Source organism: Cryptomeria japonica, chromosome 8 (assembly GCF_030272615.1).
Source record: "Cryptomeria japonica chromosome 8, Sugi_1.0, whole genome shotgun sequence".
Classification (NCBI taxonomy): Eukaryota; Viridiplantae; Streptophyta; class Pinopsida; order Cupressales; family Cupressaceae; genus Cryptomeria; species Cryptomeria japonica.
The window spans coordinates 297711020-297855198 of NC_081412.1; the positions used below are offsets into that span (position 1 = coordinate 297711020).

Consider the following 144179-nt stretch of genomic DNA (forward strand, 5'->3'; position numbering starts at 1 on the left):
CTTTATATTCAAAAGTTTCATTGGTATGTTAGTTTCTAGTTTTAAATTGATTGACTAATTACACTAAAAGCTTGCATACAAGAATAATTGCTTGGATCTACTGCCCAAATCCAACCTCACAAAGAAAATAAAGAACTTACAATATCTTGTAGGCAAAAAACCAAAAGAATTAAAAGCCACTTGTTGGAAATTCCAATCCTAAATTAGTTCCGCAGGCACTAACCTTTAGTCTAGACACCAATCCCTTAATCCAAGAATTGAGAAAAAACTTAGGTTATAAGGCACCAACTTCAAATACAATGAGAAATACAAAAGATATATTATGAAAACATTCACAACTCCATCTTCAACATCTATCTGATATGATATGCATTTGAACACTTCCTCAGTATGTATTATAAGATCTATAACTTGAGTCATACACTTTAATCCATCTCTACTTCTTATTGAATAAGTAACTTGCACAACTTTGGTCACTTCCACCAACCACACTGCTTTGGAATGAACCTAGATCAATAATATATATGCATTCAAATATTAATTACAACCTTATGTCATCTTAGAATATATTTACACTATCCACATGTCGACCACAAATTTTTTCCTTATACCAAATGTGCAGTCGACATGATTCTGAAGCCAACATGTTAAACTCTAAAGGAGTGAGAACTTGCTATGTGTTGCTCAACATGAACTCAACTAGTCCCAAATTTACTTCACACACTTCCTCCAATAGGTGCAAGTTATCAGTCTTTGGCGCATCCAATAGGAAAACCAACATAGTTAGTGAACTAGGACCGTGAACACTCTATCATATCTAACTTTTAGTTTTCCCAACTAAATCCTTTGAAACTCTCGAATAACAAACTACATGTGTCACTTTGCTTTACTTCCAGTCTACACTACATAAAGCTTCACTATGATAGAATGTGGTACCAAGAATTATGATAGTGTAAGAAGGCACACATAATGTCTCTGAGCAACATAACTAAGAAGCATACTATAAATTCTTCTAAATCTCTACGAACAACTAAAACTAGTTTATGATGATAACTTTAACATTCTATAAGAGAGATATCCAACATTACCAAGCTCCATCCTTCAAATTATTTGCATATCATGACATAAGTAACTAATGCTTCAAAAACCCTTGGATACCTTGACATCAATGACAACATTGATGAGACCTTTGACATACACACCTTTGACATCAACGACAACACAATGTTCAACAATCTCTCTCATAGAAGTAATTAATGCTTTATCAAAGTCTTAAACACCTTGACATCAATGACAACACTAATAATACCTTTGACAAGCACCTTTAGCATCAATGACAACATAGTCTTCAACAATATCCCCTTTTGTCATTGATGACAAACCACAAAATGCTCCCATTATGATTGTCATTGATAGTCTTCTTTGTCAACAAGCTCTATCTAACTAGTATTTTGTCTTTCTTTCTCCCCTTTGACATTAATGGAAGAGGTGTGCTTGAATCCTTTCTCCCCACCTTTTGGAAATAATCCACACACTCATACATTTGGCACTTCATTGTAAGACCCTCATGTCAACTTGTGTTAGGGAGTCAACACTCCCCTTGAGCCTATATTGCTTCTTGAATTAAAAGGAGAGAAAATTCTCTCGCAAATACCTAAAATACTCAAAAGTGTTATCGAACTGTACCTTTTTGTACCATGTCCAACTTTAATATTTTTATCCCAAAAGACATTCTATTTCCTTGACTTTGGTGAGCTCATTACTTTCTATTCTACAACTCTCCACATTAGGCTTGCCGATACTTTCTTATTTGATTTCACATACTTTTTCACTAGATGAAGCATTGCAGCCTTTATCATAAGATCAACCACTCTTCTCTATTTGAGCATGTAATGTGGTATGAGTAGATATTGATATTTTAGAATTCTATTCCTCGTACTTCCTTTTTCATACCTTCTTAGATTCATTCCTTTTATTAGTAGAGGTGCTTTTGTTTCTATTTGGTTTAGATGCCTTCACAAAATCACTAATACAATGTCTTGCAAAATGTCCAAAGTTGTTGCACTTATAACATATGACATTGCCATTAACCAAAGGAGAAAATTCCTTTCTACTCACAAAATTAATTTTTCTTATAAGAAACCTACAATCTACTACCTTATTTCCATATTGGTTGCAATTAAAACAGTAACCAGAAAAAAGAATGATTGAACTTAGTATTGTACACTTGTCCTCTTGGATTTTGTCTAAGTTCAAATCTTCTCTTTTGTCTATGAACATAGATGAACCCTTAATCTTCTTTCTTGTTGTCGTCAATTGCTTTGGATTGATTAAATCCTAAAATTTTGGGTCCATAATTGAATCTAGATCTCTTGTCCTCATGGAATACTTAGTAGCCTTACTCCAAGTGTTGTTAGTATTGTCACTGACATGCACCTTTGGCACTAATGACAACGCAATGTTCAACAATCTCCCCCACAGAAGTAATTAATGCTTCAACAAACTCCCAAATGCCTTGACATCAATGGCAACAATGATGACACCTTTGACATGCACCTTTGACATTAATGACAACACAATGTTCAACAATAGTTTCTTGCAAAAAACTCTAAGGGTTGTGCTTTCCAAGAGTATTTAGCTATTCATTTCTCGCGTTCACATAACTTTCTTTATTAAATCATATCAAATTTTCATAATTTTTCTTATTATATTTGTCCAATCCGCATTTGCTCAATGCTCTCTTTGTTGTCTTACACTCCTCATCGAGCCAAGAGTTTGCTTGAAAAATATTTGTAGCTCCTCTTTTAGGTCTAACTCTTTTACACACACTTAAAGCCTTTTGTATTAAGAGAATTAACTCATTGAGTGGCTAGTCATACAAGTTGTTTAAATTCTTGAAAGAATAGTTCAAGGGTTGCTTTTATGTTTTTTTGATTTTCTAGTCATGAAGATATTACCTTGTGGAGAGGTCTTCTTTGATTGAGATGGGCTCGCCCATCTTGTTGTTTGTTCATGTGAATCTCAAACCAAACTTTACATATATTATATTATAATTTGATTTTGTTTTTATAAAACAATCATATAAAACTTACTAAGTCCATTACTTTAAAAATATAATTTTATAAGAAAAACAAAACCTACCATAATTTAACCCTTATAAATTTTATATATAGTGATATAATTCTACCATACTGAATATTATATATAACCATGTCGTACAAATTAAATAACCCCCAAAATTCTACTGTGTTATATGACAACTCCCTTACCATAATGTGAATTCCTTTACCAAAGAGTAGGTGTGAATCTGAGAAAGTGAACCGAATAATGAGTTGTAAAGTAAGAAACGTTGAAAAATAGTCAAAATAGTCATTTGCAACGTTCACAAAGGAGAGCACTCAACCACGCGTAAAAGAAAGAAAAAAAGTGAGCACGCATTCTTCCTGTAAAAAATGGTAAGGAAATAATTATGGTAACATGAATGTTCATACAAGATAAACTACCACTGTCATAATTGTGCTACTGCTCTCACTAATTATCTTCGTCTTATCGTACAAACAAAACAATGGAAAAAGGGAAAAAGAAACAAAACTAACGGCATAAAGCAGAATGCAAATTATGTTGTAATTTAGGACGGCAGCGAACTCGATGTGAGCACTGGTTAATGGCCGTGCTTATTATTCAAATTGCTAAAGTTGAATGAAAACTGCATTCAGGCAGGTAAAATTGACAGTCTGTAACCTGTTTTTCTGGTTTGAATACAATTTAGATGATATTATGGCAAAGGAGAGGATTTCAAAGCAAAACCCTAACTTTTACGTAGGGATTTCAATCGAAAAATGTAATAAATTAGGTAAGTTTTTATTACTGGTATCAAATATAACCTCTACAATGATGGAGTCTTTGAAGAGCCTCTAAATTGCTACAGTTGAAATAATAAAAAATATTTGTGTTATCTTTACGTACTGTAAAAAAGACATTGATATGTGTCCCGACCAAATGTACAATTTTTCCCGGCCAAAATGCCTTCTGACCAGGTAAATTGATAGGCTGTTTAAACAGATGACTGTTACAAATTTTTTATTTAAGAAGCAGCGTGCACGCGAAATTTCAGTCCTGACTGTGTCTGCAAGCATGCATTTTATTCTTCAATATTGTATATTTAATTAAAAAATGTTCCTCTCTGTTCTGAATGCTTTGGCTTTGCTTGCTTAATGGTTAAGACCTGCGTGATTTGTAAGCGAAGTCACTGTTCTGGATAGAGTTATCCAGAAAACAATATTAAAGAAAAACGGAAAAATAATTTATATGTCAAAATATTGGAGTAAGAGCTTCAATATTTTGAGGACCACTAGAATAAAGTTGCTGTGCTGGCTTGAAAAAATTAAAGAACTATTGTTTTTTAAGTAAAATGATACTTATTCTGTAAGAGAAAATAACAGTTCACTTAAATAGTTTAAATATATTGTTTATTTAATAAATATTAAAATTAATACGGAAATTGAATAAAGAAAGTGAGTGTGATTAGTTTTACATTTGATGCACATTTGATCGTGTATAAAAATTGAATCATTAGTGCACCATAAAATTTTGGCTTGCATATGTATAGTCATTCTTGCAAGTGTGAAAGTGATTTTGTGAATGTTTAATTGAATTTGTAAATAAATTATACTTATTGTTGGAGTATGTATATATATATAGAGATTTTATAACATTTTGTTTTTGTATCTATGATATATAATAGCTATCTAATAATATTTATATACAAAACTAGAAAATTTGTTAGATATGAGATTTCTTTTTATGACGTGGATGTTACATTTTTTTGTCTTTTTGAATTTGATTTCTAGACACATTCAATGGATTTCTAGATGATTCATTGATGATTCAAATGAACAAGGGTTAATCCTTAAATGCACCATCCTAGAAAAAAATTTGAAATGATTTATGTTTTAGTGGATTCTTAAAATAGTAATAGTAAGCTAGGATAACATAAATTCAATTTACAAAATTTGAATTAAGAATCAAGAGTTCAATTTTTTTTTTATACTTGTAGATTTTATCCATGATAGCAAATAATTCATTTAATAGAGTCTAAATTCTTGATTGCTAATTTATGGTAAAACTCATCACTTTTATACTAAGAAATAATTATCATAAATTCAATTTATAAATATATAACTTTTACTAATCATATTATTTTATCAAGATGTAAAATTATACATATTAATATTAACAAATATATACAAATATAATAAAATAAATGACCTCCATATTGAGAAAATAGAACAAATCAAAGGTACAACCAGATCCTCCAATAAAAGTAAATATGATTCAAAATGGAGGGAGGAGAGAGTAGAGTTGAAAAGTGAAATATTGTGTTTGAATATTTGAGGTTGAGAGAATGATTTGTAGAATGTAAAGCAAATAAAAAAAGGAAGACAATGTAGGCAAAGGTCAAATGTTTGATTGTACTTGATCTCCACTTTGAGTCTGACAAGAAAGGTAGTGAGTAAAGATTAACAGCCTGAGGTTGACACCTCACAAATTCACCAGATTTTCTAGGTTAGTCAAATATTTGTAACATAATCATGTGCTGCTTTATATATTCCCGAATCCCACCCACACCCACTCATTCACATGGCAGACATACTTGTGTGGGTGTCAAATGTCAATCCCATCACTTCACCTCGCTCCATACAAAACAATATTTTTAAATACAACACCGCCACCACCCACTACCAAACTAAAGTGAAAGACGAATAACAAAACAGCTGATTGATGGACGTTCATACAGACGTATAGTTTGCATTTTCATAATCATCAATCAGTACAACTGTATAATCTTCACTCATTCTTCACTTGATATCTTATTTACAGTGTGTTCGTAAATGGAAATATGGAGTTTATTATTTACAGTGGGCCAAAAAAATCATGACAAATTACTAATTTTGTCGGTTATCACAGTTTATTTCGTTATGTACATTGTATAGCAAGCCGAAAAGAGAGGAACAGAACTGGAAGATTGTGAGGAAATTTCCTGTGAATAACAAGTTAAGATCTGGTGGGCAGCAGGAGTGAGTGAAACAGGAAATTTGATAATAGTAGTTTTGTTGGTGAGCGTTGCTTTCATGAAAGCATTCCCGCTTCCTACGCTTCACTGGGCATAGCTCTATTCTCCTCCTACACGTTTCCGCCCTTTTTTTGAAAGGTAAGCAATCCCCTTTTTATCAATATGCCACCGCAATTTTGAATTTCAAAATCAGGATTCTAAAGAAATGACGGTAAATTAGTCTATAGTTGTGTGGGTCCATCAGATTTGTCCGCACAGATAACATCAAAACCTACCAAAGAGGTATATCACATTTTCCCCTCAATTCATAATTTGTCATCATCCTCATCCGAGGTACCTTAGACGTCTGTTAATTCTGTTGCAGCCCGTCGCCATTAGCCATCATTATTTCCATTGCTTTCCGTGTTGGGACAATGTATAAACTTAATAGATTTTACAAACCAGAGCGTGTGGAATAGAAAGATAAGAGAAGTAGAGAATTGAACTTAGAGTATGAATATGGAGCAATGTTCGCACATAGAAAGGATTGGGACAGGGATGGAAGGAATTATATCACAAGAAAAAGGTGGAGTTGGTGTTGGTGCTGATTCAACTGAGAATGGGGATGGGGATGGGGACGGGGTTGGAGATGTGAAGGAGGGAGATGGGTACATAAGAAGAAGGCTTGGGCAGGTGATGACAGATGAGCAGATGGATATCCTTCGATTTCAGATATCAGCCTATGCAACCATTTGTCAGCATCTGGTTGAAATGCACAAGGCCATCATGGCGCAACAAAATACTCTACCTGGTTGGTTTTTCAGACTTTCAATTATTCTTATACTGAGTGCTTGCTTTCTTAAATCTATCGTGGTTTCTTCAAATCATTGTTGACTTTAGCACTGTTTTATTATTTAAATGCCAGCTGAATTTTCAGACAGGAAAGAGGTTAGTTCGTTATCATCCACAAAATTCCAGTTATAATTTGTATTCCCTCGGTGGATGCTTTATATGATAGTCAGTTTAGTCAATATTTAATGTGCTTGGTAAGTTAACTTTATGGGTAGTGGATTTCAGCTGAGATGGCACCATCAAGAAGTATCTCTTCTCTTGAATTCACTGAAGACATGTGTCTGTTCTCGCTTGCTGGGTTACACCCCACTCAGAATTTTGTGCTGTCAACACTTGTACATATTAAAAGTAACATGTGTCTTGGGGATTTGAACCAAGGTCTCCACTATGTGATTTGCCACTCGAACTCATCCTGTTGACCAGTTTAGTATGCTTGTATTTGGTTGAATATCCCTAAACTATTTATTTAATCTATGCTATTGAATCATAGTTTGAAAGAATCAGCTGTTATGGTCTAGCCTCGTGTGGATAGCAATGGAATATTTATGAATTCATGGGAAAGAAATATTTGCATCTTTATTTGTCATTTCTTTGCCTCCCGAAGACAGACTGTTGATAAATTGAGGTCTTTTCTGTACCAGAATAGTAATAGGAGTTGTTTTATAGCATGATTCAATCTTATTCAGAAGTTTTGACAGTTATGTGAAATTGCTTTTAAAAAAAATAATGGCTGTATTGTATTTCGAATGACCTTATATAAGAATTTTTAGCGTCGAAACTTTCACATGAATGGATACATTGCCAAATGATTTTTTTAAAGGTCAGATTTCTTAAGTCTCGAATTCTGAAAATGCGCCCAGAAGATCAAGCTTGGAATTAGCAGCTTTAGATCAATTGTCATATGAAGCTAGCCTTTTTAATATTTCTTGGGGTATGCATGCTCCCAGAATCACATCCATCCTCGTACCATGGAACTAAGTTGCTCAAGGGAGTTCACTATTAGTCCAATTTTCTGACTAATACAAGACAACATGAATGAGAAGAACATCCAACAGCTGAACCTGTATGCTTGGGGGGCAATACATGTTTTGTATTTTACTTTCATATATGGTGTGTATTCTGCGCAAGAAAGACTAATACTGTTAGTACTTCCAGGAAGAATTTTTTTTATATAGATCTATATTTTTACACACACTTTAAGCCTTGTGTAACTTATCGGGCAGCTAGTCATACAAGTCATTCAAATTCTTGAAAAAATAGTTCAAGGGTTGCTTTCATGAATTTCTGATTTTCTAGAGTCATGAGCATTGTTTCTCGAAAGACCATATTTACCTAAGTCCATCCTCGTACCATGGAACTACGTCTCTCAAGGGGGTTCACTATTATTCCAATTTTCTGACTAATGCAAGACAAAATGAATGAGAAGAACATTCAACAGCTGAACCTGTATGCTTGGGGGAGAATACATGTTTTGCATTTTACTTTCATATATAGTGTGTATTTCTAGGAGCATTTTTTTAATATAGATCTATATTTTTTAGATTCTCCAAAGTTAAATCTCTGTTTTCTATGACCATTTAAAATCAATATTATTCAAGTGTAAATTACTATGTTTATTCAATAAGGATGATTACATTTGTGTAGCTCGAAAGAAGCAAAATAAACTCCTATTATCATGGATTTAAATATGTCAGCAAACTGAAACTTACTGACACCTAACTGTTTGATTTGGACATCTCTAAGTTTCCTACTCTAACAAACTTGCAGAACTGAAACTAACTTTGCCAGCTCCGTAACAGACTGCCAGCAACTTTCACATACATTTAATCATTAATTCCACACTTCCCCTTAATGAAGAAATGCATTCTCCTACATGTTACAAACTTTTTCTTTCAATCCTACAGCTAAGCATCCACTAGACTATCAAATGAGTACACCATTGCCCTTTTAGACCTCAAGCACCTCTCCTTCTCCAATACTCAAATGGAGGCATGAACTTATTTTTCCTCTGGAAACCCTTTTGTATGTGCTTTGATGCTCTCAAACTATCTAATAATCATTCAAATGGTTGGATGATTTCATCATCTTCTTCTTCGTACATTACAAGTCCAGCCAATCAGCATTAATGGCAGCAATATCAGTACACCCTTCGTGACACTTTCAATTTTTGTTTTTTATGTTTTCAAGCAAATCATCCTTCATGCAGCCACTACACCGTAAGTAATAGTTGTCAAAAAGGGGCTTTCGAGTTGCCAAACAGCACTTTGATGCCTTTTCATTCAACGATCACATATAGGCTTTTGCTTGGGAGACCTCTCTACTCCTCTTGCAAGCTTCGCCACACTTGAGCTCTTCAACTAGTCAGCTACACCTACACTACTCTCTACAACAAACTCAATCTGTCATACTTTACTCCAATTCTATGAGAATCAGCTTAAATGCTCTCATAATCTTGGGCACTTCTGTAATGGAGTCACACTTAGTCTAGCTCTGATACCATTATAGAACTATGAAAATTGCAGCAGAATATATACAACAGAATATTATTCAAGAGAAAATTGCTATGTTTATTCAATAAGGATTATTACATTTATGTTTTTTGAAAGAATCAAAATAAACTCTTTTAATCATGGATTTAAATATGACAGCAAATTGACTTATTGACTCCTAACTTTTTAACTTGGACACCTCCAAGACTCCTATTCTCACAAACTTTCAGAACTGAAACTAACACGGCCAGCTCTCTAACAGATTGCCAGCAACATTCACAGACATTTATTCGTTAATTCTAACAGTTGCCACTCCAACTGTGATGCTTCGATCTAGTCTGGTTGTAAGATTGATATGCACAGAAAAGTGTCTTCTTATTTTATGCATAAAGTCAATTTTTCTCAAGATTCTTTAATACCTGATCAACATGTTTCAAGTGAATCTCCTGTATTTTGTTGTAAACTAAAGCATATGTTTGGAAAAGACCGTAAAAAAAATCAATGTCTCAAATGATGGAACATTTGTGAGCCCATATTGATTAACCTAAATCTCAATGTGATCTTCATGGGTGGAAAAAGAAGTTTTAAGAATATCTTTTTCCTCGATCCTAAACTAGTGATAGTCAAATGCATAGACTTCCATTCAATTCATCCAATTTATCATCAATGATTATAATGGGAAACTTATCTTTCTGTCTAGGGACACGACATGAAGAATCCTTGTGAACCATTCCTAGGGTGAATGAATGAATGGAAGATATAAATAATGTCCACTAGAACAATGGAACATTAGAATTGTACACCGTATATCCACTACCATCTATGCAAAGTATACAAACCCAGCTTAAGACAAAATAAACTTGCTTTATGATATCGGACATCTTTTAGTAGTTCAGTGAGAAAGTCCCATTCTTTAGCTAATCTCATCCCTTCAAAGATGGTACTCCATTAGTCAACCACTAGGGTGTCAATGTAATTGATTCTAAATTTCTAATGTTTTGATTAATTGAAAAACAGGTTTTAAGGACCCGAAACCATTACAACATAGTTATAAAGAAAGCTGAGAAAATAGAGTCCACATATAGAGCATTAAATTTCTAATGTTGTTGTAAGTTGATCATTCCATATTGTAGTGCCACTCTGTCTCCATGGTCCCTAACTTATGAAATGTGCATCTTCTTTCTTTCCATTTGTCCTTGGGCCATGTCAATCCACTTGTCACAAACTAGATTTGATGTGAGTAATTCTCAATTGATGTGTCAATATTTTTGTCTTAGACTTGATTTTTGTCTCTACGTGAATTTTATGTAGGCGCTTATATGTGGGGTTTGGATTCATTGATTTAGTATGCTCTCTGTAATGCCCCCATTTTGAGGAAGAATTAATTAATTAAGTTGTCCAAATTAATGATATATTTTCTGGATAGCTTGATTAATTAATTTAATTAATAATATTAAGTTAAGTATTTATAAAGTTGTCAAATAAATTAAAATTAAAAGATGACTTTATACTTAATTAATCTAATTAAAGTGACTAATTAAATATTATTTCATAAAGTCACTTCTAGAAGCTTTTGGATGTAGGAGTGAAAAAAGTATTTAAGGAGATTAAGATGAAGCTTCAAGGCAGGCTTGGAATTGGAATTGTTGATTGAATTGGTTTTGTAGAGCCGAGAGGTGTCTGCAGACTACGGTCTTTGGGAATGGAAACTCCCATTGGCGAGCATAACTGAGGGAGAAAGATCTCTCGAGGGGTTGCATTGAGAAGGTGATATTTTAGTCATCTCACTTGGACTTCATTGGTGGCCAAAGGCCAGTTTCATTTGAGCTAATTGGAGATTTTTACTTCAGTCCATGGTGGACGATTTTGATTAAGTCTTCAGATTTTGGGTTTGGAGGTTGCATCAAACATTTTCAGATTGACCACATAGTTATCCATTGCATATCGGATTTGATAGCCGAACCTATTGAGGAGGTTATTAAGGGTATATCACATGCTGGCTGTTCATATTTGCAGTCTGAGGTAAAGACCGATTGCATACTCTTACCCTCGATTTTGTTCATTATGCTCCATTGAGGCATCAAAGTTTAATTTGGAGGCTAGCATTTTGAATGAGAGACTTAGGCGACTCTTTTCATGACATTTGGAAGAGGAATTGATGAAGGATCGACCATATATGAATTAAAACCAGAATTGAGCTAGGTCTGGTGTTGGCAATATGGAGGAATTGATTATGTGTTGCATTGATGTTTTGTCATTGATGTCAACACTAGCTGTTTTGGTTGGTTACCGACAGACGGGTTTTGGTTACCGGTAGAAGATCTTGTGTTACCGGTAAGGGTTTAAGGTTTAACCGGCAGAACTTTCATTGAGAATCTTTGACAGGATGCACAAGTGGTGTTGGTGCAGCTTCAAGATGGAATTCAGGATGCAGAAGGTGATCCTTGATCGTGCCTCGACTGATTGGAGACATCGCTTTGGCGTGGTGGACTCAGATTAGGTTCGGTACCTATCTAGGTTAAGGACCGGTATCATGTTAACGTGTTCTCTACACGTTACCGGGATGATTTATGGATTGGTTATTGTTGTTTTGGTCTAAAGCCGACATGGCATATCATTGTAATATGGATATATGTAATGATGTTATTGTAATATCTTTTAGGTGGCCGACCTAATTGGTTTAGGCCTTAGGGTTTGTATAAATTGATGTAAGATCTCATTGTAGATCGCGTGTCGTGGTCGTGGAATGAAATATCATATGCGAAGGAGATTTGGTTGATCATAGGTGATCGAATTGGGTTTAAGTAAGAGGTCAAAGGCCTTTGGTATTGAGCTTAACCGAGACTGTAATCAGGCATGGTAGATGCTATCTCTGGCAGTTCATTCTTTTGGATTGTTGTCCGATTATCTTGAGGTGGTTATAACCTCTCTATAGTCAGTGAGACTCTTTTGTAATGAGCAGTACGCTCTAGACAATGTGCCTTCTTGCATGTGCAAGCCCCTTATTGTATCACATACTTTCTGTAGAAGTATCATCTGACTATGGGTAGGCTTCCCACTGTGGTTTTTCCCTTTACCGGGTTTTTCACGTACAAATCATGGTGTTATGTGGTATGGTTGCATTGTGTTAATTCTCTATTTCATTCTTAAGTTTTATTGCTTACCAGTATTTGTTTTTGCTATTCCAGTATTCAATGTTTATGTGCTCCGGTTAAAGGTTATAAAGTGGTTTGATTAATATAATCTGTTGACAACTGATTCACCCCCCCCTCTCAGTTGTCCACCGATTATCCTAACATCTGCTTTGCCCATCATATTTTCCACTAGATCATCGATTTGGCTTTCAAGCTCTTCATTAAAGGTGGCGATACATCCCTGCTAGAAGGCGAACCTATTGGTGAGGATTGAAGCACTTTTGGCTGCCAATCATTAAAAACTCAGACTTCGTATTATTACAGCAGGGGCAGGTAGATCAATTTGGCACTTTAAGGAGTCTTGGTCTTTGGATATTGCTTTCTCCTTCAAGACGACACTTATCAGGTTCATTTACAAATAAGTTTCCTTGTAATTTTTCAGTATGTATGCTCAAGTATAGTTGCAGTCCTCAAGAGTCTGAAAATCGTACATTGTGACAGTCCATGTAATTCTACATTAGCTGCCTATATCATGTATTTATGACTGTCAGTGTATTATTTTGATTGACTATCATATGAAATAAGAGAAGGAGTTTGAGGTTGCATCTCAATATACTATTTTTTTTCTGAGGATACATGCCAACTGTTTGACTAATGTCAGCTGGCTATAAGAGTCTGATTTTGAGTCTAGTTTGGTGATAGAACATCAGAATTTGATTGCATATGCATGTTTGGCTATCATACTTTAGGAATCATTAATAGTTGTTCTTTCTTGAAGATTCATGTGGTTGTTAACCTTTATATAATTCTGAAAAATTCTGAGACAAATATATCAGCACAACACTCAGACACTAAAACGAAGGGTACTAGCAAATATCCCTTGATTTCAGTCTTCAATTGGACGGGATATTTCACTCTCTTCCTACTTAGTTTTCTTGTTCACATAGTTAGCTTGAGTTGTTCACTTTAATTTATTGATTAGTACTTGGATAACTGCATAGGCTAGTAGACCGTTTGCTTATAAACTTAGTGTTTTGTTTCATCCAAGTGCTCTTGTCTAATTCTTCTCCCACTATCATCTGGGGCACCTATCTATATCCATGCCTTCTATTTTTGGATATCTAAGTAACTTACTCCAAATGCAAGGCGTCTAACCCAAATAAAAGCATCCCATATGCAACTAAGGCTTTGATATCGAGACTACTAGTGATTGGGTGCTGAATTCTCTAATTTGGTCACCATTTTAGGTCCAATGTACTGCTGCCCCATATTTCATAGCTACAAAGTATCATTAGTGATCCAAACAACCCAACCAAGGTTTTTGTGGCTTTTCAATCCCACAAATTTTCTTTTTTGCACATGTTCTGTTTTGTGTATAACACTTTCTATAACACGTTCGACCACGATTGATTTTTTGACTTTTTTTCTTACCAACAAGTTTTGACATGGAAATTTCATATTTTTGATGATTTTTCCTCAAAAAGGAAGTTAATTTGTTTTTTCTTTCTTCCTAGAGAAAAAACTAGGACTTTGTTTTTGCTAGTTTTTATATGCATTTGTACTTCTTTATAAAGAGTTTACTCTTCCTGCAACTTTAGTGTTCCACACAATCTTCAAGTTCTCTTTTGTACACTCGATTAGGCTTGGAGTTATTAGCTTGGTTCTTTGTTCTTCTATCAACTACTCTTTGATACCTCAAAAGTTGCTCTCATGTGCTCCTCACTCTCTTTTAGTGAAGAAGTCTTTGAATGAATGTGCTCCTTATCTAGAGAACGTTGTATTGATTCTTTTTATTGAACTTGGTTTGCAAGGTTGACACACTCTTTGTTTGATAATGGAAGATGTCTAGATATTTCCACCCATTCTTTTTTCATATGGTTATTTGTAGTGGGTTGAATGTTTTAAAATCGTTGGTGCCAACTAGGACTTCGACTAATGCTTTGACTTTAACTTTTGTTTTTGGATGGACTGTGGCTTCAAATTTGTACTACTAGTGCCTCTTTGTATATACTCTTGTAGTTCACTTCTCCATTCTCTTTGCTCTACCAACCTTAGAGATCTAATCTCTTTGTCCTAATCATGTTGTGCAATGTACCCATTTTCAGGCTCTCTAGCAATGCAGTTGTTGCTGACTTTGTAAGTTTGTGTCAGCATGTTCAGAGGGGTAATTTGATGTCACCAGTGAGCTCAGATGGTTTAGAGGAGTCATATGACACTTTCACATGTTATTTCTGACTTCTGACTTAGGCTCCAAGATTGTTGGAGGGATCGTATGTTTTTAGTAAGTCACCTAGTCAGGTCCATTTATCATTTTTCATCATTGGGATCACTCCTACGTAGTTAGTTATCAATTCCGAGGCTTTTTGACCATTGTCGCTAATGGGGTGTATTATTGAGCTATATTAAATTAATTTTACTAAGGTTGCCATTTTAATTAAAATAGTTTATAGGTCACCTCAGTATTATAGCTTGTTGGAAAGAGAACGAAAATATTTATATGATGAGACACTAAAAAGTGACTTTTAGTGCTGAAAATGTTTTAAAAGTAAAATAAATCACTTTTTGGAGTTAAAAGGCTTAATAAACTAATAAAGTGATTTTAAAAAGGAGTTTTTGGAAAGTTTCCTAAAAAACTTATAAAAAGGGGGATTGAAAGCTCATTTGGTATGTTGAAGTTTAATATTTTCTTTGTCTGAAAACCCTTGTGGTTCTAGAGATTGGACTTGGTTCATCTCAACCTTCTTGAGGACCAAAACCCTCTTGGAGAAAATGGCTTTGGTGGTGAAAGATCTAGCTTAGCTAATGTTTGTTGGAAATATCATTTAGGTATTTAACAGTGCATTCAACAATTGAGTTATCAAATTTGTGTGGCCTCTTTTAGAGAAAAAATTGCAGGTAATCGGTTATATTGCAAATATTTACGGAAGAAGAATAGAGACACCATAATTCTTGTTGAAGCAGAAATTATAATGTATCTTTGTGTGGGAGTTTGAAGAAGTTGGAGTATTCTTTTCATTGTTTTGGCATTGGTAGTTTGGCTTGGCATGGCTTCTTATACCCTAGCGAGCCTGCCTTCATGTGTGTGATTTCTGCTTGAACATGGGTGAGATATTACCATTGCAAATCATGGCGGTTTCATATTTTATGCTGAAGTTGTATTATATATTCTTTTGGCACGAATGAGGGTTTAATATTTATATATCCTATAGCATGAGGCTTGCTGGCTGCCAACATCAATAGTGAGAGCTTTATCTTAATTGGCATGGACTTCTATAGTGTGGTGTGAGCTCCTAACACTTCCAGCTCTTGTGGCATGAGTCTTATCTTTTGTCAGCCTTATACCCAATATATATATGCTGGTTGCTGTCCCGTGTAATGCTGCAATTTCAAGGTTTGATTGCTATGTTTTCATTGTCAGAGTTTGGCAAATAAAAGGTCAGATTTAAAAGTTATTCGTTGTTGCCATTTAAATTCAGACTTCATTGTTATCTCAATCATTCAATAGAAATATCTTTTTGCATTTATGTGTTGTCATGCATTACATATTCAAGGACCAAACAATCTGTACTATTAAACTCTGCAAATAAGTATTCTACCTTTCATATAGTATGCAAATTGTTTGTTAAATGTCATGGTGAAAAATGCAATCAGTAAGAGTGCCATCTGTTTCACAAAATACCTTCATAGCTGAGTGAGTGAAATAAGTGCAAAAAATTGGGTTGCAGTTTGGGCTAGCATAATACAGTGGTATTAGAGCAGTGTAACCTGCCATCTTGAAGGGTTTAGTGAGAAGGATGAATACATTTGGGCTTGAGCTGAAGTGCCTTCGAAGGGACCTAAAAATATTGCAGCAAAGTAATCAAGAAATTGGCAAGAATTCAATGAAATTGTATGAGCATCCTAAGTGGTTGAGAGCTTCCTTTCCACTTAAAGAGAAAGCTTAAGTAAACAAAAAGAATTCTTCTAGTGCAATAAATAATGAGAAGCAAGAAAAAGAAGAGAGGTTCATAACAAAACATTTGGATAGAGATGGTGTCTTGACTCATGAGGACAATATGCTAGTGGTTCAGGGTGATTCTGTGGCCGTGCATGCAGTTATTGATGAGTGTTGGTGCATAAGGAACAAACTAAAATAGCAGCCTTGGATCCTAGTTTGGATTCAACTAGTGATGACTCTAATGACTTCCTTGATGATTTTGGTGGAGCAGATGATTGTGTTGAGTTCACTCATGTATATTCAGATGAAGGGCATGGCAAAAATAAATATGAAGATGACTTCAAAATAGCTAATGATGATGATACCTTATCTCATTTCATTGATGGTAACACAGGTGGATTTCAGTTTGGCTTCCAAACCAAATCTATGGAGAGAGTTGCTTATGATGATTTCAGCTTATTCACAGAGGCAACCAGTCATGAGGAGCACGGTGAGCAATTTTGTCTGAACAAAGCAATCAACCCTTCAACACTTGGGATTTGGGTGTGTTGGCACCTAAGTATGATGAGGGTCCAGTTGATGTGTTTTTCATGCACATGTGAACACAAAATAAAATACCTTAAGTATCTTATCCTCTCTTGAACAAAGTTATTCGAATGCTGAAGATTTACCTAATGATCAATCGAAATAACGCCAAGGTTCTTATATGTAGGGTCTCTACGTGTGGATAAGCTCTGTTGGTGTGATATGATTATGTTGGGATTCACAAAGGGGACTTACATGCGATTGTCTGAATGCTTGATTAGCTAGAACTTGAGTCCTAACTACTCACTGTAAGATAAAGAAATATCAAAAGCATAGGGTTTAGAGAATCTATTCTAGGACCTAGAATGTAAGAATATAGATCAATGACTAGGTGGAGTCCTACTGGGCTAGGTCTCACCATCAAATTGAACAATTTGACACTAGCTCAGTGCAATCTTCTAAGGGAATTTTGAAGATGTTCAAATCATTACCATCAAACACTGATCACCATTCAAGTTAATGCATAAACAATGGACGCATAACAATTTGAAGTTAAGCTCATTCAATGCCAGTTGACCACGCAGGGCACACTTACAATCAATAAGAGGCTAGTGGTATGGACTAGGCGGATTCCACATGAGTGCATTCAACAATTTTATCCATTCAATCTAATTATCTACCATCTAATATGAAGATCCAAAAAGAAACCATGCATATTGCAAAAAACACAACACATTTCACCATAACTTCAATGAATATAGAGTTCATTTACAACTTAGGCAACAATTTTTTGCCTTCTCCTCCTACTCTACTCTAACTTCTATTCTATTTGCTATTCTATTCTACTTACTATTAGCTATTAACTATTAACCTTTACAAATGAAGAGCTTGAGCCTTTTATAGTGCTCTCAATACAATTCAATGACTCAGATCAATTTGAGATCAATGGCCAAGATTTTACAATGAAAACCCTTAGGGTTTGTTACAACAAACTCAATTTGGCCAATTAGATAATTACAACACATTGGTGTGACCAATAGATAGCAAGGGTAGGTGCCTTGGAGTTTGTGCCATTACTGGTGAGTCAAGTACATTGCATCTAGACATGCTGATGTGGAACCCCTCTGATTGGTGAATGGTGATTGGGATGCCATCTAGGATGCCACTTCAACTTGCACCTTTGTAGACTAGATAGATTCATCATCATGAAGAGATATCGAGAGATATCTCTTGATCCTCAACATTATCTAGCTTGCTCAAAGTAGTGGTGATGGGAATTATTGATATAGCTAAGTCCTCCTTCCATCCTTGCTTGCTTGCCTTGGAGTGATTGTATGATATCTCCTTTGCCATCTTATAATCTCTCCTTGAAGATATCCCGTTCTATTGCTTGCAGCTGCTGAATATTTGAAGTTTTTTAACCTAGTAGCACTTTAAGACTTCTTCATACATTCGAGGTGTTCTTGATGTTGATGAAACTTCTTGAAGGCCTCTTCCTTGTATCTTGACCTTGATGCTGAAATTCTCTCCTTGAGATCCTTGTTCCGATCCTCCTTCAACCTGGCCCATTTGATCTCTTTCCTTACCTCCCGCAAAATGAACAATTGCACATCAAACACACATGATATACAACTTGATCTAATCTTTGATTTTTTGATGATTTCTTTCTAAATCTAGTCAAAGGACTGACAGTAATCAGCGAATTCGCTGTGTGGAAGGCAAACTTAATGTCCTAGAGCAAATCTAGGCTGTTTTAAGGTGAATTCGCTGGCCGATAAGCTTGCTGGCTAAGCAAATTCGCTTCTCTTTGGTGCTCAAATGATGAATCTCGCTTGCTCCAAAAGATTAGACCTGCATCTCCAATGATGAAATTCGACCTTATGCTGATGGAATTCACTAATATTCTGCTGAAGTTTGCTAATTATGTTCCCATATTCGCATTTGAAGAGAAGAGAATATTTGAGTTGATGGTTAGAATGAATGTTCTAACTTCTCCTTTATAGGAGCTTAGGGTAAAGGTCATGTCTTTTGAGTATAAGGCCGACTCACTTTAAAATAACAAACCATCTTTCCCATGCTGGCCGACTTCATCTCTTGGATTTGAGGAATTTGTTCAATACATGATTTCAAAAAATTCGCTTTAGGCCTTTTGAAAAGGACATGACTTTGAGAATTTCGCTCTCTGTCCTTTGGAAGGACAGGACCTATAATGAAAATTCGCTCTTCGTCCTTAGGAAGGACAAGAACTATAATGAAAATTTGCTCTTCGTCCTTAGGAAGGACATGACCTATAATGAAAATTCGCTTTTGACCTTGCTAAGGACAAGATCAAAATTAAATTGCATCATTTGATTTGATCGATCAAGGTTTGAAAGAAGTAGTTCACTCTTTGACCGGCCTAAGGACAAGACCTAAAATGGAATTTTCGCTCTGTGTCCTCTCCAAGGACAGGCCCTAAAATGGAATTTTCGCTCTGTGTCCTTCGGGAGGACGGGACCTAAAGACAAAATTCGCTCTGTGTTCTCTCCAAGGACAAGGTCAAGGTAGGAAGTTGTTTGACAAGTTAGTCTTTCCATCAAGATTCATATATGGAATATAACATTTAAGTATAATCTCTTTCTTATACTTTAAGTTATATTCCATATATATTGTCAGGATGTTTGAGAGTGGTTTCGGACCTCCAGGAGTTATAATGCAAAATATATTTTTTGGAAGATCCTTCAAATTTCCAGACTTAGTCAAATTTCAGGGCATTTCAGGATCAAGATGACATTCCAGACTTCTAAAGTGAGTTTGCTCTGACCTTGATGTAAAGGACAGGACCTAGGAGGACACCATGCATTCAACCAAGGATTGATTTAGCAACTTGAAGCCTGACCAGATAGTACACAAAACCCTAGGAATGATCTAAATAACCCCTAATCACCCAACTGACTTGATTTCCACTCCACCTTCAGGAGATCCACCTGACTTGATGACCTTTGAGAAACTCAAACTCTTCAGTGCAAATGCTAAGACACTAAAACGAACAACAACAAAACTAAAAGAGCTAACTCTCGAAAGCAAAAAGTGGGGGTCCTCATTTGCAATGGGGTGATGTGTGAATACCTCACAACAGGTCCTTGTAATGTCCCCTTCTCAGTAGGAGGTAATCAATGGTCCATTAGCCTATTTTGGAAACTCGTAGGCTGACTAGAATGAGGAATTAGGGTTTCCTATTTTCTGGGAGAATTCTTCGCAATTTTCAGGGATGTTTTGGTTGGAGTTTGGCAGAAAGAATGGAGGATTCCTTCTGGGTTTTTTGGGAGCTTCACGGTGGTATAACATGCATTCTGTTCCGGAGTGATTTCTGAACTTACTATTTTTAGTAAGCTGGTGGCAGCTGACTGGATCTTGAGGTTTTTTTGGGTTTTTCGAGCTCTCTCACAGGGTTCGACGAGAATATCTTTCGGAGATGTTTTCATGACTTACTATTTTTAGTAAGTATCAGTTCAGGCAGAGCTATTTGTGGCAGTCTTGAGTAGAGTTCCAATCCATTCCAGAATTAGTATTTTTTGTGCTCTAGTTCATATGGTTGATTTGGCATTGATCAGTGGGCGATTTATAATTGATTTAATTAAATATTATTACTTTATTCTAAAGTTTAATATTTAATTATTTCACTGATTATATTTTGGAGGAATGACTTAGGAAGGAAAATATTATATTATTTATCCTAAGTCACATTTTTATCTCCTTTAGTTGATGGCGCCAAAAATGAATGTGTTTTAATGTTAATGTCATAACATGGCGATTTCCTTGGGAAAAGTGTGACTAGGGAGTTTGGAAAGTGGACGCCATACTTGGAGGGGGATATGAAATGAAATGCAAATGAATTAAAGGAAATTTGGGTGCCATTTCATGTGAATTTGAGATTCAAAAATCTATATATACAAGGTGGGGGTGCCTAATTTGGGTATCTTGAAGAAATCATATCGTTATGTTGCCAGAGTGGTGAGTGAACTTGAGCTTTGGAGTTGTGGCTCCCTAGTTATGCTAGTTTCGTACTTGAGACATAGTACCTAGCTGAGTGGTGGAATGTTGGTGAAGTTTTCAGTGTGTGGTGTGGTTTTTCAGTGTTGCTGGTTTGGTGTGGCTGAAGCGAAGATTTGATCATATCTCCCTGCCTGTGCGACCCATCATTTTGGGTATTGGCTCGTTGGAAGCGTATTGGGAAGACGATCATTCTCTTGTTTTGGCATGTGTTTTGGTGTTCAATTTGATTTTTGGTTGCAAATCGATTTTTTGCTGCTGGCCGTACCATTCCTTGGCTGCCTCGGGTTGCGTGCAGGCTGTTGGTGGTGTTCGCGGTGCAGGTTTGGGGTTCTTGATTCATCGCCTCAATTATAGATTTCATTTGCTTCTATTTTTTTGTCATTCAATGAAGTTTTAGGCAAGTTATGAGCATAACAGTGATTTTGGTAGTGGCTGTTTCTCTGCGTGTTATGCGGACAGCAAATTGTTTTTTTAGTTTAGTGATTAGTGGTGTGTTATTTCTCTATGGGTGTGGTTGAGTTTGCTAATTGTGTTAAGCTTGGAGGTACTCATCAGTATTGGACTATATAATCTCTCTATTCTATGCATTGTATCTCTTTATTGTAAGGCTGGATAGTAGTACTAACAGCTATTTCTGGATTGTAAAGCAAACCCCCGTTGAAAAGTGGAAGAGAGTGGCTTGCCGTCTACATTTGTCTCTGTAATACTGTCCTCCCGTTGCCATTCATGTCCTCCCGCTGCATAAGTGGTAGAGTTGATTTGTAATTTCTTGTATTGTCCTCCCTTTGCATAAGCGGTTGAGTTGATTTTGTCTAGTAATAAGTCTTCCCGCTGAAACATCACGGTAGAGTGATATGTGCTTGAGTGTGTTTTGTTTACTTGGCTGGTTTACTACCAAGTTTCCTTGTTTTACCCGCTGGGAAGTGGAAGGGATTGGCTTGTCGCCCATTATTGTAATAAGCATTTTCAGAAGTTTGCATCTAACGATCCCATGCCACCGTATGCTCTCACCCTCCCAGTTTGGGCTCTCGGTGATCAAAAGGTGTAGGGTTCCTTTCAGCTGGTTTAGATTTCATTATTCTAACCCTAAAGGGTGTTGGTGTGCTTGTAAAACTGTTAAAAATTCAAAAAAAATTGTTGGGGATATTACAGTCCTATATGAGATGAATATCCTTTTGATCATGATGTTTTGATTTTTGAGCACAATGTATGCATGGAGGATGGCATTGATGGTGGTGATTTTGATGATGTTTTTGAAAATAGAATGCATTTATCATTGCATGTAGCTGATTTTGAGAAGAGGCTTAATTACTTGATTGATGTGGATCCACAACTTACTATTGAAAATGGTAATAGAGAGGCACATGAGGCTTGGGATAGCTATGGAGTTACTATTGACAGGTATGACAATTTGTCTAATTTTGGTATTCATTATAACAGCAACACTCTAACCTTGCATGATCATGATTGGAAGAGTCAATTCTAGGTGTCCATTGATAATCCATTGTTCGAGATGGGTGTTGAGATGACATATGGCAATCTACTTTTTGAGTTGGATGATGGAACAACTCCTGGTTGTAGCATCACACTTGGTGAAAATAACACGGCATGGGATTTGGGAGAAGAATTAGGACTTGAATTGGAGTGTGGTTTTCAGCTCGGTGTTGATCTAAGTTCACATTATGAGGTGATTGGTTACCCTCTTGGGAAGCCACCAAATATGAAATATACAAATGAGGAGATAGATGAACATTGCATTTGGAGTGATATGACACTAGGAGGCATCATCATTCCTCACTACATGAGGAATTGAAAGATAACTTGGGTATGCAACTTGATGATGTTAGTTGAGGGTTTTCTCCTTGTTGGTACTTGCTTTGAGTTGCACCATTCTTGCATGAAGTTTTGTCTTGAGTTTTAGAGTTGGTCAACAAGTGGGACTTTTCACAAATTATTTGAGATTATGAGTTGTAATGCATGCCCTTCAATTGTAGTTGGAGATGTTTTTTCTTCATGGGATGTATTGATTCATGGATACTTCTACATTTCAGACTTTGAAAGGTTTTCAAACAAGGTTCTTGAGCTTGCTGGAATTTTAGAACAGCAGCAAGGAAAGGATGTTTTTAGTTTTTTACTTATGTAGCTTTGGAGGAAGAAGGGCCTAAACATTACATCTACATGTTTTACAATCTATCCTTTGGATTGAGAGATGTTTTATCTTATACTAATCTTTCTTCGGGGTTGGTTTTGAAGACAACAATTGCTCCTTGCACCTTAGTCATTGATGCTTTCATGGATGGGTTACAAGATTACTGAAAAGGTCACAAACTTCCATGATGAGCACGATGTTATGTATGGCACTTGGAGTTATGATGTGTTCCTTTCTGGGTATGTTGGAGATCATTCTTGGTCAGGTATCCATGTTTGGGAATCTCAGCAAGGATTGATGGAGCTTTTGGGATTGATAGGGAAGATCTTTGGAGGAATAAGGGTCAAAATTTTAGAGTTAATGATGTTGTTCCCTTCCTTACCAGCCATTTAGTGATTTCATTGGCTCATCTTCAAATGGATTGGAGAGAGATTTTTAGTAGGCATTGGAGCAATGAACAAATGGCCACTCTTGAGTGTGTTCCTTGGCAAAGAATGGATCGGATTTTCAGTTTTGAGCTTGCTGTTTGGTTGCAGATCAGTCACCTCACTTCTTGGTTTTCTCTCATTCAGGGGAGTTGGCCCATTTTTCTTCATTTTTCTTTGTCAAGGGAATAAAGCTAAGTTACCAGTTCAAGTTTGAGTACGGGTTTAGGTATGAGAAGCTGGTTCGTGGGTACGGGCAATTTTTTTTGCCCTTGAGTACGTGGGTTTGGGTTTGTCCAAGCATGTGCATATATATACACACACACATATTCTATACAAAAATTTGAAGAAATATACAAAAGTATGAAACTAGATACATTTGATGGTATGATACTTCATCATTGATCAATGCCAAATGCCAATTGATAGTTCAAAATTTCAATATTATCATATTATGTCATATGCCATATAATATATATCAATGTATCATATATGTCTAGGTTCATGATTCAAATGAAAATCATTACAATTACAAAATTGACAATTAAAAATAATAATTGTGACGCAACCATGGCGGGAGGGTCCTCAAAGAGAACTGTCCGGACCGTGCAGCAAGATCAACATGACAAAAGCAGCATCACAAAATAGAGAGAATGCCAGATTGGGCCTTGATTATATTATGAATTCACATACAACTAGTCGACAACATCCGGTCAAAAACAGGCTAACAGGCCTGGTTACAAAACATACAATCTGGAACCCAAGAGATGTTTAAAATTCGATCTATATCTATTTGATCATCATCTACTGCCCTTCACTACTCAACTAGGATCTAATACATCAATATATAGTATCCAAAACAAATTTGGGTCGGCCAAAGAAAGAATACAATCCCCAAGGCGAGAAAGTATAATGTGCAAATAGGTCGGCCTCAAGCATGAAGAAAATCCTCCGAAAAAGAATTGAAATGAAATGCGGACCAAAAGGAAGGTCGGTCAAGCATAAGGGAACATCGTATGAGGTGCCAATTGGCTCCGCAAGTCAAGGAGATGCTCCGCAAGGTAAGGAAATACCATCTAGCCGTGAAGGTTCAAACTGGTCCAGAAACTGAGAACTGCCAGACATTCCGGAAGCAAAATCCTACCGGAAAGAGATCCAAACGTGCTGAGATCCAGGATCAAGGTACAAGAACATTTCTACACGCTAAATCCAGCGCCGCACTGAAAAAGAGCAACTCGGAGGGGTCCAGAGTGAAACAAAGAAATTGAATTGAACAAGAAACAAAACAAAAAGCAAATATTTTTGGTTGATGCAAGATTGCCAATGAACCAAGGATGCTTCTGCATCAAATTGTCTTGTATCTTCGATGTTCATCAATCATTAAAAGGATCTAGATCAAGACCATCATCATTTGCTTCAAGTTCAAATTCAAAATCATTTGAACCCAAAGCAGTGCCACTCTCGCTAGGTGCACCATGTGTAGGTATCTCATCATCATCAACCATAGAGACTCCATCAAGATCATCAATAGTTGCATCCATGTTGGTATGCTTGGGGGTTACATCCCAAAAATCCGTTGACCCATCCTTGTAATAGTGTTCCTCATGTGTTAGAAGACGCGAATTGGAATGAACATAAACCAAGTCTTATGCTTTTTTTGCAGCCAACCGGTTATGCTTCACTGAGTGGATAAAGAAGTATGTACTCCATTTCCATTCAGCAGAAGAACATGTAAATTGTTGAAATTGGAGAGAAAACCCATAAAACTTAAAAATAAAAAATGCAAAATAAATTAAAAAATAATAAGTGCTAAAGTCTACAATACAAATGTCAAAAATAAAAAGTTAAAAACTTGTGATAGAATCTTAAATGCAAGAGGTTGGAGGAACATATATTCTTGACCATGGAGATATCAACTGTTATAGGTGAAAATTAGGGTTTCACCATTACATGTAGTAAAACCACTAATTTTTCTTAATTAACTTTTACATTGAAAGAGGGAGGGACCTAATAGATCTAGGCTTAATCCCTCTTAGGAAGAAAGTTGTGAAATACTGATTAGGTTCCACTTGGGGTTAAGGTTTTATTTCTCTCTTTCTAAGTTGAATTGTGAAAATGTTGAAATTAGGGTAAATGGGTGAATATTGAAGAGATCAGGCATAAACAGTGAGCTACAGTTGTCGTACGGAGACACAAACCTGGATTTGGTCCAAGGAATATGATTTGGATCTACTCCCCGAAATGTGGCCTAAATTGTCAGGATCGTGGTGGTGGTCGCTTTGGTCCTCCTAACTTTTCACCGTCCAAAGGGGAACTTGTTCGTCTCTATGAATCCTGTCGTTCCTCCAAAATGCAGCTCTGTACCTATTCCTGCACACAGTGAAAAGGGGAAAATGGTTGGGAATAGGGGTTTGCCAAAGTCAAACTCTGGTCTAGGAATTAACCTTGAATGAAATAATGCAAATATTGAAATAAATACTAGAAAGATATACCTCAGATCTGCATTTGTTGATGATGATGCTTTGTCCTTTGAATGTAATCACATATGTTGTATGAAATGGCATGAACATGACAAAACCATTATCACACACACATGCTTGCATATGAATGTTGTAATTTTGCTCCACAATGATTGAATGAGGAATATGCAGCCTTAAAGATCTCTGAAAATGCTTGATAATGAAGGCTTCACGGATGCAAGAGTGCTTAGATTGGGTAGAATGGATAGATAGATCTATGAAATTAGGTTGATCAAATAGGGGTATCTAGGTAAATTACCGATTAGGCCGACCTCTAACGGTCATGCAGAACCACAGAGATAAATTCTCGTCGGAGAGATATGACCCTACCCCAATTCAAATTTGGGCCCCATTGAGAGGGACTAACATAAGCCTCAGGGGAAAGGGGTACCTCACTAGGGAATCCATCAATGGGTGTTCATGGCATCAAAACTGGAGAATGGGCACAAAATGGATCTAGATAGGTGATGAGGATAGGCCATGCTAAAGTAGGGTCACAAACACAAGGTGTAAATTGGCCCGGTGATAACTTATGACGCTACACTACCATGTAGTAGCATCCATTTTGGATTGGTCATTAATAGCACAAGGACTACGATTTTTTTTTGAGATAAACAAGCCAAACTCTCTCCTAACATTTTCCTCCACTTTAGGATTTGTGAATAGTCTAGCGAATGCCCACTTGTACCCAATAGCAACTTCAGAATCTCTATATGGTGGAGTTCTCCTTCGCAAAGAAAATACATCATTGCTGTAGTACCTGGGAGATAATGCATGTGCGAGGAGGTGCAATGGCATGGTCATCTTGTTCCAATGATGAAGAATGATTTTTCCACCCTTTTGGACAATATTCTTCATGGTCATTCACTTTTTGTGCTATTATGGCTTTTATTTTTCTATCATGGTGTCCATGCCATCTTAGACTTCCCCCAAACGTAATGTATTTGTATCAGTAAACTTGATCATATTCATGATAGGATCGATGAAATTCAAGACATTCCGCATGATCTTGCCAATTGTCATCTAGGATCAATGACTTAACCTTTTGGGCCCTTTCTAAATTTGACTGCTTCCAAACACCCCATTGGTTACTGTTGATGTGTTTTTTATGCACATGCGAACACAGAATAAAATACCCAAAAGTATCTTATTCTCTCTTGAACAAAGTTACTCAAATGCTAAAGATTGGCTTAAGGATCACTTGAGACAACTCCAAGGTTCTTAAATGTCAAGTCTTGACGTGTGGATAAGCATAGTTGGTTGATGTGATTGCTGGTATCACAAGGGGACTTACGTTGAATTGTTGAATGCTTGAATCGCTGGAACTTGATCATCTGATATTGCAATCTTGTGATGCTCTTTTGTCCTAAACTAGCTCGAATTGGAAAAAAGGGCAAAAGATGAAGGGCTGAGAGAGTTTATTCTAAGGCCTAGAATGTAGGAGAAGAGTAAATGATTGGATGGAATCCTATTGGGTGAGGTCTCACCATCAAACAGAACAATTTGACACAAGCTCAGTGCAATCTTCTAAGGTGCAATTTAGAGATGTTCAAATTATTACCATCAAACATTGATCACCATTCAAGTTAATGCATTAACAATGGATGCATAACAATTTGAAGTTAAGCTCACATCATTCCAGTTGACCATGCAAGGCACACTTACAATTAGCAAGAGGCAAGTGGTATGGACAAAACGGATTCTACACAAATGCATTCAACAAATTCTTCCATTCCATCTAATCAACATGAAAACAAAATGAGAAATAGAACCATGAGGCTTGTTGAAATAACAAATTTCACCACAATTGCAATGAAAAGAGTATTCCATTTACAAGTCATAACAACAATTCTTCCTTCTAATCTACTCTAACTCATATTCTATCTTCTATTCTATTCTTATTCACCAATTCTCCTACTACTAATTTTTAACCTTTACAAATGAAGAGCCTGAGCCTTTTATAATGCTCTCAATACAATTCCATGGCTCAGATCAATTTGAGATCAATGGCCAAGATTTTACAATGAAAACCCTAATTAGGGTTTGTTACAACAAACTCAATTCGAGCCAATGAAATAATTACATACTTAGTCATGACCAATAGATGATAAGGGTAGGTGCCTCAAAGTTTGTGTCTTCATATGATAAGCTTGGTTCATTGAATCCTAACGTATTGATGTGGAACTCCCTGATTTGGTGAGTGATGACTGGGATGGCACTTCAATCGATTGTAGACTTGGAAGATTTGATACTCAACATTACAAGCTTGCTCGATGTTTGGTGTGATGATGAGAAGCATTGAGGTAGTTGAGTCATTCCTCCATCTTCGCTTGCTTACCTTTGGGTGTTTGTATGACTTCTTCATCGCGCTCCTTTGATCTCTTCATGTCTTTATGGTGCGGTGAGAGTTTGAGATTCCTCTTAGGCATTTTGTGCTTGTAAATGAAGCGAGGATATCTTCCTTGTATTTTAACCTTGATGTTGAAATTTGATCCTTGAGTGACTTGTTTCAATTCTCCTCCAATGTGATCCCCTTGATTTCTTTCTTCTTCCCCTGCAAAACAAACAAATGAGCATCAAACATACATGATATATACCTTATTTAACCTTCTAGTTTGATATAATTATGTGATTTCATGTGGTTTGCAGGTGTAATAAGAGCATTTAGAGATAACTCGCCTTCATGAAGGAGCATTTGAAGTTGAGGTCGCTCCAAGGAAGGGACACTTGAAGTTCGCACATGAAGTTCGCTCTCACCTTGCTGCTCATGAAGTGATCTTTGAACTTGTTTTAACTATTTCTCTTCACTCTATGGGTTCTAACATTGATTCTTTCCATCATTTGTTGATGCAAACATGATGAACTGCCTTTAAGAGAGGCCTCTATAGGAATTTCGTTATGAGAGTGGAGCACATGAAGTTCGCTCCTAAACCCCTGCTCACAAAGTTCGCCTTGACCTTGCTTCACATGAAGTGATTTTTGAATTTTCACCTTTCATCTTTTCAACTCAAAATTACTCTTTCCAAACATCAAATCAGTTCAGGGTAGTGGTCTTGTAATCAATCTTGCAAATTCGCCTTCAATTAGGAACACATGGAGTAGAGTTCACTCCATAACTTTTACTATTGAAATTCGCTCTTGAAGCTTAGAACATGAAGTTCGCTCATGTACCTCAGTTCATGAAGTTGAAGTTCGCTCATGTACCTTAGTTCATGAAGTAGCCCTCTAACTTACCTTTCATCATTCAAATTCAAAGTTGTTCTCTGTTAAGACATCAAATTAGCACAAAGAAATGATCTATTGGCTGTTTGGCATCCTATTTTGAGTAAATGAAACAAATTCTCTCCTCTCCTTCAACTCATGAAATTCGCTCATTTATGCTGATTTGTGAAGTTTGCTCATCTTGTTGAGTTCATGAAGTTTGCTCATCCTCTTGAAAACATGAAGTTCGCTCATCTAGGCTGATTCATGAAGTTCGCTCATCCTGCTCAGTTTGTGAAGTTCGCTCATCTAGGTTGATTCCTAAAGTCGCTCATCCTTCTTAGTTTGTGAAGTTCACTCATCTCCTCCATTTTGTGAAGTTCTCTCATCTAGGCTAGTTCCCAAAGTTCGCTCATCCTGCTCAGTTTGTGAAGTTCGCTCATCTCCTCCATTTTGTGAAGTTCGCTCATCTAGGTTGTTTTCTGAAGTTTGCTCATGTAGGCTGATTCTTGAAGTTCGCTCATGTATCACATTTTGTGAAGTGCGTTCTTGGGTATTTGAACATGAAGTTTGCTCCAAATTGAATCAACTCAAGGTAAATGCAATCTCCTTCGCTTCTCTACTTCCAACATGAATTTCGCTCATCTCCCTCCAAACATGAATTTCGCTCATGTACCTTCAAATATGAAGTTCGCTCATGTGCCTTCAAATATGAAGTTCGCACACGTGCCTTGATTCTTGAAGTTCGCTTCTTTCACCAAGCACATGAAGTTAGATCCTATCATCCATCACATGAAGCGACTCTTAAACTTCACTTTTGATCTTGCTCTTCAAACCACTCTTTTCTTTAGTTTGTGAAGTTCGCTCCCATGTTGCTAAAGGTGAAATTCGCCCATCTCCCTCAAATTGTAAAGTTCGCTCACTAATGCTCAAACATGAAGTAAACCTCTTGAGGGCTTGGAAATGAAGTAGATTTCAAAGAGCTTGTCTTCGATCACTTTGTTGCTTATTGATCCAATCCTTAGGTTTTGCTCAAACTCAGACTCAAACTAGGCTTTTAGGGAAATTTCGCTCCAATGGTGATGGTCATGAAGTATGCTCCCGAGGGCATGCACATGTAGTGAAGGTTCTAACTCACTCACTTCACACCTCACACAAGGCTATCCACTTGACTCCTGGCCTTTTGACCACCTCTACCCCTCTGATGCAAAGGCTAATAGCTTAAGGATTCTAACACTATCCTAGAAAGCAGAAAAAAGTTGGGGTCCCCATTTGCAATGGGGCGATGTGTGAATACCTCACAATAGTTACTAATAACCATGGCACTCAATGCCTCTTTCACCTTCAAAAGTCATCTCATCTGTATTTTATGTAATGTAAACTGGGTCTCAACAACCTAGGATCATGTTAAAAATGTTAAATATGTCAATAACACATTAAAAAATATTATATACATATTAAATATGGCATAAATAAAATTTACCTTCAACAATTCCAACCTCAAAAAACTCTTGAAAATGGCTTGTACATATGGTGGTTTGTCACAAACATTTGGATCTCCTCACCCCCTTGGTATATTTCCTTCACCCACTCTATTTGAGTGCCAATTGCTTGTATCACCAAGTTAAGAGACTGTACGGTGCATGACGTCCAAAAAATGTGGTGATATATTTGCTCAACCAAAGCATTTGTAGCCTTGCAAACCTTTGCATTGTCTGTAATGATTTGGACAACGTTTTCATGACCCACCATCTCTATGGACTCAATGAGGATTTTGGAAATGAACTCTGCATCTTTGACTTGTCCCTAACAATCAACTACCCTTAAAAACATTGCTCCTTTGGGGGCACTGCAACAACATTTATTAATTGACAATTTTTGCAATCTTTACATCCATCAAAAACAATTGAAATACCCGATTCAACCCAAGAATCTCTAATTGGTTTGAGTGATGTCTCTACAAAATTATTCTCTCTCACCAATAGGGTGGTGCACACCTTTTCTTACCTAGGACTTGTGAAGCCAGAAGGTGCACTATTGGTTGTCGCCACCATTGCCCGCCAATATGGTGATCTCACCAAGTTGAAAGGAAGACCATTGCATAGATGCAACGTGCAATTATTTGCTCTGCAATATCTCTTGCTTCCATTTTAAATGCCTTGTCCAATGGGCCTCTTTTGCAAGAAATATTGAGATTTTTTACTTTAGCTTGCATAGATGGTATCTGCAAGAAAGGATGTTGGGAAGCCATTGCTAGTTGATGATCTATGGGTAAAGTCATTGGTTTTTTGATTTTTCTTTGTGGACAAATGAGATCTTAGTTTTGATCTCTCTACCATACTATTAGCTTCTTGTTGTTCTCTAATGAATCTTGCTATTTATGTCGTAGACAATCCATTCTTATCTATCTCTTCACACATTTTAATCCCTTTCCCAAGATCCACAAAAGTGAAGTTTAACTCAATAATATGAGCACCTATAATTGGTTTTACAATAATTATAATTCCAAAAATATCCCCCACCTCTTGTAAGTTGTTCAAGCATTGTAGTATGATTCCATAAAGGAGATCCTTTATCAATTTTAGATTTTTGGTTTCGAGTCTTTTGAACCCCACCCAATGAACTCGAACATGTTGCCATTCTTTGCTATTATAAAAAAATTACACATTTTTAAATTAGAAAGAAATTAAAAAAATGCAAGCTTACACTATGCTCAAGCTAATAAAAGTATAAAACAACATTATAATAAATAGTAGAACTTGTTCTCTTTTTCTAAAAAATCAAAATAAAAATAAAATTGAAAAAATTCGTTAGAAGACTAGAGAATAGGGTTAAATGCTTACCTTAAATGATTGAATCTCCTTTGTTCAAGCTCTCTACCTTCCTCAAGCACTCCACGATCGATCTCCTTTGAAAAAAACCAGCTGTCCTTCAAAATGTCAAAATGAGAAAGAGAGTGAATGGACAAAATGAACTTTGTCTTGGGCTAAATGAATCTTTTAGGGGTGGATTAGGGTTTTTAGGAGAAAAAGAGTAAAAAAAAGGTGTCTTTTTATTAATTTTTGTTACTTTTAACTATCCTGGATGTTTTGATTGTGGGTTCGCCAGGGTTTACCCAGGTTCTTCTTGGGTGTGCCCCAGGCACACCGAGTTTGCTGTGAGTTTGCGGGTGCGAACTTGGTTCGAGTGCACTGTCCTTTAGACATGAACCCTATAACTTAGGAGTAAAGGTTTTCAATTGGAGATTGCTTGGAAGTGTTTCTAGGTTGTTTGTGTGCAACACAATGCTTATCATGCATGTTTATACTTGGGAATTCCATTGGTAGTGTTGTCATTCCTTGTGTAGAGCACTCAAATCAGACTGTACTTCGTTGATTTCAGTTTTGAACAACAGTTAATTTTGTTTTATTCAAACCTTCCAAACTTAGAGAGTTCATCTTATGAAGGTTTGTGATGTAAATTTTGGTAGTTTATGTTGGCATAGCACACTCCAATGAGACATTGTATGTGATTGAAGGTTTTGTCATTGATGGCAACCTTGCAATCCTATGACATCGACAAAGACATTATACCGGCATCAGCTGATCACACTCCACACCGGCACTCAGGACACCGGCATCGGCACAGAAGAAAGGAAGTATACCGGCACAGAGGCCGATAGGATTTTGTTATATTATATTTTGTTTATTATTGTAAAAATGTGTAAGCCGACTTGGCAAATTGTAAAATGACTCTTATATATAAAAGATATCATTGTAGACATTTATATAGATGATATAGAGAAGCATTAAGGAAAATATTAGGCAGACCTAATATGCGAAATATAGGTCAAGAGGTATATGTAAAGAACAGAGCAGGAACCGGTACTGAATCTGGCATAGAAGATACTATTGTAAAGCAGTACAAGATATTGGATTTGTATAATCCTTATTGTAAGTCAGTGTGACTTCCCATTGAGTAGTGAGCTCTAGGCAGTTGGCCTTCCTGCATGTGCAGGCCCCTATTGTAAGTAATATTCTCTTATTGGCTAGTGAGTGAATATTGTGGGTCACAAATCCCACCGAGGTTTTTCCTACACCGGGTTTCCTCGTTAACATCTTGTGTTATGGTGTGTTTTTCATGTGGATGTTCTTGATTCTGTTTATTGTATTATTTCTTGCATACTGGTACACTGTTATATTATGTTCTACATGTTTTAAGTTAAGAAATTCTAATTACCGGTTAGATACTGATTCACCCCCCCCTCTCAATATCCGTGGGACCCCTAACAATTGGTATCAGAGCGTGGTCCTCTATTTTCAAAAGCCTAACAACTTGAGGAAGATCTTGACACCGGTAAAGATGGAAAATCTGATGAAGCAACTGGAAGGAGCTCTTACAGACTATGATGCAGAAAAATTGAAAAATATCAAATTAGAAGATGATTTAAGAACAACTCAGGACATCATTCAGGCACTTCAAGAAAATTTTACTGTTGCAAGAAATAAGAGGAGAACTTTGTGAAAAATTGCAAAATGAGAATGATGAAAAGGAATCACTTAATGATATGATAAGAAAGTTGAAACAAGAGATCATGACAACAAAGAATGAGATGCAGGATATGATTATGAGATTTTGCAAAGAGATTGAGGATAGGAAGAAGAATGAAGAAGAATTGACCAGAAGACTAAGTGATGTAGCAAATGAGAACACAAGACTTAGCTATGAAAATGACATGTTGAAGACAGATCTGATGCATACTCAGAATGACTCAAATGAACTGATGAGACAAAAAGAAGTCCTAGAAAGAGAACTAGAAACTGCAAATCAACACAAAGAAAAATTCAAGAAAAGCTCAGAGGAACTTGGCACCTTGCTGAAAAATAAAAAACCTAAAGGTGACATTTCTGGAATTGGCTTTGAAGTTGGTGAAGGCTTCGGTACTGCAAATACTCAGGATCACAGCAAACCGGTAAGACAACCTAATGCTTATAAATTCAATGGTAAATGCTTTAACTGTAATAAGTATGGTCATAGAGCAAATGAATGTAGATCTAGAAATTATCAGAATATCAACACACCCACCGGTCAATGTTCTAAATGCAACAAAGTTGGTCACAACTCTGAAAACTGCAGAATGAATGTAAGATGTTATGTTTGTGGAAGATTTGGACATTTATCTAATCAATGCAGAACACAAACCGACATAGGTTATGGGAAAGCTATTCAGAAAAATAATGTAACTTGTTATGCATGTAACAAGATTGGGCATATTGCTAAATTTTGTAGAAGTAAAGCAACACCGGTAGACAACAAAAGTTCTAGCTTGAAAGGTAAAGAAAAAGTTGAAGAGGTTAAGCAAGAATTCTCAAAACAATGGATTAGAAAAGCTGATCTAAATATTGGGAATACTCCTCCACCGGTAGAACCAACCAATGCTTCACCCGCAGGACAGAGTGATGCTTCACCGGAAGGACAGAGTAGTGCTCCACCGACAGGAAGTTCTTCATCTAATTGAAGAAAATTTCCTTGAGGGTTTGACAATCTATTGATACATGTGCTATTATTCCCTTAGTTAGAGATAAGAAGTTGGAAATTACTTATTACCAGCAAACAATGTTAAGTGAATACTTAACCGGCATGCAATTAATGTGGTAGATGGCGAAGAGACATTGTAAAGTTAAGGTTTTGGCTCCATTTCATTTCATCATGATTTCAAATTTTCGAAGAGTGCTAAGACTCCGAGCTAAGGCATTTCGAGCAAGAAGCAAGAACACTCCAAGCAATCATCCATCCAAGGCAGTAAAAGGTATTTAATCATGGCATCCACCTCTGCAATTGAATACATAGCAAACCCTACTGTTGTTGAAGTAATAAAAAGACCTAGGCCCGTATTTTAGTTAGTTCTCGAGATAGCAAAGAAGGATGATACCTTAGGTGCTTTTTCTCAAATTCCTAAGGGAGTTGTATATGCTGAAGACCCTAGAATGTACATCCACTGCAACATTGAAGAGTTAGGAGATGAGGAAATTAAAACCATGTATAAAACCGTGATATGTGATAATACCGACAATATAAAGGATGAACACAATATCATTGAGTCCCTAGGATTTACAGAAATCCTTAGCATTCCTGAATTTCCAAAGGATGTGATTAGGATAGTTTTGAGCAGGGTACATGGAGAATTTTTCTGGTTAGATGCAATGCATAAGATCACCAAGGAAGTTGTGAAAGCTGTCACAGGGTTACTGACCACGGGTAAAAGACCAGATAAAACCAAGAAAGTTTCCAATGACCTAGTTATAAACCTAACTGGTGCAACATTTGACAAGAGGTCCCTAAGGGTTAATGATGTAAAAGATATCAATGTAAGATTCATCAGTATGATATTAGGGTATAAAGCTACTCATGCTAATAGACTTAATTCAGTTTCAAGTTTATGCATTAAGAGTGCTCATGACATGGTCACAGACAATGCAAAAATTGACATATGTGAGTGGTTAAAGGATGAATTAATTGACAATCTTGGAAAGATCAAGAAGGACAAGAAAGGAACTTTCAGATTTGGAAATCTGTTAATATGCCTAATGCTACATATAACAAAACAGGTTCCCGGTATAGGTTACAAAGAACTTGGATATGACATACCGGTAGGCAAACAATTGACTGAACTATTCAATAACATGGGTGAGAACAAGGAAAACAATATTCATGACTTTTTCCAAGCACTAAAGACCAAAATGAAGAAAAGAGTAAGGTTATCACAGAAGATTGTAGATAAATACAAAGATGATATATGCTTTGTCATCAAGAAAGATGAAATCTGGATGGAAGCGGTCATCCCAAGGACAGTTTGGGTAACCGAGATGGGATATGAAACAGATGATCACATAGTTGAAACATATGCTAAAGCACTTCTAGAAGCCCCCAGAGAACCAAAGGAATAAGTATTTGGTAGTACAGAGAATATTGAAAGACAAATTCAATCAAAGAAAAGGGTGAAAAAGGTTGAGGCAGTTGTAAGGAAAGGGTCCAAACAAGCAAAAGCCATTAAGGAAGATGTATTGAAGAAAACTGGCATAACAGAGAATGAGTTAGCAGCTCCACAGCTTGAAACTCACCTATCACCGGTAGGTACTTCTTCAGGAAGTGACATGCCTGCAACTTTTAAAAGAGTTGTAAGAAAAAGAGATCCCTCACCGGCAACCACACCTTCACCTAGGAGGACAAGGCAAAAGCAACAAGCTGTGAGATCTCCGGTTAGAAAGGCCACACCAAAGAAGAAACTGACACCCAAGAAGAAGAAAAGGACAAACAGAGACTTGGCCCCTCTTGATATACTGCTGAATGAAATCACAGAGGAAGGTAAACTGAAGAACATAGAGAAAATATATGACACTCTAACAGCTGATGAGAAAGAACAAGTTGAAAATAGTGTTATATTGCACATGGATATGTACAAGAAATTTTTGATGGAAGTAGTCAATGAAATACCAGATGAATTATTCAAAAGGCTAGAGGCAAGAAGACAGGCAGTGATAGAATTGGATAAGAAAATAAAAATTGAGAAGCTACTTGCTGTATATCCGGTAAACTCTCCACAAAAAATTGATGATCTGATTGCAAAGGCCAACCGGTCAGTATTCTCTACTGCACACTGGCATATTTCACTAATGGTAGGAAGAGTTAATGAAGTGACAGAGGAAACAGAAGATGGATGGGATATATTCCTGATTGAGAAAGAAAAACAAGAAGAGTACAAGAACCCTAAACCCATAAAGGTATATCAGAAAGATAGAGACAAGGGGAAAGGTAAAGTTGGTGGACCACCAAGTATCAAGGTTAGAGACAACTTACCCCCACCTTCTTTATATACTCCACCGGTAAAATCAACAACTACTGAAGATCAACTGGCAGCCGAGAGTATGGATGTAGAGGATAATAATCCTAATCCTGAAGTCCTATATGCTGTGAATGTTGAAACTCAGAAGATCAACATAGTAGTAGACAAAGATACAACAGAAGAGTCAGATATGGCTAGTGAGCCTCCGGTGACTGAGGAAACTGATAAACTGGCAGAAAATAAAGAGCAAAAGGTAGAGACTGAGACACAGACTGAGGAAATGAAACCTACAGAGAAACAAATAGAGCAAAAGGCTCCAGAACAACAACCACCGGAACAGGTACATAAGGAAACAGTGCCACCGGTAACTAGTGAAGTAGGAAAACCAGTGCTTAAAGAAATGCAGACACAAACTGACCTACCAAAGGTCAATACAAGCTTGGTTACTTCCATCGGTACTCAGATTGTTGGATCATCATCAGGATACAAATCAACAAATGTGACTGAGGTACTACTTGATTCTATCAAGAAAATAACTGACTGCAGCTCACAGGCTTACAAAGCAATTGATGATACCATACCAATTTTGAAGGTAATTGCACCTAACTGTAATATAGATAACAAAGATTCTTTAGGACAATTGGATACACTGTGTAAATAAATCTCAGAAAACATTGAGAAAATAAAGGAAGATTCAGTGAAGGATAAGGTAGAAATTGAAAAACATAAATCCTTTGATGAGCAAATAAAGAAGTGTAATAGAGATTTTGACACACTTCTACCGGAACTATGTTATTTGTTGAAAGAATACAAAAATCTGTATAAAGATACTTGTAAAACAAACTTTTTGACTGTAGATATTGACAAGAAAATGAGCAAGGTACAAGATGAGATAAATAAACTTGCAGACAGCTTTGTCAACTCACCTGATACACTATCAGTTTTTGAGGAGAAGATAACAAATTTTGAGGAAGAACTACTCAAATTGGAAAGAGAGAAAGAAAGAATAATAAATAAGGCAAAACATTTGAGATCCAAACTAAGTCCAAGATTGGACTATCTAGCATCTCTACGGAAGGAAGTTTCTGAGGCACTAATACAGGGAAGCAAAACACCGGTAGAGCACTTGCAGCATCTCATCGGTACAGTGAAGAGAACAGAAACAACAATAAAGGATAGCAAGAAGTTTATGGACAGTATAAACTTGATTTTGGGAGATCTTTTTCAAAATTATAACTACCCAGCTACAAGGTTGAAACCACAAACTCTACTGACATCTTGACAACCTTTGTCATTGATGCCAAAGGGGGAGTAGTGGGGTGAGAAAATTCAAATAACAGAACAGGAATCATATGCTCAGGGGGAGCACACACATTTTTGGTAATATTTTTGGACTACACATTTTTGGATACTTTTTTGAAATTTCTCATGAGTGTTGCCATCAATGCCAAAGGGGGAGATTGTTGGCATATGCACACTCCAATGAGACATTGTATGTGATTGAAGGTTTTGTCATTGATGACAACCTTGCAATCCAATGGCACCGGCAAAGACATTATACCGGCATCAGCTGATCACACTCCACACCGGCACTCAAGACACCGGCACCGGCACAAAAGAAAGGAAGTATACCGGCACAGAGGCCGACAAGATTTTGTTATATTATATTTTGTTTATTATTGTAAAAATGTGTAAGCCGACTTGGCAAATTGTAAAATGACTCTTATATATAAAAGAGATCATTGTAGACATTTATATAGATGATATAGAGAAGCATTAAGGAAAATATTAGGCAGACCTAATATGCGAAATATAGGTCAAGAGGTATATGTAAAGAACAGAGCAGGAACCGGTACTGAATCTGGCATAGAAGATGCTATTGCAAAGCAGTACAAGATATTGGATTTGTATAATCCTTATTGTAAGTCAGTGTGACTTCCCATTGAGCAGTGAGCTCTAGGCAGTTGGCCTTCCTGCATGTGCAGGCCCCTATTGTAAGTAATATTCTCTTATTGGCTAGTGAGTGAATATTGTGGGTCACAAATCCCACCGAGGTTTTTTCCACACCGGGTTTCCTCGTTAACATCTTGTGTTATGGTGTGTTTATCATGTGGATGTTCTTGATTCTGTTTATTGCATTATTTCTTGCATACCGGCACACTGTTATATTATGTTCTACATGTTTTAAGTTAAGAAATTCTAATTACCGGTTAGATACTGATTCACCCCCCCTTCTCAGTATCAGTGGGACCCCTAACAGTTTACTCTTGGTGTTGGTTCAAGACAGTGAACTTTCGCATGCTTTGGTTCATCATTCAAGAACCCTTGGAGTTGGGATTGTAAGAGTTTTCACAAATCTTCATGGTTGTATTGGAATAGCATAGAGGAGGCATGTTAGATTCATGTGGTGTTATGTTGGTGAGTTTGTTGAACTCTTGCAAAGGATTGCTTTCCTTTTAGCAAGAGGATTGGAGGAGTTTGTGTTTGCAGTTGTGACTTTTCATGATATCATGAGGAGTTATGTTGAGGGTTATGGGTTGGGGTTAAGAAAATTTTTCTTCCTATTTCCCAAGGTCGTGCTAGGTATAGGGATTGAAGTTACATACATTACTGGGATGCTTTAGTAGGAGATGTTTCATGGTTTAGATTCTAGCCCTTTCAAGCGTTTCAACTTAGTTTTAGAATGATAACTACTTTTTGGGGTTATGCGAGTGGAGAGTGCAGTTTGGGCACGATGGGTTGTCAGTTATGATCAAAGTAGCACATCAACATGGTGGATATTTTTTGAGATTGAATTGGAACTCTGGGATCACATTGGTTTGCACTCCAGCAGTTGTTGGGGATGTGAGAGCCAATGTTGACTTTTTGGAGTTCACTCCTATAGTGCATTAGTTTGGTTCTTTCAAAGAGCAATTCTATTCTCTGAGGAGTTAACCGATTTTATGTAGTATTTGATTGCTCTTCTTATTGGTGGTTATCAGGAGGTCTCGTGTTAGTTCCTTGTAGAATAGTGTTTTGAGAGGTTGGTGCTACAGATCTCTTGGGTTTACCTAGGACCCTGGGATTATTCTTGGTTTTAGTCTGGATTAGGTTGATGATTGTGGGGTTGTATTGGCATTAAATGAGGATGAGCAATCTTTGGGAAGGGCAAACTATAATATTCCCATTTTTAGGTTCTCTAGTAGTGTAGTCGTCATTGACTTTCTGGGTTTGTGTCAACATGTTTAGAGGGGTAATTTGATGTTATCAGTGAGCTCCGATGATTTAGAGGAGTCATATGACGCTTTCAAATGTTATTTCCGGCGTTCAATTTAGGCTCCAAGAATCTTGGAGGGAGATTCTGTTTTTGTTAAGTCACTCAGTCAGGTCTGTTTGTCATCTTTCATCATTGGGATCACTCCTATGCAGTCAATTTTAGATTTCAAGGCTTTTCGACCATTGTCGCTAATGGGGCACATTATTGAGCTATATTTAATTAATTTTACTAAGGTTGCCTTTTTAATTAAAATAATATATTGGGCACCTCAGTATTATAGCTCGTCAAAAAGAGAATGAAAATATTTAAATGATGAGACACTAAAAAGTGACTTTTAATGCCAATTTAAAAAAAAAAAGTAAAATCAGTTTTTGTATTTAAAAGGCTTAATAAACTAATAAAGTGATTTAAAAAAGGAGTTTCTTGAAAGTTTCCTAAAAGCTTTTAAAAAGGGGGATTAAGAGCTCATTTGGTATGTTGAAGTTTATTATCTCTTTGTTTGAAAACCCCTGTGGTTCTGAAGATTGGACTTGGTTCATCTTAGCCATTCTGAGGACGAAAACCATCTTGGAGAAGATTGGCTTTAGTGGTGAAAGATCTACCCTGGATAATGTGTTTTTGGAGATATCATTTAGGTATTTCATAGTCCATTGAAAGGTTGAGTTATCAAATTTGTCTAGTCTCTTTCAAAGACATTTGCAGGTAATTGGTTATATTGCAAATATTTATGGAAGAAGAATAGAGACTCCATAGTTCCTATTGAAGCAGATATTATATTGTGAGTATCTTGGCATGGGAGTTTGAAGAAGTTGGAGGCATCTTTTCATTGTTTTGGAATTGGTAGTTTGGCTTGGCGTAGGTTCTTATACCCTAGCAAGATTTACTTCAGGTGTGTGATTGCTGCTTGAATGCGGGTGAGATATTACTATTGCAGATCGTGGGGGTTTCATATTTTATGCTGAAGTTATATTATATTCTTTTGGCATAAAGGAGGGTTTAATGGTGTCTATGGCATGAGGCTTGCTGGCTGCCAACATCTATAGTGAGAGCTTTATCTTTATTGGCGTGGACTTCTATAGTCTGGAGTGAGATCCTAACACTTCCAGCTCTTGTGACGTGAGTCTTATCTTGCAGACGTGGTCTTATTCAGCCTCTCTCTCTCTCTCTACACACACACACACATGTGTGTGTGTGTGCTGGTTGTTGTGCCTTATAATGCTGCAATTTCACAATCAGATTGTTATGTTTTTTTAAACAGAGTTTGGCAAACAAAAGGTCAGATTTAACAATTATTCCTTGTTGCTGTTCAAATTGTTATCTCATCATTCAATAGAAATATCTTTGTGCATTTATGTGTTGTCATGCAATACATATTTGAGGACCAAACAATCTGAAATATTGAACTCTGCAAATAAGTATTCTACCTTTCATATAGTATGCAAACTGTTTGTTAAGCGTCATGGTGAAAAATGCAATCAGTAAGAGTGCCAACTGTTTGACAAAATACCTTCATAGCTGAGTGGGTGAAATAAGTGCAAAAAGTTGGGTTGCAATTTTTGGTAGCATATTACAATTTGATCTCTTTTGACATTTATTGAGGTCGAAGGGCACAAATTATCTTAAATCAGAGCTTATTGTATATTATAGCGCAAATTATCTTAATTCAGAGCTTATTGTGTATTATAGCGGTATTGTTCTAGTCACGAGTATGGGATATGTCAATCTACAGATTGAAGGTGATTCTCAAGTTGCCATTCACTTAAAATTGATCTTGAATGAAACAACTTATGGATGTTATTGGTGAAGGTTTTTTGTCATTTGCAGATGTTCTATATCATACATAACATATTGGTCACACTTTCGATTATTTGTAACAATGTCCACAATGAGTACTGACCAAGAAGATTCAATCAAGTGGCAAACATGCTACTGCCATCCCACCAAAACTAAAGCTAACTCTTTACTCCTGCCTAAATGAACTCCCCAATCCCATCCAAGTCAAGGTTGCCTCAGAAATGTCTCTTAGAATGTAATCAACCCTGACATTTAGTGTTATTTTGTTTTTGAAACAGCTTCCACTAGCACATGATATTCATTGGCCCCCATAAATACACCCATGCTATTATTGTTTGGGTTCTTCACACTTTAATATTCCCAATGCACTTGCCAACCCACTTTTTCTTTATCTTTTTTCTTCTGGGGCCAAAGTCCCCTCTTACGATTCAAACTTGTTAAGTATTCATTGTTGCTATTCAGCTTTATTTTGCCTCCCCACGTTTACTTATCACCTAATTCATGATGGGTAGTCCCTAATTGGGTCTAGTACACCTAATTTTTGTGATTTTTAAATATACACAATGTGGATGTTTTTCACTTGTGATCATAGAATTCTTCAAGTGAGCCCCCCTCCTTAACATATGCTCCATTATTTTCCTTAATCTCTTGTAAGTATTACCCCATCTACCCATCTTTCACCCCTTTGCTGTATTTACCAATAGATCTATGATCGACTAGTGATGGACATTAATGTGGCCTTGGGGATACTTATACTATAATGATTTCATTCCTTTCTGGTCATTTCACAATAGTGAATGGATGATATCATTGCATAAACCCCTTTTAATAGCTCCTTTGCTTTTGCTATAAGGGCCTCCTACAGACCATTGCCTATAAAAATTACCCAGCTGCCTCAAGGGATCAAATCAAATATTCTCCCAAGAGCTTCATATTCATTCAGGTCAGACATAAATGGGATAAACCTGGTGTTACCATAAAGAGCCTGGCCATTTTAATTATGGAGCGGCGAGGCTTGATGGAAATACAAATGATCTACTTATGTTTGTAGAGTTAGGTAGGCAAAATACCAGAGGTGCTTCTCTCACAGCTAAGGTGATTCAATACCTGTCTATAAGCATCACCACCACACAAAACCACCAACATGCTAGGCTTGACTTGCATAGGAAAATTCAAGCAGTCCTGCATTGCTTGAAGCTCCTCATCTCTACAGTCTGTGAAAGTTTATATTGTATCTCACAGTCACATCCAAAGAAAAAGCATCAATTCACCAATTATTTTTCAGCAGATATGAGGTTTAGAAGGAGCTCAAGAGTTCAAAGCACTACCAGAATCAACAACCTAAAAGACAGGCCAACAAATGTAAGAACTTAGAAGACTCCTTCCAGCTAGGACACCCAAATGAAGATGGAGCAGGGCCTAGATAAGAGCTCCCAACAGCATATTCCAATTGAAGATGATGACAATGCTTCTCAACAGGTCATGCCAGTCGAGGCCTCACCACTCTTTGTTACTCCAAGCACACACCATCCTAAGGAGAGATTAATTTAACTTAGTTTATGACATCTACCCTTGTTAGTGAGATGAATCTCAGAAAATCGACTTCCCCCAATATACTCATCAATATATCTACTTTGCTTGAGAAATGTATCATCTTAATGCTAAAGGCATCCCTGGCCTCTATCTTTACTTGCTTTGGCATTTATCCTGGTGATATCAGCATACCCAAATTCTCCTATGCCTGCATCCCCTTCCATTGGACTATCTACCAATAGTCATGCACAGCACCCCTCAATTCCTCCCTTGAATCCAATTCATTCCATAAGAATGGCATTTCCCATATAGTGGGAAAGGGACCTCACACCTCCCATCTTTTTCCCTCCCCCAGTGCTGGCTTCTAAAGCTGACTCTAAATTTCTAATGGTTCTTCATGAGGTTGTAAAGGTTATTCTGATAAAGATGTTCACAATCCGTGTCTAGAAACAGGTCTTATTGGTCTCCCTCATGGCATCAACAAACAAGAGAGAAGAAAAGCAATGATCGATGTAACTAATAGGATGACTCATATCATGGAACAGCATGAGCAAATGGCACAAGCTATCAACTTTCTTCATTCATCTGAGAACATAAAGAGAGTCTTCAAGATCATGTAAGAGCAAGCTAAATTGGCTCCATATCCCAAGCACTAGGTCAGAAAAGGAGGAATCTCTTCGAATTGACTATGAGGGGTGAGATTTGACAGCAACCAATGCATGAGAAGAATCTCACCACTGCACAAGCGTGGCTCGTTTTAGAACCTCATTAGGAAAGTAGAGGTTTTCTTATACTGCAAATTAATGTTTTTAGCTTTTAGTAACTTTTTTGTCTCATTTTTGGAATTTTGAAGCTTCTTTATGATCTGTTAATCCAAAGATTCCTCTTTGACATCTAGCATATCTGATAACTATAACCCATGTGAAGCTTAAAACAATGGTGGATATCTCTCATGTTGATCATACCATCCGACTGTCATGTTCATGATAGAATATCATTGTTCTTACTTTTATACGAAGTTCAGGCTTAGAAAAATGTATATATACACAGCTCAAAGCATCTCTGTTCTGGAGTCAACTAACTGAATGCCTAGTTTGATCCTTACAGGCATTCCTCTATGTAACTTTCTTTTCTCCCAATACGATTCTATAATTTTCAAAGAAAAAGAATATCTTACTGTGATTCCATCTTAAATATAAATTGTAAATAGTAATTCATCATGTTTGATTTCATTGATTGTATCTTTTTGGACGTATTTGCGATTTAAGGTTCATATAGAAGAACTCTCAGGTTAGAGTATTTCTGATTTGGTTACACATTCCAGCCATGTTTTGAAGAGTCCTTCTGAGTGTTATTTCACTGTTCTTATTTCCAACTATATGTTCCAAAAGATGTCTGGCATGGTAGACATTTCCAGTTTTCATTCTGAAGCTAAATCACTGTTCAATGTATATGCATTGTATTCTATTGTATTTGGTAACATTTCTGCCAGTCCCAAAATTTTCTTTTTCTAATTCAGTTTTCGCATGGGTTTTTTTGGTACTTGCATTTGAAACATAAATGAATAGCGTGGTTGATTTATTTGCAGGTTACAGGTTAGGGAATCCCATTCTGTATGATTCAATGATGGCTATTACAGGCCATAAGATGACCGGTCGGCAGCGTTGGACACCAACCCAGATGCAGCTTCAAATTCTTGAGAATATATTTGATCAAGGAAATGGAACTCCAAGCAAACAGAAGATAAAGGAGATCACGGCTGAGCTTTCAGAGCATGGTCAGATATCTGAAACTAATGTCTATAATTGGTTCCAAAATAGGAGAGCTCGTACAAAAAGGAAACAACAATTGGGTCCACCCAACAATGGTGAATCTGAAGTGGAAACGGATCTTGATTCTCCAAAGGAAAAAAAAGCCAAGACAGACCAAAACCCTCTCCAGGAAAGTCAAGCTGAAAGGTTACCTGATATGAGATTGAATTGTTCTGAAGGAATATCTGATCATCATCAATTTGAATCCCAACGGCATGCATCAGCAGTAGCTTTGCGTTCATACCTTGACTCAAAGTCTGTACTGAATTTTAGCAGAATCCCATCATTTGATCGTGAATTAACTGCTGCAAGTATGCTCAATCTGCTGCATCCTTTTATGCCAGATTCTATCATCCCTGACAATCAATTTTAGGTGTTCTATAAACCCAGTAAAAATATTTGAGTGCATAGATCATTTTGACTTTAGGTTGTGTATTTGGAACCACAACACGATTTCTGACAGGAGATTTGCATTTTGTGATAAAAAAACACTCCTTTTCCCAATATTGTTTAATGTTTGATCCATGAGTATATTTTTTTACATGCTGTCTTATAGAATTATAAATTTGAGCATGTAGGAAATGGACAGCTGGTAAGAGTGGATGAGCCAGTGGATAATCTAACCTATATTCATTCTGGGGAAGGCTACCCCTTGATGAGGTGAGTTATTCTCTACACCATTCACTTGCTTAATGAATTCTGTTATTGTATTCTGAGGAATGCTGTCCATGTTTCTTTCTGAATTTCATCTGCCATATAATTCTAAGCCAATATCCTCAAACTCCCCTCCCTAAGGTAATGATCTCAAGGTTAAGTTCACTGAATGCAAGGGCACAAGAAACTGAAGTAGATTTGAAAGCAGTTACACGAATTTTTATCCTTCCAAAATACCCAAAATTTTAGTTCTGCATTTCGGAGATGCAAATTTATTTGTCATTGTCTTTTTATGTGAAATATTCCTTTTAATCAGAGTAGAAAACAATAAACATAGGCATAATAATGATGAAGATGCCTATTTATCACTAAATTTCATAAATTGCATATTCAAGGAATGCCCTAATTGAGATAGTAACTTTCCTCTATTCAACATGCTTGTTGATTTATTTTGAATTCTAACTGTTTGTTGTATATAAATACTTTTTTTTCTTTTTTAATCTTTCACTAATTTTCAGCATAATATGAATATGAGAATATATGAAATAGTCAACACCTGTGAGTTGGTGGTAATCAGCTAGTTGACAGTTTCAATATTCAGTTGATGAACATTTAAATGTGATGCAGACCTGACATTGTGGATGAAGTATTTCTCTTTCTTCCATATCTATATTGTCTAGTTTTATATTTTATTCTTCCTTTGCTGAAGATATTAGTTTTGTTAAAAGCTGCTTCAAATACCTTTCTGCTCCATTGATGTATTAATGGAATTTTGGTTCATTTTATTTGTTTCATGTTAGCATTTTAATTTGTCTCTTTCAAAACAACAGAGAACAAAACAACGCATGAGGATAAACCATTTTTCAAACTAGCAATGGAAGTTCCTTGAAAACTAAACACTACTCCTAAACCTAAAGCTATATACAAGAATCATGGTAACACACACTTTATAGTATCATCAACAGGTTTTGCTTAAGGAAATAACTAAAAATAAACTTTGACCTATTTTTTTTGGTTATTAGAGGTTGAGCACAAGATCCGAATTATCTCACAAATGTACTCTCTTTTTTCTCTGCATCTCCCACAGCTCTTCGCCTGATTCTTACCCATTTTTCTGTGAATCGTCCTTTTCACCACTCTGCTGCATCTTCATTTCCAATTTCTTAGATATATATAAATCTTATTTTATCAATTAAATATTTTCTATTTTTTATTTTAAAATATAAAAAATAAAATGAAAGGTAATGTAAATTTAAAATTATCTATATATTTTTATTATTTCTCACACGTAACAGCTTCATAGCAACTCAACAAAGCAAACGAAATAATGAATGCACAAGAGAGGTTGGACAAAACTAATTCGAACAATGAAACCATAGTGCAAGGGTTCAGAAAAATGAATCCTTAGAAGCTCTCAAAGTTACTAAAATGAAAGGTACTGTTGATACAAAGCTTAAAATTGTTCCTCACTACAGTCCACTAAATGAGGCATAATCCCTATTTGCCAAAGCTTTTTAGTGCGAGTTTGGGTTGACAAAGATTCTTTATTTGGGACATGTGATTGGTGCAAATGAAGTCTAGGTCCATCAAGAGAAGATATAGGCCATCTTAGATTGGTGCCTATTAAAGACATTAAGAAAGTTGAGGGGATTCTATGGCCTATGCAGCTATTACAAGAGGTTTATGAAAGGGTTTTCACAGCTTGGTGCACATCCTACAAATCTCATGAAGAAGGGAGGGCTTAGATGGCCAGATGAGGCTCAACCTACTGTCAACAAAAGGAGGTAATGAGTACTTGTCTTGTTTTAGCATTACCTGATTTCTCTCAGCCTTTTGTTTTGGAGTGTGATGCTTCATATGAGGGGATCAGGCCAGAACTTATGCAAAACAAACATCCCATTGCTTATGAGAGTAGGAAGCTTTGTGATACTGAGAGATTATATTCCATATATGATAGGGGCTTGCCATCATGTATGCTTTGGAAAAAATCAATTGGTATTTGGTGGGTGGAAAATTTGTTGTTAGAACAGATCATAACAGTCTGAAATATATCTTGGAGTAGAAGGATTTGAAAGAGTGCCAACCAAATTGGGTCGGTAAAATTCACCTATGATTTTGATATGGAGTATGTGAAGGGGAAGAAGAACATTGTTGCAAGTGCACTTCCCAAAAAATCCACTATTTGCTCCTTGGAAGAGATTTTGGCTGATTGCAAGGCTCATCTTTTAGTTGAGTATTCCAAGAATACTTTTGCATGCGAGTTGATGCATGACAAGGTTCAGGATGATAGATATAGCGTGGTGGATGATATCATCTACTAGAAGAACACAATTTACTTGGTTCTTGAATCGAAGTTGAAGGAGAAGATTTTGAGAGCCATTCATGGTGCACCATGTGTAGGACATTTGAGTTGCTTCAAACCTACAGGAAAGTTAGAGAGAGATTCTCTTGGAAGGATCTCAAGGATGACGCCTTGCAATATTTTCATGAGTGTATGACTTGTCAATGAAACAAGTCAGAGCATACTTTCCGACTGGGTTTATTGCACAACCATTACCTATTCCTGAGAAAAAGTGGGAAAGTATATCGATGGAGTTTATTACAGGTCTTTTGCGGGAGATTGTATCTATGTGGTAGTGGACTAGTTGACTAGATATGCACATTTCTTTGGCATTTCATCTGAGTACAATGCACCTCAGGTTTTAGAGTTGTTCTTCAAAGAGGTGTTCAAACTCCATGAATTGCCAAAGAACATCGTTAGTGATTGGGATAGAATGTTTCGTAGTTCTTTTTGGCAAGAGCTTGTCAAGTTAGCTGGCACAAACTTGACCTTGAGCAACAATTACCACCCTCAAACAGCTGGTTAGGCAGAGAGTGTGAACAAATGGGTGCAAGGATATTTGTGTAATTATATTGTGGGATAGCAAAAGGCTTGGATTAGGTGGTTGCACTTGGGTGAGCATTCTTACAATACTATCTATCATATGGCGATTGGGATGACTCCTTTTAGAGTGTTGTATGGATATAATGCTACAACTTTCATAGATTTGGCATTTGGTGATAACAAAGCTTCTAAGGCTAGGGATTGGATTTAGGAGAGTTAGGACATCCTTAAGACACTTAAGGATACTCTTAAGAGTGCCAAAAATCAATAGAAGATTCATGTAGACAGGCATGGAGTTGAGAGAAATTTTGAGGTGGGTGACTTAGTTTTCTTGTGTCTTCAGTCATCTAGGAAGTCTTCTTTGAAGAAGAGTGGTGTTGAGAAGTTGAAACCTCACTTCTATAGCCCTTACAAGATTGCACGTAGGGTTGGTGAAGTAGCTTATGAATTGGAGTTGCTAGAGGATAGTAGAATCAACAATGTGTTTCATGTTTCTTGCCACAAAAGGCACTTGGGCAGCATATCACATCATCGCCAAAGCTTCCACCATTGGATGAGGAGGGAAGATTGATATTGGTTCTTGATGCTATTTTGGATATTAGAGAGAGAAGATTAAGGAGTAGAGTAATTAAAGAGTATCTCCACTTGCTCGTTAAGGATGCCACTAAGGAAGGTGAACAGATCTTCCAGGATCTTAATGTACAATTGTTTGAGGGCAAGCAATTTTAGGGAGGACTGTAATGTCCCCTTCCAAGAAGTAGTTGGAGGTGACCATTTAGCCTATTTAATTCTCATAGGCTAAGGTCGAAATATAAAGAAATAAATTGAATTAACTATATGAAGTTGTCTAATAAGTAGCATTTTATGGATAACTTTATTTTAATTAATTTAATAAGTGACTTAAGTGAGAAACAAAGGGAAATATTTAAAGTTGCTTTATTAATGTACATTAATGAAACATTTTAAGTGGGAATTTGAGAAGTCCTTCGGTAATGTTCAAAGGGAAATCATAAAAAGGAGTTTGGAATCTCATTTGTTTGTACTTGATTTATTTTTCTTCATTGTGAATTTGGAGCTTATTGTGGAGTCAAACCCTAGGACAAAAACCCTAGTGGAAATTAGTTTTCGTAGTGCAAGATCTTCCCTAGCTAGTTGCAGTTGGAACTACACAAGTTTCATGATTGGATTAATCGATTGAAGGTGCATAAATTGCTATGTTCCACAGCACACACACACATTTAAAAGAGAGAGAGAGAGAGAGAGAGAGAGAGAGAGAGAGAGAGAGAGAGAGAGAGAGAGAGAGAGAGAGAGAGAGAGAGAGAGATTTTATACAAGTCAATGAACAACAGTAGAATAGCAGTAATATAACATGACAATATTAAAATGATATCAGATGATGTCTGCAAGAGCCTACATGCCAACCACATCTCGAAAATAAATTATTTGTTTGTACTTCTCACACAATACCACATTATACCAGACTATGAAAAATACACCTTTAATACCATTTCAAGAATTTGAAGTTTGCAACTTTTTTGAACAATGAAATAAAAAATTCAAATTATTTCTGTTAGTGTTCACTGTTAGATAACTTATATCTATGAATTTGAATCATGATATATTTCTTTCTGTTATACTACAGTTGTTGCTGTCACTGCTATCATGATTATTTATTTGTTGCTATAATGCTATCATGATATATTTATTGCTGCTGTTATAAATGCTATTGTGTTATATTGCTGTTATAATGCTGTCATGATAGATTTAACCGTCTTTCTTTAATTGTTATGAACCGTTTTATTTTAAACATTATAAAATTTTTTCTTTTTTTTAGGGGATGCCTAGCCGACCCTAGGATGGTCAGGGGATGTTTGAGATGTCCTTGATCACCTTGGGAACAACTAGGCGTCCCCTACATGTTTCTTGTTGCCCCCGATTTTGGGGATGTGTTTCGGGATGTTTCGAAATTTTTTCATATTAGGGGAAACGGCTCGAGGACGTCTCGTGACGTCCCCCCGTCCCTGAAATGCCTTAGGGGACAGGGATGGGTATTTGAGCGGTGGGGACACATCGCTGTGTAACACAGATAAATTGTGAATTCTTGCAAGAAAGACAATTTATTTGGAGGTTTGACAAATGCAGATTGAAATTTTGAAGTTGAGTGCATGATATTCATTTCTTGGCTGCCATTTTCTAGTATATTGCTGGGTGATATCAGTGGCATAGTGAGGCACTGTTTCAGGGAACAATTGGTTGTTGCCGGGAATAATCATTATGTTATGTTGTTATATTATGTTTATGTTGTCGTCGGTAATAATGAGTTGCGGCGGTCAGTTAGTTAGCCGACGGGTAGGTAGTTGGAGTCGCGACGGTTGTGTCGCGCCCCTTCGGGTATTATATATTGTGTACCTTTTCTTCGAAGGAGGATCAGGTTAGTGGTGTCAGATGTAATGTTATAAGCACTTATTGTACATGGACTGTGGAATTAATACAGAGGCTGGTTATTTAATATATTTCCATTATGTTCTGTGCATTTACTTTCTGCATTTAACCGTTTACCCGAGAGGGCAAACATTTGGCGCCGTTGCCTAGACGAACTCGGGAACGGAAGACACGGATGGCGCACAGACACAATGGGCCTACCCGTTGGTGAAGTAAACCCAGAGGCCGACGACGCGCGGACAGAACTTTACACAGGAGAAGACACGACAACGCGAGAATTTTCAATTTTGCTCCAGGTAGCCATTCAGACATACGTTCGACGAGAAGTGGCGGAGGCAGAAATCCCATCAAGTGCCGTGTGGACAGCGCTGGAGGTTAGCTCGGTAGTAAACCGGTTGATGAACCACCTCCCCCGGTTGCTTGCACAGGCATCGTTGGCACAACAGGCCCGCCTGGAGGAGATTGCCCAGGAAGAGCGACGACAACAAATCCTGCAACGCTACGAAGAGAACAGCCGACGGGAAACGGAACAAGATGGCGCTAGGCCAAGAGGAAATTGAACCTTGTAATAATCCCGACACACTGCTGATATAAATTGTGGCCGAAAGGCAAAATAAAAATAAAAATAATAAAAGTTTTTTTGTGTACATGGCGTGTGTTTGTTGTGTATGGAAGTGACTTATGCCCAATAGACTAAATAAGGACAAAAATAAAAAGATACAGAGTGACGAATGGGAAGTGGCACAAACCGCGTTGAATCTCAGACAACAGATAGAATGAAGGCGTAGGCTAAGGTAGCTTGCCGAGGGACGACCGACCGAGGGGTTGCCCGAAGGGAACCCAGGAGGTGTCACGGAGGTTGTGGAGGCAGAGATAGACGGAGAGAATTACACTGTCTACATTGTTGTAGGGCTGCCAGAAGGAGTCACGGAGGGTGCCGAAGGAGAACTCTACAGTTCGCTAGAATACCACTGTAGGGTAAGAAGCCGCGAAGAGTTGGTGGAACAAACAAGGCGAAGTCTAAACCTGATCGACGCTACCAGAGACTTGCTAAAGAATTTGTCCATTTCAGAGGACAACCGGAGGGAGACAACCAACTGGAGGGAGACACTGGAAGGTGATGGTACGACCGAAGGTGCCGAGGGAGCACAAGGGTACCGTATGGGAGGCAATTTGTTTGGTTCGGTGTCAGCAACTTTTTCCGGAGGACCCACGAGTGGAGGTTCAGTTGCAGGAGGCGGAGGATCGCCAGGTACAAGTACACAAGGAATTAGAGGAGCGAGACCCAGCGGTGGGATGGCAAGTAAACAAAAATTGCCAAAGTTCACAGGGGAGGGCAAGGAAGACCCCTTACGGCACTGTCGTACATGTGAAACCATTTGGTCCGCCAACGGAGTAACAGACCAGGATGACTGGGTACAGCAGTTCCCAGCCACGTTACGAGGAGTTGCCATAGATTGGTACTCCGATGTGGACAAGCAAAAAGTGGCCACGTGGGCCAATCTACAGAAGGAATTCACAGGGGAGTTTCGGTTGCTCCGTGATGACAATGAAATTGTAACGGAGATATACAGTACCAAACAAGGTACCAGGGAGACAGTACGGGCATACATTCGGAGGCTGAAAGAACTCTTGGGTAAAATGGAAAGCCAACCTACAGATGGATTGAAGAAACGATGGTTCGTTGAAGGGTTGAAATCCTCCCTACGGAGGAAGATGAAAATTGTACCCCCGACGTCATATGACGATGCTTATAATAGGGCGATGGACCTGGAGAGCGAACACAAAACATCAAAGAAGAAGAAAAGTAACAAATCTCATCCGAGGACGATGACTCTTCACAGGAAAGCAGCAGTGACAGCGAGGCTGGCAAACGGGCGCAAGCGCTCCAGAAAGACATGGAGCGAATGAGAAAGGAATTCAAACTAATGAGAAGCACTGGTCGGAACGAAGGGGACATATGGTGCACTGAGTGCAAAGAGGAAGGGCACACAAAGGGTACTTGCCAAAAGAAGGCATTCTATGAGATTTGCCAAGTGATGGGACACTCCACCAAGGAGTGCCCATACAACATGAAAACCCGAAGTACGCAAATGAACCAGGTGTTGTTCACGGAGCAGGCCACAACATCCGCACCAGTGGGTACCGGCCAACATACTAACACAACGGCATCATCTGGAGGATACCGGGACAACAGACGTGACAGCGGAAGGAATAGCAACAATAACAATAACGGAAGCCGTATCCAGTATGACGCCAAGGGCCGGCCAATTATCCAATGTAGGGCCTGTAATCAGTGGGGGCACTTCGCCCATGATTGCATGAAGGAAGCCACCCCTCAGCACCTCTGTCGTTGGTGTGGGCCAGGCGACCATGAGGACGCAAATTGCTCACAGGCAAGGGTTAATCTCCTCAACATTGAGAAGGCTGAGAAGACTGGTGAGAAAGAAGTACTGGCGATCACCCGCGCCCAGACGAAAAAAGCCACTTATCCCTACCCCCGTACGGAGAAGGAGAGATTATGGGAGGCAAAGGCCAATATTGAATGTGAGATGACGACCGAACGACTGGACAATGAGGTGGCGAGTACATCATCCTGTACGGAAGTGGAAAATAACATCATTGGGCAAATCTTGCAGATAGAGGTGCCAATAAAGGTAAAAGACCTTCTAGACTCTATGCCACAATTGAGGACTGCCATCCTCACCAATATGCAAAGCACCGCATCGTCGAGTGCACCACAGGTACGGGTTCCCGCCACCGCATCGTTGAGTGCACCATAGGTAGGGGTTCCCGCCATCGCTTCGAAGAGTACACCACAGGTGGAGGTTTCCGTCAGCCCTTCGACTAACCCGATGTTACTAGCCTTGAGCAGTGGTAGACACCCAGCTGTGGTAGAAATGGGTATCCGTGGGACCATTCTGAAGGACACCATTGTGGACGGGGGATCTGGGGTGAATGTACTACCAGAAGAAACATGGAAGCGGCTGGGGAAGCCCACCCTGTGGCCACCCACATTCAACGTGGTGAGAGCAGACCAACACGGCATTAAGCCACTCGGCCTGTTGATGGCCCAGCAAGTGACAATTGGTACGCAACCATTCTTGTTAGATTTCGTGGTTATTCCCTCGAAGAAGAAAGGCTATGACGCCATCCTGGGGAGAGCGTGGTTGATCAACGCGAGGGTAAACCACAACTGCAAGAAAAATACACTTTCCATGGAGAAGGGAGGGCGGAAATATACCATTGACCTACACACCCAAGATGTCGGCGAAGAGCTCGCCTCTTCCGACTCGGACTCAGAGGACTCTAATAAAGGGGAAGGGGGTCCCGATGAAAGCAAGGGCAAGAACGCAATGGAGCCGAACAGTGAAGGGGTGCTCGAATTGGAGGGATGTTCTGAAGATGAGGTATGCTCACTTAACGGGCTCTTCCACTGGCAAATGGAGGATTACGAAATGTTCCAAAGCTACAGGCTTGAAGTAGAGGAACCAGAGCAACCAACAGAGGTGTACCTGCCGGAATACAAAGAATATTGGAAGGGAGACGCCCCAAACCTTGGCGATGTAGATAATCCGAAGAGTGTTGGCCACGATTGGAACCCTATATGGAAGACCGCAGTCTTCAAAATCTTTATTATCCTTCTTCTTCTTATGTACGGGAAGGAGACCGTGGTCCTGTTGACGTGTATTTTGTACACTATCGAACACAGAATAAAATACCTAAAGGTACCTTATCCTCTCTTGAGTAAAGCCTCCGAATGCTGAAGATGTCGCGAAAGGGATCAATCGGGATGACTTCAAGGTTCTTGTATGTAGGGTCTCTACGTGTGGATAAGCTCCCTGTGGTATGATGTGATTTGCTGGAATCACAAGGGGACTTACATTTGATGCCTGAACTTCTGATTTGCTTTGAATATTGCTGGAACACAGGATTTTCACTAGCTTAGATTTGAAAAAAGGAAAAAAGATGAGGGCGAGGAAAGGATCTAATCCTAACACTAAGAATGTAAGAGCAATGAATGATCTTTGATGAAATTCTAACTAAGTCTTGTTTTGACATCATAGGAACATCTCCACAAGGTTAGTGCGATCTTCGAAGGAAAGCTTTATGATGTTCAAATCATCACTGCAGGCATAGACACCATCAGGTTGATGCATATCGATGAAGAAGCGACAATTGAAGTTAAGCTTAAGCTGAATGATTCCAACTGACTACGCAAGGCAAGTCTGCAATCAACAAACTGCTAGTAGTATGGATATACGAATTTCACCATCAATCAAGCACATTTCTTCCACTCATCTAATCATAAAATCAAACATGAGAAGTATAAAGACCATGCAAATTGTCGAATCGACCCATAAATTTCACCATTTCTTCAATGAAGTTACAAGTCTTTTACAACCACATCTTGGCAACAATCTTTGCCTTCTCTCTCTACTCTACTCTAATTGCTATTCTAATACTTCCAACTGCTTCTAACTATATTCTAACTCTAACTATCACCTTTACGAAATGAAATGCCAGGGCTTATATAGTGCCCCCAATACAATTCGATGACTTAGATCAATTCGAGATCAATGGCCAAGATTCAACAATGAAAACCCTAATTAGGGTTTGTTACAACCATTACATAACATTTAATGCTTGACCAATGATAAAATTGTATTGCTTGGACACATGTCCTCTCTAGAAAATTCCACCAATGGATAGCCGGGGTAGGTACATCGGAGTTTGCGCCACCTTCCATGAGTTAGGTACATTGAATCTGGAAATGCTGAGGTGGACCACACTGATTGGAGAAGTGATGACTAGGATGCCACCTCGTCTGACACTTGTAACTTGGTAAATATTCAACTTGGTGTTGTTGAGAAGCTAGCTTTAATTAATTCATCTGGAACTATCTGCTTCTTCAACGAACCCTTGTTCTAACTTCTTGTGTCCTTGATGTGCAGGACGATTGATGTACCTTGCCTTGGAATACTGGATTGGAGAAGTCGCCCTTGATGACGTTAGTCCAAAGAAGGCCGTCCTTGTCGATGCTAGGCTGGAGGAGGTCGCCCTTGTCCTTGCTTGACCATCCTTGATCTGGCTTGATTTTCCTTGAGGAGAGTCTTCCGACTTGTGGATCTTTCGAGCTTGGGAGTCACCATCTTGGTACCTACACAACATTTCAAAACTAGTAATATATCTTTGAAAAAATTAAACTTTAAAAGGAAGATTCAAGATTTTAATTAGGAAACTTCATGATAAATCTTGAGTTATCATTTCCTAATTTAGGATTTTCAAAGAAAAATTTAAATCTTCAAAAATGGTGCCAAGGTGATTACGCCATACCTCCACTTGGGAATTAATTCTAAAAAATGATGCAAAAATAGGAGAATTCGCTAGGCAAAATGTAGATCAAAACTCCCTTTAGCAAAATGCGCCCCCTTTAGCTTGGAAAAGAACTCCATCTTCCACTAGCTTCTTTAAGATCTGGAAATTCGCCTTCAAATACCTTCAAAACATCTGGAATTTATACTCCAATCTAGCAAGAAATACGCCTCTCCAATAGCCTTCAAGATGAATTTCGCCCTTCTTAGTCTCCACTCCTGGTAGAAATTCGCTCCTCAAATTGCTCTTCCAAATCGCACTTGAAATGATGAGTGAATGATTTGAATAATGAAAAACATGCCTCAAATATATAGAGCGCTCACCATTTTATTTCCATGGGCCGACTTGGAAAAATAGGCCAAAAGATAAATAAAAATTAATAAAAGAAGAGGCCGACTTGATAAAAACATTAAATAATACCCCAAGCGCTCCAATTTTATTTTATTTTTTTAAAATAATAATAATTAATTTTAAATGCCTTTATAATTAAAAATTTCGATTTTTAAGGCTCAAAATTAATTATTAAATGCCATGTGCCATCATTAAATGTCAATTTAATTTCAAAATATTTCAAGGTTTTATTGAATTTGGCATTTAATGCAATTTGAAGGATATTGGGGCCCAAGCATGGGAAAATAATAGATATCAACAAGATCGCTCTGGTCCCTTGGAGAGGGACAGGAGCGCCTATACCTTTTGGACCTCACACTTCTTGTTTTTTACGTCCAAGACCTCATTTTTGACGTCCAAGATGGCATTTTTACTTAGAATTTCGAGCTCAATTTATTCGATCTTTGAAATGAGTGCACTTTAAAGCATTTTCACCCTGGTCCCTTGGTGAGAGACAGGAGCTATTTTGCAAATCCAAGCTTATCCGTCCTTTGTTAGCCTTCCAAATTATATTCAATGGATAAATCATGTTTTCCTTGGTCTCTTCAAATCATAAAATTGTCTTGATCCTGCAAGAACAATGCAAATTTGAAATTCAAGCTCCGGTCCTTCAGTGAGGGACGGGAGCACTTTTGCAATTACAAGCCAATTCGTCCTTTGCTAGCTTCGAAAATTATCTTCAACGAATCGATTGCGTCTTCCTTCACCCACCTCAAACGCGAAACTTGTTTTTCTCTTGCCCGAATCTTGTCTTGAGGGAAAATCGCTCTAGTCCCTTGGAGAGGGACAGGAGCGCCCTAGCCAGTCACCTTGGTCCCTTGGAGAGGGACAGGGGCGAACTTGTTACTTAGGCTGATTTTCTTCATTGTGGCGTACTTAAGTTATATTCAACGGGCAAAACATACTTCCCTTGACCTCCTCAAATCGCGAAACCACTTAAATCTTGCAAGGATAATGCGAAATTGGAATTCAAGCTCCGGTCCTTCAGTGAGGGACAGGAGCGATTTTTGCTCTCAGGGCCAAATCTTTTTACTTTTCACTTCAAATTTCCTTCGCTGAGGAAAATATCATCTCTTTACACGCCATGAATAAAAGTTCGAGTCCAAACAAGGTCTAAAAATGTGTATATGAATAAAATCGCTCTGGTCCCTTGGTGAGGGACAGGAGCGAATTTACCTTTCTAGACAAATACTTCATCATTTCATCGTCCTTAATCAAGTCTGGATGCTCTATCACGTTCATTTTGTCCTCCATCATGCCTTTGATGTCTCAATTTGTCCAAACAAGGTCAGGAATGACTCCACTAAGCTTTTTCGCTCTGGACCCTTGGTGAGGGACATGAGCGATTCGCCTTGGACCCTTGGAGAGGGACAGGAGCGAAATTCGCTCTGGATCCTCAGTGAAGGACAAGAGCGAAATTTGACTTTTCGAACTCTCTATCAGGACAATTTTAATGGAATATAACATTTAAGTATACTTTAAGTTATATTCCATATATACTTTCAGGATGTTTGAGAGTGGTTTCAGACCTCCAGGAGTTATATAGCAAAATCTAGTTTTTTGAGGTTTTTCAGTTTCCAGACTTAGTCAAATTTCAGGATCAGGACATTCCAGACTTAGCCAAATTTCAGGATCAGGACTTTTAGACTTAGCCAAATTTTCAGGACATTCTAGACTTAGCCAAATTTCAGGATCAGGACTTTCAGACTTAGCCAAATTTTCAGGACCTGCTATCCTATTGATCTCCCTGACAGCACTCAAAATGCAAAGGCTAACTAACAAAACCCTAAAAGACCAAAAAACAAACCCTAAAAAGCAAGGGTCCCCATTTGCAATGGGGCGATGTGTGAAATGGTCACAACAGGTCCCTGTAGAATTTGTGGTTCCAGGTCTTCTGACGGCCATTGAAAATAGACTTGCCACCAACGGGCCCAAATTGAAACCCTACCACGCGAAGCGCGCAGGGGACCCGAGAGGCCGGACGGACACCTGAGAGCTCGAAGGGGGACCCGAGAGGATGGAAGGGGACCTAAGAGGCCAGGCAAGCGACTCGAGAGGCATGGGACAAAAGCAGGAGACTTTTGGGCGAGGAAAACTGAGAAGGATGAAGAGCGATCCCAGAGATAGGGGACTCGAGCCGAAGACTCTCTAGACAATTTCAAAAAAAAAAACAAAAAAAACCACCGTACGGGGCCGTACGACAGATGACCGTACGGTTGGAAGAAAGAAAGAAAGAAACGTACGGTCGTATGACAGGCGACCGTACGATCAAAAATTTATTAAAAAAAAAAATTTGAAAAAAATCGCACGGTCGTACGACAGCGACCGTACAGTCAAAAAAAAAAAAAAAAGAACGAAAGAAAGAAAGAAAAAGGGAAAATGGCCACCGTGCGGTGGAACCATCGACGGTGACACCACCATGCGGTGGAATCACCGACGGTGACACCATCGTGCGGTGGAACCACCGACGGTGACACCATTGTGCGGTCGTCACACCGTGCGGTGGGAACCACCGAAGGTTGTTGCCGAGACATGAACCCACCACCGCACACCACACAGCCCGACCACCGCACAACACCGAACACCGCCGCACAGCAAGGGATAAAGGAGGAGGAAGACGCACCGCACGGCTCGACCACGCACCGCACGACCCGATCAACACACACAGCAAGGGTTACGCGCAACAGCTGCAAAAGGAAAAAGAAAAAAAGAGACCAAGCCCGCACAATCCACACAGCCACGTAAGGGCAAAATGACCGCCACAGGTAGACCAAGCAGCCGCACGATTGGAGGTGCCAATGCTGTTGTTGACCGGAGGTGCGTCCGTACGATAAGAAGGGTGTCGACCGCACGGGAAGGTGGCCGCACGATCGGAGGTGCCAGTGCTGTTGTTGACCGTACAGGGAGGTTGTATGGCTGGGGTGCCATCGGGGACATTACAGTGCCAAAAAAAACAAAAAAAAACGACGACGACCAGATTTAAAATGATTCGCTGGAGTTTGAAGCCAGGACACTGGAAATTCAGAGTGGAAAAGAAGGGTTTTTGACATCATAAAATATCACAGAAATGATGCGCACCATGGACTTTCGTGGGGTTTTGAAGGTTGTAAATTGGTGTTGGCGGCGGGGGCGCTGCCCCTCGACCTCGCGGGGGCACTGCCCCTTGACCCCACTGGGGCACTGCCCCAGACCCCGCGAGGGGCGCTGCCCCTCGACCCCGTTGGGGGCGTTGCCCCCAGACCCCCAGTTTATTTTGAGCTACAGAAGACCACGGGAAATGTTGTGGTTGTCCGTATTGTGAGAAAGAAGCCTGCAGCTAAGCATTGGCGGGGAAGCCATAAGCCGTAGAGGGAGACGGATTTGGAGGTTGGGAACAAACAGAGTTTGAGGGAAGGCATTGCAGGTCCGCGCAGTTGTATGACACTAGGGAGTTATTCAGTTCAGTTTTTGGCCTTTTGGGAGTGTGATGGAGGATTTGAGGTGTCTCCTAGCATTTGTGCCAGCGGATTGTGGCCACCTCCAGGCATGACTGGTACGCTTTGAGGAACTCGGAGTATGTCTTGGCTGGACGTGAGGTTGCCTTGGTGGATGCATAGAGGGCTTGGGAGGAGCTGACCACCAGGTTGGAGGCAATAGTCACGTGAGACTTAGTTCAGCGTACCCAGGAGTTGGATGTCGGGAGAGCAGCACGGGTGGCTATCGAGGACAAATTGGCTAGGGAGATAGTATCATTTGAGTAGCAGTTGATGGAAGCTGAGACTGAAAAACGTGTTTTGTAGACAAGTTTGGGTTAGGCACAGGAGGACTGTGATGGCAAAGGAAGCAATATTGGTGAAATCCGCACTTGAGCATCGGATGGTAGTAGAGAAGGGTTTTCAGGCACGGACGCAGCAAGTGTATAAGATCCGGGCCCGACTGGCATCAGTAGTTCCTGCCGTTCATCTCTATTTTGTATTAAGTCGTCGGAGTCGACTTCATTTCTTGGGGGGGATGATGTTGCCGGGAATAATCATTATGTTATGTTGTTATATTATGTTTATGTTGTCGTCGGTAATAATGAGTTGCGGCGGTCAGTTAGTTAGCCGACGGGTAGGTAGTTGGAGTCGCGACGGTTGTGTCGCGCCCCTTCGGGTATTATATATTGTGTACCTTTTCTTCGAAGGAGGATCAGGTTAGTGGTGTCAAATGTAATGTTATAAGCACTTATTGTACATGGACTGTGGAATTAATACAGAGGCTGGTTATTTAATATATTTCCATTATGTTCTGTGCATTTACTTTCTGCATTTAACCGTTTACCCGAGAGGGCAAACATTGGTGGGCATTTGGTGACAAAAATAGGGGAGTGGATTGCAAGTTCAACCCCCTTTATTTCAAAGTGAGTTTGAGGTTCACTGTGGCGAGTGATTACCATGGCTAGGCATGTAAATGTTGGCAGGTCAAAGTTCATTTTAAGCCTGGTGTGACTGAGCATGAACTGGTTGACAGCTTTAGGGATTGGTAAAGGTAGTCAGCACACTCTAAAAAGTGGCGTAGGAGAGTTAATTTGCTAGTAGACTGATTGCAACATAGTGGCATGAGCCCTTGTGACAAATTTGGCATGTTAGATGGTGTCATTGGAACCCAGCAAGGTTGTGGATAGTGGGTTTGGGGCTGAAGTGATAGGTCCGAGCATAGCTAAGGGAAAATTAGGAGGTTTTGGCTGGGCATGGATGCTTGGTATGTAGGCGTATGGTCTGCTACAGTGGCAAGAAGGTGACAGGAGGGGTTTGAGGTATATGCCAAATCAGTATAAGCTGGGTGACATCAAAGAAGAATCAATGGTGACATAACTCTGCTAGTAAATAAGGTCAGAAAATTATAGCTGCTTATGCTTGTAATCTTGTCCTCTAGTAGTAGACTGTCATAATGATATTTGTGTATTCCAAACCTTGTATGAAATTAACTATGATACTATTTCATTACATTATTGAATCAATGGAGTTATGAGTATCAATGTGACTTCAGTGCTTAATAAATTCTTTCAAACAAGCTGCATATAAACTTGCAAACATCAGGAAACCATTTCATTTACACATGCATGCAAGATGTTTAACAAAACTCTCATTGGGAATGTCTGAAAGAGTGAAAAATTGGGTGAAAAAATTGGCAGGGGATCTTACAAACTATGGTAGCTCGTATTCTAGAAACCTTTGTGTTAGTATTTTAATCTCTCTTGTAAGACAAGACAAAATAGAACAACACACATGGTAAAACCATTCTTCAAATTGTAAGAGGAATCTCCTTGAAATCTAACAAAACCTAAAACTAACCATAGACAAGAATTATAGATAGAATTTACAAGCTTGCACACTATACAAGATTTCTATAGAGGGTTTTGCATGAATACAGATCACTAAATACTAAGTTTTCCTAGGCTGCATACACAGAATTTTGACTGTTAAGCCTTGCAACAAGATTTTCAGATATAAAAGGAAGGTAAACTAATTCAAGCACAGATGAACGCAACTTCTTATTGGCTAAAGTAGAGACCAATATTTAACTACAAACAAATTCTTGAAGGGAAAACAAATGAATTCTTACTAACTAGCTAGAATAGAGGCCAGTAGATCTACATTAATAAGAAAGAATTAAACAATCTGAATATCATATAATTTCATAAAATTATTGACTAGCAATAAAATTACATTCATAGCTACAAATTAAAAATACAAATCTTGCCAATACAAAGCTTGACTAGATGCAATTTTCTTTTGATTTACATTAGGAAATTATATACATACAATCACTTCTATTGAATAGTTTCTAGATCATAAGCCTAGTTACAATTATCATTACAGTTATGTGCCCAAGGCACTTATTTATTAGATTTCAAAAGGTAGCTTTTAGGGATTTAAGAAATAACAGTAAACTATTCTAAAAAGTACCACTTTAAAGTGACTCTATCCCTATCTACTGAAAAAAAGGAAGGAAAACCACTTTAAAATAAACTAATTTTAAAACAATTAACAAAAGAAAAACAACTTAAAATTGGCTCATATCTATCACCTAGAAATAGCCACTAGTGGAGATGACAGTTGTTTGATGTGGCTGGTGCTAAAAATAGACTATTGCATATGAATCACTTATTTGGAACTCTAAAGCAAACTTTGACTTGAAATTGATGAATCCTATGGAACTTCTAAAATATGGAGAGCCTTCTAGAGCTTCTGAAAAATTCTAAAATCCTCATTTCCATCTGTAAATTGAAAAATCACTCCCTAGGGTTTGACACTAAGTTGTTAGAGGAAAGATATAGTAACGATGGTTGACCAAAACCCTAGAATGACTTCCTCAAACTAGTTTTTCAAGGGTGAGCTCATAAAATACTGGATATCTGACAGAGTTTAGGTACTTGATCAGCCAAAGGCATCCTAGATGCTGGCATTGAAATGAAAATCAATGTTTTATTGCTTGAAAATTGATTGGGTTACCATGCGGAGATCACTTATGTTCTTACCATTCTTTTCTCTTGTTGAGAGGAATTTTTGTGTGTTAAATCTACTCCCAAAGTGCACTAGAAGAGAATTAGGATGACAAAGTCATCATGAAAGTGCACTTCCTTTATGACTGTCTTATATTCCCTTATTGGGTGTAGATTTCACGTGGCCAAACCCTGTCATATGTGTGCCTCACTTTGACTTTATGGCTGATCTAGTTGTGGTGTGCGCTCAGGCACTTATTGCCATGTCTTATGCCTTGATGGAGAATTGAAGTGGCAAAACCCTTGACAAAGTGTGCCTCACTTTTGAGAAATGGTCTCATTTATACTAGGCACACTTTACTAATGTTATAGCCCTGTTTTGGGCAGAGTTTTGCTGGTTTGTGCCGAAAAAACATGTGCCTTTTTTCTGATATTAGCTTTCTTTTATCTCTTGAGTATGCTGGCATGGATCACTTGCATTATTGCCCATTTTAGGCATACATCTGAGCTGGTAAAACCATCATAAGTATGACCTACCTTCACTGATTTTGTTCTTTTAACCTAGGTGCAGATTCATGAGACTTCTGATACTTTTTGAAATAATTTGCATGGAATTAAATTCACTTTGCCACATTCTTTTGTTGGGTTTCTGCCATCTTTTAACTATCATGGTAGAAGTTTAAGAGGGCTTTGCCACTGAAAAAGTGTGCTTCATTTAAACTTGATACATCCCATTCGTTGCTTTGGCAGAATCCACTAATGTTGCTGCTACTAATTTCCTCCTTAGTCACACTTTTATAACATCTTTGCCATGTTATTGGATGGACTTTTACTCTGCTTTTGCCATGAAAAAGTGTCTTGTCTCGATGTTTTTCTTTGAAGGCTACGCACAGATCTCACTTGTCTTCGCCATTTTGCCCTTTGGCATGGATTATTGCTGTTCTCTTCATGAATGATGACTGAAATATCTTTATATCTCGACCTTGTTCATTGTTCTTGCATGCTCATGATTTACTCCATATTTGAATCTTTTCTGCTGCTTCTTTCATATCTGCAGACATAGTCAATAGGAATCAATGTTTGCTTGAAATAATATAGCCTTGAATCATTGTAAAAGAGTTCTGACATGATTGGTTTTCTTTTCCGGTGTTTTAGTGATTTTTTGGCAAGGTGAATGGTATTATTTAATATTTGCACTTAAGTAATAAAGTGACATTTAATTATTCACTTTGTTTAAATATTAAAGTGTTATATTTTGTTCCTTAGGTTGGACACCTAGGAGAGATGGGGGGCCTTTGCATATGAAATATTTTTAATATTTCAAAGAATTCTTTTTGAGTGGAAAAATTGTTTTTTTTTCGTGGAAAAATTGTTTTTTTTTCAAGCAACAAGAAGGAAAAAAGTACTTTTTTGAAAAAGTAGGAAAAAGGAAAAAAGTCTTTTTTTGAAAAAGTAGTGAAAAGAAAAAAGCTTCTTTTAGAAAAGCAACAAAAAAAGAAAAAGACACTTTTTCAAAAAAGAGGCAAAAAAAGAAAAAACACTTTTTCCTAAAATAGCTCTCAAAATGTTATAAAAGGAGGATTGAGGCTTGTATTTGCATTATTCAAAGATGTTGCATACATAATAGCTAAGTTACCGGTTCGGGTTCGGGCATCGGTTTGGGTTCAAAATACCGGTATGCCGGTACGGCAAAATTTTGAAAAGGGTTTTGGGTTCGTTAGTACAAAAACATGTATATATATATATAGCCTATAAGCATGAATTAAGATTAGGATGTCACATAGCATCATATAAACAACAAAACCAACATAAACTTGTAATCATAGCATCATGATCATACCATAACAGCATCATTTACATCAAGTTTAATATCAAAATGACAAATATTCAAGTATCATTGTTTCAACTTTCAACAATTTAAAGTTTAAACATCAAATGGATTCTCTAATTCATCATCCTCATTCTCCTCCTCATCATTGATGTTGACATTAGATGAACCAATGCCAATGCCACTTACACTTGCACTTGTACTATAAGTTTGCTTGCTATCCGAGTCATCAAATGCAACAAGCTGAGAAGTGAAGGCATCCAAATCAGTATGCTTTGGCTCTATATCCCACATCTTCGTTTCCCCTTGCTTGTAGTCATGTTGCTTGTGTGAAATGAGCCAAGTTAATGTTTTAAAATTCACTTTTAGGGTTATATTTTAGTTTTTTTATGTGGTGGATTTAAAAAAAAATTAAATTTTGCAAAAAAACACCATTTTTGGGCCATCGGACCCTCAGGTTTGACCTGGGTCCTTTTGGGTTCAACTTGGTCTGCACCATGCCTATGAATCACGGACCCTGTCCGGACCACAGCCGGACCAGACCATGATCGGACTGGACTAGTACCAGGGGTCTAGGGGGCCGAACTCGGTAACAAAATGAATAAAGTTCTTCCGAGATTGATTGAGGGCGAAAACCCATGCCAAATACACTAGTTTTGGTGGTGAAAGATCCTCCTTATCTGGTTTGGTGTTTTCATATAGGAAACACATTGATTTTCACATATTTTCCAGAATTGGGGTTTGAAGGCAATGAAAATATTCAAGGTATTTTTATGTTTTGATTTGTGGGTGATTGATCATACTGAATTCATAAGCCTTTGACTGAGTTTGGAAGCTTATTGGTGCGACTAAGTGAGTTAGGTGACAATTTTTGTACTGGAAAACTTACCTTAAAGAGAACAATAAGTAAACACATCATGCAAGAGGGAAAAAATATTACAAAATCGTAACATAGGAAACAAGATTCACCTACTTATGGACAGGAAGAAAAGATACTTGCTAAATGGAGCCATTAATAAGATGAGAAAAGTAATAACCCCTTCATTTTAGTCAATATTCCAACTATGGCAACACATCTTGAAAAACTTTGCAAAGCTTTCTTTTCTTTTTCCAAAGATCCATTGTTTAGGTAGGTAGAAACAAACATGCAGCAAAAATTTCAATGCAAAATGATTGATGTGCATTGGTTCCAATGGTCATCTTGCATAAGGAAAAACCTCTCCAATAGGTAGAGCTATTGTGCATCCTTCTAAGGGCATCTAGCAAGATCTTGTGGCTATTAGCACATTTGTAGGAATATTGATCACTATATATCTTGTTTAATTGTCTTCACTTGTCACTTCAACATATTCAAATTCCAATGGAGCATCATTTTGGTCCAAGAAAGTTAATAACTGTTGAAAGAAAATCTTCATTACGTGCCTTCGACTCTCTAGATCTACAATGGGTATCAGCTGTGCATCTCATGCTTGAAACACTTCATCATCTTCATCACTTGAATCTTCATTCAACAACCCATCTAAATGTAATTCATTAAAAAATAGATTATTGTCTAAGTACGCATGTTGAAGAAACATATCATTGTTCAATGACAAACTTTGTGATCTATCATCTTCTAGCACAAAATGAGTAGGAACGTGATCATCCAATGTGTGCATTTCCTCTTCAAATGCCATGTCATCCTTAAAATGAACATGTTGCAAGAAAACACCCATCTGTGGAAGTAAACCTTGCAAAACATTCTCACACGGTGGTGGCCTTGGGCAAATTGGGTCTCTTTTGCTTCATCATGGTGATTTACTTCATAGAATGCATCCATTAGAGGGAGAAAACAATTAGATTCTTCATTATTAAGTACAAAACTACTATCTTCATTTTTTGACCACCTTGCTTTTGATACATGCTTACAAACTTGTTCAGTATGTTTAGCATTTGTTTCTATGTTGATGTTATGGAGAGCTATCAAGGGCAAAGGACAAGATGAGTCAAACTTCATTAGGAAGTCTATTGTGTCTTTCATTGAAGACTTTCTCTTAAGGTGTTGTAGGAATAAGTCCAGAACATGAATTGAATCTTTCATATCCAAATTTGATCCATTGCTTGTATTTAAATCTCCATTGTTCCTACAAAGAGGAGACTATGCTTCATCCAACTTTCCTACCTTGCTAACTTCTAGAAGAAAATTATCTACCTTTGGCAATAAACTACCCATCTAAAATGGAAATTTCTTGTCTTGAATGTTCACAAGAATTTCTGAACTTGAGGTCACAATCTTTTCTCTACTTTTGTCTCGTGCAATTTCTTCGAATAATCCCTCAAATGCAAAGAAGAATTCATTAATGCTTCTTAATCTATGGCATAGTTACCATCCTCTTGCTTAATAAAAAATGGTGAATCATTTCTTTGCATTATGGATACTTGGGAGACTTTGCCTATCTTAGGAAAAAAAATATATGTCGTCTTTTCTAACATAGAAGCTTGTTCTTTTCCATAGAAAACAGGTAAGGTCTAAAAGGGCAGGTGGGAAATTTATCACTTCATCTTGATTTGTCAATGAAGGAATAAATATTGGCTCTTCAAAACAAACACTATCGGTGGCTTCTCCCATGGAGCTCTTCATCTACGCTCTTTTTAGGTCTTTGTTCTTTGACAACTATTTGATTCAACGAATTGTGGAATGTAATGTCCCCATTTTAGGATTCTCTTGCATTGCAGTTGACCCTGACCTGCTCGGTGGGTGTTAGTCTTGTCTGAGGGGTTATTTGATGTTTCTAGTGAGATTAGTTAGTCTTGAAGACACTTATGCCACTTTTTGATGTGATTCTCGGCTTTTGGTGCGTTCTCTAAGAATCTTGGAGAGGGCATTTGTTTATAGTAAGTCATGTTGACGTGTTTTTTATGACCGCGTCTAACATAGAATAAAGTTGCCTAACGGTCACTTCACTCTCTCTTGATCAAAGTACGATTGCATGCTAAGATTGCAAGAAGTTCAAACAATCGACTCCAAGGTTCCTTCATGCGTGGACGTGACTCAGTTGGCCGATGTGATTGCTGGTAATCCAAGGGGCCTTATGTGTGCATCGTTCTTTCACTTCTTTGCTGTGGCTGGAACTCCATCATCGGATATGGCAATTCTGCGATGCTATTGCTTCGAATGGACTAAAATGAACTGAAAGAAAAGGGAAAGGGTTCAGAAGGATCTAAATCTATTCCTAAGGGCAGTGATAACAATGAATAGTGCTCTGGTGGACAAATTCCAAATAAACCAAGTTCTGCTTCGCTAAGATAAACTACAACTCCGCAGGAACCAGTGCAATCTTCTGAGGATGTTGGAGGATTTTCATATTGAGAAAAGTGCATCTGAATACCCAACACGGCGCAATCCAAACGACTATTCACAATTGAACTTAGCACATATTTGGGGGTTCAGGCTAACTTTACACTGCAACTTACAATCAGCAAGATGCAAAAAGTATGAAACATGGAAATTCATCAAACACCATTACATTCTCCATTGGAATCAAAACACTAAACTAATTCTAATCTAAGTGAGGAAGGTGAAACCATGCAAGTTTTGAAAAAATAACTCAAGTGGACACCATCAGAGAACAATGTTTCACTATTATTTTCTCAAAAACTTATCGCAACAATTTCATACAAAGCTCCCTCCCTTACAAATGAGGGGGGTCACCCCTTATATAGGCCTCAAGCCCTGTCTACATGGAAAACCCTAATTAGGGTTTTCCCTAAAAGATTCCCCACTCAAGATGCAACAGGTGGGAATCTCCAATTAATAATCCATCATGCCCATATACAATTAATTCAAAAGTACCCAAAATAGCATCCATTGTGCATTCAATGCACCACCTCCTTCAAATTCGTCCAACATTTGTTGAATATTCATCCATGCAAAAATCACCCCACTATGTCATAAATGATCCATCATTTCCACATGCGGCGACTGCATGCAAAAGGAATCTGTCATAAATTCAACATGCAATGACCGGGTTGCCATTGGGTCAAATATTCCGGTAATGAATGCACCACTCTACTGCCACGTGTTCAATAGATCCTCGCCATGCAAGTGGACCCCGCTGTTGTATATCCACTCCTGTACATCTGGAATTGTTGGAGAGGGAAAATCCGATTTAGGAAGAATTTTCTTGAAGTCTCCTCAACTTTCCTTGCTTGAAGAAGGTTTTTCATCAATTCTGCACATTTCCTATTTTTAGGAAAATTTCCAAATTAGGGTTCCATGGTCTAGGAGAGAGAAAATCCTCCTACGAATCCAAATCTGTAAAACTTTTGAAATTTGGATGTGATTTGATGCCCGAGAATGGATTTTTCAATTTTTTCCCTGGAGGGGAAATTTCTTGTTCAATTCATCCCTGATTCCTTCCTTGCCTTAGAAATTTTATGTTCAATTCATCCTTGGGTGTATTTCTTCCTTGCTTGGAATTTTGTCCCGAAGGAAGGAATTTCCAATACTTAGCCAAATTTTCATCTTTCCTGGAATTCTATCCTGAAGGAAGGAATTTCCAATACTTAGCCAAATTTTCACATTTCCAAGAATTCCGTCGTGAAGGAATTTCCAACACTTAGCCAAATTTTCACCTTTTTCAGGAACTCTGTCATGAAAGAAGGAATTTCCAACACTTAGTCAATTTTTCACCTTTCCTGGAATTATGTCCTGAAGGAAGGAATTTCCATCACTTAGCCAAATTTTCACATGTCTCCTTTTCAACATCCCTATTTTTAGGGATCCTCCTAAAATTTAGGAGCCAGGTTCATTGGATGAAGAATTTCACCCCGATTCTGAATCTATAAAAATTTCCATATTTGGCCAGGATTTGATGTCTAAAAATAGCATAACTGAAAATTCGCCCGAAGGGAATTCTTCTTTTTATTCCTCCTTGACTCCTTGGATTCCGTGCCTTAGGCAAAATTTTAAATTCTTTGCTTGGACAAAATTTTTTTTTACCACGCCAAGGATTCATGAATTTTCTCTCTGTGAATGACTTCTTGGATTCAGCGCCCCAGCCCAGACCTGGACACATTTTGGCTCTATCCATGGAGAGGTGGATTATTGCACTTGTGAATTCATTCTTGGTTTTAGCGCCCCAACCCTGACTTGGGCGCATTTTGGCTCTGTCCACGGAGAGGTGGATTATTGCACTTGTGAATTCATTCTTGGTTTTAGCGCCCCAACCCTGACTTGGGCGCATTTTGGCTCTGTCCATGGAGAGGTGGATTATTGCACTTGTGAATGGCATCTTCAATTCCGCACCCCAACCCAGTCTTGGGCGCATTTTCACCACGTTCATGGATTCATGGATTTTTCCATCATTTCAGGCTCTTCGTCGGGATATATATATGAAATATAACATTTAAGTATAAGAAAGGAACCTTTCTTATACTTTAAGTTATATTTCATATATATTGTCAGGATGTTTGAGAGTGGTTTCAGGTCCATAGGAATCATAATGCAAATTCTGGATTTTGGAAGATCTTCCAAATTTCCAGACTTAGTCAAATTTCAGGCCATTTTCGGATCAGGATGACATTGGTGGATTGATGTGAATTTCTGGACTTGGATGATCATGCTTGCTTTCCTCTTCTGGAATAGGAGATCCAAACTTAGCCAAATTTTGACCACTGTCTGTGCTAAGATGCCACTTTGGGATTTTGAAGGTGGATTTTCCAGACTTACAACAATTTTGTGCCTTCCACTTCAGGGATGATTCTCATACTTAGCCATTTTAGACCCTTGCCTGTCTGCTTTCAACTTTCCAGATATAGAAGTGATTGTGCATGTTGATTCTTCGTTGTCTGCTAGCTTATTCCTGCCACAAATAGACTTTCCCGAAATAGAAACTTTCCAAAATGTTAGAGTTAGAGCCTAAAATAGGACGCAGGAATGACTTACTATAAATAGAAACTTACTTAAAATAGTAAGTTTGATTTTTGGCAAAATGGCGACATTCCGGGACTCGGAAAAATCCCTAAAAAATAGGGGCTTTCTAAAAATAGAAAGTTGCTCCGTTTGGGCTCAAATTTTATTGGGAGGTCCCTTGAAGGGTCCTGATTCCAGTCGTATGTTCAGTTTTCCCAAAACCCTAACAGAAACCCCTAAAATCTAGGATAAAAGGAATAAACCCAAAAACGAGACAAAACAAGCCCTAGGCTTAGCCGAATTTGCTCAAACGAAACGCATACTTGACCAATATGACCCCCAAACACTTGCAAAGCAGATAGACTGACGAGACTGCTGTGAAAAGACCACAAAAATGCAAGCCAAAAAAATCGGGAGGGCCTAAAAAGAAGGGGGTCCCCATTTGCAATGGGGCGATGTGTGAAAACGTCACAAGAAGTCACTTGGTTGGTTTTCGTTTCTCATCTTTCATTATCAAGATCACTCCAGTATAGTCAGATTTCGATTCCAATGCATTTTGATAGTTTTTGCAAAATGAGTGCATTAATGGCTTTATATTAATTATATTTGTAAGGTTGCTTAAAATTATTTAAAATATCTTAAATGCACTTGAGTGTTATAGCTTGTCAGGATTGGGATAAAATGTTTTATATCATGGATGCATAAAATAGGACCTTATGTGTCAATTTATCATTATTTTAATAAAAGGTCCTTTTTGGAGCTAAAATGGAGTTTAAATTAGTGTTCCACGGGGATGCGTCTCCATAGTTTAAAAACTCGTGGACTCGCCACGGACTCGCGAGTCCATGGGAGCCACGAGTCGACTCGCCAAGGACTCGCGAGGCGAATCCATTTGAAAGACTCGCGAGTCTTTTGCAAGGACTCGCGCGAGTCTTTTGCACGAACTCGCGAGTCTTTCAGATGGACTCGCGCGACCCAGAAAAACAATCAGGCAAGCTTTAAAAATGAGTTTTTTTTCGTTTTTTTTGCCTTCATTTGGTGTAACTCCCCCCCTTTTTGACTTTTTTTGGGGGTAAAGGGTAACCCTAATTGGACGTGGGCCAATAGAAAAATAACACCCAACGCCTTTATAAAATAATAAAAGTATTTTTGGCCTCGTGGGGCTCTGTCCCTCAACCCCGCCCTGTATCGCGAGCGCAAGGGGTGCTGCCCCTTGACCCCACAAGGGGCAATGCCCCTTGACCTCAACTTGGGGGCGCTGCCCCCAAACCCCCGTCAAAAAATATAGGGGGAAACTGCGCTGATGGAAGTAGGGAAAATTTAACCTCCGAGTCTGATTAGGCTCCATATAACAACATAATTAGCATTGAAGAAATCTTGGTATTATACATTTTAGAGTTGAAAGTTTGAAACTATGAGTATGAATGATGAAATTTCAAATATTGCGCGTTTGTTGATCATATGACATGTGTAATGTTTCAATTATGGCTCTTATGTTCTCTAAATGCATTAATTTCTTTATTTTTTTTGTAAAACTATGGTTTTTTTTTGCTGAGTCCTTGCCGAGTCTTTCGCGAGTTTTTCACGAGTCTGAGTCCGAGTCCAAATTTTTGGTTTCTCAGATGATTGTTTTCTCTCTGGTGAAACCCTTGGGGTTTTTGGAATTCGAACTTTGTTTGTCTCAACCTTTTGAAGGATGGAAACCCTCTTGAAGAAGATTGACTACAATGGTGAGAGATCCTCCTTGGTCAATTGCAGTGTAACTCATACATAGTTGCCTTGCAGCTTGGGCAAAAAGGAGTTCCTGCAGGAGGACAGAATGATTGAAGATTCAAATACTTGATGTTTGTGTTGCTAGACTATGAGTTCTGAAAATTTCTGAGGTATTTGTCATTTTATAAAGACTGTTAAAGTTACAAATTTGAGGGTGAAAGAAATAGTTATGAGCTGGTGAACGGACACCATGTTAGACTTGAGATTAGAGTGTTCAGTTTAAGGGCTGAATTTCAATCGTGGATTCCCAACTTAACACAGCATGTTAAAAACCAGAAGTCGCATTAGAATTGAGAATAAATGGGAGTAAACATTGGAATTAAAGTTTGTTCATGAAGCCAAAGCATCACTTTTTGTCTGTTGTGGGTGATGTGGAAAGGAAGACAAACCGACCAATCCAGCGTAGGTTTTCTTTAGCTGGGCATTATTTCACTTTGACTTTGGTGCAGATTTGAAAGTATTGGAATCATAACGGATAAGACAAGAGCATAAGAAGACAAAACAAGCTGACTGGATTTTGTTTGACTGAAGGTGTCCCTGTTGGAGCAAATAAATTAATTCAATGCCTTTAGAACTTAGGCATATTTGAGTTGATGTGAGTTTGGAACAAATCGTGGATAGATACATCTGATTGCTGCTGATTTTGGTACTCTTCTCTCGCACATGGGATTTTTATAGAATACAATTCCACTTTTCAGCGAGGTGTGATTTTTTTTGCTATTGAATTTACTGCTGGGCATGAATAGGGGACTAACAGGTGTCATTCTTTGTCTCCGACTGGATTTTGACTGGTAGCCATAACTGATGCTTCTGGATGTGGTTTTTGTGGGAGGCTGGGGGCTTGATGAAGGTCATAGTAGAGTCGACTTCATTGATTGAAGGGTTGCTGTACATAGTAAGCCTTCTGGCAGGCGTGACAGGGCAAAATTTTGAAGTGTAGACCTGTATAAGTGGCTGAAGCCTTCAAGCTGCATGACATTGTAATCTTCAAGTGATGTTAGTCTTACATCTGCTATAATATGGTCAGATTTCTGAGTATTTAATCTATTTTCCAACAGCAATGTAATGCCATAAAATGCAAAGTAACTGTATATTGTTCTTTGTTATTAATTCTTGATGATGCAATATGTGCATATTTCAAATGTCGAGTGTTGAGAGTTCTATTACATCTGAAGACAAATTACTTGCAAATTAAAACTTATGCAAACCGTTGATAAATTTATCTGTCCTTTAAAACTTGAAGAACGAACAAAACTTGTCATACTTGCAGTCGTGACAACTGTTTGATATAATGCATAAACAGTAAATCTTGGAAAGTTAGTTAGAAAGGTGCAAAAAAATGGTGCTACAACAGGGGTAGAACATCACATGGAATCGTTAAATGTATTTACTTTTCTAGCACAAGTTGGTCCATATTGAATGTATATAGAGTTGCCATTGGGCTTATCTTGAATTTTTTCAAGGTTACCCAAAAACATTTGATAATTTGACTTGGAAGCTACCAAGAGCTGCCTCATGTGATGCTTCTTTGAACAATGTTGAGCATCGTAGTTGCTAGTCTTGTAGAAAGAGAAAAACTTGTGAATGATATCATCAGGATGTGCCTCCAAGGTGAGCCTTTCAAGTGGAGAAGGTAGTCTAAGTTTGAAATTTTTATGACTTTTTTGAAAATGTCCTTGATCTTGTTGTATTGGACCATTTTGTTGAAAACTTGAAACAGTCTTTTCATGTTGGTCACATCAATCATGATTCTCCACAATAAAGGGTCAACTAGACTTGAGATCAAGGGCTTGATGGAGCCCTTCTTGAGTTCACTAGTAGTGATCATGTCATCTTTGAGTTTAACTACAAATGCTTGGGCTTCGTCAAGCTCATCAATTTCAAAGGTTTTGATCAAGAAGAAGTGCATGGATAAAACAACTTCAGAGAATATTGGGGCACAACAAAATTTTCTCTCTCATGATTTCCCAATTTTTAAGGGAATCGGTAGTGAGATGGTGGAACCATTCTACTATTGCTTCAACCAAAGTCTGAATGAAAAGTTTGTCTACAACATCTTTGTGTGAAATCTCCAATATGTTGCAAGTTGTGAATTTCTAGATATGTTCATTTGGGTGTTGAGTACCATTAGCCATTGCAATTCTATCTACAAATTTCTCACTAAAATCCTAACACCTAAGCTTAAGAATCGAACTTCGACTTCCTTCTCTTGTTTCTATCCAACAAAACAAATTTGTTTTTGGAAGAAAACTTTTTGACTCTATTATTTTAGTTCATGAAGTTCTACATTTGATGGAAAAACCTAAAAATGTAGGAAGGGTGCTCGTATTGGACATGAATAAAGCCCATGACTGGGTTTCTTTAGCTTTCTTGAACAAAGTTCTCGAGAAATTTAGATTACAATAGAAAATTAGAGATCGAATCTTCTCTTGCATTTCCATCCCTATGTTTTCAATGTTAATCAATTGTTGTACAATATTCTCAGTATTAAAATAATTTTCTATAACTCCTATAACTTCACCTCGCTTAGATATTTTCACTATAAGGCCTGAAGTGGGCCCTTTGCTAGTGGTCTGGCCTCAGAGCTTTTCTAGAAATTATTTATAGTTTATTTTCACTGCAGTACAATGATTCGTCAATGTAGTAATAAATGTCTTGTAATTTCTCTTATTTGGATGTCAATGCTTAGCAGCACCAATAAGGTAGTTGTTGGACCTTACAAAATGAAAAATATCAGACCTCAATTTGTCTGCATTGCTTTTTGATGACTCATTTGAATTTCTCCCCACATTAGATATGGTTGTGTCTCATGATGTATATCTCTTTTGTTGCAAACATATGCAGCATGGCAACTGATCTTGGAGTTACAACATCAATGCTTTCAGAATCAACAGATAGTCGTTCAAAATGATGGCTAGGGCTGTGATAGTATTTTCAGGTGATACACTAATCTGATGGAATTTATTATCTGATGAGATTTTACAAAATTATTTCTTGTCGTAATGCACTTTACAAATGCATTCACTGAAGAAAATTCAACCATATAATAAATCTTGAACCCGTCTCAAGAAGTATGGGTATAATGCCTCTGTTAGATTTCAGTTCCGTTCAAGATTGAAGAGAGAGAGAGTTGTGTATCTTATAACCCAGAACAAGTTTTGACAATGAATATATACTTCCATTTCGCATGATGCTTGTAGCCACTTTGAAACTGAAAATAATCTCTATTGATCTCTGCATTTACTAGGATGTTTAAAGGTTTCCGCATAACAAATATCAGTGGTAGAAGTTATCACAGGGTCCATCTTGGGATCTCAAGTCTCAACCTAATTGTTTTTGTTTCTAAAATCCTCGTAGTCCATGGTGAGCTGTAAGTTTAACCTCAAAATGTGCTTCTTAATATTTATGCATTAAAAAGGGGATCATGGAAAGAGCAGAATTTTCCTACTGTATACATTTATAATGGAAAATATACCAAAAATAGTAAATGAGATTTATTACTCTATAGATATTCTGAAAGTTGCCTCCATTTTGTGTGGTAATATACACAAACATGAAATTTTAGAATTTCCAATAAAAAATTGTGGTACGCTTTTTTGAATACCTAAGAGAAGCGTACATGCATATTGGCATGACATCAACATGACGTTGCCATGCAAAAATTCTTTGAGCTGCATTCTTCAAAGTTTTACTTTTTAAGTTTTTAACAGTATAGGATTATATTGTTATTTTCCTCTAGAAGCTAACATTCATGGGTCTGTCATCAGTTTCATTAATTCAATCCTAGTTTTAATCTGCCTTATTTAGGAACTTTCATAAGTGGGTAGGTTATGAATTGTATTTCATCTTGCTAGAGAACTGCACGCTCCTCGTTTCACCTAATAGTGGACCAGGTTGGCTGGGACACTATTATGCATTGCATTCGTAATTATTTTTCTTTAACAAATGCTTCCCACTTAATCAAAAGGATCATTTGATTTCGATATGAACATATATCCGCAATTTAATTATATAGCTAGTTTGGTATACTCTTCATTTATGCTTTGTTTTTGAACTTATCTGTCCTTTGAGAGATGTTTGCCTCAAAATCATTTAGATGACATTGTACTTCCACAGTTCGACTAGATCCTTCAGGTAAAACCAGAGTTTGAACTTCTGTCTCTCACGATTCATATCGATAAGCTTTCAAAGATAATATGTTATTGTAACCTTGTCTGTGTCACGACTAGACCTCCCCTGAACCGCATGGATCTACATAATAACTGTTTTATAGTGGCCCCCGGTAATATATTGAGTACACAAAAACACACTTGCAATTTTAAACTCATTTTCAAAACATTTTACGATATGTGGGGTGGTAGAGAAATTATGGAGTAAAGAAATAAATCCACATACACAGATCCTTTGGGAAGGTTTTATCTTTTATGGAATTTGAATTTTATTTGTGTTCGAGAGTTTCTTATAATTTTTTTTATTATTGTGATTTTTTAAGCATCTGTTTTAACATTAAGAGGCAGTGTTTGTTGGAAATGGGTATCCAGCCCTTAGAATGCACCAATGCATAAATTATTCTTATACACCATAACTTATACATTGATCCATTTTAGGGGCTGGTTAACCATTTCCATGTTTGTTGACTAATAGATGTTACCGTTCATCTAATTGGAGCTTTGGATGTATAGCTAAAGAAGATGACTCTTTGACTTATACTGATTTTGCTGCAGATTATATGGCCTCAGACAAGCTAGGTTTGTGGACGGATGGCACATTGATTATGGCATTAGGATTGCACAGAAAACTATCCATTCTCCTGAATTCATTCACGTGCTTGTATTTTTGTTAATTTAGACTTGTATATATCTTTTGATAAAGTCAATTGAAATTTTATCAATGTGATTACTCTTAATTTGGTATTAATATCTTTTGATAAATTCAATTGAAACTTTATTGAGGTGACCCTGCTTAATTTGGTTCAAAATGGATCACTCAACACAGGTTAGGAACTGTTATTCCAAACTAAGCTTTCGTTACTTAATGGGGTTTCAATGACATCTATGCTGTCTACTGGTATTCTGTTAGCTTTTGATTAAAATTGCCCATGATCTTAGCTCTATATCATTGCAACAAAATCTGAACGTGTTTGCTTCTTTCTTTAGATTTTGAAGCTCACAGATTTCAGTTTGCATATATTACACTCCCTGTGGGTAGGATCATTGACTTTGCAGTGAATGCGTTTAAATTATTTTGGATTTTGATATTATGGTACTTGTGTTTTAGTAAAAGTAATCATGAATATACGTTCATACAACTTTGTCATCAAAAGAATATCAGCCCTATGTTCGGTCTTAATTTCTGTTCCTTAATTTGGGGGGTTTTGTTAGTTTTGGGTTAAATTTAAGCAGAATATCTTTAGGCAAAAGAATTCTTTTTAAATGTGGACTCTCTGAACACCTAATTATACTACATTGATTCGTGCACATATAGACATGTTAACATAAAAACTAGACATTAGATTGATAATTTACAAAGAGAGACGAATAAAACTTAGATGTGAGATTCATAATTCATGCACACACCTAGAGACACATTGACATAACAATTAAATGTGGGATTGATAATTTATGTTAAATTTGAGAACTTTGGTTTGGATTGATGCAAAATAGAGGAGCAATGTTGAAATATAAAAGTTAACATTTAATTTCAAAATTTGTAAGAGGTAATATAATTTATATTTACTCAAACATATATTAGAATTTCATATGAATAAAGTTGAGATTAGATACAACCAATAGAAGTAGTGATTGTCTTTTATGATAATACTTTCGTTGTATCACATACCATCCCATATTACTCTTATGTACAAGTTATGTCTCTACACATTCTATACCATACTTCTTTATTGTAGTTTATTAAGATGCTTTGATGCATTATAGAATCCTAGGGACATGTCTTATAGATGTGTCCATTCCTTAATTTTGTCTTTATTTGAGTTGTGAAGTTGTAAGAGGTGTCACATTGTTTTTGTATTCCATTATGTTGTTTAGTGCTTTGTGCCTTGTGCTTGGATGTGTGGAACCATTTATGTGTTTAAGTCACAAAACTCATCATAAAACTAATGAAGATACATCCCACCATTTTTTGAAACTTTCCTTTTGTCCTATCTTTGAGACAACTTAGATGAATCCTAAAACTAGGGGTAATTGCTAAGAATCCGGGTTCGTGGGTTTAAAGGCTCGTGCTTAGATCGAGTCCGCCTAGGTCCAAGTTCGCAGTGGGTGCACCTCAAGGACCTGCGGTTCTTTGTGAGTCTGTGTATGCAGATCCACATAGAACAAGGGGCCCTAGGGGCGCACTCGAGCCGCACCTAGGTCAACCTAGGTGCAAACTTGGGCAAAACCAGGTGTGAACCCAAGCGAAACTAGGTGCGCTATCGGGGAAAGTCACTTTAAGTAACTTAAAAAACAATAAAAAAAATCATTTTCTTTGCCTTTTTTTAACAAAAACCCTTATCCACTCCCCTATACCTAGGTGCAAACTTGGGCAAAACCAGGGGCGAACCTAAGCGAAACTAGGTGCGCTATCGGGGAAAGTCACTTTAAGTAACTTAAAAAACAATAAAAAAAATCATTTTCTTTGCCTTTTTTTAACAAAAACCCTTATCCACTCCCCTATAACATATTTCAAACCTAAAACATGCTCATTTGCTCACTCATTCTCTTGCTTTTATTTTGGCATTTTGAAAGGCAAGTGATTATTTTCGAAGGAGATCGTTCATGGAGTGCTTGAGGAAGGAGGAGAGCTTGCACAAAGGAGATTCAAGCATCTAAGGTAAGCATTTAACCCTATTCTTTGATCTTTTAATGAACTTTCTCAAGTTTTTGGAGAATTTTTTCAAGGTTTTGAAAAAAAAAATCATTTCAAAAAAATTTTGTTTAGAAGAAGAGGAACAAGTTCTAGCATTTTTTATAATGTTTTTTCATTCTTGTATTAGCTTTTACATTGTGTAATCTTGCAATTTTTAAATTTTTTTTCTAATTTGATTTAGTTTCTTATAATAGCAAAAAAAGCAAAATGGCAACAAGTTCGAGTTCAGTGGGCGAGGGCAACAAGACTGCAAACCAAAAATTTAAAGTTGATAGAGGATCTCCTCTATGGAATTATACTACAATGCTTCAACAAATTCCAGGAGGTGGGGAATATAAATGAAATTGTGATTTTTGTTAAAACCAATTATAGGTGCTCGTACTATCGATTGAGACATCACTTTTGGGGCCCTATTGAGAAAGGGATTAAAATGTGTGTAGGGCCAAATCAACAAGGGTTGTCCACAACACAAATAACAGTATTCATTAGAGAACAAGAAGCTAATCAAGCTATAGAAAGGGGAAAACTAAGAGATAATCCATCTGCAAGCAAAACACCAATGACTTTACCTAAAGATCATATACTATAGAAAAGACCTCCCATCATCCTTTCTTAGAGATACCCGCTATGCAAGATGAAGTAGAAAATCTCAATCTTTCCCACAAAAGAGGCCCATTGGACAAAGCATCTAAAATGGAAGCAAGATGCATCTATGCCAATGGTCTTCCTTTCAACTTGGTAAGATCACCATATTTGGGGGAGATGGTGATGGAAATTAATAATGAACCTTCTATTTTCACAAATCCTGGGTATGAAAAGGTGCACACCACCTTATTGGCAAGAGAGAATTTTTTTTTAGAGACACCACTAAAATTGATTAGAGATTCTTCGGTTGAATCGAGTCTTTCTATTATTTCTGATTGATGGAAAGATTGCAAAAACTGTCAATTAATAAATGTGATTGTAGTGTCCCCCAAAGGGCAATGTTTTTTAGGGTAGTTGATCGTGAGGGGGAACTCCAAGATGCAGAGATCATTTCCAAATCCTCTTTGATTCCATAGATATTGTGGGTCATGAAAATGTTGTTCAAGTCATTACACACAATGCAAAGGTTTGTAGGGTTGTAGGTGCTTTGGTTGAGCAAAGATATGCACACATTTTTTGGACACCATGCACCATAGACTTCCTCAACTTGGTGATGCAAGAAATTGGTACTCAAATAGAGTGGGTGAAAGGAATATACCAAGAGCGCGAGGAGATCCAATTGTTTGTGACAAACCACCATATGTCACAAGCCATTTTAAGGAGTTTCCCGAAGTTGGAATTGCTAAAGGTAAATTTAATTTAATTTATGCCTTGTTTAATATGTATATAATATTTTTTAATGTGTTATTGACATATTTTTAAAGTGAACCTAGGTTGTTGAGACCTGATTTGCATCACATACAATAGTGTTGAGATGAGTTTTGAAGGTCAAACAAGCATTGAGTGCCATGGTTATTAGTAACCAATGGAGTGTATGGAAATAATTGAATTTAGAAAGGGTCGAAAAGGTTAGGTCATTGATCCTAGATGACAATTGGTGGAATCGTGTGGAATATGTCTTGAATTTCACTGAGCCTATTAGGAGTATGATTAGGTATACTAATACAAATGCAACATGTTTGGGGGAACTATATGATGGCATGGACACCATCATTGAAAAAATCAAAGTCACATAGCCAAAAAAGAGAATGACCCCGAAGAAGTATTTTTCAAAAGGGTGGAAAAAAAGATTCTTCATTGTTGGAACAAGATGACCACACCATTGAACCTCCTTGCACATGCACTATCTCTCATGTACTATAGCAATGAATTACTTTCTTTTCTAGAGAGAACTCCACCATATAGAGATTCAAAAGTTGCTACTAGGTACAAGCGGGCATTTGCTAGACTCTTCACAAATCCTGAAGTGGTGGATAGTGTTAGGAAAGAGTTTGGTTTGTTTATCTTGGGAAGAAGCCATAGTCCTTGTGCCATTAATGACCAATCCAAAATGGATAGTACTTCATGGTGGTACCTCAGTCAAAATTATATGTTCATCCAACCTCTTGGAATCAGGATTCTATCACAAGTAATTGTTTTTACTTTTTGTATTTAACATTTGTACTATAGACTTTAGCATTTAACATTCTTTATTTTATTTTGCATTTTTAAATTTTAAGTTTTGTTAATTTTCTCTTTAATTTCAAAAAGTTGCAAGTTCCTCCATTGTTGAATGGAATTGGAGTAAATACTCCTTTATCCACTCAATGAAGTGTAATCGACTGGTTTCAAAAAGAGCAGAAGACTTGGTTTATATTCATTCCAATCTGCGTCTTCTAACACAAGTTGGAACAACAATAGAAGGATGGGTCAATGAAGCATTGGGATGTAAACCCCGAGTGTACCAAGTTGGATGCAACTATTGATGATCTGGCTAGAGTCACTATGGATGATGGTGATGAGATACTTGCACTTGATGCACCTAGTGGGAGTGACACTGGTTTGGGTTGAAATGATTTTTAATTTGAACTTGGAGCAAATGATGATGATCTTGATCTAGATCCTTTTGATGAATGATGAAGATAGAAGACAATTATTATTTTTGATTATCAATTTTGTAATTGTAATGATTTTCATTTGAATCATGAACCTGGACACATATGTATCTATGATACACTGATATATATTATATGGCACATGACATAATATGATATTATTGAAATTCTAAACTATCAATTGGCATTTGGCATTGATCAATGATGAAGTAGCATACTATTAAATGTATTTAGTTTCATAGTTTTGTATATTTCTACATATAATATGTATACGTATATGTACACACACGCGCGCGCGCACACACACACACAATGTAGGAGCATCTCGGGCAAGACACAATCCACATCAGTGTATGCATTTCCAACATACACACACACACGATGCAAGAGCATCTCGGGCAAGACAATCCACATCAGTGTATGCATTTCCATTTCTGTTGAGGGCATTTTTGTTTTGGTTTTAGTTTTGGGTGTTCACATTTATGGGTTGTAGTGAATTGGCAAGACATGAATTTTCTCTTTTCAATATGAGATTGTCTTTTTGATGGCTCGATGTCTTTGTTTGGTCGTCAACTCATCAGATAGATCACAAGGGTTTCCCTCCTCATAGTGGCACCTTTGTTCGAGCATGTTATTTCATCAAAGTGACATGGGAAATTTTTGTTCAATGCAACATTGTTACATTGATGTGAACCCCGCTGCCGGGTCGAAGGGACTCTCCTGAGCTCTTCTTGATGTGGTCTTGTTCCACTGATAGCCTCTTGTTCTTGTTTGATTGTGCACTTGATCGAATTGACGTGGAACATCTTTCGTTTACAGGGGCATGCGATCTCGAAATGCTTTTTGTGGATTGGATTGAAGAGACCTCACAAGTCTCTCCTCGATAGAAGTCTTTCTCTCTAATACATTCTTCATCGTTGGGTTGAATGGATACCATGTAGCTTCTACTGACAGAGTAATGTCCCTCCAATATCTCTTTATAATGGTTGGATCGAAGAGACAACAAGAGTCTCTACTCGATGGGGCTTCTTCCTCTGATGTTAATTCCATCTGTCGAAGGGACACAAGGAAATTCACACCAAGATTTTATTATCCCAACAACATGTTTTGAACTATTTGTCTGTTGGGTTCCCATCTTGACGATTAACAGTTAAACTGCCCACCTCAACCTGTAAAGCAGAAAATGGGATAGTTGAACGAGGAATCAGGTGAAGTCGTTGGTTGGGATTGACTTGGAAGTGTCGTGAAGAACAGAGAGGTTGTTCTGAGTTTGGAAAGAGATTGTTAGATCATTGCCATTGGAAGAGGGCCGGTTCAGTCTTGTTCGAAGTGTAGACAGAACATGGGATCTTTGGACCGTTGAAATCAAATTTTGTTGACATTTGTGTTACAAAACAATAATTTCAAATCAAGTATTTTAATTCCTTATTGTTGTGATTCTGTTTCTTCTTGTTCGACAATTTGCTACGTGTTTGGGCTTATCCCTAGGCATGACTGCTCCAAGTTGTAACAGAGCAGGTTTGTGAAATTGAAGGTGTCATGGATATGCAATTTTGAGAGAAATTTTGTTGTGGGTAGAGGAAAAGACAGAAGACCTGCAATTGTAGAGAACTTGCGTATAATAATGACACATAGGGGATGTGGCAGAGGAAGAGGGGTGCGAAGAGAAGAAGACTCTACCATGATGGAAATATTGAGAGGAATATCAACCAAGCTTGAAGTCGTTGAGACATCATAGTGTAGAGGTGTCCATGTTGAGGATGTTAGTGAAGATGAAGAAGAGGTTGAAGTACCAGAAGAAGAAAGGTTTATTCAAGCCATTAACATAATAAATACCTGATCCTGTTTTGACCCTCCAAATTATAATGGTAACCTAAATTCGGATGAATTACTGTATTGGATCTATGATATGGAGAAGTAATTCCATTTTGAAGGTACAAAGGAAGACAACAAGGTGAAATATGCTTGTACAAAGTTGAAACGACATGCATCCATGTGGTGAAATCATTTATAGCCTAATGGACGATGAAGAGGCAAGGAGAAGATAAGATCTTGGGATAGGATGATGATCAAATTGAAGGCAGAAATTTGCCTACAAACTATCACATTAGTCTATTAAGAAAATTATAGAGCTTGAAAAAAAGAGACACTAGTGTGAAAGAGTATATAGAGGAGTTTTACAGATTAAGCATACGCGCATGCCACATAGAGGATGAGGTGGAACAAGTTTCTAGATATCTAAATGACTTGCAAATGTCGATAAAGGATGAGATTTGTCTGCTTAGATTGTAGAGTGTGGAATAGGCCTATCAATGTGCTTTGAAGGTCAAAGAGAAGTTGAATAGGAAACAACAAAATAGTAATAGTGGTAGAGGCATAAATGCTCGTGGTAGAGGCCAGAGCAGTGGTGGAAGATGTGTTTCTACCAAAGAAGGTGAAGTTGGTGTGTGTGTGAAAAGTGGAATAAGTCTGCAAGCTGAAAGACACAACACAACACTTCAATTAAGAGTATAGACTTGCTCTCATATTTGTACAAGCAATACTAGTGACTAGACTACACCAAGACGAAGGATTTAATCTATATGAGCATAAGAATAAGATAAATGGATGCAAGATTATGCTAAATGAGTAAATATTAAGCTATATGAATTCAAGCAATCATAATTGAACTAATTATGCAAAAAGCTAAACTAAGATGCCATAATCTCAAAAACACAATATCTTCAATGACTCTAAGAGGAAAAACTGTATAATAACAATAAATCTCGAGGGTGTTTTGAATGAGAGATGAAGGCTGAATTTATAAAGAATCAAAAGAGAGACCAACGGTCAAGATCGATTAGCAACGAGTGGTTGAGATTCCTCAAGAAAAAACACAATTTAGGATAATTGAAATAATTGAGAGATCAAATTTAGTTAAACTTGAGATAGATTCCAATTATAGCTTGATTGAAATGCATTCAGATTATAAGTTCGAGTTTGCATTGGAGATAAAATTCAATTAATTCCATGCACTTGAGATAAAAATAGGTGATTCCATGTGATTTCTTTGATTTATTCAAGAATTTTTTTTTTCAATTCAACAAAACTTCTTTTCTCAAAAGCTTTGAGTTCCAATTTTAGAGAATGATTAATAATTCAATTTAATTGCTTTTCTGATTTCAAGTTATCTCAATTTAGAAGAAGAAATAATATCTCAAGTTTGATTTCTCTCTCAATTCAATTCAATTCTTTAATTTTATTTTCAATTTAACTCTTGCTTTGTGATTAATTCCTCTTTTGTAATAAATTAATTTCCTTTTTTATGATTAAATGACAAATTTATTAATTAATTAAATATGCTACGATATTTAATAAATTAAATAGGATAATTGATCAAAATGATTTTCTTGGAATGATTTAATTAATTAAATAAATATTTAATTAATATAGAATGATTAACTTGCCATATGACATTTGATGATTGAAGAATTAATTATTTGTGTGCTCAAGATTGATTTAATTGCCTTTGGTTAGAACCTTGGTGATGTTGTTGAGATTAGGGGCCCATGGTTTAGGTGACCATTTTTTAGGGTATTACATTTGCCCCTCTTTGAATTAATGTGCGAGCAACGCATTGGTTCAAAGAATAGTTGATGTCTAGGAGATACTAGTTCTGAACTTGATTGATCACGAACCAGATGAAGAGTGAGGTGTTTAGCTTGATTTGAAGCATTGAAACTGAACAAAGTTGATTAAAGTGATACCGATCCTGAACTTGATTGAACTAGGACCGATGAAGAGCAAATATACCGAACTTGAACTTGATTGATCAAGAAGCGAATCTTACTGATCTAGAACTTGATTGAACTAGACACAGTGAGCGAAGATAAAATCGATCTTGAACTTGATGGATCAAAACACGATGAGCAAAGATAAACTGTTCAGCTTGATTTGATGCGATGAAATTGAACACCTGCTTAGATTGAGCGTGTGATCAAAGATACTCTTTAAACTTTTGATTGAGTTTAAATGAATAATCAGCTTGATGAAAAGTGATGAAACTGATTAACGTTAAGAGACTGATTCAGATGAAGACAATATCACTTTGATTTGAAGTGATGAAACTGATATGCCCCTAGTGATTGATTCGATTCAGATGATCGAGAAATCTCAACTTGATATAAAGCGATGAAGTTGAGATGCCTTTAGCAATAAGGATTTGTTTGATTTTCTTTAGATGAAAAGATTTTTGCTCGACTTTTGACGAAGATTTGAAAATTTTCTTGACTATGAAGATGTAAGGTCATGAGGTCATTAGTATACCCCATCGGGAGTGAAATCGAAAGATAGCGAGGGTACACGATTTTAGGCAATTTTTGGCGATGATAATTATTTGAGCATGAAGAATGAATTAGAAGAATATTTGAAGATTTAGCGTTGATTAATGTGAAATTGAGCACAAATTGATTTGAAGAATGAAATTGAGATTTAGCGTTAAGTGGTTCAAGTTGTGCGAAATTGACTAGGAGAATGATCTCGGATTTCAATTTCGATCCCAAAAATGGAATCAAGACGAACAAATTAGCTTAGGGTACAGTTTTCATGTCCATCAGAGCAAGTTTGAAAATTAGGGTTTAGGCTATATAAGGGGTACGTTCATGTGTCATTTTCAATTCATTTTCACCTTCCAAAGTTTGAAATTTGAAAAAACCCTTTACAAAGAAAAATGGCCATTCTGATCCAGGAGCATCGATTCGAGCGCTAGAGATGACATAATCGACCGTGAAACTATGAGCCAATTGTAAGTGATCAATCTTAAGCCTTTGTATTTCATCATTTTTGAATTTTTGTTGAATTTTTCGCTTTTTAAAGTCGTTAAAAATCATTCGATGTCGTTTTGTCATGCGATAAGACACTGTCTGTTGTACGACAAACTGTCCCTCTTGTGGTTTGTCATTTTAGCCTATATGTTTTGTCGTATGGTATTGTCCCATGTCTCGTACAAGATTTTTCTTCATAGCCCATATTATCGTGCAAGAAAATACCATTTGTTGTATGAGCATGTTTTATCGTTCGAAATGTATTCTTGACTCGTACGAATTTCTGCTACAACGTGAAAACTCGTATGGAAAACAGTGAGCATTTTTAAGGGTCAAAACATGAAATTTTGATCTGGCATTTGGTGTATTTGGATTTGCGTGATGTTTAACATGTTTTGTAGCGCAATTTGGATTACTTGCTGATGCTTTGTTGTTTGATTTTTTTGCAAGTTCGATTGCCAGATATCCTATTTCGGTGTGTCTATCCTTCGATGATGAGGCTAGTCTGCGAGTTATCAGATGTAGATAGAGCACATATTGATTTGTGCAGCTTTACTCACCTTTTAGAGATGCTTGATATCCGTGTGAATCACGGGATGCTTACTGTGCTAGTTGAGCGTTTCCATTCAGAGCATAACACCTTCCATCTACCAGTTGGACATATGACCATTACACTAGAGGATGTGTACAAGATTTTGAGGATTCTGTTTGCTGGGGATAATGTTGACTACGATTCTTCTCAGTGACCTAGTATCTTAGCCTTGAGATGCATATGTCACGATGAGGCTCTCCTTGAGCGGGCTATCACTTGGGATGTTATGATGGCTAGGTATAGTGAGCAGTTTTCGCTAACATGTGTATTAGCAGGTATGATAGGTTGTTTCATCATGCCGGACAGGGGACAACAAGGCTTCCTATGTGGCTGGGCTAGGATGCTCGAGAGACTACTGACTCATCCTGAGAGATTAGGGTGGGGATCTTGCTTATTAGCCCACATGTATCATGAGATGTATGAGGTTGCATATAGGGATGGGAAGAGCATGGCAATAGGAGTCTTGGTTCTTCAGATTTGGGCTTGGGAGCATATCCCAATTTGTAGATTGATAGTAGATGATGCCAGAGATCCACACCAGCCGATTGTATATAGATATTCAGGATATGTCACTCAACCCCATCTAGGCAAGACAAAGTATTGGAGATGACAAATCGATGATATGATCGTTGTAGTATGGAGACCATATAAGGGTTTGAAGCTATGGGATGACTGGAGAGCTCAATATAGAGACATGTTCATGACTTGTCCTCTTATTGGTAGATCAGTGTCGATTATTGAGTGATTTGTGGTATCTAGGGTTATGAGGCAATATGGCAAGCCTCAGGGTATATCACAGGAGTTCACCGCCTACGCTTGATATGGTGATGAGGAGAGACGAGGATGGGCCCCTAGGTTGTCCTACGCATTGAGCATGTATGAGCTAGTCGGATTACATCGACAACGATGGGACTATCTTGAGGATATTGCAGATGCGGGGGTATTGCCCCAGTACAGGGATTGGTTTCAGAGACATCCCTTCCCTAGATTTACAGATCCTGCGGAGCATGCACCTCTCATAGATGAGGCTGAGGATGAGGCCCCTGCACAAGCACATGTATAGGGAAAGGCACAGGGATGGACATAGGCACAAAGAGCGGAGGTTCCTAGGCGTGCAGGAGGTGATCCTGGTGCTAGCAACAACAGGGTACCAGCTGGGGGGAGACAGAGGCAGAGAGGGGAGGGTGGATCCCTTGGAGCTGTTGGTGTGGGGGCTAGTGGTGCCAGGGAAGCAGAGGCTGGAGGCGAGGAGGAGCGAGAAGCTCCTAGATAGGTTAGACAACAGAGATATGAGCAGGGTGGAGAGGGAGGCAGAGAGCCTGTGAGAGAGCAGGGGGCAGCAGACTCACTACAGTCTATGAGAGCCAGATTAACAGGTTTGCAGTCACAATTGATAGTGGCTCAGACACAGCTTGCAGAGCGAGACTGACAGCTGGTGGAGGTCAGAGCTGAGTGCGACCGTCAGCTCACTGAGATGAGGGTAGAGTGAGACGCTCTTCAGCAGGAGGTGTTGCATTAGACTAGCCGAGCAACTTATTACGTTGCAACATATAGCATAGCAGTTCCAATAGCGCAATAAGTTGTCCCATATTCTTAGTATATGGTTTGATTTGAGGGAGCTCGGGCACCTAGGCAGGATGCTAGTCAACAGGCTCCACCTCCTCCACCATCTGGCGATGAGGGAGAGACAGAGAGCTAGATTTTTATATAGCTCCTAGATTTTGTTATATACCCCTTTTTTTGTAGCCTATACGATTCTTGCTCCGATGAGACATTGTATATGACAGTTGATATCATTTGTATGTTGAGACATTTATGACGATATATATATATATACGAGATCTTGATTTGATTTCATCGTACTTGATTGATTTATGAGATGTTTTTTTATATGCTTTATTCTATATGTATGCATATCTCTTCGGTATGGACGTATGTAATGTAGATGAATATGGATGTTTATTTTTTTGTTTCTTTTCATATGCAAATAAATGATGAAAATGAGTAATAAGTAATGCTATTGCTATGAACAATCTGGGCAACAGAGTTGACAGGATGGAACTCACAGTAAAGAAGACAACTGAACAAAACTTCTAGATTCTCATAGCCTCGATGGACAATATGAACATTTTGATTAACAAATTTGATAACATCAAAGATAAAGAGGGCGACAAGGATCAACTAGACAAAAAAGGTCACGAGAAGAGGACTAGAGCCAACACCAGGAACAAGGGCGACATCAAGGGTCGAGGGTTGGATGAGTTAAAGACCTTTGCGAACAACATGAAGCAGATGGTGGTCCACGCTGAAGATATCATGAAAAATATCTAGTTGTCTCGGTCTCAGTCTCGGTCTTAGTCTTTGTGATATCTTTTTGCTTTCCTTTTGCTACCTTTTTGTGGTTCTTCATGTTAAGTGTGTTGAGATCCCTTTTTGTTTGGGTGGGACTAGTTTTTGTTTTTGGAGTGATCAGGCATGGTTCTTTCAAGTTCTATTGCTCTCCTGATTTATAAAAGGTTCAGGTTCCTTTCAAAAACCCGTTTTTACTTAATCAAAACAGAGTAATAAGTAATGCAAATTTTTATTTTTCTATGGAATAATATGAATGCAAATAATTATATAATGAAATGAATGGATCTATATAAGATGCTTATATATTCAGCTAACATCTCAATACACAAGTACTCGATCGGAGAAATGATGAAAAAGAGACCACTTAGCTGAGAAATAATGATTGCTTCAGACTCTTATTCAGAAGATAAAGAGATAATTGTTATCATGCCGAAATCACTCGAAATGCATAAAATGTCAAATGAATGCAACCTAAACCTAGTCATTGGATTTAGAATGCTTAATTTTCATCATTGAGCGTTTACAAACATAGCAGGTAGAATAGAGTTCCTTTCTTTTCATGTGCAATATTAATTATCTTGTCCGCAATGACCATTTTTTCGTTCATATCCTTGGACAAATTATGCATGCATCTGGATTGCACATTAAAGAAATTCCCTCAAAACAGACAAAGAAATGATGCCAACCTCCCTGTAGCATACAAATAAGTGGAGTCGAGGTATGTGTGGCAATTTCACCTTGATGTGAAGGCACTTATCACAGACACCCAGCTGATTAGATGTTTCCAGATCATCAGAATCATTCCTACAAGCATAAAACAAAGAAAATATAATGCCCCAATCCTTGCTCCTCTTAGTCAAGATAGACTTGCTTGAGTTACTCAGAGGGAGTAATAATCAAAAACCAATATAAAAGACAACACACAAAGAAAATTTCATGCCTGATTGTTTTTAGTAATGTTGTTTTTCTTGTTTACTTAGTGATAAGACTCTTCAGTAGTTAGGAGACAAGTGACTGACTCAGATTGGATGACCAGGTATCACTGACAGAAAGATGACTTGGTTGATACTGCTTAGGACACGTAAAATGCTCAGGCGATTACCCTAAGACTAGGACATTGATCAGTTTCAAGCCATGAGGGTCCTAAAAGAACTAGGATGTTACAAAAGCAACTAAAAGATATGTACAAGTGAGATCAAAGATGCAGGAAAGTGGAAAATCCCAACGTTGCATTGATAGATTGAGCGCTTGACTACAAGAGCCGCCTGTTTGCCAGGTTTTCACCTGCTTGGCAAAGATTCTTGTTTTTTTTTTAAAGGACATTTTAGGATTTTTAGGATTTTTTCAGGACTTTTTTGCTGGAGTAGAGAATACTAAGTGAATAATTTCTTCAGGTTGATGGTGTTGATAAGTTCACGGAGATATTTTCCTTTGGATGTTGAGAGTTGATAGGCACCAGAGCCAAAGACTATAGTAACGATGTAGGGACCCAACCAGTTGGGTTCAAACTTCCTTTTGTTGTCTCAAAACTGTTGATTTTTAGGATTTTCTCTCAGAACAAGGTCACCAACCTGAAATTCTCGTTGTCAAACCTTCTTGTTATATCCTTTAGACATTCTCTTTTACTCTTAGATGATCAAACACCACTTGCCGATGTTCATCCAGTAACTCGAGTTCTTGCAATCTAGATATTCTGTAGTCTTCATCAATAACGAGACCTTGCAAAGAAACTCTACCTCAATAGGTAAGACTGATTCAGATCCATAAACCAAAGAAAACGGTGTAGCCCTAGTAGGTGTTTTGATACTTGTTCTATAAGGCCATAGTGCAGGGTTGAGCTACAGATGCCAATCCCTTCCAGATTTATTTACTGTTCTGTGTAAGATAGTCAACAGATTTTTGTTAGATGCTTAATCTTGTCCATTACCTTAAGGGTAATATATGGATGACCAGTGCTGTTTGATTTTGAATTTTTCACAGAGCTCGTCTAGATCTTTATTCTTGAATTGCCCTCCATTGTTAGTCACAATGGATGAAGGTATACCATACCTACAAATGATATAGTTAAGGATGAACATAGCTACTTGTTTACTAGTTGCTTTGATGAGAGGAACCGCTTCTATCCACTTAGTGAAGTACTCAATGGCAATTATGATAAACTTGTGTCCGTTAGATGATGCAGGATATATTTGGCCAATGAGATCAAACGGCCATTGTTGAAAAGGCCAATGTGTAATGAAGGGTACGAGATCCCTTGTTGGAGCATGTATGAGATTCCCATGTAGCTGACACTTCTCACAAGTTTTAGAAAAATTTATAGCATCTTTCTCCATATCTGTCCAGTAGTAGCCAGCCCTTAGTAGTTTCTGAGCTAAAGTTAGACCGTTTGAATGAGATTCACAAATACCTTCATGGACTTCAGATGATGCGCCTTGGGACTCTTTAGTTTCTAGACAACTAAGCAAGTACTATCCAAACCTCACCTAAATAGATCATTAGTGATGATGACGTACCGTGAAGCATTTCAGATTAGGTTCCTTTTCTCATTACAGGTAAGATTAGCAAGGATAATTTGGTCTTGTAGGTAAGAGGAAATTTGGCTTTAGCAAGATGAGTCATGTCCAATAATAGAACAGACCATCTAGGACTCAGAAGAATCACAGATAGGATAATGTGTAATGCCCATACCCTAGTCGGACTTGTAAAACCCGTTTGACCTTGGTTGACTTCCTATGAGGCATTCTTGAATGGTAGGTTAACCATGATGCAATGTGTAGTTTAGATAATATAAATAATTGTGCATACTTATTATTGTCCTCTGGCATCGATTCTTGTGTAAATGTAATTGTTTCCTAACTCTTGTGATAAATCTCAAGCTAACGCCTTCATTGAAAATGTATATGTATATATATGCTTGCTTGAATTCATGGGTGCAGGAGATTGCAGGTACAACACCGCCTAGGGCGAGGTTCATCTCCTTCAGGGTTCGCAGGTTTGAGTAAACCTCCTCCATCCTTAGAATTCGGATTTGGGGGTCATTAAACTCTCGTCTTGCCTTAGCCATGGTTAGGTGAGCATCGTGTGTGGATTCGTGGGGCTTTCCTTGCATTGGGTTGCGTGTCATGTGATTTGGTGGACTTCCTTGGTTTGCGTGCCTTGCGTGGGGTAAGTGGAGTTTGTTACCCTAGGTATTTAATTCAATTTAATGAGTAGAAGTATGCACTAGTATTTTAGAAATTTAAAATAGGTAGTTTTCTTTTATACAATTAATCGTTAATTTAAAGAGATTGCTTTAATTATTATTGTAGCAAGTTTAAGGTATTTAACTTGGATTAATGTGCTCATTTACGCATTTGAAGTTGAGAAATTAGAATAAATAGGATTCTTTCATTTGATTAGTCATTTATTTAAAAAGGTCACTTTACTATGTTATAGCGAGTCAATTTAATAGTTAAATTTGATAATAATGAATTTAATGAGTATGCGTTTTAGAAAGGAAAAAATTTAAAGTCATTTGAGAAATAGAAATAAATTAATTCACATTCACATTTTGGAAGAGAAAAGGGTAAATTTTATTATTTAAAGAAAATTATTCTTTTTACTTGAAAAGTTGATTTAGTATGAAAGATTGATTTTTTTTGGAAATTTAAATTAATCAAAAAAACACTTTACCTTGGTCAATAGTTTCGAAATATAATGTAGGCCTAAATTAGAATCGAGAAATTAGAATTAAAATTAAACAAGAAATAGAAACATTTTAATTTTAATTAGAAAAGCAAATAAGATGTATTGAATAGTGGAAAGAATGATTTCCATTTTGGATTTTTTTTTATTTAAAAAAAAAAAAAATGCCTAAATTCAAAATTGAAAATTAGGGCAAAAATAGGGTTTCTCATTTAACCTAGTTTTGAAATGTTTTTGGGGGTTCTTTTCGGGGGAGCTTGTTTTTGGAAAAAAAAAGGGAGATGGGGGAAATTTTGGAAAAATGGGGGATTTGTTTGGAGTTGCAGGTGGAGCTCCTCATCAGAATCCTTGGCCGGAATGCGTTATGAGGTAGGATTCAAATCTACCCTTTATTTATTTGTTGAATAAATAAAAAAAATGGTATTTCTCATGAATGTTTTTGAGATTTAGTTCAGTTTTCTTTTAAGCTTGGTTGTTCTTGAATCAAATTTTTGTTCTTAATAGATTTTGTAGTTTTAAACTTGATGAGGAAATATATTTCCCATAATGAAGTTTTTGGTAAAATCTGGTAAATGAATGGGGCTGTGAATAAGAAAAAAAAATAGAAATAAAAAAAATAATAATACAATAATGGGGGATTTCGTTCCTTGTCAAATCTTTATTCAAAATTTTTATCGTTGGAACCGGACTGTGAATCGGATCAAGAATGTATACAAAAAAAAATAATAAACAAAAAAAAATATATGTGTTTGGGGTTAGGGTTTGGCGGGCGGAGGAGCCGAAGCTCGGCTCGCGCCGCCGCCCCCTCCTCCATTTTTCCCCCACGCCGTAGCTCGCAACCCTCCCCGCACCACGTTGTGGGCCGCCGACTGCGTCCACAGTGTGGGCCGCAGTCTGCGTCCACAATGTGGGCCGCAGGGTCTGCGTCCACAGTGTGGGCCGCAAAACCTGCGTCCACACTGTGGGACGCAGGGACCTGCGTCATACTTAGGGTTTACAAAAAAAAAACAAAAAAAAATATATAAAGTTTGTTTTATTTTTATTTTTTTATATTTTATTTGTTGTAAAAAAAAAATATAATATTGACATATATAAAATGAAAGAAAAATGTCATGGGAAAAAAGAGAAGTTGTAATAAATTTGTAGGAAGATCCATTTTATTTGAAATTAGATTTTAAATGTCAATATATATACACACACACATTAAATGCATAGTTGCGTATATTTAGAATTGTGGATAAAAAGGGGGTATTCATTAATCATGAATTTTTTTTGGATTTATATTAGTTAACATTAAATTTTGGGGACCAACTCTAATCGGGGAGTATTCTTTGGAAAAGAGGTTAAATATGGTCTTAGTTGGAGATCTTTGAAATAATTATACTCTGGTTAATGTTTGGTAATACATGTTAATGAGAAGTTTTCATGGAATATGAATCTAAATTTATCTTCGTATATTTTGTTATTTCTTCAACGACATGCTAGTAGGATGCATGTAGATTTTGATATCGTATCGTTTTAAAGCAAAATGTTGTAAGTTTAAGTTCCGTATTTGCCTTGTTTAGAGTGGCAGCAAACCTTGATGTATTTGTTTCAGACCCTGTCATCTAGTTACTTGTGTTGGTCATAGCCGATTACGTCCCTAGTTAGAGTATCGCCAGTCATTAGAACTTGTAATTGCCTTGGAGTGTTCAGTTGGATCCGCTTCAAAAGAGATCATTATGTAAATTCCGACCGAAGTGTTAGTTGTATATTGGTTGTATTCGCTTAAGTGGCAAAGATGTAAAAGACATGTAATTTATGTATTCCTAACGATATTAAATGCCATAGGTCTTGCAGTTGAGCAGACCCGGAGATGTAGCCCTTTAGGGGTGAACTCCGAGATCATATCTGTGTTATGCGATGTTTTAGCTTCCCTTGTTTCATGCTTTAAGTTATCATGTATGGTTTTTATCTTGTAATGTGTACGATGGGAAATTAAGGAATTTAAATATAAGTGCATAAAAATTATTCATCTTGACAAATGTAGTAAATCAGGTTCATGGAAGATTGTAATTAAGATTATGGGAAAAGTATTTTGATAATGTGAATTAAAAGTAGTAATAGTGGAAAGAATCTTGCTAGGTTACATCATTGGATTAACTTGTTATTAAGCATGTAAATTGAGCAAATGAGTATGGGAAACAAAGTTAGAATTAATGTTATAATTTCTAAGTTGAAATCTAAAGGATGAACGTCATATAGGTATTTACTTTTATCTTCTTAAATGAGTAACACCATGTTAATTATGTTCCACTACATTGGATGAATTTGTTTAGTTATTTCACGTTTTAATCTTAACAATAATCCTTACCAAAATTAACTTGGAAATTGGGTTAACTCAACTATTTATCCATAATTGTAACCTTAATAAAAGAATCTCTTATGATTGCTAAAATTGAACTAAAAAGGGAAGTGTTCGTATAGTTGTTTATATCTTAATCTTGGTAAATGTATCCTTTCATATTAACTTCATTTACTAAAAAAGAGTGACATGCAATAAGATAATTATATTTTAATTCTAATGGAAGAACGTCACTATGAACTTGTATTTAATCCTATAGTGTTGAATATCATCTTGCTAACTATATGTTAATTTAAAGGAATAACTCATGTGTTCCTAATACATACCCACCTTAATGAATTTACTCCATCTATTAGCATTATTAAAACTCCAATGAATGAACCCTATGACTAATTACATTTTACCCTCCTTAAAAGAACTACGACTTTTTAGTTGGTGATGCTTAAAGTTTAATGAGGGAACCTCACTCTATTAATGGAAGTTTAATCCTTAATGAACGAATCTCATCTTATTAGCCATACTTTTAATTATAAAGAAAGATATCAGTTGTGGGTGATTATCTTAAAACCAATGAATGAACTTCGTTACATTAATTGCATTGAACCTTAAGGGAGGCCTCTTAAATTAATTAGGTGCTAATGTGCATTGAGTAAATAACCTCACAATGGCCTCCTAACCACCCAGAGTAAATGAACACTTCCTAAAATTATAAGATGTCAAATCATTGAACATATGTATAATCAAGTCTTATGCATTATCTCGTAATTAAGTTATCCAGCTTATTGGATCAGTTGACGCAAGTTGAGTTAGGGGTAAGGTTATGTAATCACGTTGGGAAACTCCTTAGGATCGATTAGCCTTCCGCTGTACTATCTAAGTTTCAGATAACTCCAAATTATCTTATTGATGTAACTAATCAGTAATACTCTTAAATAATATTATAAAAAAAAAATATTTGCACTCTATTCGAGTGTTTTTAACTTAAACCCTTAGGGGTTTCCTGGCGGGGCATTACACTTGGTATCAGAGCCAAGTTGCAACACTGGGATCTCTGGATTCTCTTGTGCCCTTAGTTGGTGTGTGTGTGTCTACCTTATGTTGTATGCTTGTCCACCTTGATGTGAGGGTGTGATTTAACAACCCCTACTTGTGTGTAACGTGAGTGTTCACACCTTGTTTTCACCTTATTGATGTGGGTGTTTTGGGAATAATTATAGGTGTTTTGTCTGCCTATTGAGGTCTTGGTCTACGATTTCTCTTACTCTGAAAGGGAGTCATATGTACCTTCATTCTTGAATGGTTTTACTCTTTTGACTAATCCATCTGGGTGAGTTGTTAATATCTTGAATCTAGAAGTACGGTATGTGCTTGTTTATGGTTTTGATCTATCTTAATGATTGTCAACTTGAAAGACTAGTATGGCAAATATTAATGCTTATTATGTAGAAATTGAGTGATTATGAATCTTCCTCTTCTCTGTCTAGTAAATTAAAAGGAATTGATATGTGTAGTTATCTCTTATTTAAGTTTTCTTATTGCAAGAGAAAGGATGATATTTCTTGAGCCTTGTGTGAGCCTTATAACGTTTTTGTGTTTTAGATTGTGAAAGGGATTGGTTTAGGAGTTAATTTTTGGTTAATGATAGAAAATGGTATGTTTGCATTGAAGGGCTCTCCATGTGCTTGGTAGTAGTAATATAATTAAATTCCACCTTAAGTAAGGTGCATTAAAATGCGCATAGTGATTTTGTGAAAATTGCTTGATGTGAAAGGAATACCAAAAGAGGACATGTTGTAGTAGCTTCAGGAGTGTATTAATGTGCTCCTCGAAAGATTGTTTTATGTGCTTATTCAACTAGTGTGATTTAGGACCTATTAAGTGACGCACCATTTAACTTGCTTTGGATTTGGGTAATTGCCTTATTGTGTTTAAGAAAGAGTAAATGAAAGACTTGTTGAATTGTATGCATTAAATGTGTAAAATCTAGTAGATAGCTCTTCATTTGCCTCCTTGTCGTATTATGAATTTTCAATGTTAGATTTGATGTATTATTGTATTGTATTGTATCACGAATAGTGATCGTTCTCAAGAAGACTTGTATTACAAAAGAAAATTTGGTTGTCTTGAATTCTTGCTCGGAAAACTAGAACATTATAGTACAACAATAATGATTAGAAATGTCATGTTAGGATGCTTTGGCACCTTCCTAAAAGATAGTGAAATGAAAACCGTGCAACTAAAATGATAGACTTATATCTGAGCATATGGTGTGATCTTGAAGTTCTTGTGTATTCGTAGGAAATAGTTGATTTTCCAACTCTCTCCCTCCTCTTGTCTAGAATATAGGAATTGTTGTTTTTGAAATACTATTTGGAATGCAGTGATTTAAGAAGAAATTTTGTTATAACGCATATGAAATTGTATGTTGCTTTGGGCTTCTAATTGAAAGGGGAAAGTTTTTCATCTTGGAAAGGGAAATTGCATAGTTAGTAATGTGAATGAAAATGCTTAGGGAAGATTGAGAAAGATATCAGAATGATGTAATTTCTTTGTGTAAATTTGAATTGTTGAGAATTTCAGAGGGTGTATCTAGAGTAAACTTTGTTTGGTGATTCATGTGTAAAGCATAATTAAAACTTCCCTTAAGTATATGTTAGCATAATGTAAAGTACTCCCCGTAAATGTGAATAAACCAGTAATGGTGCTATTCTGTGTGTGTTGTGAGAAAACCCATACTTGTTTTGTGTGCCCATGGGATGGTGAAGTAATCAACCATGGGGAATATGTTTGCTTATGAGTATGAGAAACCATACCTATCTATGTGATGTTGCTTATTTGTTTCCTTACTGAGTGCCAACCCACGGGTTGTTGATAAGTCAGTATGTGAAGGGGTAGTAGTAGAAGTCACCATTCCTTGAATAGTATGAACAGCGTACGAGTAATGTCGACGCGAAGCGACTTTAGCTTCCCTATTTTGAGGAAAAATATAGTTTTGTAATGAAACTGTAACATAGGTATACTCAATACTTCCCCTTGTGATGAACCGATTTACGAGGTTCATGTGTGCCAGCCTAATTCCTATCCTTTATTTTGAGCATATAGATGACAGTTTTTGAGCATATTGATGGATTTTATTGGAGCATCTGTTGCCTTGTCTTCATGAGAGGCGTGTTATTTTCTTACATAAGTTTTCAATTGACTAGTGTTGGTAGACTAGTGTGACCAACGCGTGCCTTATCCGCGGGGTACACTGCCATGCGGGACACGTCCATTGTGTGCCCTGTCCGCTTGGAGTATTTCCATGCCGTGCTGAGACACGATGCGGGATGTAGTAGACATTCCATGCAGCCTACCACTAGGTATAGGGTAGAGCCATGCCACGTGATGACATGATGCGGGGTGATGTCGAGGTGCACACTGCCATGCCATGCGGATGTGTGACTTGGCCACACTACATGATGAGCTACTAGGATAGCTAGATGATTGTTCCTTCCTTCCTCGTTGGTGGCTAGCTACTAGTCACGTAGTGATGTAATGTGCAGTTATGATTTTCTTTTAATTATTTATTTATTTCTTTGTGGGCCAGCAATTTATTTTACTTTGACCTTGACAGTTTAGCCACGATCTTGCAATTTTGATCTTACTTGATTTGATGTTGCAAATCCGGAAATTATTTTCTTGTCTTATTGTTGGAATTGACAATTATTATCTTTATTCTTTTGTACTTTGGTGGCTAAACCGGTTTATCCTTGTTGTTTTCGTATGTTGGTCTTGTGTTGCAATGTGAATTCCTCTCCAAGAACGTAGGAGACGGTCTTGGATGAGTGTATATGAGGAAGTAGACGCAGGGAACCTTGAGGATGGAGGTATGTGAGGCTGTGAAACAGCTAGGATCCACTACCTACCTATGAGTGGTGACTATCTCTTGGAGGCTAAACACCTTACACAACAAGGGATATTCACGAGGGACTTGTATGGAAGGTAGCACCGCTATGGTGTACCCTAGCATCATCAAGCCCTCGAGTGAGATGTTGGACATTTGTTGATCATGTATTTATTTTGAGAGCAGGCATAGAGATGTGGATCATATACGTTACCTTTGACCGAGCATTAGACATGTTCACATGTGGCCTATTGTGTTGTGCAAACCAGTCTTGTGGATGGATATTATGTGTAATCATGGATTAAATGGAATTAACTTGTCGCTATGTTATGGGGCATAGTCATTGGAAAGGTTCTTGTAGGTCTGAAAAGTGTAAACAATTGAGTTCTTACATTGCTCTTATTTGATGAAAGTTAACTTGGTGGTAGAAATTGATATTTGAAGCTAGTTCTATGCGATAAAGTTTTGTGAAAGAGATGAATTGGTGAAAGAAATTGACCTTGAGAGCATATTTTCTTGTCATGTTTGATAAATGAGTATGATAACCGTGCCTCTATATTTTAATTGCTTTAAATTTGGTGTAATAAAAAGGGAAAAATTCTCGTTTCTCTACTATGATTGTGTGTAAATTCTAGAATATTTTAAGATGTGAATGATGTTAGATGCCTTCTATTAATGGAGAATGACATTCGTAGAGGATTTATAAATAATGTTCTAAAATGATGACAAAATAGTTGGTTGTGCAAATTGATAATTGTTAATTGAGTTTAAAGGCTAATGCGTGTTGGATGACTTCTGTTTAGCTTTGCGACTTCCAGGAGTAAGTCGGAGCCTAGGGGGGGAGAATGTAATGCTCATACCCTAGTCGGACTTGTAAAACCCGTTTGACCTTGGTTGACTTCCTATGAGGCATTCTTGAATGGTAGGTTAACCGTGATGCAATGTGTAGTTTAGATAATATAAATAATTGTGCATACTTATTATTGTGCTCTGGCATCGATTCTTGTGTAAATGTAATTGTTTCCTAACTCTTGTGATAAATCTCAAGCTAACGCCTTCATTGAAAATGTATATGTATATGTATGCTTGCTTGAATTCATGGGTGCAGGAGATTGCAGGTACAACACTGCCTAGGGCGAGGTTCATCTCCTTCAGGGTTCGCAGGTTTGAGTAAACCTCCTCCATCCTTAGAATTTGGATTTGGGGGTCATTAAACTCTCGTCTTGCCTTAGCCATGGTCAGGTGAGCATCGTGTGTGGATTCGTGGGGCTTTCCTTGCATTGGGTTGCGTGTCATGTGATTTGGTGGACTTCCTTGGTTTGTGTGCCTTGCGCGGGGTAAGTGGAGTTTGTTACCCTAGGTATTTAATTCAATTTAATGAGTAGAAGTACGCACTAGTATTTTAGAAATTTAAAATAGGTAGTTTTCTTTTATACGATTAATCGTTAATTTAAAGAGATTGCTTTAATTATTATTGTAGCAAGTTTAAGGTATTTAACTTGGATTAATGTGCTCATTTACGCATTTTAAGTTGAGAAATTAGAATAAATAGGATTCTTTCATTTGATTAGTCATTTATTTAAAAAGGTAACTTTACTATGTTATAGCGAGTCAATTTAATAGTTAAATTTGATAATAATGAATTTAATGAGTTATGCGTTTTAGAAAGGAAAAAATTTAAAGTCATTTGAGAAATAGAAATAAATTAATTCACATTCGCATTTTGGAAGAGAAAAAGGGTAAATTTTATTATTTAAAGAAAATTATTCTTTTTACTTGTAAAGTTGATTTAGTATGAAAGATTGATTTTTTTTAGAAATTTAAATTAATCAAAAAAACGCTTTACCTTGGTCAATAGTTTCGAAATATAATGTAGGCCTAAATTAGAATCGAGAAATTAGAATTAAAATTAAACAAGAAATAGAAACATTTTAATTTTAATTAGAAAAGCAAATAAGATGTATTGAATAGTGGAAAGAATGATTTCCATTTTGGATTTTCTTTTATTTAAAAAAAAAATAAATGCCTAAATTCGAAATTGAAAATTAGGGCAAAAATAGGGTTTCTCATTTAACCTAGTTTTGAAATGTTTTTGGGGGTTCTTTTCGGGGGAGCTTGTTTTTGGAAAAAAAAAAAGGGAGATGGGGGAAATTTTGGAAAAATGGGGGATTTGTTTGGAGTTGCAGGTGGAGCTCTTCATCAGAATCCTTGCTCGGAATGCGTTATGAGGTAGGATTCAAATCTACCCTTTATTTATTTGTTGAATTAAAAAAAAAATGGTATTTCTCATGAATGTTTTTGAGATTTAGTTCAGTTTTCTTTTAAGCTTGGTTGTTCTTGAATCAAATTTTTGTTCTTAATAGATTTTGTAGTTTTAAACTTGATGAGGAAATATATTTCCTATGATGAAGTTTTTGGTAAAATCTGGTAAATGAATGGGGCTGTGAATAAGAAAAAAAAATAGAAATAAAAAAAATAATAATACAATAATGGGGGATTTCGTTCCTTGTCAAGTCTTTATTCAAAATTTTTATGGTTGGAACCGGACTGTGAATCAGATCAAGAATGTATACAAAAAAAAAAAATAGACAAAAAAAAATATATGTGTTTGGGGTTAGGGTTTGGCGGGCGGAGGAGCCGAAGCTCGGCTCGCGCCGCCGCCCCCTCCCCCATTTTTCCCCCACGCCATAGCTCGCAACCCTCCCCGCACCACGTTGTGGGCCGCAGACTGCGTCCACAGTGTGGGCCGCAGTCTGCATCCACAGTGTGGGCCGCAGGGTCTGCGTCCACAGTGTGGGCCGCAGGGTCTGCATCCACAGTGTGGGACGCAGGGACCTGCGTCATAGTTAGGGTTTACAAATATATATATATATATATATATATATATATATATATATATATATATATATATAAAGTTTGTTTTATTTTTTATTTTTTATATTTTATTTGTTATAAAAAAAAAAAATATAATATTGACATATATAAAATGAAAGAAAAATGTCATGGGAAAAAAAGAGAAGTTGTAATAAATTTGTAGGAAGATCCATTTTATTTGAAATTAGATTTTAAATGTCAATATATATATATATATATATATATATATATATATATATATATATATATATATATATATATATACGTTAAATGCATAGTTGCGTATATTTAGAATTGTGGATAAAAAGGAGGTATCCATTAATCATGGATTTTTTTTTGATTTATATTAGTTAACATTAAATTTTGGGGACCAACTCTAATCGGGGAGTATTCTTTGGAAAAGAGGTTAAATATGGTCTTAGTTGGAGATCTTTGAAATAATTATACTCTGGTTAACGTTTGGTAATACATGTTAATGAGAAGTTTTCATGGAATATGAATCTAAATTTATCTTCGTATATTTTGTTATTTCTTCAACGACATGCTAGTAGGATGCATGTAGATTTTGATATTGTATCGTTTTAAAGCAAAATGTTGTAAGTTTAAGTTCCGTATTTGCCTTGTTTAGAGTGGCGGCAAACCTTGATGTATTTGTTTCAGACCCTGTCATCTAGTTACTTGTGTTGGTCATAGGCGATTATGTCCCTAGTTAGAGTATCGTCAGTCATTAGAACTTGTAATTGCCTTGGAGTGTTCAGTTGGATCCGCTTCAAAAGGGATCATTATGTAAATTCCGACCGAAGTGTCAGTTGTATATTGGTTGTATTCACCTAATTGGCAAAGATGTAAAAGACATGTAATTTATGTATTCCTAACGATATTAAATGCCATAAGGGTCTTGCAGTTGAGCAGACCCGGAGATGTAGCCCTTTAGGGGTGAACTCCGAGATCGTATCTGTGTTATGCGATGTTTTAGCTTCCCTTGTTTCATGCTTTAAGTTATCATGTATGGTTGTTATCTTGTAATGTGTACGATGGGAAATTAAGGAATTTAAATATAAGTGCATAAAAATTATTCATCTTGACAAATGTAGTAAATCAGGTTCATGGAAGATTGTAATTAAGATTATGGGAAAAGTATTTTGATAATGTGAATTAAAAGTAGTAATAGTGGAAAGAATCTTGCTAGGTTACATCATTGGATTAACTTGTTATTAAGCATGTAAATTGAGCAAATGAGTATGGGAAACAAAATTAGAATTAATGTTATAATTTCTAAGTTGAAATCTAAAGGATGAACGTCATATAGGTATTTAATTTTATCTTCTTAAATGAGTAATGCCATGTTAATTATGTTCCACTACATTGGATGAATTTGTTTAGTTATTTCATGTTTTAATCTTAACAATAATCCTTACCAAAATTAACTTGGAAATTGGGTTAACTCAACTATTTATCCATAATTGTAACCTTAATAAAAGAATCTCTTATGATTCCTAAAATTGAACTAAAAAGGGAAGTGTTCGTATAGTTGTTTATATCTTAATCTTGGTAAATGTATCCTTTCATATTAACTTCATTTACTAAAAAAGAGTGACATGCAATAAGATAATTATATTTTAATTCTAATGGAAGAACGTCACTATGAACTTGCATTTTAATCCTATAGTGTTGAATATCATCTTGCTAACTATATTTTAATTTAAAGGAATAACTCATGTGTTCCTAATACATACCCACCTTAATGAATTTAGTCCATCTATTAGCATTATTAAAACTCCAATGAATGAACCCTATGACTAATTACATTTTACCCTCCTTAAAAGGACTACGACTTTTTAGTTGGTGATGCTTAAACTTTAATGAGGGAACCTCACTCTATTAATGGAAGTTTAATCCTTAATGAACGAATCTCATCTTATTAGCCATACTTTTAATTATAAAGAAAGATATTAGTTGTGGGTGATTATCTTAAAACCAATGAATGAGCTTCGTTACATTAATTGCATTGAACCTTAAGGGAGGCCTCTTAAATTAATTAGGTGCTAATGTGCATTGAGTAAATAACCTCACAATGGCCTCCTAAGAACCCAGAGTAAATGAACACTTCCTAAAATTATAAGATGTCAAATCATTGAACATATGTATAATCAAGTCTTATGCATTATCTCGTAATTAAGTTATCCAGCTTATTGGATCAGTTGACGCAAGTTGAGTTAGGGGTAAGGTTATGTAATCGCGTTGGGAAACTCCTTAGGATCGATTAGCCTTCCGCTGTACTATCTAAGTTTTAGATAACTCCAAATTATCTTATTGATGTAACTAATCAGTAATACTCTTAAATAATATTATAAAAAAAAAATATTTACACTCTATTCGAGTGTTTTTAACTTAAACCCTTAGGGGTTTCCTGGCGGGGCATTAAATAATGTAACTCTTTCACCAAGAATTCAAAGTGAAAATTAGATTCTTGTAACTCTGGTATAGATGCCAAGGTGGACATAGCATCTGCTGCTCTGTTTGCTAATTTGGGAATCTACTGGAATGATACAAAAGTAAAATATTTCTTGAGAACATCAACCATTCTCTTATAAGGCATCAATTTCTCATCTCGAGTCTGATATATATCATTTATTTGGTTGATGATTAGTTAAGAATCTCCATAGATGTGTAATTCCACAACCTTCCATTCGATAGCCAATTTGATCCCATTTACCAAAACTTCATATTCTGCAATTGCGTTTGTGTAAGGGAAAAAAATCTTGTAAGCCTTCGGGATTGAATATTTTTGAGGAGTAATAAAAAGTATTCCAGCACTAGAACCATGTTGAGTGAAAGAACCATCAAAGAACATCTTCCATGATCGTTGAGTAAGGTGCATGATGGATTCATCCAAAAATTCTATGTGCAAAGGTTGACTGTCTTCAAGTGGAGCGTCAACAAGTTGATCTGCAATGACTTGTCCTTTGATGGCTTTGCATTCTATATATTCAATATCAAATTCTGTAAGAACCATGACCCATTTAGCCAATCTTCCTGTAAGTGTTGCTTTGCTAAGAAGATATTTGAGCGGATCAATCTTAGCCGCCAACTTGATTGAATGTGCTAACATGGAGTGTCTCAATTTTTGTGATGCAAATACTAATGCCAAACAAACATTTTCTATTATAGTATAGTTCATCTCATAGGACACCAAAGTTTTGCTGATATAATATGTAGCTCTTTCCTTTTTATTCTCATCCTGTTGTGCCAGAAGTGCCCCCAGTGATGTATTAGTAGTTGATATGTATAGAATCAATGGTTTACCTTGAATTGGTGGCATCAATATAGGTGGATTAGATAGGTATTATTTGATTTGTTGAAGGTGCTTCTCACATTCCTCATCCCATTTGTATGTTACTCCTTTCCTTAATACTTTTATGAAGGGTTGAGCTTTATCTGCTAGCTAAGAAATAAAGCGTCTGATTGATTGGAGATGTCCTTGGAAACTTCTCATTTGACTGATATTCTTTGGAGGTGGCATTTCCATTATATCTTGGAGCTTCTCAGGATCAACCTCAATTCCTTTCTTTGAGATGATGTAACCAAGCAATTTCCCCGATGCCACTCCGAATGCACACTTTTTAGGATTTAGCCAGAGCTTGAATTTTTCCATTCTATCTAGTATGAGGCCTAGTTCTTGAATATGTGTGGATCTCTTCATGGTCTTTACTAAGGTGTCATCAACATAATCTTCCATGTTTTTGTGCATCATATCATGGAAGATAGTGGTTACTACTCTTTGGTAAGTTACTCCTACATTCTTTAGTTCAAATGGCATGATGTTCCAGCAAAAGGTTCCCCATGCACATGTGAAAGCTATCTTTTCTTGATCCCCAGGAACTATTTTGATCTGATTATAACCAGAGAATCCATCCATTAATGAGTACATCTCATACCCATCAGTCATATCCACTATCATATCAATGTTAGGCAATGGAAAATCGTCCTTCAGACAAGCTTTGTTGACATCTATGAAGTCTGTGCAAACCCTAATAGATTTGTCTACCTTTGATATAGGTACTATGTTTGATATCCATTATGCATAGTCTATAGCTCTGATAATTCCAAATTTTAGCAATTTTTCTAGCTCAACCTTGACTAGCGGTGCCACATGAGGGTGTATTTTATGGAGTTTTTGCTTGACTTGTTTCACTCCTGGTGTAATAGAAAGATGGTGCATGATGAGATCAGGATCTAGGCATGGCATATTTAGAGTATGTCCATGCAAAGTTGATCTTCTTTTCTGAAAATAGATTGTTGAAATCTTTCAACTCTTCTGCTGATAGTGGTTGAGCTAAGTGGATGATATGTGGCATTTCTTGACTCCCAATATTTACTAGTTGAGTTGGTTTGATCAATATAGAAGACCTTTCCTGGAAGTGACTTGGCAGTATGTCAAGTATCTCACCTTCAGGTGCCTCAGAGAGGTTTTCACCCTTAGGTACGTCCTTTCTTTTCTCTATTTTTTATTCTGACATCGCCACAATGTGGTTTTCACCATCAGATCTTTTATTTTTCTTCTTTTGATTATTGCAACTAAGATACTTGATGTCTATTTCAGTCATGTTCCCACTTTTCTCATTGGTGGAAGAGTCCATTGGTTCGACTGGATTAAGATAGTAGGCTAACATGTAGTCATTGGCAAAGATAGGTACATTCATAGGTTGATTTTGGAGACTACAGTCAATTAGTTTAGAATGTACCAAGGATAAAGTTTGAATAGGTTTGAGGGAGTTCACGGTATTATCATCATAACTTCGGACCGACAAGTCGTGTTCTAGAAGACTACCTTGCGTAAATGTCTCGAGACTAGGAAGAGTTACAACATGATCATTGAAGCACACGCTAATATTTAGTTGGCCAAATCCAACATACCTACTCCTATCATCATTCTCTATGCCAAACTGGACTACATATTGTGGTTCGACAATAATAGGATTAGTAGACACATTCCCAACATTCATGACAGAGGAGTCAGAGTTTGATGTTGAATAGGTATTGACATAAATAGAACTATTGTCGGAGTCATTAGAGTCATAGGATGAAGTTTCTGACTCTTCTTCAAGTGATTGAGTAAAAGTATGTATAGTGTCAATACCTACATCTTTGATGCTGCAAGTTCCTTTGTTATTTGGTTCATTGATCACTTGTATCTGACATACATGTTGGCATAACCTTGATGGCTTTGTGAATCTCCGTCGTCTACTCCATTCAACTTCCTCTGGACTAATGACTGGTTCTGCTTCTGTAGCTTCCAATTCTTCTTGTGTAGTTCCATACCTGATTTGTTCTATCTTATTAGAGGGAGGGAGATATAGTAGGTGGAGAATTTTCTTGTATTCTTCCTTCTTTCAGCTTTTGTTCATAGTCTTCTTGTCTTTTTAGTCTGATTTCCTCTATCTCCTTTTGCAGCTCTAAGCATATCAGGTCTTGTGTGTCATCTGTGATATCACTGGACTCTTCTAGAGTTTCTGTAATTGATGTATCTAAAAGATGATCTGGACCCCATTCATACTCATTCAAGTCAGTTTCTGAGTCTTCTACTTGTTGTCTACCAGTATATGTGATTGGAATTTTCAGTGGTGCAAATATTTCTCTGATTCTTTCTACCTCTCCTCTCATATCCTCTGGGATTTCTACTCCTTGTAATGTTGTAACCGATACCATCGAAACTTGAGTACCGACTATTTCCTCTCTCTTGATTGCTATCTTCTTGTTCTTTTTCATACTCTTCTTGAGTTCGTTGAGTGTTTACTTCCTGTGATGTTGAAGATAGCATCTTTTTCTTCCACTTAGACTGATGATGAGAAGTATATTTATGGTCTGATGTCTTTCTTGGATTGTATCCCAGTCCAACTTTATCATTTGTAGACTTAGTTTGTAGCTAAATAGGTTCAACAATACCTTCTTGATGTTTGCCCAGAGGACCGGTACCTGAATATCCCATGCGTTGAATCATTTTATAGCCTGGACCATATTGTGTCCGGGAAATTTCACAATGTCATACTTCTTTGTTTTCACTATCTTCTTTGAAAATCTATTTGAGAACAACACCCACTTCTATTTCATTTGCAAGGGAAGTAGAGGACTATACAAAGAGACCATCATATATGACATTTGGAGTTGAAGTCTGTGGCTTCATAACCTCTGATGGTTTTCCCGACTGTCTCAGTGACAAAGGAAGAGAGATTAGTGAAAGTACTGGTTCCATCTTGTATCCATCCATGCTAGTATCTGTAATTTTCAATTTCTTTTCTAAATCCTTCATCAAGGTTTTTGAAATTTCAGCTGTAGAGGCTACTCTATTATGAGGCACAAAGGTATCAACATTCTTTGTTAATCCATTATAGGGGTAGTTTGTATCAACAGGAATACCAACTTCAACTCCGTTATAAGGAAATTTTAAGCATTGATGATATGTAGATGGTATTGCCTTCATTTCATGAATCCATGGCCTACCCAGTAAGATGTTGCATGAAAGAGGGAGATCAAGCACCTGAAAAATAACATCTCTTTCCACAGGCTTTACCCTGATCGGTAATAGTACCGGACCTTTAGAGGTTCTTTCTTCTTCATCATAGGCTTTGATTTTTATTTTCTTGGCCGGATCAATGACATTTTCAGAAAAGCCTAGCTGTGTAAGAAGATTATAGGTACAAATATTCAACCTAATGCCTCCATCTATCAAAACACGTTTAACTCAGTGTTTATGGATCATAGCTTCAATGTGCAATGGTTGGTTATGTGGGTGATTCAGTGAGTTGTCATCTTCTTCAAAGAAAGTGAGATAATGAGGCGAAGTTAGGTGACCCACCATAGATTGAAACCGATCGAAATCTAAATCTTTTGGGACATTAGTGGCGAGCAAAGCTTTGTCCAAGATCTCTTTATGAGCAGAAGAGATTTTAAACAATTCAAAGATGGAGATTTGAGCGTTCGTTCTTTTCAATTGTTTGACAATGCTATAATGAGAAGAGGGTGATGAAGCCAGCTGTTTAGTGTTGGTATTTTGGTATGGTTTTGTCATTGATGTCAACACCTACTAAACACTTATCAACTCTGGCACTTTGGAGAATCAGCAACATTCACCGGCAAGCAAGTGACTCATGCACAGTCACCGGTATCTGGTACACCGGCAAGATATAATGATCACCGACACTTGGAATGATATGGAAAACACTTGGTTATGTCAAAGACATTGTGTGGACACTTTGTTTTGGAGTTTTATTTATTGATACATTAGCATTTGCATATTTGCTGTTACTGACAAATAGGTCCAGGGTTACACCGACAGGTTTATCTTTTCCAGTCAGCACGACACACTATGGAGATGATTAATTATTGTTGTGAATGCATTAAGCCGACATGTTCAATCGGTTATTGCATCGGATATTGTATTGTTTGTAAAATGTTTTTATTGTAATATCTTGTAGAGCTGACCTACTAAAATTGGTCTTAGGTTATGGTATAAATGTAAGATCTTATTTGTAAGATCAAATGAGAAATGCGAAAAAGGATTGTGTGAAGGTATATGCAAGAACAAGTAGAGCTATACACACAAACATCATTTGAAGATTGAAGGAGGGTTTTTGTGAAGACAATTAGAACTACACTGGTACTGAATCCAGCATATGAAGATGCTATTTTGTGTAGTACATTCTTATTGGATTTAACCATCCAACTGTAGTCAGTGTGACTCCCATTTGTGATTGAGCAGTGAGCTCTAGGCGCTTGGCCTTTCTGCATGTGCAAACCCCATTTATGTACACTTACTATTTGTAGTAGTATCATCTGATTGTGGGTAAGGTTTCCCACCGTGGTTTTTCCCCTTACAGGGTTTCCACGTACAAATATTGGTGTTATGTGTTGTGGATGACTTTGTCCTTATGTTTCATGCACTAATCCTTACCGATATAACAATTAACTGTTAAAACTATCTACCGACATATTAAACTGGTTTACCGATATTAAGCATTAAGTTGGTTAAGTTGTTTTGGTTTGAATTTATTTGACAACTGATTCACCCCCCCCCCTCCTCTCAGTTGTCTCCGGGACCTAACAATTGGTATCAGAGCCTAGTCCTCTTTTGCAGAAGTTTAACAGCTTGAGGAGATCCAATGTCTACCAACTATTTCAGGAAGGACAATCCTAAACTTGATGGAACCAACTATGGCATATGGAAGATCAGAATGGAGACACATCTAAATGGCATTAGAAAGGACATCTGGGATGTTACAAAGAATGGCTATACTGCTCCTACTCAGAGTCAGCCCAATCCACCCAACTTGACAAAAGATGAGGAAAATGATTGCAAAGCAAGAGAAGCACTTTTGAGCACATTATTAGATCAACGAATCATGGGACTATCAGATAGGTCTACTGCTAAAGCTATTTGGGATCATTTGGAAACACTGAATGAAGGAGATTCCACAGTCAAAATTGCAAAACTTGAAAGCTTCCGGGTCAGGTATGAACATCTGAAAATGGAAAAAGATGAAAGGATTTCTGCTTTTATGGAAAGAGTAAATGAGATTTTTTTGGGTATTAAATGTTGTGGAGGAACCTTAAGTGAGGATGAAATTGTTTCAAAATTTTTAAGAGGATTGCCATCGGCATATAAAATGAAAGTCACTGCTATAAATGAGTTAAGAACAATGCCTAATACATCAGTAACTAGGGATACATTAATTGGGAAACTTTCAGCTTTTGAAATTGAAGAATTTGGTCCTGTTGCTACTATAAAGACAAATTTGGCGTTTAAAGCATCAACATCATCTGCTCCATCATTTGACAAATCTAATTGGAAAGCCTTTTATGCAAGAGAACTTGAAGAAAACAGGAAAGAAAATAAAGAACTTGAAGCACTATTTGCAAGGAAAATGCCTAAAGGTCCAGTTGGAAGTAAGTATGAAGGTAAAGCACCATTTAAATGTTTTAATTGCAATAAGATTGGTCATATGGCTTCAAGATGCCCTGATAGACATGCTAGACTAAGAGAAGAAGCTAGAAGAACATACAAGCCTAACCCTGAATATCAGAGATATAGATTTAAGAAGAATAAAGACAAATCTTGTTACATTGTTGATGAAGGTGTGACTAATGATTCTGATGAGGATCCGACATATAATGGATGGGTTTTTGTTGCTATAACAGAAGATCAATCGACACCTACTGCTCAACCGATAGAACAAGCCTTGGCAGCTAAAGTTGAAGTAAAGGATGAATGGATCATTGATTCAGGATGCTCACATCATATGACATGAGACAAAGGTAAATTCTTGAACTTTCAAGAATACAATGGAGGCTTAGAGAGATTTGGAGATGACAAAGCTTGTTTGATCAAAGGTAAGGGTACAATATCTCTTGATGGTAAGCATAACACTGACAATGTTTACTATGTTGAAGGATTAAGGCATAATCTTTTGAGTGTTGGTCAATTAGTTGAGAAAGGATTTCAGTTACAATTCAAAAATGGAAAATGCAAAATCATGAATAGAACTGGTTTAGAAATTGTAACCGGTAATCAGACTAGAGGTAATATCTTTCATTTGAATAACAGTGAAAAGACATGCTTGATTGCTCATATTGATGAAAGTTGGCTATGGCATAAGAGACTCTGTCATGTAAACTTTTATTGCATGGTGAAGATCAATACTACTAAGGCAGTTAGAGATTTACCTAAAATTGTCAAACCTCACAATACAGTATGTAAGAAATGTCAATTTGGAAAACAAGTTAGAGCTAGTTTCAAAATTATTCCAGAAAAATGCAATAATGCTCTTGATTTAATACACACTGATTTATGTGGTCCAGCTAGAACTAAAAGCCTTCAAGGTGATAGATATTTCATGCGAATCATTAATGACTATTCTAGAATGTGTTGGGTTACTTTTCTCAGAGAAAAATTAGAAGCACTTGGAAAATTCTAACTGTTCAAAGAAATGGTAGAAAATGAAACCGGCAAGAAAATCAAATGTCTAAGATCAAATCAAGGAGGAGAATTTACATCTAAGGAGTTTAATACATTCTGTGAAGTAAATGGAATCAGAAGACAACTATCAGCACCTCAAACACCACAACAGAATGGAGTTGTTGAAAGGAAAAAACAAAACTATCTTGGATGCAGCAAGAAGTATGTTATCAGAAGAAAACCTACCACATGTATATTGGAGAGAGGCAGTCAGTACAACGGTCTATACATTCAACAAAGTTCACATCAAAGGTGAAACCGGTAAGACCCCTCATGAACTATGGTTTGGTAATACTCCTACTCTTAAATATTTTAGAATTTTTGGAAGTAAATGTTACATCAGAAGAGATAATTATATTAGCAAATTTGATCCTAGAAGTGATGAAGGAGTATTTCTTGGTTATTCATCTAAGAGCAAGGCATATAGATGTTTTAACAAAAGATTGTAGAAAATTGTTGAAGGTACAAATGTAAAGATTGATGAACAATTTAGAGAAACTTCAAGATATATAGACTCTGAACCGGCAACAAAATTTTTGACAAATGAACCTACTCTAAATCCACTCGTACAAAATGAAGATCCAGTTACCCCAGTATCATCTGAGGATTCCACAGTAACTGAGGAACAACATCAAACAAAGACACCCCGGTATGTAAGACTAAATCATTTTGAAGATCAGATAATTGGAAACAAATTTTAAGGAGTTATGACAAGAGGAAGATTGGCAAATGAAGAGGTATGTCTTATTTCTCAAATTGAACCATCATCTGTTAATGAGGCATGTGAAGATAAATTTTGGATTAAAGCTATGGAAGAAGAATTAGAACAAATTGAGAAAAATAACACTTGGACATTAGTTCCCCGACCTAAAGATAAAAATGTAATTAGAACCAAATGGGTTCTTAGAAACAAACTTAATGAAGATGGTAAGGTTGTCAGAAGTAAAGAAAGACTAGTGTGTAAGGGATATTCTCAAAAAGAAGGAATTGATTACAATGAAACCTTTGCACTGGTAGCTAGAATTGAGGCAGTCAGATTATTTTTGGCTTTTGCAGCACACAAAAACTACAAAGTTTATCAAATGGATATTAAATGTGCATTTTTGAATGGAGATCTTGAAGAGGAAGTCTACATTGAACAACTTGATGGATTTTCTTTGACAGATGACAATGATATGGTTTGCAGGTTAAGAAAAGATTTGTATGGATTGAAACAAGCTCCAAGAGCTTGGTATGCAAGATTGGATAAGTATCTTTTAAAGATTGGTTTTACTAAAGGGAATGCAGATATCAATTTATACTATAAAGTGACTAATGATGACATCTTGATTATAGAGGTATTTGTTGATGATATAATCTTTGGAGGAGAAGATAGATTATGTAAAGAATTTTCTATTAAAATGCAGCAAGAATTTGAAATGTCTATGATTGGAGAAATAAAATTCTTTTTAGGATTGCAGATCTCATAGGCTAATTAAGGTATATTCTTGAGTTAATCCAAGTACTTAAAAGAGTTACTAAAGAAATTTGGGATGGATAACTCTAAACCGGTAAGCACACCTATGACAACAAATGACAAATTATCACTAAGGGATGAATCTACACCTATAAATCCAACTAGATACAAATCTATGATAGGAGGTTTACTGTATTTGACACAAACCAGACCTGATATTATGAATGCAGTATGTATTATTTTAAGATTTCAAAGTAATCCTAGAGAAAATAATGAATCAACAGTAAAAAGGATTTTTTGGTACTTACAAGGCACTATAAAACTTGGATTATGGTATCCTAGAGATAAAAACTTTGAATTATGTGCATACATAGATGTAAATTGGGCAGGAGATGTGGATGATAGAAAAAGCACCACTGGTGGAGCATTCTTTCTTGGAAACAGATTAGTTTCTTGGTTGAGTAAGAAACAAAGTTGTACATCTTTGATTATGATCACATTGCAATATTCAAGTTGGGAAGACTCAATCATATTGATCACATTGTCATTGTTGGTATAGGTGTAATTGAGTTTGGCACCTCCTTTTGTTTTTGAGGAATCACCTTGTTCGTAAACAGGTAAGGGATCTTTAAAAGCTTTGTGATCAGCATTAGTCGTGCGATTGCCAACAACAATTTTGCCAATGTTGATGAGGTCTTGAATCTCATGCTTGAGCTTCATGCAGTTGTTTGTGTTATGACCTTTTTTCGATGATATTCATAGTATTCGTTTTCTCTCCACCATTTTGGTTTGACTTCTGGATCATATGGCCTAGAATTGTCTAATAATGTTATCAGATCATTTGCCAATAAAGTTTTAAAAGCGGATTCATATGATTCTTCTAGAGGAGTGAAATCGCATTTAGGTTTTGGGAGCCAAGGTTTCTCTTTAAAGCACTCTTTTGATTTCTTTGGAGGATTTTCTGCTACAGTTTCAGCTGCTTTGAGTGCTTGTGTACCACTAGCTAAGTTAAATATCGTGGATTTTGATTTTTCTCTAATAGTGTCTACCACTCCATCATTAACAACGTTTCTGTTGTTGTCTTTACCGTATTTCCAATATTTATTATTTTCTTTGGAACTAGAACCTTGCTGTGTTTCTTCTCAAAGTGAGATATCTCCTTTCTTTATAAGCACATCTTCCATTCTGAGGGAACTATCTACCATTTTGTTGAATGAAGGGTACACTTGCATTTGGATACTGTATTTCAATTCAGGGATCAAATTGTTGACGAAGATATCCATCTTCTCAGAATCTAGAATGGGTCGTGAATATCTAGAGAACATCTTTCTCCAATGTTGAAGGAAAGTGAGAAAGGGTTCTCTTGTTTTCTGTTTGGTATTGCAAAGCTCAATCATAGTGACTGGATGATGAATGTTATAGGAGTATTGTTGTAGAAATAATTGGATTAATTCTTCAAAAGTTTTGATCCCCATAGGTAGGCTTGAGAACCATTCCATAGCTTACCCTCCTAAACTTCTCAGGAAAAGGCACATGAGTTATGTTTGTTCGTGCATGAACTCCATACATAAAGCACAAAATTCTCTGACATGGTCTTGAGGATCTGAGTTGCCATCATATTTGTCGAATTTTAGAATCTCCACTCTTGAAAGAAATGGAGGCATGTAAAGGTCTTTGTCAAATGGAAATGGGCATATTGTGTCCAAAGATTATTGTTTTGATGATTTATCCTTATTTTTCAGTTTTGTGATCTCAGTCTGTAACGCTTGTAATTGTTTGTTTACCATTGCTAAGGGTGTCTCTTCCTCTTTAGTGATGAGGGTCTCAACGTTATAATCAATAGGAAGTTTAGCGCCTTGCTTTGCTAGTTCTAGAAAATAGTCTTCTTTTTCTCTAGACATGATAATCTTCATCATATTTCATAAATCTTTATCTTTTTGACATTTATTTATAACAGTTTCCATAGGTTCAGAGGCTTCATACTCGCCTTATGAAGAATCACTATTAGTAGCATGGATATTGAGATCGTCATAAGCATTGTGTTTAGTAGCTCATCTTTCTTGTTTTGTTCCAGATATGGTGGGAGACAAGGGTTGATAAAAAACTGGTATATTTGATGATGAAGGTTTATTACTGATAGGATCCTCTACGTAAAATGGATTATCTTGATATGAAAAGGATGGTCCTTTGCCTCTATCGGCTTTCTTACGAGCACTTCTGGTTTGAGTAGGCATTTTTATGAGTGATGTGACCTAGAGCTATTTGTGATGCAGAAGTCAAGATCAAATTTGGAGCTAGTTGTTCGTTTAACGTATTGATTAAGTGAAGCAACTAAGATTTAGTCTGGTTTCAGGAAAGATCTATCCCATGTAAGACTTGATCTAAGTTACCTATATTGATTTGAGAGATGTGACTAAGACTCATTCTGGTTTCAAGAATTATCTATCCTGTGTAAGACATGGTCTAAGTGACTTAAGTTTGATAAGTAGTTGATTGAACTAGCTGAAAGATGATCGACAAAATCGTGCAACACAACGACATTGGTACACTATATAGATTAGTTTATGCTTAGGATGAAGATAACTAGTTTTATGCTAGCTGTGGATTGTTTTAGGCAAGTTTGACTATTCTGGACTGAAAAAAATCAGGAATTTGTACAAGGTTTACAGAACCAGATGACAGTCTAATGGTTTCAGGATGATGAAAATAGTATTTTGTACGAGTTGTTGCTTAGGTTCATATGACAAGTGGGTAGATTTCAGACGATAAACTGATGGATATGATGATTTTTCCTACGACACAAAATAGAGGATCAGATAACAATTCCCTAACCAGAACGATAATTTCTCAGACCTCGTACAACAATTGATAAAGGGCCAGACGACAAACTATGAGGATTGATGAAGTTTCGTACGATAATACATATGCAGCAGGATGATATTTCAGTAGGCTCGTACGACAGTTTACTAGACAGAGACAACATTTTGATAGATAGAGTTTTCAATGACTGACGATGACTATTTTTGGGATGGACAAAGTTTTGATGATTAAGGTAGACTAGTTTTTGATATGGCCAGCGTTTTGATCACTGAGTTGTTTATTGTTTTCTCCAGTTTTAGTATGTTTCAGTTTCAGTTTCAGCGATGAAAACATAGTAAAAACCAAGATGTATAATGACTTCGATCACAACACGCTAACCCTATGGAAGTTGGTTTAGAGAAGAAAACCTTTGTTTGCAAACTTAGGTACACACCCAATAGCTAATCAGAATATGACCGCTGAGTCTCATACAATGGATTATCAACATCGTATTAGCCGACTCCAAATGCTAATGGGGACACGAAATGGCAAATATCTTGGGAGAGTTACTATCTCTCTTGCACAAAGATTATCCCCCCTTTTAGAGGTGAATCGGGTGGCCTCTATCTTATAGTTCTTAGTTAGGAATTCCGTTCAAAATTACCCCTTGAAGTCACACAAACATGATTGAGGCCTATAGCCCGACAAGGTACCGAAACAAGCTATAGTCACGTAAACATGATTGAGACTGCGAGACCCTACAAAATGTCCGATATGAGAGATCTCAAAGAGAAAACTCAAATAATCCCATCCTTTGAGACTTTAATCACCAGAGGCCTATTTATTATAGTGAGTTGGAATGCTCAAGTCCAGTTGTACTCACTTGGGTCATTCTCACAGGGTGATTACTTTTTGCCACTGTGACAAGCTCGCTAAAGGTACACAAATCTCAAATTTAGAAAAAGTCTCAAGGGTATGGATTTCTGATTGTTTGTCCAGACAAGCGCATACTGTCCTACCTCTTAGAATTTTCTTAAAACACAAAAGAAAAATTTGTTCATTAACCAGATAGAAATTTAGGTGCCTAAAAAAATGAATGTAAAGAATACATGATGTTTACTCGAATCTCCTCAGGAAACCTGCAAAGACAACGAATCTGTAGTCATACTATCTTTGTGCAACAAGCATATTCTTCGACAAGTGTTCTGCAAAAAACTGATTAGGCTGTGAAATTTTTTCAGAAAGACAGACAACAAGCCAGTGTCAGCGTTAGTATCATCAAAATTCAATAAAAAACCCAAGGAATGCAGTATGTTTTTAACACAAAAATACAGAATACCATACGACAATTCTCACCGAGCCATATGATAATTCGTACATGACTGTACGGTACCTGCAGTTTTGTCATTCGGTCCTGTGGGAAAGCTTGTATGAGATTTCGCAGTGACTGTACGGACCAAAATCCAAAAAATAAATCTGAAAAATAAGAAAAAGTTAGTCTTCGAGGCCGAAAGATATAGTCTTCTGCCCCATGGTGGGCGCCAGAAATGTGTGTCTGAAAAGTGGAATAAGTCTGCAAGCTATAAGACACAACACTTCAATTAAGTCATTGCATGTATGGTTAGATAAATATAATCATGAATAATTAAACCATAACAAATCGACCCATTGCCTTCTAAAAGATGCGAGTATAGACTTGCTCTTAGATTTGTATTAGCAATACCAGTGACTAGACTACACCAAGACGAAGGATTTAATCTATATGAGCATGGGAATAAGCTAAATGGATGCAAGATTATGCTAAATGAGTGAATATTAAACTATATGAATTCAAGCAATCATAATTGAACTAAATATGCAAAAAGCTAAACTAAGATGCAATAATCTCAAAAACACAATATCTTCAATGACTCTAGAGCAAAAATTGTATAATAACAATAAATCTCGAGGGTGTTTTGAATGAGAGATGAAGACTGAATTTATAGAGAATCAAAAGAGAGACCAACGGTCAAGATCGATTAGCAACGAAAGGTTGAGATTCCTTAAGAAAAAGCACAATTTAGGATAATTGAAATAATTGAGAGATCAGATTCAGTTAACCTTGAGATAGATTCCAATTATAGCTTGATTGAAATGCATTCAGATTATAAGTTTGAGTTTGGATTGGAGATAAAATTCAATTACCTCCATGCGATTTATTCAAGAAAAAAGTCTTTTCAATGCAACTAAACTTCTTTTCTCAAAAGCTTTGAGTTCCAATTTTAGAGTGTTGGATTTTGCCAAGATCAAGAAGTCATTGAAATGTACAAGATAGAGACATAATATGGGACAAGAATAAACTGTATTCTCATCAATAGAAAATGATCAACAACTTGTTACATACAATGTAGATGAGCCTGCTTATATAGGCAAGGCTAGGGATATGTATGAGCACCCAAGTATGACATGTGGCTCAATAAGAAACAAGGGTAGGTAGGAAATAGGTGTGGGTAGGTAGGAGAAATAATATAATATTCCACATGAGGTGGATCACCCACCGAAGGTGGAATTATCACTCCACAATAAGTGGATATGATAGTGTAATAACAAGATCAACACCATAAGAGGTGGAATTTCTCCTACACACACTATCCCAATGTGGCACAAACACCCAAGTGTCTCATATCCAAACTACTATGAAATGCATTATCCTAAGTAAACTTAAGTAAGTGTAATAATATCCATGATGAATAATTATTTACACCAACACCCCCCCTTAAGTGCAACTTAGGGGAATGCACTTAAGTCTACAATGCAACTAAGCAATGCAAGATGGGTCCCGGCTACTAGGCCATGTTAGGTACCCATGCACAAATGCAAATGCATGCAAACCAATGCAATAAAATCTCTCACAAAGTGGGGAAAGAGAGAAAAACCCAATGGGAAAAAACCCTCCCCCAAAAAGAGAGATGAAAGCTATACAAGAGAACTCTCAAAGAAGTATGTGAGGAACAAAACCCCATGTGAGGAAAAGGTCCCCCCCATATGAGAGAAGAAGAGAAGTCAAACTGTGATCATCCCTCAATGAAGAATCTGCACCAATGATAGAAGCTCGATGTATGAAGAAACTGCTCCACGAACGTCGAACAACATTCCTCCCCTTAGGAAGAAACAAAACCAAAGGTGTATCCATGAAGTCTCCCCAATCATGAAGGGAAGATGTATGAAGAAAACTCATGATGAAAGGAATCTCTGAAAACTGCTCAAGTGTCCCCATGTCGATGCTGAAAGATACCCTCTCCAAAGGTGGTAAACTGTGCCACACTGCTGAAAAAGGAACTCCAACATCTAGTGAAGATGGATGTAGAACAATGTCCAAAGACTCATGTGTCTCCTCAAAGAATAAAGAGACCTCCTCCAACTGCTGTACATAAGTATCCACAATCATGTCAACCTCGAAAGAATGATCATGTAGAGAATGAAGAAGAGGGTCAGAGTGTGCCCTCGCAACAATCGAAGAAGGATCATCTTCATCAAAGAGAAGATGTATGTCATCAATGATGTCTCCCAAATCTGCAATGTAGGATTCCACAAACAAACCTGCAATATCTGTCATGTAATCATCCCATGAATCTGAAGCTGGAAGACAATGTATATCCTGCTGCACTGAATCACATGAAGGCAAAACTGTCGCACTATCTGCATCATCAGGTGCAATAGGTGATGTGATATCAATATGAGAAGATGAAGTACAAGACTCAAGAACGGGTTCACATGTGAGAATCCCCATGTTCAAGTGTCCAAAGTTCTCCTCAAAATCTGAATCATCACAATAAGTGTGATCATCATGTGTAGAATCATCAAATGTGAAATCATCATCATCAACAAAATCTGAAAAGGAGTATAACCGAGATGCATGATCAACCACCCCAGTTGCAATGATAGCTCTAGTCTCCATGTCTCTAGTAAAAACTGAGTCAGGTGTGAACTCCACAACTCTCTTAGTTGCGCCATGTGTGATTTGATAGATAGAAAGGAGATTGTTTGTCAAGTGGGGTACACACAACACATCATTGAAGGAGTTATCCCCAATGTCAATAGATCCTTTCCCAATCACATCCATGTATGTATGATTGCCCATCAAAATCTGTGGCATGGTGCAAGGCTCAAATGTAGAGAACATAGACTGTGAAGATGCCATATGATGAGAAGCCCCTGAATCTAGAAGCCATCTCTCTGAAGTATGATTTGTTGTAGCACATAGAGCTTGTCCTTTTCTTGTTCCAAAAGAGTGAGTTTTTCCACTTGTAGAAGCCATGAATGCTTGCCCTTTTCCTTTTGAATGTGAGGAAGTGGAAGTTGATGAATCATCCTTCTTGTAGACTTTAGGCAAATCAATGTTATGCTTTTTGATGATATGTGTGAGCTCATCAATCTTCTTAGTATGGCAACGATGTTCCTCATGACCAATCTTTTTACAATAAGCACAAGTAGGTCTCTTTGGTGAATTATCTTTCTTGGAAGAAGATGAATCTCCTTGCTGTGGAGAAGATGATGCTTTATCCTTAGGCTTTGATTGCCATTTCTTCTTGTTTGAGTTGTCCTTACCTTGATTTCCTTTGTTCCCTTGATTTGCCACTAATGCTTGAGACTTAGAAGAAGCCTTAAGAATGCCCATGCTTATCAACTTAGTTTGTTCCATCATCAACATTTCATTGAAAGCATCAAATGTAGGCATTTTGTAGCTTGAACCCATTGTCATTCTATGAGTTTGGAAACTAGAAACAAATGCTGCATATTCTTGTGGAAGCTTCCCTATCAAGTTGAATATCAATTGAGTATCCTTCTTATCAATGCCACAATCTTTGAGTTGTGCCCTCAACTCATTTGCCTTAGTGACATAATCTTGTATAGTATCAAAGTTCTTGGGATCTAACATGGTGAGATCACTATCAATTTGATATCCCCTAATCTCATCAACTTGACCATACAAGTCTTGAAACTTTTGCCAAGCATCCTTGATTAGAGTGCATTTCTCAATATGAAAAATGAGATCCTTTGATACATACTTTCTTAAGGTACCAATTGCCATGATATTTTTAGTGAGCCAATCTAAGTGACCAACTGGATCAGCCTTAGGATCAGCTGGAGCAACAATAGTTCCATCAATGTAATGAGTGAGTCCTTTTTCCATAAGTTTACTCCATGCATCAATTTTCCAAGTAGCATAATTATGTAGAGTTAAGAGAAGAAACTTAGAAGAACCCATAGCAGCAAAAAGGAAAGAACACAAGAGCACAAGAGACACCCCCCAAATTCAATCAATCAAAGTACCCCCCCAAAAGTGAAGATTTTGGCACTTTATACTTAGTGCGATTACAATGAGCCACTTGCAAAACAAGGCAAAGTGGGCTTATGATGCAAATTTTACAACTTCTCAAATGAGATACAAGAGACTTCAATCAATAGTGCAATGAATCTAACTGAGATTCAAGCAAATATGCAAGTACCAAGAGAGCCAAAAATGGCCTAGATCTGAAAGTACAATTTCTACTTACAATGACATCAATCTGATAGCATCATGTGAAAGTAGATGAAAAAATACGCACTTTCAAAAAAAACGGCACATAAAAAGGAGGTCGGATGACCCCAAACGAAGCCTCTGAAGTTGCAAAAACTGGGATTACTCAGGGACAGTCACCAAAAACTACATTTTCTGAAAAATCCGTGCATCAAAATCAAAAAATTCTTTCACCACTGCGGAGAGCACGAAATTCTAGCCCATTTCAAAAAAAATTGCACCCAAAAAGGAGCAAAAATGAGCAAGTTATGGCCATTTGAAGTTGAACTGCAAAATCAAAAATGCAAATGAGAGGGGGTCAAAAAATTTTCAAACCCTACTGATGTGGCGCTGATGTCAGCAATTCACTGTGTTAAATTTGACGGCCGTATGACCGTCGCCAAAACTTCGCCTCTCTGGATGACTGTGCGTCCGTACCGTACGGACAAACTGCGTAGATAGCTGACTATACAGTCCGTACTGTACGGGAATATGATGTGGCAGGCGATGTGTCGGGTTGCGTGGTAGATTAGCTGCCTGGTGTACGGAAGGTCCGCGTGGCTGATTGCGTGGCGGTTCCCGGAGACCGAGCGGACAGGCGGAGCCACTGGTGGAGGAGGCGTTAGGAGCCGAGGAGTTCGGTGGCAGAGTTCTATGGCAGCGCCGCTGGGCGGAGGGACTGTTGCCGGCGGAGCTGCGGGCGCAGAAGCCGCGGGTGCTGGCAGAGCTGCGGCGTGGAGTCTGCTGTGCGGAGGTGCCGGTGGACGCGGGGAGCAGCGCCGGCCGGGAGCACGGGTGACGAAGCGCGCGGTGGGAGGACGGCGCGCAGGTGGCGAGGACGGGTGGCAGTACAAGCAGGACGCGCTGTCAGGTACGTTCTCTGCACAATTCCTGCAACACGTGGAAAATGGGGTACGGCGAGCGCAGGGGGGGGTCTGCGGACCCCCCAAAAATGATTTTTTTTTTTTTTTTTTTTGATTTCTCTTTTCAGAATTTTTTTTGATCTTTTTCCAATTTTTTTGATTTTTTTTTTTGATTTTCGATTTTTCAAAACAATTTTTTTGAAAAAATGAAAATTTTTTTTTGAAAAAAAAAAAATGAATATTCGAAAAATCCGTACGATAAGCAAAATTGGGGAAAAAAAATTTTCTCACCAAAATAGGCCAACTTTATAACCAAAATTCATGGAAATGGCCTTCCGGACGCAATGGCAAGGTCGGATCTGGTCTAGGACGCCTCCAAATGATGATGCTCCTCAGATCTGCCTCTTAACGTCACAATAATGCCTCTTCAAGACGAATCAATGAGACTCCAATAGCTCTGATACCATGTTGGATTTTGCCAAGATCAAGAAGTCATTGAAATGTACAAGATAGAGACATAATATGGGACAAGAATAAACTGTATTCTCATCAATAGAAAATGATCAACAACTTGTTACATACAATGTAGATGAGCCTGCTTATATAGGCAAGGCTAGGGATATGTATGAGCACCCAAGTATGACATGTGGCTCAATAAGAAACAAGGGTAGGTAGGAAATAGGTGTGGGTAGGTAGGAGAAATAATATAATATTCCACATGAGGTGGATCACCCACCGAAGGTGGAATTATCACTCCACAATAAGTGGATATGATAGTGTAATAACAAGATCAACACCATAAGAGGTGGAATTTCTCCTACACACACTATCCCAATGTGGCACAAACACCCAAGTGTCTCATATCCAAACTACTATGAAATGCATTATCCTAAGTAAACTTAAGTAAGTGTAATAATATCCATGATGAATAATTATTTACACCAACATAGAGAATAATTAATAATTCAATTTAATTGCTTTTCCGATTTCAAGTTATCTCAATTTAGAAGAAGAAATAATATCTCAAGTTTGATTTCTCTTTCAATTCAATTCTTTTATTTTATTTTCAATTTAACTCTTGCTTTGTGATTAATTCCTCTGTTGTAATAAATTAATTCTCTTTTTTTAATGATTAAATGACAAATTTATTAATTAATTAAATATGCTAGGATGTTTAATAAATTAAATAGGATAATTGATCAAAATGATTTTCTTGGAATGATTTACTTAATTAAATAAATATTTAATTGATATAAAATGATTAACTTGCCATATGACATTTGATGATTGAAGAATTAATTATTTGTGTGCTCAAGATTGATTTAATTACCTTTGGGTAGGACCTTGGTGATGTTGTTGAGATTAGGGGCCCATGGTTTAGGTGACCATTTTTAGGGTATTACAGTTGGCACCTCTTAGACGAGTTCTTATACTCATAGAGCAAGAGGTAGAGGAAATTTTTGTAGAAGAGGAGAGTCCTTCAGAGGACAAGGAAGCTTTGGAAGAGGAAGAGGTATAGGATTCATTGGTACATGTTACTAATGTGGAGAAGTTGAGCATAGATCTTTTGAATTTCCACAAATTCAAGATAGAAGTAAAGGGAACAAGACCAAAGTTCATGTGGCCCAAGTGAACGACAAAGTTTTAGAAACTTTGAAGCATGTAGAGGATCCAAATGACGGATCTCGTATCCTTCATACTAAGAAAGATTTTGTTAAATCCTGAGAAGGTGGAATTTGAACCAGTTCAAAGAAGGAATTTATTCAAAACTAAATGCAAGTCTAGTGACAAATGTTGTAAAGTGATTGTGGATAGTGGCACCACAAACAACATAGTGTTTGAAGAAATGGTGAAGAAGTTAAAGTTGAAAAGAATGAAACATCCCAACTCGTACAAGCTGGTCTCATGGTTGCAAAAAAAGTGGTAGTTGGTAGTGTAAGAACAATGTCTAGTCAAATTTCAGATTGGTAATTATAAAGATGAAATAATTTGTGATGTAATGCGAATGGATGCATGTCACATCTTGTTGGGTAGGCCATGGTAATATGATCGACAAGCTATTCATGATGGAAAGAATAACACTTATACCATCAAGAAGGATGGTCAAGAGTTTGTTATAAATCCAATGAAGGAAAAGGAGGATGATGTGGAAGTGACTTCCAAGATGTGTTTAGATTCTGGGAAGAAGTTTCTCAAGGATTAAAACAAAAGGATGAAGCTAGTTATATTTTTGTTTCCTAATCTGCACAAAGTATGACAATAGATAAGGAGGAGAAGTTGCCTTTAGAAATTCAAGAGTTGGTTGATGGGTATGCAATGATAACGATGAATGAAATGCTAGGTGGATTGCTGCCAATCAAGGAAATCAATCATTGTATGGATCTAATTCTTGATGCAATTTTGTGAAATAAGGCACGATATAGGATGACACTTAAGGAAAATGAGGTGATCAACAGGCAAGTCCAAGAATTGTTGGACAAAGTGTTGATTAGGGAGAGTCTTAGTCTATTCATTGTACATGCAATATTGTCGCCAAAGAAGGGAGGTGAGTGGCGAATGTGTACTGATTCTAGAGCGATTAATAAGATCACCATCAAGTATAGGTTTTGATTGCCTAGAATGGATGATTTGATGTATTGTTTGAGTGGATCAAGTTAGTTCACAAATATTGATTTGAAGAGTGGGTACCATCAAATCCGAATCCATGAAGGGGATTAATGGAAAACAACCTTCAAAATGAAGGATGTACTATATAATTTGCTGGTTATGCCATTTGGGTTGACAAATGCAGCCAACACATTCATAAGATTGGTGAACCAAGTGTCGAAGCCCTATCTTGGTAAGTTTGTTATAGTATACCTTTCTGATATTTTAATTTTCAGTAAGACAAAAGAGGAACATCTGGAACATGTTAGGGTTGTATCACAAAGATTGAAAGAAGAAAAAATAATTGTAAATCTGAAAAAGTGTACTTTCATGAAAGAGGAATTGGTTTATTTGGGATTTGTAGTCTCAAAGGAAGGGTTGAAAATCGACCTTGAGAAAGTGAAGGTTGTTATTGATTGGCCATCTCCAAGAAGTATGTTTGAAGCCCATAGTTTTTATGGGTTGGCGAGCTTCTGTAGGAAGTTCATAAGTAATTTTAGTGGGATATGTGGTCCCATTACTGAAACAATGAAGGGAGTAAGAAAATAATTCAAGTGGATTGTTGAGGCAGAGAAGAGTTTTCAATTGATGAAGTGTAAGGTGACAAAGCATCCAATGTTGGCATTGCCAAAATCTAGAAAAGTTTTCCAGGTTGATTGTGATGCAAGAAGAACAACAATTGGATGTGTTCTTAGTAAAGAAGGTAGACCAATAGCATACTTTAGCGAGAAATTAAATGAAGCAAAAAGGAAGTACTCCATGTATGATCAATAATTTTATGTAATCGTGCAAGCACTTAAGAAATGGAGACATTACCTATTGCCAAAAAAAAATGTATTGTATATAGATCATCATCGTTGTAGTTCATTAATAGCCAAGGTAAGCTTAATCAGAGACATTTGAAGTGAGTTGAATTTTTGCAAAGTTATTCTTTTGTTTGAAACATAGAAGTAGTAAATCCAATAGATTTGTTGATGAAGGAGTTTACCATTGAATGAGTTGAAGGTGAGTGTTGTTGGGTTTGATTTTTTGGGTGAGTTGTACTAACAAGATCCAGATTTTAAGGAGGCATGGTTGATATGTAAGAGTCCAATGGGAGTGGATTGAACTCCATGGTTGGAGTAATTTATTCAAGAGAACTTGTTGTTTAAAGGGAAGATGTTATACATACCTGGAGGCTCCATGAGGGAGAATCTGATAAGAGAGAAACATAGTGTGGATTGGTGGACATTTTGTAATTGATAAAACCAAAGCTCTTTTGAATGAGAGTTATTATTGGCCAATAATGAGTGTGGATGTCAAGAATATGGTACAAGGCTATAGGATATGTCAACATGCAAAGGGTGTGGAGCAGAATACAAGACTGTATCAACTATTGCTGATTCTAGAGAGATTGTGGGAACACATAAGCATTGATTTTGTTTTGGGGCTTCCTCGAATTAGTGAGCTAATGATTCAGTTTTTGTTGTTGATATATTTTCTAAAATGGCTCATTTTATTTTGTGGTAGAAGACTAGTGATGCTTCCCACATTGCAAATTTGTTTTTCAAATAAGTAATTCAGTTACATGGCTTGCCTAATAGTATTATATCTGATCATGATATAAAGTTTGTTGGACATTTTGGGCATACATTTTGGAAAAAAGTTAGGCACACAGTTAGGATTCAGTTCAACATACCATCCACAGATTGATGGTCAAAATGAGGTTGTTAATAGGAGTTAGGGTAATTTGCTGAGATGTTTGATTGGAAATAAACCAAATCAATGGGACTTGATGTTGTCTCCGAAAGAGTTTTCCTATAATAATTATGTCAATAGAAGTGTGGGAAAGAGCCCATTCAATACCGTGTATGGTTATAGCCAAAGGGAATGAATGAACTCAGAGATAGTGAAGATCTAGTGAGGTCAATTCTTGTGGCAAAGGACTTTGTAGAGTACATTAGGAATTTGCATAAAGATGTGAAGGAAAAGTTGGCAAAGAGTACTGCAAAGTATAAAACTTATGCTAACTTGCACAAGAGAGAGCGGGGATATCAAGTTGGTGAGCTGTTTTGGGTTCATTTGAGGAAGGAAAGGTTTCCCTAGGGAACCTATAATAAATTGAAATGGAGGAAGATAGGTCCTTGCAGGATCTTGAGGAAGGTTTCAGCCAATGCCTATGAAGGTGACCTTCTAGAGAACATAGATATCTCTTCTATCTTCAATTTCAATTGATATGTATAAGTATTATGAGGGGGATACCAATGCTTATATACCTCTTATGGAACAACATGGGTAGATTAGCTTCTTGAGAAGTAGTCTGAAGAGGTGGATTAAATTATAGATTCTAGAGTTGCCAAGAAGACACGTGGTAAGGAATATATGGAGTACCTAGTTCAATGGAAAGGGAAACTAGTTGCAAAGGCATCTTGGTTTAGAGAGAATGATCTAGCTTTGTTTGGGATTTAGATCCTGAATGGGCCCAAATATTCATGAGTTCCCTCTCATGGAACATTTCTCTTACCCTAGGTGTTTGATGTAGGAGCTTGTTGAGCAAGACATAGTCAACATGAATGTATGTATTTCCATTTCTATTGAGGCATTTTTGTTTTGGTTTTAGTTTTGGGTGTTCGTAGTTCTGGGTTGTAGTGGATTGGAAAGACATGAATTTTCTATCTACGGTGTAAGATTGTCTTTTCAATGACTCAATGTCTTTGTTTGGTTGTTGGTTCATCAAATAGACCACAAGGGTTTCCCTCATCATTGTGGCACCTTTGTTCAAGTATGTTACTTCATTGAAGTGACTTGGGAAGTCTTTGTTCAATGGAGCATTGTCACATTGATGTGAACCCTCTTGTCTGATCGAAGGGACTCACTCAAACTCTTCTTGATGTGGTCTTGTCCCATCGATAGCTTCTTGAATTGTTTGATTGTGCACTTGATCAAAGTGACATGGAACATCTTACATTGACAGGGGCATATCATCTCGAAATGCAATCTATAGATTGGATAGAAGAGACCTCACGAGTCTCTCCTCAATAAGTGTCTTTCTCTTTGATACATTCTTCATTGTTAGGTTGAAGGAATACCATGTAGCTTCTATTGGTAGACTAATGTCCCTCTGATATTGATGCAGAGCATCATGAAAAACCAACCAAGAACCCCAAATCAACCACAGAGTACATTGAAATTGAATTAATTTGAAATAGCATTCAAAACTCTAGTAAATACCAAATTTACAACTATTTCCAATGGTGAAATCAAAAGATATTAGTGAAACTTTCCACAAACCCCAATTTAGAGGGTTTTATGACAATTTTGAAAGATTCTGTTAAAACTTTCTCCACACATCACTTCCAATGCTCAAAATGGATTCAAAACAAATTTAATCCATCCTATCATCATCCCAAATAGGTTTTAGATTGTTAGGAATCCCATAGATACTGAGAGGGGGGGTGAATTAGTATCTAATCGGTAATTAGAATTGCTCAATTTAAAACATGCAAAACATATTATAACAGTGTACCAGTATGCAAGAAATAATGCAATGAATGGAATTAAAAACATCCACATGAAAAGCACACCATGACACAAGGATTTAATGAGGAAACCCAGTGTGGGAAAAACCTCGGTGGGATTTGTGACCCACAATATCCACTTACTGGCCAATAAGAGAATATTACTTACAATAAGGGCCTGCACATGCAGGAAGGCCAACTGCCTAGAGCTCACTGCTCAATGGGAAGTCTCACTGACTTACAATGTGGATTATACAAATCCAATAACTTGTACTACTTTACATTAGCATCTATAATGCCTGATCCAGTACCGGTTTGTGCTCTGTTCTTTACATAAAACCTCTAACCTATATTTCGCATAATAGGTCTGCCTAATATCTTCTTCTTTTCGCTTACATTGCCTTTTTAACTTACTTACAAAATGTCTACAATGATCTCTTTTATATATAAGAGTCATTTTACAATGATATCAAGTCGGCTTACAAAGTTTTTACAATAATAAATAAAATATAATATACCAAAAATCCTGTCGGCCTTTGTGCCGGTATACTTCCTTTCTTTTTGTCGGTGCCGGTGTCCTGAGTGCCAGTGTAGAGTGTGTTCATTGATGCCAGTGAACTATCTTGCCAATGTAAAGCCTTGCCGGTGTAAAGCCTTGCCAGTGTAATGCCTTGCCGGTGCCATAGGATTGTAAGGTTGCCATCAATGACAAAACCTTCAATCACCTACAATGTCTCATTGGAGTGTGCTAATGCCAACAATCTCCCCCTTTGGCATTGATGGCAACACTCATGAGAAATTTCAAAAGTGTATCCAAAAATGTGAAGTCCAAAAATGTTACCAAAAATGTGTGTGCTCCCCCTGAGCATATGATTCCTGTGATGTTGAATTTTCTCATCCCACTACTCCCCCTTTGGCATCAACAACAAAGGTTGTCAAGATGTCAGTAGAGTTGGTAGTTTCAACCTTGTAACTGGGTAGTTACAATTTGAAATAGATCCACCAAAATCAAGTTTATACTCTCCATAAACTTTTTATTGTCTCTTATTGTTGTCTCTGTCCTTTTAGCTATACCGGTGAGATGCTGCTCCGCCGGTGTTTTCTATCCCTGTATCAGTGCCTCAGATATTTCCTTTCACAATGATGCTAGATAGTCCAATCTTGGACTCAGTTTGAATCTTAGATGCTTTGCCTTATTCACTATTCTTTCCTTTTCTCTTTCCAATTTAAGTAATTCTTCTTCAAAATTTGTTATCTTTTGTTCAAAAATTGATAATGTATCAGGTGAGTTAACAAAATTATCTGCAAGTTTATTGATTTCATCCTATACCTTGCTCATCTTCTTATCTATGTCTACAGTCAAAAAGTTTGTCTTACAGGTGTCTTTGTACAGAGTTTTGTACTCTTTTCAATAAATTACACAATTCTGGTAGAAGTGTGTCAAAATCTCTAGTACACTTCTTTATTTGCTCATCAAAGAATCTTTTCTTTTCAATTTCCAATTTATCCTTTAGTGTCTCTTCCTTTATTTTCTCAATGTTCTCTATGATTGATGGGGTCTGGGATAGACTAGCCTAGTCTATGCTCTTGGATCCTTCGCTTGGATCACTTGGTGTTCTCTTCACACCCCCATCCCATCAGATTGGTATCAGAGCTTGTTAAAGATTTGTTGGACTGTGTATGTCTCTATACACTGGTGAATTAGTAGGGGAGAGCAGAATGGTCACTAATGCAGAGCTGGCTAGGGAGGTAGAAGAGCAAAAGGAGAAGAATAGACTCCTTGAGGAAGCTATGAGTGAGATAAGGGATAAACTATAGGAAGTGGTGGATCAGAGGACACAAGGACCTTGGGGAGAAGACACCAAGGACAAAGGCAAGAAAACCATAGACATAGATGACATTATACCTGAACCGGATCCCTTGTTTAATGAAGAACCTTTTGTAAAAGCTATCAAGGCTTTGAACACCGAAGCTTTTGAAGGATTGCCACATTTCAGTTGAAGGATGGATATTGACACTATTATGGAATGGATTGAGGGCATGGAAAACTATTTTGAGTGTGAGGGAGTGACAGAGGCTCAAAAGGTTAAGGTTGCCAAATCAAGATTAAGGGGAGCAACTTTGACATGGTGGAAGTACCTGCAAGAAGAGAGAGTTAGCATGGGGAAGCTACCTATTGCCAATTGGAAGGCCATGGTGAGCAAGATCAAAGAGAACTACTTACCAGAGGATTATAAAGTCCAACTTCATAAGAAGAGACAAGGTTTGAAGAAAAAAGACATTGATGTGACCTCCTACACCGAAGAATTTCAAAAACTTTGTCTTTGATCCAAAGTCCAAGAAGATGAATCTATTAAGGTGGCTAGGTATCTAAGCGGCCTAAAGTGGAACATTCAAGAGGAGATAAGCCTATGGAATCCTACTACTGTTCAAAAATGTCATCAACTTGCTGTCAAGGTGGAAGAGAGGAACAAAAGGAAAGGAGACTCCAATAACAGGGGTAGAGGCAGAGGTAGAGAACAAATGAATCACTGAGGTGGTTACCAAAGCAAGGAAAATGAGCAGAGGAACCAAGGAGAAGCCAAGTTGATTGAACATGGTAATGAAACCAATCATAGAGGGGGGCATTCTAGAGGAAGAGGTGCACAAGGTGGTCCAAGTAGGGGTAGAGGTACCGGCAGAGGTAACTCCTACTTTGCAACAATGAAATGTTACAATTGTGGACAATTGGGACACCCAACATATAGATGCCCTGACAAGCCTACCTCATCAAACAGTGGAAAGAGGGTTGCTTATGCACATGAAGACACTTCAAGTAGCAAGACACCTGAGGTGGACCATATTGAATCAGAGATTGGAGAAAATATGATGTTCAATAGGATTTTGATTAGACAGCCGATTAAGGAGGAAAGGAGAGCATTGTTTAGGGTGAGATGCAAAGTTCTTGGTAAAATGTGCAAGGTGATAGTTGATTCAAGCTCAACTGACAACATCATAGCAGAAGAGGCAGTTAGGAAGTTGAAACTTACAAGGATACCCCACACTAACCCATACAAGGTGACATGGTTGAACCATGAGCAGAGTGTGCTTGTCAATGAGCAGACTTGGGTAGAGTTTTCTATTGGAGGATACAAGGATAAGATCCTTTGTGATGTGTTACCTATGGATGCCTATCACCTATTACTAGGTAGACCCTGGCAATTTGATAGGAAGGTGATCTATGATGGAGAGGAGAACTCCATTTCATTCAAGAAGGACAACAAGACCTTCAAGATTCAGTCTTTGACAGAGAATGAAGAGGGAACTTCAAGAACACCTAGTGTCTTATTGGCTATTGGTAAAGAGTTCTTAAATTTGCTACATGAGGAGGAGATAGTGAAGTGTGCCATCTTTGTGAAGCCAAAGGAGGAAGAAGATAAGTTGCAGGCAGATGTACCCAAGGAGGTGAAGCAAATGTTGCAAGAGTATAAGGACATAGTGAGTGATGGAACACCTGCAACACTCCCACCAAGAAGATCTATATGTCATCAAATAGACTTTGTTCCCAGAGCATCCCTACCTAACAAAGCTGCATATAAGCTTACACCTAATCAAAACAAGGAGGTAGCAAGGCAAGTGCAAGAGTTATTGGAACAAGGATTGATTAAGAAGAGCATCAGCCCATGTGTAGTCCTGGTAGTGCTAGCATCCAAAAAAGGAGGCAAGTGGAGACTTTGCACTGACTCAAGGGCAATCAATAGGATCACCATAAGGTATAGGTTTCCTATTCCTAGAATAGAGGATTTGATGGACTATTTAGGAGGTGCTATGTATTTTACCAAGTTGGACCTTAAAAGTGGTTATCACCAGATTAGAATCAAGGAGGGTGATGAGTGGAAGACTGCTTTCAAGACCACAGAAGGATTGTATGAATGGCTTGTGATGCCATTTGGACTCACCAATGCCCCAAGCACCTTCATCAGGTTGATGAATGAGGTGTTGAAAGACTTCACAGGAAGATTTGTGGTGGTGTACCTAGATGACATTCTCATCTATAGCAGAACCAAAGAGGAACACCTTGAACATTTGAGGTTAGTCTTAGAGAGGTTGCATGAGGAGAAGTTATCAATCAACCTAGAGAAGTGTGACTTCTTGAAGCAAGAGTTGGTCTACCTAGGATTTGTGGTGTCTAAGGGAACCTTGAAGATGGATCCAAGCAAAGTGGAGGCAATCTTGAATTGGCCTGCACCTAGAACAGGGACTGAAGTTAGGAGTTTCCATGGTTTAGCCCAATTCTATAGGAAGTTTGTGAGGAAATTCAGTGGCATGTGTGCACCATTCCTTGATACCATAAAAGGAGGCCTTAAAACTAAGTTTAAATGGACTGAGTAGGCTGACAAAGCATTTCAATTGTTGAAGCAAGAGGTAGCCACAAAACCTATCCTTCTCCTACCTATGTTTGATAAGCTATTCACATTGGAATGTGATACAAGTGGTATTGCAGTAGGGGGTGTATTGAGTCAAGAGGGAAGACCTGTGGCATTTTTTAGTGAGAAGCTTAATGAAGCAAAGAAGAAGTACTCAACCTATGACCTAGAGTTGTATGCATTAGTGCAGTCACTTAAAAAATGGAGGTATTACCTACTTCCAAAGGAATTTGTGGTGTTCATAGACAACTAGGCATTGAGTTACATTAACGCTGAAGAGAAGCTTAGCAACAGGCATTTGAAATGGATGGAGTACCTCCAATCCTTCACCTTCACCATCAAGCATAAGAAGGGGCAACTCAACAAGGTGGCAAATGCATTAAGCAGTAAGTTATTGACAGTTCAGGAACTACAGTTGCAGAGCATGGGAATAGAAGGTTTCAAGGACCTCTATGAAGGAGATGAAGACTTCTCATCAGCTTACAAGGTTTGAAAGGAGTTTGAGAACCATTTCCATGGTGAGTATGCAGATTACACTCTCCAAAATGGTCTCTTGGTCAAGGGTAATCAGTTGTGTGTGCCAAGAGGATCCATGAGGGAAAACCTCATCCAAGAGAAACACAATGGCAGTTTAAGTGGACACTTTGGAGTCAAAAAAACCTTGGATTTAGTACTAAGGTACTACTTTTGGCCAAAGTTGCCAAGAGATGTGAAGAGGTATGTGGAGCAATGTGGTGTGTGTCAAAGAGCAAAGGGAGGATCAAGCAATGTTGGTCTCTATCAACCATTGCCGGTCCCAAATAAACCTTGCGAATGTATAAGCATGGACTTTGTAGTAGGACTTCCCAAGACAAAGACAAGTATGGACAACATCTCTGTGGTAGTAGATAGATTTTCCAAGATGAGCCATTTCATTCCATGTAGAACTACACATGATGCTAGCTATGTTGCACATCTCTTCTTTAAGGAGATTGTTAGAATTCATGGACTCCCTTTAAGCATTGTTTCAGACAAGGACAACAAGTTCATGGGCCATTTTTGGCAAACATTATGGAGGAGACTAGGAACTAACTTGTCATTTAGCTCAACTTACCATCCTCAAACGAATGGTCAAACTGAAGTCATCAATAGGGTGCTAGGCAATTTGTTGAGGTGTTTAACTAAGGAATATGGATAGACATGGGACCTAATCATTCCTCAAGCAGAGTACGCATATAATGATAGTGTGAATAAGACCACTGGTAGAAGTCCTTTTGAGGTTGTATATGGGAGACATCCAAGGGGAGTATGTGAGTTGAGAGACCTTGGTACTTTGGAAATGAAGAGTGGGCAAGCAGAGGACTTCACTCAAACCATCAAGGAAGTTCAAGAGAAAGTCAAGAAAGCCATCCTTGAATCCACTAAAAAACTGAAAGAAAAAATGGATGAGAAAAGGAGAGAGGTTTAGTTCAAGGTTGGTGACTTTATGATGGTCCATTTGAGCAAATCTAGGATGCAAAGTGGTAAGCCTACCAAACTACAAATGAGGAGAGTAAGACCTTGTAGAATCCTGTCAAAATATGGTGAGAATGCTTACAAGGTTGACCTGCCTTCAGATTTGGCTATATCACCAGTCTTCAATGTTGTTGATCTGATCATGTACAAGGGTGAGATAGAAGGGTAGACTGAGAACCAAGCCAAGGTATTGCAGGACCTAGATGTTAATGTCTTACCACAGGTGAAGAAGCCTATAGTAGAGGAGATCTTGGAATCCAGAGTAAAGAAGTCCACCAAACACCAGGTCTACATGGAACACTTGGTGAAGTGGGCAGGACAGCCTGAGTTTGAAGCTACCTGGGTTGAAGAGAGCAGGTTCAAGACACTTGGAATAGACCCGACTCTCATCTCTTCTTCTATTTCTTAGTTGTGTGTAGAGGAGGAGTATGGTGCAGGAGCACCCTTCCAAGCTCTTCCTCCTTCTTTGTTTTTTTGGTGTTATGCTTCTTTTGAAGCCATTGTATATAAAATAATGAGCCATGTGCTCATTGGTCCTAGTTAGGGTCCTAGTTGAGGTCTTAGGGTCATGAGTCAAAATTGAGGATTTCTTGGAAATAGGGGGTATGTGTGCATTTGAGGTGTTTATGGGTCCCTCATAGCATGGTGGTGTCCTTAGGTTGGCCCAATGTGGGTCTAGGAGTCAAGAAAAGCAACATTGGGAAAGTTGCTCAAAAGTTGCATGACAACTTTTAAAAGTTGTCAAGCAACTTTTCCACCATGAGGTCAAAATCCTTAATGTAGTGTGGACAACCCTAATATGGGCACATAGACCAAGGGAAAGGTAGTATAAGTAATTTAAAACCCTAAGTTAATGGGTTGGATGTCAGACATTGTATGGCCCAAGCAAACTGACTTGACTGTGACTGCAATTTTGTTGCCAGTCAGCACAAAAGGAGTAAAGAAAGATCATTAATGGATTGATTTGCATGAAAAACTATGTGGAGTGTCTTGTATGGTGTACTTACTCTCATTTTTAGAATTTATATTAGGTTTTTATGTGTAAGGGAGGTGTGTTTGTAATTATTTTGTGAATTTTCTCCTTACTGTCCAGTTTTGGACTGGTTTGTGTAAATGGTTGCATAACTCCATTCCCCATTGTGGAACCACCATGAAACCATGGGGAATGAGAGTGTAGACCTTGTACTATAGTTAAATTCAAGAAGGCCCCTTGAAAATGCAGGGAGGCCATCAAAAGACCCAATCCTAGGCGAGATTGAACAATGCCTGACTAGGAAGGGTTAAGTTGCAGAGGTCTTGGAGAGAAAGGTTGATCAGAGGAGAGTGCACCCTTTGGAGGAGGTGTAGAGGAGTGTGTGAAGGATAATTGGTGTGAAGGATGAGCCTCCACCAATCCAAATAAGGTGGATAAAACACAAAAAATTCACTGTGACCCAGGCAGACCTTAAAAACCCTCACAAAACCCTTAAAAACCCCAAAATTCGCCCAAGGCACTGTACGACCACTTGGAGGCCCAAAACCAGAGAAATCCTTGAGCCCTTTCCAAATGAATGGTATTCCATTTTGGGAGTTTGGGTTGTTTGTGCATCGTTTGTGAGAGGGAGACCTAAAGGACCGGGTAGGAGGCCTAATTGGTCAAAATCCTTGTAGCCCTATTTTGTAGGCAAAAACACAAAATAGTGAAATCGGTAAGGGGTTGGAATCTTGAAACCTCTTGGGGGCACATGAATGGGTGGAAAAACCATGAAATAGACCTGACTTACCCTTTCTAAGACCTAGGAAGCAATAGGACAGGCCAAGCCCTTATTAGCCATAGTAAGGGGTTTTGAGTCTCATGAGTAGGTGAGACCTTAGGAGCAGCATTGCAACTCATTGGTGGGTGGATTGGGCAAGGTTAGGGGATTCCTCAAGTAAAGGAAGTCCTAGAGACCCTAGGATGTGAAGAGAACACCAGGTGATCCAAGGGAAGGATCCAAGAGCATAGACTAGGCTAGTTTATCCCAAATCCCATCCCATCAGTGATATATTTACACAAGGTATCAAGTTGTCCTAAAGAATATTTATTGTCTATATTACAGTTAGGAACAATTATCTTCAAAATTGGTATGGTGTCATCTATTGCCTTATAAGCTTGTGAACTGCAGTCTGTTATCTTTTTAATTGAATCTAAGAGTACCTCAGTCACATTAGTTGATTTGTAGCCTGATGATGAGGAACCTACATTTTGAATACCACCAGTGGAATTAACCAAGCTTATATTGACCTCTGGTAGGTCTGTTTGTGTTTGCATTTCTTTAAGCAATGGTTTGTGTACTTCACTAGTTGCCGGTGGCACTGTTTCCTTATGAACCTGTTCCTATTTCTGTTGTTGTTCCTGTTCTAGAGCCTTTTGCTCTGTTTGTTTCTCTGTTTGTTGCATTGTCTTAGTCTGAGTCTGAGTCTCTACCTATTGCTCTTTGTCATCTACCAGTTTCTCTTATGTGTTATCAGTTTGCTCACCTACCGGTGGCTCACTAGCCATTTGAGTCTTATCAGCTATATCTTTGTCTACCACAATGTTGATCTTTTGAGTATCAACATCCACTGTATATTATACTTCAAGATTATGATTAACATCCTCTACATCCATACTTTCAATTGCCGGTTGATCTTATGTAGTTTTTATCGGTGATGTAGAAGGAGGCGGTGGGGATAAGTTATCTTTAACTCTTATACTCAGAGGTCCACCAACCTTTCCTTTACCCTTGTCTCTTTCCTTCTGATACACCTTTATTGGTTTGGGGTTTTGGTATTCCTCCTATTTTTCTTTTTCTACTAGGAAAATGTCCCATGAATTTTCTGTCTCTTCAGTACCTCATTAACTCTTCCAACCATTAAAGCAATGTGCCGGTGTGCAGTAGAAAATACTAACCGGTTGGCTTCAACAATTAAGTCATCAATTTCTTTGGGTGAATTCACTGGATATATAGCAAGTAGCTTTTCTATCTTGATTTTCTTGTCAAGTTCTATTACTGCATGTCTCCTTGCTTCCAATCTTTTGAATAGTTCATCTGGTACTTCATCTACAACTTCCATAAAAAATTTCTTATACATGTCCATATGTAATATAACACTGTTTTCTACTTGTTCTTTTTCATCTGCTATTAGAGTGTCATATAGTTTCTCTATATTCTTCAATTTCCCTTCCTCTGTAATTTCATTCAATAGTATATCAAGAGGGGCCAAGTCCTTATTTGTCCTCTTCTTCTTCTTGGGTGTTAGTTTCTTCTTCTTTGGTGTAGCCTTTCTTACCGGAGATCTCACTGCTTGTTGTTTTTGTCTTGTCCTCCTAGGTGAGGGATCTCATTTTCCTTACAACTCTTTTGAAAGTTTCAAGCATGTCATTCTCTGAAGATGTGCCCACTAGTGATAGGTGAGTTTCAGGTTGTCGAGCTGCTAACTCATCTTCTGTTATACCGGTTTGTTCCATTACTTTATCCTTGATTTCCTTTGCTTGCCTAGAACCTTTTCTTACAACTGCCTTAACCTTTTTTACTCTTTTCTTAGATTGTATTTGGCTTTCAATAGTTTCTACACTACCAAATACTTCTTCCTTAGGTTCTTTAGGGGCTTCCATAAGTGCTTTAGCATAAGTTTCAATCATATAATCTTCTGTTTCGTAGCCCATCTCTGTTACCCAAACTGTCCTAGGGATGACTGCTTCCATCCAGATCTCATCCTTCTTGATTACAAAGCATATTTCATCCTTATATTTGTCAACAATCTTTTGTGATAATCTGATTCTTTTCTTCATTTTGGCCTTAAGTGCTTGAAAGAAATCATGGATGTTGTTTTCCTTATCTTCTCCCATATTATTGAATAGTTTTGTTAGTTGTTTACCTACCGGTATATCATATCCAAGTTCTTTGTAGCCTATACCAGGAACCTGTTTGGTTATATGTAGCATCAGACATACTAGCAGATTTCCAAACCTGAAAGTTCCTTTCTTGTCCTTCTTAATCTTGCCTAAGTTGTCAATTAATTCATCCTTCAACCACTCACATACATCAATCTTTGCATTATTTGTGACCATGTCATAAGCACTCTTAATGCACAGACTTGATACTGAATTGAGTCTATTTGCATGAGTTGCCTTATAGCCTAATATCATGTTGATAAATCTTACATTAGTATCTTTTACATCATTGACTCTTACGGACCTTTTATCAGATGTGGCACCAGTTAACTGAGTAACTAGGTCATTGGAAACCTTCTTAGTTTTGTTTGGCCTTTTACTAGTGGTCGGTAACCCTGTGACAACTTTCACAGCTTCCTTGGTGATTTTGTGAATTGTATCTAACTAGAAAAATTCACCATGTACCCTACTGAAGACTATCCTAATCACATCCTTGGGGAATTTAGGAATGCTAAGGATCTCTGTAAATCCTAGGGTTTCAATGATCTTATGTTCATCTTTTACATTACTGGATTCATCACATATGACAAATTTAAACATGGCTTTAATCTCTTCATCTCCTAGTTCCTCAATGTTGTAGTGAATGTAAATTTTGGGGTCTTCAGCATAAACAACTCCCTTAGGAATTTGAGAAAAAGCACCTAAAGTATCATCTTTCTTTGCTACTTTGAGAACTAATTGAAATACGGGCCTAGGTCTTTTTATAACTTCGACAACAGTAGGGTTTTCTATATATTCAAGTGTAGAGGTGGATGGCATGATAAAATACCTTTTACTGCCTTTAGGATGGATGATTGCTTGAAGTGTTCTTGCCTCTTGCTCGAAATGCCTTAGCTCGGAATCTTCGCGCTCTTCGTAGGTTTGAAATCTTGGTGAAATGAAATGGAGCCAAAACCTCAAATTTATAGTGTTATTTTGCCATCTACCACATTAAATGCATGCCAGTTAAGTATTCACGTAACATTGTGTAGCGTCCTAAAATTGCGACACTTGCAATTTCGACTGCATTTCGGTCTTCACGATGGCGACGCAACACGCAACCTGAATGGAGACCCCGAAACCTGATTATGACACTGAAAACTGCATTTGCTTGCACCCTGGCCTGAACCTCCTTTGCACCCTGCTGTCCCAGGAGGTGGCGCCCTAGTCCCCCAGGACCATGGCGCCCAGCACCCTGGTCCCTGGCCCTATTTTGGGCCCGGTCTCCTATGGGGTCTCGGGTCTTTTTGTTTGCAATTTGGAAATAAACTTTCCTGGTCGGCCTAAGGTCGGGAAAATCAGTCTATTAACCCTAATTGGCAAGTATATAAACTACATTTGCCTCTCCCATTTGGGTAAGAAGGACATATGTGTACAAGGCGTGGAAACTATACTCAAGCATTCAAGCATTCAAGCATTCCTTCAAGTAATTGATCATTTCAAGTCTCCATTCAAGGCTAAGTGTTGCATTCAAGACAAGGATTCAACCATTGAAGAGGAGATCACTTACAACACATTACATGCTACAACATACAACATACAACAAACAACAACATCTATACCTTCGCATATAAGGATACAAACATCCTTACAACAAGGTATTAGTACTTGTTTTACATTACATTTACAACATTTCTCATTTCTTGGTTAATTCCAAAACTGGGGTTTGACCTAAGGGCAAACCCCTAATCCCTAACCCCCCAATCGTCTTCGCTTTTCTGTGTGTAGGTTGCAGGTATGCGGCTGAAATTGAAGATCTGGAATCCTTGTGCAGAGACGAACAGATCCCCCTTCGTTTCACGGATTTTTCGGAGGACCGTGTGCACGCCAGGTGCCATCGTCCCGTCAACTTTTGCTCAAATTTGCAGGACAGTGCCGTCTCGACATTTTACTGCTAATTCCAGGTCCGCAGCTTCATATCATATCCCTAACTTAGTTTATAAGCGAATCTTTCTCACTTTCTATGCATTCCTAGTTCAATCTTTCCATCTACATTCTTTACAAAAGAGGGTATCCTTGCTATCACAACCCTTGAAACTCATTTAGCATCCAATCTTGCATTGTGTGGGATTGGATCTTGTGGGTTTCAACCCCTCTTTTGAATGTAAAGTCTCCCAAGTGAAAACCATCAACCCTAGAGACTCTCCCTTCCCTCTCCTCGAAGTTGGGGAGGGGAGAACGACTAGGGTTCGATCGCGATTTTCTGCTTTACATTTTGGTGAACCCGACGTGAACATCCTTTCTAATTATTCATAGTTAGATCTGAAAATTGGATTCCTTGATTACATTTTCATGTTTGATCTTTTTGCAAAATTTTAGAGGTTAATTGCATAAAAACCCTAAATTTTCTTTTTAAGTAATTAAACTTGTGAAATGTGTAATTGTTGATGCTTGTTTCAGATCTGCCCTTCTATTACAAATTATCAATTCATATTTGTGCTTTAATTTTGAAAATTAAGTGGTTAAGTGTCAAAACCCTAATTTTTGAAACCCTCTTGATTCAACCTTTGTCCGACAATTTCACTGATCAAAACATTCCCAAATCAGCTGTAACTTTGGATTCCGCAATAAAATCATAATATCTTTCATCCCTGAAAATTTGGAAAAAAGTTGCGAGGACCGTGTGCACTCCGAGCGCCATCGTCCCTGACATTTTTTCCGAAATTTCGGGAGCTAGATCTTACTGTATTTTTCTGCTAAAATCCAGAATTTTGGCCGATTTTATCAATTATAGCACCTTCAAAATTATAGTCAAAGTTGGTCTAGCGATTGCTTGGAAAGAGGCTTCTAATCATTCAAAAATTGTTGAAATTGAAATTTGTGTCAAAATTGTGTTTCTTACTGTCCTAAATCTGAAAAGTGTGTTAGCATTCATTCGAAATTTCAATGCTTTATTCAAATTTTTGCAATTTGTGACTTTTGAAATTAAGTGCTTAATTACAACAACTTTGATTTCCGCTTTCAAAATTGAATTTTGCGTGAAATTGAGTCAATTTTCAAATTTCAAAACTTGCATTGCTGTTGGTATTCCTTCTAAAATCATAAAATTCAAAATTTCAGTTTCCCTCTCTTTTTCAAAATTCAAATTTTGCATTTTTCGACAATCTTGGTAGGGTTCAATTTTGAGATTGCAACTTTAATTTGGCCTATCTATAGATCGTAAAATCACTCAATTTTTTCAGGTTAGCTGTAAAATCATCATAACTTTCGTCCTTGCAAATTTCAAAAAAAGTTGCGAGGACCGTGTGCACTCCGAGCGCCACGGTCCTGGACATTTTTTTCGAAATTTCGGGAGATTGTCCTGATTGTATTTAACAGCTTAAATCTAGAAGATTGGCTGGTTTTACTGAAATTTGCTACCTCTAAAATTCAAAATCTTCTCTCTTTCTTTAGTGCATGAGTTTTACAACAATAAGTCCTACTTACACTAGTCCCGTTAGACGAAGCCTTAGAATTAAGTCTTTCCAAGGTTTAATTACTGAGGAGATGGAACCTAATTTGAATGGTCTTTTTAACGAGGACATGGGTAATTCCTCTAATCCTTTTAATGATGAAGAAGCTCTCCATGAGGTTTCTGTAGAACAACTTTCAAAATTGGATAACCAATTTGATGATTTTCGACAATGGATGTCTCAAGAATACCCTGATAGTCAAGCTCTTCCTTTAATTGAGGGTCTAAAACGTATGCTTCAAAGTGATAAGAATCGAATTGATATTTTGCGTGGTATTGCACACATTGTGGATTCAAATGTGATGCCTATGAAAAGTTGTGCCGAAACCTTAGGTTATACACAACCTCCTACTCAAGACAATCATTCTATTCCTTTGACGACTCCTATTGCTAGTATACCTACTTTTACATCAAACATAGTGACTACTTCAACACAAGACATTCCTCCTATGATCACCAGTCATGGGGGCAATCCCTCTTCTTCAATTAACCCTCTTCCTTCATTCAATCCAACTTCTTCATTCATTCCTTCAATGAGTGTTCCTATTATATCACCACAAATGAACATGACACAAGGGGGCAACTCGTTTAATCATTCCATTCCTCCTTGTAGTGTTCCTCCTGTCCAATCATCTCCTATGACTAACTATCATAGTGTCCCACCACCTTACTCTCTACCTTCTTTCAATAACATAACACCTCCATCACAATCTAACACGTCTAATATGAACTCTTCGACTGAAGCGACCATTAACAATCTTGCACAAACTGTCTCTTCTTTACAGCAACAAATTGCCTCTATGAATCAATCTAAGTTTAGTGTGCCCACATTTGATGTTGCGAGTCCACTTTCTCTTGATATTGTTCGAGC

General features: G+C 37.3%; 1 protein-coding gene across 3 annotated transcripts; it reads left to right on the forward strand.

Moving 5' to 3' along the window:
* Nucleotides 1-5733: 5733 nt before the first annotated feature.
* On the forward strand, nt 5734-78201 carry LOC131035902 (WUSCHEL-related homeobox 8). Of its 3 annotated transcripts, XM_057967672.2 has the most exons (6): nt 5741-6211; nt 6438-6863; nt 45312-45845; nt 46113-46194; nt 76082-76175; nt 77962-78201. In XM_057967672.2, the coding sequence occupies exons 2-5, from the start codon at nt 6566-6568 to the stop codon at nt 76146-76148; spliced, it is 981 nt and encodes a 326-aa protein (XP_057823655.2). In that variant the 5' UTR covers nt 5741-6211; nt 6438-6565; the 3' UTR covers nt 76149-76175; nt 77962-78201. The 3 variants fall into 3 exon arrangements, 2 of the variants coding, with proteins under 2 accessions (XP_057823655.2, XP_057823654.2); XM_057967671.2 differs by having other exon boundaries at nt 5741-6863; XR_009104009.2 differs by lacking the exon at nt 77962-78201 and having other exon boundaries at nt 5734-6863; nt 45312-45907; nt 76082-76133.
* Nucleotides 78202-144179: the final 65978 nt, after the last annotated feature.

Bases quoted from the DNA above. Each gene is read 5' to 3' on its own strand.
- LOC131035902 (XM_057967671.2), top strand. From the start codon at position 6,566: ATGAATATGGAGCAATGTTCGCACATAGAAAGGATTGGGACAGGGATG. The intron at 45,846-46,112 runs GTATGCTCAATC...TTGAGCATGTAG, and splicing joins TCGTGAATTAACTGCTGCAA to GAAATGGACAGCTGGTAAGA. The intron at 46,195-76,081 runs GTGAGTTATTCT...AAACATATGCAG, and splicing joins GAAGGCTACCCCTTGATGAG to CATGGCAACTGATCTTGGAG.